Source organism: Nuphar pumila, chromosome 4 (genome assembly GCF_984573655.1).
Source record: "Nuphar pumila chromosome 4, dmNupPumi1.hap1.1, whole genome shotgun sequence".
NCBI lineage: Eukaryota > Viridiplantae > Streptophyta > Magnoliopsida > Nymphaeales > Nymphaeaceae > Nuphar > Nuphar pumila.
The window spans coordinates 1,508,491-1,652,669 of NC_143252.1; the positions used below are offsets into that span (position 1 = coordinate 1,508,491).

General features: G+C 37.0%; 4 protein-coding genes across 4 annotated transcripts; 2 read left to right on the forward strand and 2 right to left on the reverse strand.

Moving 5' to 3' along the window:
* Positions 1 to 12,560: 12,560 nt before the first annotated feature.
* On the forward strand, positions 12,561 to 60,375 carry LOC149839020 (argininosuccinate lyase, chloroplastic-like). Its single transcript, XM_090002231.1, has 7 exons — positions 12,561 to 13,053; positions 41,916 to 42,179; positions 42,360 to 42,476; positions 56,529 to 56,677; positions 58,087 to 58,378; positions 59,255 to 59,419; positions 59,805 to 60,375. Exons 1-7 carry the CDS (start codon positions 12,730 to 12,732, stop codon positions 60,063 to 60,065), a joined length of 1,572 nt encoding a protein of 523 aa, XP_089858357.1. The 5' UTR covers positions 12,561 to 12,729; the 3' UTR covers positions 60,066 to 60,375.
* Positions 19,573 to 21,267, forward strand: LOC149839021 (uncharacterized). The gene is made up of 2 exons (XM_090003970.1): positions 19,573 to 20,617; positions 20,896 to 21,267. The coding sequence occupies exons 1-2, from the start codon at positions 19,579 to 19,581 to the stop codon at positions 20,931 to 20,933; spliced, it is 1,077 nt and encodes a 358-aa protein (XP_089860096.1). The 5' UTR covers positions 19,573 to 19,578; the 3' UTR covers positions 20,934 to 21,267.
* An 8,641-nt stretch (positions 60,376 to 69,016) lies between the features above and the next one.
* Positions 69,017 to 106,560, reverse strand: ATG6 (AUTOPHAGY 6). Its single transcript, XM_090002230.1, has 10 exons — positions 106,282 to 106,560; positions 103,782 to 104,227; positions 102,809 to 102,979; positions 102,545 to 102,669; positions 75,211 to 75,259; positions 74,595 to 74,753; positions 72,306 to 72,391; positions 71,065 to 71,136; positions 70,198 to 70,347; positions 69,017 to 69,521 (listed from the first exon to the last, which is right to left on the reverse strand). Exons 1-10 carry the CDS (start codon positions 106,433 to 106,435, stop codon positions 69,281 to 69,283), a joined length of 1,653 nt encoding a protein of 550 aa, XP_089858356.1. The 5' UTR covers positions 106,436 to 106,560; the 3' UTR covers positions 69,017 to 69,280.
* Positions 106,561 to 116,951: 10,391 nt separating this feature from the next.
* On the reverse strand, positions 116,952 to 119,160 carry LOC149839023 (cytochrome b561 and DOMON domain-containing protein At3g07570-like). Its single transcript, XM_090003916.1, has 2 exons — positions 118,755 to 119,160; positions 116,952 to 117,133 (listed from the first exon to the last, which is right to left on the reverse strand). Exons 1-2 carry the CDS (start codon positions 119,158 to 119,160, stop codon positions 116,952 to 116,954), a joined length of 588 nt encoding a protein of 195 aa, XP_089860042.1.
* Positions 119,161 to 144,179: the final 25,019 nt, after the last annotated feature.

Consider the following 144,179-nt stretch of genomic DNA (forward strand, 5'->3'; position numbering starts at 1 on the left):
CGACACCAATCTCCAAAGCACCCTACAGGATGGCGCCAGCTGAGCTTGAGGAGCTGAAGAAGCAGTTGCAGGAGTTGTTGGATCAGGGATTCATTCGCCCCAGCGTTTCTCCTTGGGGAGCTCCTGTGCTCTTCGTGAAGAAGAAGGACGGGACCTTGCGGTTGTGTATCGACTATCGAATGCTCAACCGGGCCACAATAAAAAACAAGTACCCATTGCCGCGTATCGAAGATTTGTTCGATCAGTTGCAGAAGGCTAAGGTTTTCTCGAAAATCGATCTTAGGTCTGGATATCATCAGCTCAGGATTAGGAATGAGGATATTCCTAAGACGGCCTTTCGGACGAGATACGGACATTACGAGTTCACAGTCATGCCGTTCGGACTGACCAATGCCCCCGTAGCTTTCATGGACTTAATGAATAGGGTGTTCAAGCCATTTTTGGACACCTTCGTGATCGTGTTCATCGACGACATCTTGGTGTACTCAGAAAGTCGAGAGCAACATCGAGAGCACCTAACAGTTGTGTTGGAGACCTTGCGAAAGGAACAGTTGTATGCCAAGTTCTCTAAATGTGAATTCTGACTCGAGGAAGTCATGTTTCTGGGACACGTTATTTCTAAAGAAGGAGTGTCCGTGGACCCTGCAAAGGTGGAGGCTGTACTTGGTTGGCAGCAACCAAAGAACGCGCGTGATATCAGGAGTTTTCTTGGACTAGCGGGTTACTACCGAAGATTCATTCAGGATTTTTCTAAAATTGCGTTACCCTTGACGAAGTTGCTGAAGAAAGAGGCTAAATTCTTATGGGACGAGAAGTGTGAGGCGAGTTTTCAGTTGTTGAAGGAACGACTTACCAGTGCTCCTATTTTGACCTTACCTTCTGGTAAGGGCGGGTTCGTGATTTATACCGATGCCTCTGGGTCAGGCCTAGGGGCCGTGCTGATGCAGAATGAGAAGGTAATCGCTTACGCTTCTCGACAACTTAAAATTCACGAGAAGAACTACCCAACTCACGATTTAGAGTTAGCTGCGGTGGTGTTCGCACTGAAGATATGGCGACATTACTTGTATGGGGAGCAGTTTGAAGCATTCACCGATCATAAGAGCCTTAAATACCTATTTTCGCAGAAGGAATTGAATATGAGACAACGACGTTGGCTTGAATTCCTCAAGGATTACGACTTCACCCTCTCCTACCACCCAGGAAAGGCGAACGTTGTGGCTGACGCTCTCAGCCGCAAAGCACCGGAAGTTTCGATTAATGCTTTATTTGCTGGATGGAGGTTGGTCGAAGACCTAGCCTCATGGGAACCTTTCGCGGTCACTCAAGGTTTAATCGGCTTATCTCACCTTGTTGCTCAACCTGAGCTGCTTGCGAGGATCATCAATGGACAGAAAACGGATGCACGCTACGAAAAGTTGAAGGCTCAAGCGATATTGGCAGATACACCTTTTCGTCTGAAGGAGGATGGAAGTATATGGTTGAGGGAGCGCCTTTGGGTTCCTGATGACCCGGTTCTTCGAGATGAAGTTCTTGCGGAAGCCCACAAGTCTAGGTACACAATTCACCCGGGTAGCACGAAGATGTTCAAGGACCTGCAACGCAGTTATTGGTGGAACGGTATGAAGCGAGACGTGGCTGAGTATGTCTCGAAGTGTTTAACGTGTCAGCAAATCAAGATCAAGCACCAGAGACCCGGTGGGGTCATGCAGCAGATAGAGATCCCTCTATGGAAGTGGGAAGATGTTACCATGGACTTTATAGTCGGTCTTCCGAGGACGCGGAGGAAGCATGACGCGATTTGGGTGATCGTAGATAGACTCACCAAGACGGCTCACTTTCTACCTATCCGTCTCAATCAATCGTTAGATGGTCTCGCTGATCTCTATGTTAGAGAGATTGTGAGATTGCACGGTGTTTCAGTCTCGATTATCTCCGATCGTGATCCTAGATTCACTTCAAGGTTTTGGGGACAACTTCAGTTGGCGTTGGGCACAAAGTTAAAGTTTAGTACTGCATTTCACCCTCAGACGGACGGGCAGTCGGAGCGTACGATTCAAACCTTGGAAGACATGCTTCGAGCCTGTATGATGGACTGGAAGGGAGAGTGGGATTCCCACATCAGTTTGGCGGAGTTCGCGTATAACAACAGCTATCATGCGAGCATCGGGATGACCCCATACGAAGCTTTGTATGGGAGGCCATGTCGATCACCTGTATACTGGGACGAGGTTGGCGAGCGAAAATTGGAGGCACCTATAGTCTTGCAACACTATACTCAACAAGTGCAGATGATTCGAGAACGACTCCGTACCGCTCAGAGTCGGCAGAAAAGCTATGCAGATAGACGCCGACGAGAGCTTACCTTCGATATTGGTGAGATGGTTTTTGTTAAGGTATCTCCGACGAAGAGCGTATTTCGGTTCGGGAAGAAGGGAAAGCTGAGTCCTAGATACGTCGGACCGTTCGAAATCCTGGAGCGAATTGGAGAAGCAGTTTATCGCGTGGCGTTACCTCCGCAGTATGCTCAGATCCATAATGTTTTTCACGTATCCATGTTGAGGAAGTATGTTCACGATCCATCGCATATCATTCATTATGATGATGTGGACATTAGAGGGGACTTGACTTTCGAAGAAAGACCAGTGGAGATCATCGACCGTCGTGACCAAGTGCTTAGATCAAAGACCATTTCATTTGTAAAGGTTCGGTGGCAACATCATGGGATTGACGAATGTACTTGGGAACCCGAGAACGATATCAGGGAAAGATATCCTGACCTGTATTTTGATTCTTCAAGGTAATAGATATTTCGCGGACGAAATTCTTTTAAGAGGGGTAGGATGTAAAATCCCATTTAAAAAAAAAAAATGTTTGGACCCGGGCCGGGTCGGGTCCGGACCCGACCCGGGCCCCTTTTTATTGTTAGGGTTTTTCGTAACCCGACGCAGGGTCCCGAGCGCCGCACTCCCCCCCCCCCTTCTCTTGCGGGAGGATTTGGGAAACCCACCAGGGGTTTCCCCTTCCGGTGCCCCCCTTCGCCTTTAAGAGAGAGGTCGGAGGGCAAGGGGAGTCTCGCCTCCCTCTCGCAGCCCTCTCGAGCTTCCTCCCCCGCGCCGGTCTCCTTCCCTGCTGCGCCTGCCGCCGACGCCGGGAACCACCCCCCAGGTACGCCGTTCTTCTCTTCTCCTCTCTCTTTTCTTCCTCACCTCCCCTCCTTGTCACCTCGCTGGGAGGCCGGCAGGCTCACAGCCGCTGCCGCAGGCTTCCCACTGCCTCCCTGTACCATCGGGGCCCCGATAGGTGGCTTACGCAGCCCCTGTCGTCCCCTTCTCTCGCTGGGGATCGCCGGGGTGTCGGCAGGGGACCTGAGGCCCCTGCGACCCCCCTCCCTGTCACCTCGCAGGGAGGCCGGCAGGTGGCTCACAGCCACTGCCGCGGCCTCCCACCGCCTCTCTGTGTCGCCATGGCCCCGACAGGTGGCCTACGCGGCCCCTGTCGTCCCCGTCTCCCTCTGCGAATCGCCGGAGTGCCGGCAGGGGACCGGTGGCCCCTGCGGCACCCCTTTTTGCTGCCACTGCGTGCTGTCGGCAGGGGTTGGCCCCTGCCGACCTGTGCCTTCGGCAGGGGCTGGGCCCCCTGCCGTCTGGTGCTGTCGGCAGGGGTGGCCCTTGCTGACCTGTATTGTCGGCAGGGGCTCAGCCCCTGCCACTTCGTGCTGTCGGCAGGGGTTGGCCCCTGCCGACCTGTGCCTTCGGCAGGGGCTGGGCCCCCTGCCATCTGGTGCTGTCGGCAGGGGTGGCCCTTGCCGACCTGTATTGTCGGCAGGGGCTCAGCCCCTGCCACTTCGTGCTGTCGGCAGGGGTTGGCCCCTGCCGACCTGTGCCTTCGGCAGGGGCTGGGCCCCCTGCCGTCTGGTGCTGTCGGCAGGGCTGGCCCTTGCCGACCTGGGTTGTCGGCCGGGGGCTCAGCCCCTGCCACTTCGTGCTGACGGCAGGGGTTGGCCCCTGCCGACCTGTGCTTTCGGCAGGGGGCTGGCCCCCTACCATCCATGTGCTTCTGGCAGGGGTTGGCCCCCTGCCATCCTTATGCTTCCGGCAGGGGCTGGCCCCCTGCCATCCTTTGCTGTCGGCAGGGGCTCAGTCCCTGCCACTGTGTGCCGTTGGCAGGGGCTCAGCCCCTGCCACTTGGTGGCTGTCGGCAGGGGTTGGCCCCTGCCGCTACGCTATGTTTAGGCAGGGGCTTGTTCCCCCGCCGCTTGTCTGTTTTCGGCCAGCAGGGGCACACCTCTGCTGCCTCTCTTTTTCCTATAGACAGGATTGTCCTTCTTTTGCTCTGCATTATTATTAACATAGCACTGTTGCAGACCTCGCTCTGGCTCCGCGGCCCGAGCCTCGTATCATCTACACGCGTAGACGCACGCAGCTGCAAGACATCTCGAGGTAGGGGAAAGTCGCATGAATAGTATGTATGAGCAAGATAAAATAAGACTTCTGAGATAGAATAGTTGTTTTGCATACTTGTGTATCTGAAGAAATATTGATTGGTCAAAGTTTACTCTTTGTGATTCTTTTGAAATTGCATAATGTAAATTCTTTGGGTAGACTCATCAAGTAGTTTAATTGGCATGCCTGTTTACGTGTAGGATTACTTAACTGATAATTGTCTATTTTGCATGATTACTCCTTTGAGACTGCATACTTAAGGTAGAATTTGTGAATAGACTCAGAATGCACTGCAATTGCTATTGTAATCGAACCTTAAGGCAGGTACGATATGAATTTTATGTAAGATCATGGAGTGTATTGAAGTATGAAATTTACACTTTATTGGTTTTGATGTGATAATATCGGCCTTCACGGGCCAAATTGCTCAGAAAAGCAAAACATGTCATGTAGGAAACAAAAGAGTCATAAACCATTATGTTGCCTCTCATCGTAATTGTACCTCTAGGAAGGTACGATCGTACTTTTGGACAAGTACGTCCCATGTGGGTTACGATGGTGGGATGATGAGGTTGTGGCAACCTCGATGAATGCTATTAGCAAAATGCTGAGATCACATAACATGGTGACCTTTTCGCCTTCACAGGCAAGATGCTCGAGTGGGTCTAATGGACCAGAGCATATAGGATGGGACGACGGTTAAGAAACCTCCGTCGTACCCATCCGATCTTCACGGTTCATCAAGGGAGAGGATGGATGGTACAAAGACTCCGATGAACAGGTTGTTAACAACCACCCCACGAGCAAAAGACTCGGTTTTCCCCAGTCATCGGAGTTAGGGGAATTGGGATTACCATAAATTATCCTAGGTGGTAACTCCCAGGCACTTCTGCAGAAGTTGGATGCATCCATGGGCCACGAATGCCTTTGGGGATTTACTCTCTTGGTCACTGACCGTCCCCTTAGGAGCGGACTCAGTCAGTCATCCTGGTTAATGAAAACACCTGACATAATAAACCCCCGGATTGGTCTCGGTTGTTTCTACGTTTCGCGTCTGTGCGTACCCACAGGCCAGTTAATATCAGAACTTAAATAAGATATTCATGAATAGATATAGATGACTGAGACTTACACTGCTTCTCTTCGCACTTATTACATTTGCTAGAATAGACTACAACTGCTTTAACTGCTTAAATATCATAATTGCCTATCTTATGAATGTCCTGTTTTATTTTCATTCTACTTATCTGTTCGTGCACCTACTAGTTTGTTATGAAACTGACCCATTTCATGGGCAGGTGAGGAGTAGGACTTCACTGGCGGCCGATGGCGTGGTGCAACGTGGATCAAGATTCATTTTCTTTCTGCTGGCGGCTTGGCTCTGGGACTTTTTGGAGTTTTTCTTAGATTTATTGAACTTTGGAATAAAAGACCCATTTTGTAATAAACTGCAGATTTTAATCGATTGCCTTATTTCTTAAATTCCTTTAAGATGTTGTACATGTGAATAATGGTTTTTCAGCTAACGTACCCAGGATTGTTGACTTGTGTCCCTTTCTAAATGTCTTCCGCTGTTGTTTTTAAATATTAAACTTTAAATCTTTGAAAGGTTTTTCGATAAGGTTTTCGAAATTACAAGTCGAAATTTTGGGGCGTTACAGTTGATTTAAACAAAAATATATATACATAATATATCACATGTCAAAGGCTTAAGGTTTTACATGTTAAATTGCAGACTCCTATATGCTAAAACATTCAGATTATTACATGACATATGCTCAGAATTATGCAAGTAAAATGTTCTATTTTGTGTACATTGAATTTTTTGAATCATGTGCCTATCTATACCCATGGTATGTAAATTACGTACGACTGGTTCGACTGCCGACTGGGTCCCTATCAAAACAGGATAATATAAAACCAACAGGGGCTCTGCTGGTTTGGTGGGAACTGTTAGTGCCCGTCACCAGGTGTTAGGATGTTGCAAGTTCGAGACCCAATGGTGTGTTATGTGCTGGCAGTCATTTGACTGGCAGCCACTTGATTGGCAGTCACATGGCTAGTAATGCCCAACCGACTGTCGGCTGGGCAACATCAAACAGAAACAAAACAAAAGAAAATAATAGTAATATAAATAATAGTAAATAACACTGAGCTGAATTAAAAGAACAAGCTGAGCAGTTTTCATGCTCTGTTGAACCCAGTCAACCTGTGGTTTGGCTAGGCAGTGTCAAAGAAAATGTTGGGCAGAACTCATGTGCCATACCCTAGCCAGTTGCAGTCAACTGGGGTGGGCTCACGCTAATATATATATCTATATCTATATATATATATATATATATAGAGAGAGAGAGAGAGAGAGATGTTACATACCAAATGATAAAGCTATTTATGTTAGTACATAGACTTTTACAGGCTAATTCCTTAGGTCTATACATATTCAATTTTGTAGATTTTCACATGTTCAGATATCCAGATTTTTATACATGTTACCTATGCAAATTTCCATATAATAAGTACTCAGATTTATGCAAGTTAAATATACATATTTGCATATGTTGAATGATCATAGTAAGTTTAGATTTACATGCTCAAATGCTCGTATTCATGTCTAGAACATATATATATATATTAAAAGCACAAATTTTATACATGACAAATGTCTATATTTATACATGCATAGTATTCGGATTAATGTGCCTATTAATGTCCAGATTGAGTGTTCTTGTGTTTGGATTGTTTTGCATGTTGCATATGGGCATTAGAGTATCCTCATGAGACTACCAGTGTTGTCCCGTGTGTGGGAGCATGGCTTGGACTCGATGGGTATGTGTTGTACCGTGAGCTTGCTCGAAATAGCAAAAAAATTTGTTGATTTCTCATGCTTGTGAAATTTAATGTGTTGTTTACTTACATATGCATGTAGTGAACATGTGAAATCCTGAAATGTATATTGTTGTTGCACTCGCATGATCACATGCATGTTTGCATATTGTGCATGAGATGAATAATGAAAATAAAGATGTATTTTGCAATCATGTGATCATATGTGTCAAGGAAATTGTTATACATGTACATGATCATTGTGGTTGCGTGAATGTGCATTTGTGAGCATGATGAAAGGTTTTCATATGTGTATGCTTATTATAGTTTTGTGTATGGTGCATCAGTGGTCAAAAGTGAACCATTGTAGGTTGTGTGGGCCTCGAGCAGGTGTTGCTCCATGTTTAGTTTTTATGCATCACAGAAATCAATTCGATATTATTTGAATTAAATTGCACTATTTAATGTTGTAACGGGTTGAGGTCCCGTGATGAGTTTCACATGCTGATTTGTAAAACAAATGATGTTGTGTTTTGTATGTTGATTTACAAAACAAGTATTGTGAAATAAATTATTCTTTTGATAAAAAGAGAAAATAGTGTAATTGATGCTTTTTTTTATATGCCTTTTTTAGTGTGTGAATCCTAGACTGTGATTTTGGAGAACCATGATGATACTAAAACTTTGTGTGTTTGTGCGCTTGAACTCAACTAGATGGTTCACCTACTGACCACAGTTTTAGAGAGATTCCACCACTTTGCATGGAGGTGGTGTGCAGACACAACTGTTGTTATTAGTATACCAAGAAAGTGTTATTAGTGGATGCTGATTTTCCTAATATCCTGACATTAAATGTTGATTTTCCTAATGTCCTAACATTAGATGTTGATTTATAATGTTTTAATGGATGATGTTGATTCCTGATATCGGGTGAGGGACAAGTGGAGGACCCAGTAATAAAATACAAAATTGTGTGTCAAGCTACAACTGGGAACCTAACTTAAACTCGAGAATTTGTTGTGCCCGTTTTGAGTATCCACGAGTTTTAATGAAAGTGAAACTAAAAGTGTGTGCATTTAATAAGGATATGCATACAAAAGAAAACTCTGATAATAACTTAATAAGTTATTCATGAATGTGCATTGAATCCATGCATCCTTACTGTTATGCATTAGATCATGCATTTTTACTGTTTTCTTACTTGTGATATATTGTGTTGCATGATTATTGTTCTTAAAATGCATGGATGATTATTTGAAGTATGAGATAGTTGTTATATTTTCTCTATAAATATTGCTTGAATTTAATTTATGCTCTTTTTACTTATTTGAATTATTAAAAAAAATCATACACAGGATCTATGATTCTGACACCCTACATTTTATGTTTTTCATAGCCTCTAAGGTCGAGTGATTAGATCAGACGCTTCGAGGAGCTACGAGGACTGTGTGACCACGCTAATATATGTTTCCTTCGATAGAGTGATTCCATTTAGTTTTATTTGATACTCATTGCTACTGTTCTAAGACTTTCATTAATACTGAATAAAGTTGCTTTAGTTTGAAAAAATGGTGGTGTAAGCTCCCTTATGGTTGTAGATGTGGTTGTGACTGTAAAACCCCAGGTGCCTAGGTTGTTTTTACAATGGTTTAATTTTTTTTTTTTACTTTTTCATGGGTATGAGTTGGGATCGTTACATAAAGAGTGTCATGATACTTTATGGGCAGGTCATCCAGGTCTGAAGCGAACCTTATCATTCCTTGTGCGCAGTTATTATTGGCTGCAAATGAGAGATGATGTAGATGGGTATGTGCGAACATGTCTCATCTGCCAGCAAGATAAGGGGACCAACCAAAAGACTGTCGGCCTCCTTGAGCATCTACCTATCCTAGAATGTCCTTGGGAAAGCATTTCTATGGACTTCATTGTTAGCTTGCCAAATATATATGGCTTCAGTTCCAACCTGGTGGTGGTGAACTGTTTATCTAAATACGCTACCTTCATCCCAGCTTCCAAAGAGTACATTTAAGAAAAGACGACGGAGTTGTTCATCAAGCATGTGGTGAAACATTGGGGTGTACCAAGAAGCATTATGAGCGATCGCGATGCTCGCTTCACGAGCAACTTTTGGCGTGGAGTGTTTCGGCTACTCGACTCTGATATGACATTTTCAACAAGTTTCCACCCACAGATCGATAGACAGACAGAGCACATCAAGAAACTATTGGAGCAATACCTCAGGCACTTTGTTAGTGCTAATCAGAAGGATTGGGTAAAACTCCTGGACGTGGCCTAATTCTGCTATAATCTTCAGAAGAATGAGTCTTCAAGCCACAACCCGTTCGAGATAGCCACGGGACAACAACTGCTGACCCCACGCACTATAGCCGCGTAGGAGAAGGAACATACATTCTTTGCCTATCAGTTTGTTCGAGATTGACATGAGCAAACCAAGCTGACTAAGGCATTTTTGCACAAAGCGGTCAAGAGGATGAAGAAGTGGGCGGACAAGCACCGTCATTTTGTTGGGTTCCGTATTAAGGACCAGGTGTTGGTGAAACTCTACCTGGATCGCACATGCATCTTCCATGGACGGCACTGCGGACTGATCAAGAAGTACGATGGATCGTTCACCATCACTAAGAAAGTGAGCAACCTAGTGTACAAGCTGGACTTACCCCCAAACTTCATGGTACACCCGATGTTCCACGTGTGCAACTTGAAACCGTTCCACGCAAACAAGGGGGATCCATAACGTAGCGTGCTACAACGCGCTCCTATCCTACAGAGGGCCCCAATAACACAACAGGCTTAAAAGTGTCTCAACAAGATCCTTTGCCACAAAGTCAATTACTTGGGCAAAGTGAAGAAGTATTTGGTGAAGTGGGGTGAGACAACGAAGCCGACGTGAGAGACAACATTCTGAATGAATAGCCGCTATCTGGCTAAAGTCAAGGCTTACCATAAAGCAGATGGCGTCGAGGGCTACGCATGACTTGAAAGGGGGAACGTGTTCCCCTGCGACCTACTTTGTTTAATTGTGTCTAAAGTTTGCTTTGCTTTGGTTGTGTCTTGATGTAAAGTGTCGAGTCACTTGCAACTTTCTCCGGCCCACCAATGTACTTTGGTTTAGGTTGATAAATACCCTGAAGGGTCATCCCATAGATTTGAACTCTAACGAGCCTTCAGACAAAAATATGAATGAATGTAAATGTGAAAAGCTTTCTTTTGTTCACCCTCGTTGTGATTGCTTTCGAGTGATTGCGATTTCTCTCCCTCTCTATTCTCGCTTTCTTGCAATCAAAGTTTTTCACTGTTGCAATCAAGCGATCAGAAGGCTTGTGGCAGTAAGGAAGGACCGTCGTGCTGCACTGGCCTATTAAAGAAGTAAGCTCGTGACAAGGCCTTTCAAACTACAAATTACAAGTATGTCAAAAAAAACTATAAATTAAAACAAAAAAAAAAAAATCTAACTAGCAAAGAGAGAAGTGGTTGCATTGTTATTAAGGGTCTCAACGGGTCAGGTTTACTCGTATCCGACCCAAACCAAACCCTATTAGGGTCCGGGTATGGTGATAAATAATAAAATCCGATTAAGACTTGGGTCTGGACCCAAAGGTCTGACTAATACATAAACCCAAGTATATAAAATTTTATACCAGACACAAACCCGACCCAAGTTCTGATTAAGACCCACAAATTTTCAACGTAAAAATGATAAAAATTATGGTTTAGCCCTGTATGGTCCAGGTTGGTTCATATAGTTCTTATCGGGTTTGGGTATGGTTTTTCTTATAGTGGACCTGATTAAACCCAAGTTCAGACCCAATACCATACCTGAAAATCGGGTCCAAGTCTGGTTCTATCGGGTCCGAACCAAACCAGACCCGTTGACACCCCTAATTGTTATGTCGCACTCGTGTTTTAACAAAATCCAACTGCACGTCGGCTATATTGATCTATTCTTACACATTTCATATGCTTTAATTTTAATTTATTTCTGCCCTACTTTACTCGGCTTGTGTTTGACCAGAGGTTCCATTAATTTCCCAAAAGTTTTACGTATAAAATAATTATTTAAAAAAAAAGAGGTTTTACTTGTTTAACAGGGACTGGTTAATACACGCAGTCGTGGACCCCATCTGGTGCTGCCTAAACGAGGTCTAACGGTAGCCGGTCCCTGTGTCAGATCCTCAAAATCGAATCAGGTCATTCCAGCCCACCCTAAGTTTGACAGTCAACAGCCCTATTTTGGTAAAACAGTTTATCCTTAGGAGGCCAAATGGATCTGGTCTGAACCCGAACCATAATTACAAATATCCACCAAGTTTGAGACTATATATATACGGTGTTCCTGGAGTACACATACTAGAAATCATGATTATAAGTTGTATCTTTTCAATTAAATCTTATAGATTTACTCAACATAGCGTATTTGATAGAAATCATGCTTTGGATAATAAAAGTAGGATTTTTTAAGTCATGAAATTTTTATACATTGTGAGCTATTGATTTTTAAAGGTCTTAAAAAATATACATATATATGCTATAATCATATGATCCAAAACTTATTTTTTAACTTATAGATCATATTTATAGGGTCTGATCAACTAAAACGTTAAAAAAATTGACAAACTAAAGCTTCTATTAGGTGGGAGTTGGTACTCAGGGAGCACCGGATCATATATATATATATTAGCAAGGATAAGTGTTCCTTAAAAAACCAAATGTTTCTGCTTCGAACCCAAACTATAATCATAATCACAAATTAATACGGAGAATAGTTGCTAAAGTGTTGGCCCATGCGGTAACGGAAACTTGTAAAAGTCACCAAGCTGATAGGATGTTCCGATTCAAAACCCATAAGGGGCAAAGCCTTGCTCAAGATCAAAGCTAGGTGTGCTCCTATCCTTGGTTAGCAGGGGACCTCAAAGTTTTTACCACCCAGACGCCTGCTAATGTGAGGTGGGTGATGGAGGGTTTTCTCTTGGCCTAACCCGCTTTAGAAAAGGGTGATAGTTTAAAAGTTTTTGCATTTTTTGTTGTAATATTTCTTAAGGCTGGTGGCCTAATACCTAAAATATGAAATTTCCAAAATGTTGCTTATATTTAAGAGAGATGAACATTGACAAGGTTTTTTATGTTTTATTCTTTCTATTTATTTTGGGTTTTCTTATACCTTTTACAGTTTTACATGTTTAAATAACGTTCGGTATTGCTTTACTTTCCATGGAGATATTTTTTCCGTTATTTTAAAATTTTAAATTTATCTCGATATTTTTCCTCCCTTACGGGGTTCAGATTTGCGACGTTGGCCCTACAAAACCCCCATTGAGCTCAGCAGTCAGCACAGCACGCCTTCACGTCTCCTAAAAAATCCCCATCATTTTGGGCTCCTTTCCTTTCCTCCCCTGGTAATTGAGGGAACCAGCTGAAGTTTCCAACCTGAGAAAAAAGGAAAATGCTTTCCCTCACTGAATCAGCTGTACTAAAACCCAGCACTCCCCTTTGCCCCCAAACTCCCACCAGGGCCACCATCATCTCCGCAAGAACACTCCGCCTAAGTGGGTTCAGGGTCTCCTGCACCCTGCAGCAGACCATGTCTAGCGGGGACACCGAATCCGGAAGGAAGAAAACCAAGGAGAACAAGCTGTGGGGCGGGCGGTTCGAGGAGAGCGTCACCGACGCGGTCGAGAGGTTCAGCGAGTCGGTATCGTTTGACAAGAGCCTCTACAAGCAGGACATCAGAGGGAGCAAGGCCCACGCTACCATGTTGGCCCAACAGGTGAGAAGCGAAGAATTTGATTTTTTTTTTCATGAAATATAGCCCTTTTTTTTCAATTTTTTAAGATGGGTATGTCGATTTTTTGGTTATTACTTTGGAATTCTTGAGGAAAATGAGCACCCACATGCGTATTTTGAAGTATTGTTCGTGTTTGCTTTTATTAAGGGCCGTGCGTTTGGGTGTTCCAATCCGTTTTTGTTCTCTTCTACATCTCCTGACCTGTTTCTTGGCGTACACGCAACATTTCCCCTTAGTAATTTTAAGTTTATGCTTTGGTGTGAGAGTAGATGAGTTCTTCTTCTTATACTTTTTAACGGTGTCTCTGTTTTGCTGCACGTTTTTGTGACTTTCATCTTGAGTCTTGACATAAATTACTGGAGTTCTCTAACACTGCACTTTTGTTTCAGAATTTCTTATGTGGTTATCTATATATTTCTGTATTGTGGAGATTAGCAGTACATTGTGGTGACGCAACAATTTTCCTGATCATGTGTTATTAGAAGCCGCATGAATCTTCATTAGATTAGACCTTAGCGCAAGACTCATTATATAGGAGCTATGAGAATCCAAAACCTTCCAGATCAAGAGCTAACCATGTTGATTTAGAAATTATAAAGATTTAGGGTGTGTTTGATTGCTGGACATAAAAACTTCCATAATAAAAACTTTCTGAAGTTTTTGTTATTTATCTTGTGTTTGATGATGTTGGGGAAAAGCATGTGGAAGAATTTATCCTTTGCTTGATTACAAAAATGGAAAAATTTAGAATTCACTCCAAACCATCACATAGTGGATTTGGAAGATCTAAACCCCTTACATATCCATAACTTGACAAAAGAAATTCCATAGAATCTACAAGATTTGGGAAGAAAAGTTTAAACGGTGAATAAAAGCAAGAAATAAACTAGACGTACACTAACTATAAACAGAATCATATTATTTAAACAGAACATTGCAAAAAAAGAGAAAATATGCAATTCTGAAGAGAAACAAATGACCCAAAGGTCAAAAGAGACAACAAGAACAAAACAAAATCAGAACCTGTCAAATCCATAAACAAGAGAGAGGCTCGAAAGATGAACAAAAGCAATGAAAAAGGCCACTTATCAAAGAAACAACCGAATCACAAGGTTCAAAAGCCGGAAAACAAGCAAAACTGATGAAATATTGGATTTCCGATAGGAAAGATGCACCATTGGAGGATAGAAAGAATAAAAAACGGCAAGAGTGATCCATCACGGAGGTGATCGATGCGGGGCTCACACTTCATGATGGTTTCAACTTTCAATTTCAGCTCTGCTCTTGGTCGCAACTTGGGCACCTTCCGAAACACCATAGGCTCCCAATCTTGTGTCAATTGACCGACCTCGGCCGTCTCCCGAAAACCCTAGCTTGATGCCTTCGGCTGCAGCAAGAACCCTAATTCAATTGCCTGGAAGCAACAAACCCTAATCTTTCTCTCTCTCTCTCTCTCTCTATGAGCGAAGACGATGATGATCTTTGATCTTCTGCGAGCTTAATTTTTTTGGGGTAAAATTTTGGGAGGGAAAAAAGTCACGGGGTGGGAGCCTCGACTCTTTCCCCCCCTTTTTTTGGAGAAAGTTTTCCCCGAAATTCATGCAAAACTTAGCTCCTGTTTGATTGGTGCATGGGCCCTACCTTGAAAACTTGGGAAACTTCTCCACAAGAGAAGCCCTGCACCACCACCCCCTTTCCCGCTTGCGCTCTTATAAACTGTTTTACTCAAATGAGAATATGGAGAAAGGTTTTAGAAGAACTTGAAGCTATATTGCAGTTGCACTTCTCTATTCAACTTATGATCCATAACACCTTTAGTATTTGGAATAAACATTTCAACACTACTTGAACCTATGGCTGCATGACAAACCAAGCCTTTTTAGAAAAGCTTGAGTTAAGATCGAGCTTAGTTTGCTTAATAAACAAGCCAATCTTGAGCCCCGAGTGAGGGTCGTTTGGTTATACAAGCAAGTTTGAGCTTGAGCTCAGGCTTATCAAAACTTGATAAAGTTCATTTAGGCTCTTTTTCTTTTTCTCTTTTTTTTTTGTTAAATGTGTATGTCATAGGGACGTGAAGCATTCAAATCTCACTAATGTTATTCAATTCAATTAGTTAAAAATATATTAATAATAACAAAATGCTGAGGCTCAAGCAAAGCTGAGCCTACACGTGCTTCCTCAAGCTGAGCTTGAACATGGTGATTCAAGCATGGGTCAAGCTTAAGATAAGCTTGAACACTGATGACATGAGCAGATCAGAGCTTGAATAGCCCAGGATTGGCTCATGTGCATCCCTACTTGCACTTATCGGTTTATGTGTTTAGCTACCTTTTAAGTAATCAAAGTAAAATTGGACAAGCCAAGGGGTCTGAGTGTGCCTATTCTCCCTAGCATGTCAAAAAAACAGATTGGTGATTGAGTGGAAGAGGTGATTAAAAAGTATCCAAAAGCAGATTTGGATAACCATTTTGATAGGGGCCAACACTAGCCTTGTAAGACTCCAATTTTGTAAATATGCATATACTACTATATTGCTGATAATTTGTGACTGTGTTCTAGAAAATTGAAATGCAAAAATGTAACGCCCCAAAATCCTTAACCCGAAAATACGTGTAAATTTTTTTTGTAATAGAGTAAACAACAAAAAGCATTCTTTTTAGTTTTGGGTTAACAAATCTTTGGCGGGTTACAGGTAAACATACATCCAAAAGGACATATCAAAACAATTATTCAGGACATATCAAAACAATTGATCATTCTCAAACCATGTTCAAACCTTAATTGAAATATAAGTGTCAATGTATAGAGTTGACATTCTCAAAACCCTAAAAGAGCTTAAATATTCATCCTAACAACAAGTCCAGAGAAACAAAAAGATAGAGATGTGTTTCTTTGACTCCACCGCCCCATCCAACCATCGCCCACATCATCTACTCATCGCTTAAAAATGTTAAAATATAAGAAGTCAGACTCATCAAGTTTGGTAGGTTAACAATAACCCCGTATCATTGTACAAAACTAAAATATACACAACAAGCGTACATCCATTCAATCGTATAAAGCCATAATAATCTAAAACATAGCATCCATTTATGGGATAAATTCATAACCATAATATACAATTCACCATTTCATATTTCCAATCATTCAGGTTCAATCCACATGAACATGCTGCAATATCTCAAATCAATGTCAATCCATGATTTCATAAACCAACTCATAAAGATATCTAATAACATGTAGCATTTCCAAAATATGCAAATATCAAATCTTAAGCATTTGCATTATTAAGGCATGTTTTCAGTTTAGCAAAAAAGAAACTGATCAATGTATAAGATCTTTGTTTCTCTTTATTACTTATTCCATCGAGCACTCATGGAACTATTTGTATCGTATATTTTTAATAAATTTTTTAAAAAATCCAAAAAAATCAGAAAAATTTAGTAAAAATTATAAAAAACCATATCACATGAAATAATGATGAATTATATAAACTATATACATAAAATCGCATATAAAACATTTATTTATTTATTACATACTACTGGAGTCATACTTTCATATTACATAAACAAAAACATCTCACAAGAACATGTTTTTTAATAAAACATGATACGTCAATAATCTTAATCGCTTTCTTTATCTTCTTCTTCTCCTTCTTTGACATCTACATCGTCTCCAAGATACGTGTGGTGTTCATCATCTACCTGTTGTGTTCCTTCCATGTTAATCCACTGAATGTCCTCTTTATTCAAAATAATTTTTGCTGCTTCTTCAATCCATGCATTCAATTCATTAAAATATTATAAACTGATGGGATCAAATTGCTCTTTGTGCCTCTTTGTTGATAACTTTTCGATTTGCCTAAAAAGATGACATGAAAAAATTAAAATTAGTTGAGTCTTGAATGAAAATGACAAATAAACTTTACAATTTTATATATCTCTACCTCAGTCATAAGTTATAGTGAACATAGACGAGGTCATTGAGCCTTTTGTGTTCCAATCTGTCTCTTCTTTTGGTATGAATTTGCTAAAAAATGCTTCAATTTCTCTCGCATCCACTTGCACTACATGCTTGACTTAGAATGCGTATAACGACCCCAATTGGCCCTCGAAAAATAGTAAAATTTTATTTTATTTTTTAAAACATTTGCCAAAAACCTCCCAAGGACCCGGGGTACATCACATATTTAATATAACGAAGCCACAAACCATTCCATGCATTGGATCAACTTGAAGTAATAAAATGAACTTTATATAATCAGCTAGTCCAAGACATCACTAAACATTTGTGCCTGTAAAACAATTTTCAAAAAACGGGTAAGAACCGAAGTCCTCTTACGAATTCCTTTAAAAATTCAAACATTAAAGAAAATAATATAAATTAACTCATGCATAAATTTCAGAGGAAATCACAAACAATAAATTACCACAATTATCTTACCATTCAAAAATTCAACCAAATCAATTATGAGACAATAAAAAATATATAATCATATAAAATATTGTAACTAAATGACAATTTGAAATTAAAATTGAAATAGACAAAATAAATTAGCTGGAGGCATTGTGGCATAGTTTTGCACTACTGTAGGTCTTTCCATATCATATAATGTATTATCATAAGTTTCTATTTCCTTATGAATTTGATCTTAAATGTTATAATTAGGGTTTAACCCTTTGATGCAATCCAAAAGCCCCTTCTTGACTTCCCTATCCATTTTAAACTTAGGGGAGTATTTAGATAATATGTTGTAGCATGAAGAGGTTGATGAAGTTTCTTAGTCCACCTATGATAAATGATGTTCTATATAGGTATGTGGAATTTTTTCTTCCCTTTCAAATTATCTCTAATGACCTCTTTTGCCTTACCCAATGTTTCGTAGAGATAACCTATAGTTGGTTTGTCTTCACTGCCAACCAATCAAAGCACCTTAACCAAATGTATAGTTATTCTAAAAAACTTGATGCATGAATCCCAAAATTCACTTTTGAATATACTATTTACAATTTTTCTAAACTTTCCTTTTTGTGCTTGGGGATATGCATTTCACTCATTTGATGAAAACATTGTTTTTAGTGCAACTTTATTCTTTACTAAACTTAGCACTATTAAAAAATTCGTAGTGAATCTAGTAACGGTACTACAAATCAACTCAGCACCACCAATGTACTTTCTCATTAGATCAAAACCCATGCATGATTGTAAATAAATTTAGTAATTTCTTGACAACATTCAACTGTCTGATGTACCTTATCCCTGATACCAATGTCCTCAAGCATGAGGTCTGTGCAATAAGCAATACATGGAGTCCAAAAGAATGATCCCAAATTTTCTGCCAATTCTTTACCTGCTGTAGTTGCCCTATAATTTGCTGTGTTGAGAATAGGTGGTTTTTAGGTTAAGTTGTTCCTTATTAGAGGTTTTCTGAAATACTTTTTTCATAAGGTCTTAGTTGTAATTTCTTTGTTTTGCCTCTCTCTATTTAATATAGAGAGAAGCCCTAATGAGGATTAACTTTTCTGTTTTCTTTGCACAGCCGTCTCTCTCTCTCTCTCTCTCTCTCAGGTTCGGTTCATCTTCTACATGGTATCAGAGCCACAGCCGATCGTGGGAACGTGATCGACTGTGAAGTGGGAGCGTGATCGAGATATCGACTGTGACGTGGGTGTGATCGTGCTCTACCAGATCTCAGTCGATTCATGGAGGCTTTCATGATCATGATCAAACTTCGATCACGCTGAGTAATGATCTAATCAGGTCAGCACTTTAAATATTTTTTTTTGGCATTCTGCTGGTCGTGGATGCCTGCTGTGGGTGTCGTATCATCTGCTGGGTGTGGATGCCTGCTGTGGGGGTCGTATCTCCTCGTGCTTGTCGTGGATGCCTGCTGTGGGTGTCGTATCTCTTTGTTTTCTTTTGTTTTCTCTCCTCGTGAATACCTACGCTGTTGGGAGTTTGCTGCGACCTGGTGGTGCCGAGTCTTCCTGCTGCTATGACGAGTTGTGTGTTGGTTCATAAGGTGTCGAAGGATATTCCTGATGGGTGGAAATAACAGAATTTTTTTTCTGTTGTCGTGAGTGCTGAATTCTCGTCGAGGTGTGTTCCTGCTGTTTGGGAGCAACAGAATTTATTTTTTTTGTGGCCGTAAGTGTTGAGTTCTTGCAGAAGCTGATTTTGTGTGATATTTACTGGATGTCATGTCGTATATGTTGGAGAACAACAAGTTTTGGTTAACAGTGTGTCTTGCGACTGCATTTTATCATGTGTGGTGATGTGTTTGGGTGCAGCAAGGATCGGAATTTCTGTGGTAACTACAGCAACTGAATTTTTTTTAACTCCCTGTTGTGTCGAGTGTTGAAGTTACTCTTCTGTCATGGAAAATAGCAAATGTGATTTCATGCTGGATTGATCTTTATGTTGTGGAATAGCAGGAGTGGTTTCCTGCTGAGTTGAAGAATTTTTTTTTGAACACTTGTTGTTCAAGTGAGGTTTTTTTTTGGTATGGCTGAAACGTCGAAAGGTGATTCCAAAATGGAACATATTGGGGAGTATAAGGCGTTTGCCAACCCCTTCTCGTATGGCTCTTCTGTTAGGTTGAATGAAACCAACTATGCCAGGTGGTCCAGAACTTTTATGATGTCGGTATCTGGACATCGTCGAAAACATATTTTGTTGGAAGGCGAACCCATTGAGAAATTGGGAAAATATGTTACTTGGGATGAAGATAATGACATAGTTATGTCATGGATCATGAACAGTGTCGAACCCCATATTGCAGATGGATTGATCTACTATAATACAGCCAAACTAATGTGGGACAATCTTCGTGATACATACTCACAAGAAACGAATGTGAGTCGTGTCCTACAAGTCGAACAGGAAATATATAACTTGCAACAGGGAGATCAGACCTTGGCCCAGTACTATGCCTCTGTCAAAGCTGCGTTTGAAAGACTTAATGCTCACCGGCCTTTGTGTTGCTCGAAGCAAAAGGATCATCAAGAACAAACCATGGTTGCTCGTTTTCTTACAGGTCTCTCTTCAGATTTTTCGGTTGCAAAAGTTCAAATGTTGACTGGTTCAGATGTTCCCACTCTTGCTGCCGCTTACAATCGTCTGAGTAGACTTGCGATATCTCTGCCACAATCTCAGCCTGTGACTCAGACATCTGCTCTTGTTGCCCCATCTAGTTATGGCCGTGGAAATATTCAGAATATCAGAGGACGAGGACGTGGACGTGGTATGGGAGGCAGAGGAAAGCTTCAATGTACATTCTGTGGAAAATCTGGTCATTTAGAAGATCGTTGTTGGGATAAGCATGGTCGGCCACTCTCTTCTGCATCAAAGTCATATAATCCTAAAGCTCATGTTACTACTATTGAGGCAACTAATGCACAAGATAATATCACTGCAAATGAAAATAATATCACTCTTAGTCGTGCAGAATATGATGAGTTGATTGCTCTCCGACCTTTGAGTTCCAGTTCTCCTGTAGCTGGTATTGCCTATTCAACCGGGAATCATCTCCATCCGAATGATAGTAAGTGGGTTATTGACTCTGGTGCATCCAGACATTTGTGTGGAAATTCTCGTGTTTTTTCAGATCTAAAGGTCATTAAGGCTCAACTTGGAGTCTCATTAGCCGATGGGAGCTCCTCCCCGGTTGTTGGTCAGGGAAATATTTCTATATCCTCCTCATTACAGTTGAAAAATGCACTTCATGCTCCAAACTTTCCTCAAAGTTTACTTTCTGTTAGTTGCCTTATAAAAGAACAAAATTGTAGAGTAATATTTGATCCAATGGGTTGTCATTTTCAGGATTTGCTGACGGGGAAGAAGATTGGTGGAGGCTATGAAGAAAATGGAATTTACTACCTACATCATCCAATGGGTTCTGTTCATGCTGCATTGGACCATTCATTCAGCCCTGTTCAGTGGCATCGTCGTCTTGGTCATCCTTCATTGTCAAAGCTTCGGTCGGTCTTTCCTCAGATTCCTTCCACCACATCATTTCAGTGTGAAGCATGTCAGTTGGGCAAGCATCATCGAAGTTCGTTCCCTTTGAGTCAGAGTCAGTCGAGTAATAAAGTTTTTGAACTTCTTCATGCAGATGTATGGGGTCCTAGTAAGATTCCTACTAGGACTCAGTGTCGGTATTATCTTGTTATTGTTGATGATTTCTCTAAGTTATCATGGGTATTTTTAATAAAAGAACGATCTGATGTTCCAAGTCTTATCAAATCCCTAATTCTTGAAATAAAAGCTCAGTTTGAATCTAGTGTCAAGATTGTTCGCACTGATAATGCTCTTGAGTTTAAATCAAAAGATCTGTTACAATTTTACCAAGATCATGGCATCCAACCCCAAACTTCCTGTGCCTATACATCTCAACAAAATGGGGTGGCTGAGCGAAAACATCGACACCTCCTTGATGTTGCAAGGACCATTATGATTCAATCCAATGTTCCTGCGTCATACTGGGGTGATGCGATTACCACTGCTTGCTATCTGATCAACCGCATGCCTTCGTCTTCTGTGGGTGATCAAATTCCATTACATATCCTAAAACCTAATGCCCCACTTTTTTCTTTCTCACCAAAAGTATTTGGATGTGTCTGTTTTGTTCATAAACTTGGCCCTGACCGTGATAAATTAGCAGCTCAAGCTACAAAATGCATATTTATTGGTTATCCGAAAAATCAGAAGGGCTATCGATGTTATGATCCTATTTCTCGCCGAGAGTATGTCAGTGCAGACGTATCTTTCCTGGAATCCTCTCCATATTACTCTAGTTCCGGTTCTCCGCTGCAGGTTGATCCAGCTGAGTCTTTTCCATTACCTATACCTCCTTTTCCTTTGGAATCTGTGCCCTCCTTACCGAACCAAACTTCATCCTCTTCCAGATTTAATAATCCTCCATTGGTATATGTGCGTAGAGCTCCACTTCCGCAAGAGCCTTCATCTTCTTCTTCTCCTGAGGTAAGTTCTACTGACAATAGTGTTCTTCAGGATGATGATAACAGGCCTATTGCTCTACGAAAAGGGACAAGACAATGCACCTTATATCCCATAGCTCATTTTGTCTCCCATGCCAGAATTGGACATAAGATGAAGTCTTTTATTTCAGCCTTGTCTGCTGAAACCATTCCTCTGAACTATCAGCAGGCAGCACTTGATAATCGCTGGAAGATGGCTATGCAAGAAGAAATGAAGGCTTTGGTATCTCAGCATACCTGGGATCTAGTTGATTCCCCAGCAGATGCTGACATTGTTGGTTGTAAATGGGTATATACAATAAAGTACAAATCTGATGGTTCTATTGAAAGGTACAAGGCCAGATTAGTCGCGAAAGGATATACCCAGACATATGGAATTGACTTCTTTGAAACGTTTTCTCCTGTTGCACGGATGGGTACCATCCGTCTTGTTCTCTCAGTAGCTGTTCAGCATGGCTGGAACTTGTGTCAATTAGATGTGAAAAATGCATTTCTTTATGGGGATCTCTCCGAGACCGTTTACATGCAACAACCTCCAGGTTTTGAGGTTGAGGGGGAGTGTCATAAGGTGTGCAAATTGAGAAAGGCGATTTATGGCTTGAAACAAAGTCCTCGTGCATGGTTTCAAAAGTTGTTTGAAGTGATGTCAAGCTTTGGTTTTAACAGATCAGCAGCAGATCATACTCTTTTTATAAAGAAAACTAGCTCTGACATCGTTGTTATGGTAGTATATGTGGATGACATCATTCTTACAGGAGATGATGTGAAAGCTATTGAAGCCACAAAAGCTCATCTTCACAAACACTTTGTTACAAAAGACCTTGGTTCACTCAGGTATTTTCTGGGCATAGAAGTTGCTAGAAGCCGTGAAGGGATGGTTCTGTCTCAACGGAAGTATCTTCTTGACTTATTAAAGGAAACAGGCATGTTGGAAGCTAAACCAGCAAATATTCCCATGGACCATAAAGTTCAGTTGGTTGAAGAAGGGTCAAAACCTGTTGATAGCAAACGCTATCGCTCCCTAGTAGGGAAGTTACTATATGTAACTGTGACCAGACCAGATATTGCTTTAGCAGTAAGCAAAGTTAGCCAGTTCATGGACAAACCAACTGAGGTACACTGGAATGCAGCCATAATGATTCTCAGATATCTAAAATCCTCTCCTGGAAAGGGGTTATTGTTCAAGAAAGGTGGAACTCTGGAGATAGTAGCTTATTCTGATGCTGACTATGCTGGATCTGTAGTAGATAGAAAGTCTACCACAGGATTCTGTGTGTTTCTGGGAGACAACTTGATTTCATGGAGAAGTAAGAAACAAAATGTGGTTTCCAGGTCGAGTGCAGAATCAGAATATCGGGCTATGGCCCAAACAACTGCTGAATTGATATGGGTTCGCACTGTTCTTAATGATCTCCAGGTGAAGGTTTCCTCTCCAATGACCATGATGTGTGATAACAAAGCGGCAACATATATAGCAAACAATCCTGTCTTTCATGAGAGAACAAAGCACATTGAGGTTGATTGTCACTATGTAAGAGATATGATTCAAGCTGGTCATATCACTACAAAATACCTAAAGTCTGAAGACCAAGTTGCAGATATGTTTACAAAGCCTCTTGCTAGGCCTAATTTTTCCAGATGCTGTGACAAGCTGAGCATGATAGATATCTATGCTCCAGCTTGAGGGGGAGTGTTGAGAATAGGTGGTTTTTAGGTTAAGTTGTTCCTTATTAGAGGTTTTCTGAAATACTTTTTTCATAAGGTCTTAGTTGTAATTTCTTTGTTTTGCCTCTCTATTTAATATAGAGAGAAGCCTTAATGAGGATTAAGTTTTCTGTTTTCTTTGCACAGCCGTCTCTCTCTCTCTCTCTCTCTCTCAGGTTCGGTTCATCTTCTACATGCTGCATTATCAATAATGAATTATACAATGTTTTAAGGTTGAACCTCTTTCACAACCTATTAAAAAACCCTCAATAATACATCTGTTGTCTTAAGTGTATCAGACAAATCAATTAATTTAAAAAACATAGTTGCTTTGAGGCAAAAAACAAAAAAATTTATCAATGTCCTCAACTTTCTATCTGTTCACCCATCTGCCATGATGCTACACCCAATCTTTCTCTATTACTGCCTCATTTCATCATAATAAGTGTTCACTTCATTCACATTAGCATCTAAAATCTTTCCTCTTAAAGCATGATATGAAGGCATCTGGTATCCAAGCCCGATACTGGCTATGACATCTGCCATGACCTGAAAATGGAAGGAATTTGCCACATTGTAAGGAGTGCAGACATCATAGAACTGTCTCTCAACCGTGACATTTGTCTGCTCGATTAAATACTGAGTCATATCAGTATGAATGTCGGGTTGTACTCAAGGGCAATCCTAAGAGGAAAAAAGCTCCTAATAGAGCCTCTAGCTCTACCTCCTGGTCTTCCTCTCGAAGAACTCTCTCTTCTTTTTCTGCCTCCTCTTCTTTTTGTACTCGCGACCTTACTATTGACACCAACTACACCTTTTCCTTTCGCTGCAGAACTTTCTACTTCTAATCATATGCTATAGGCTGATCAGAACTTGGGAGCTCTTCTTCGTAATACACATTCTCCTAAGGCTTTGCATACCCGATTTTTGTCTCATTCATCTCTTTCTCGTCTTTGTCCTCTCAGATTATCAAGTAATTGCTTGCATTGCGTGCATGCGGCAACATTATAATGTGTCCCGACTAAATGATGCTTCAACCATGAGATACCACTCAAAAAACTATTTTAGCAAATAGTTGCATTTGATTCTTAATTGGTTTCCTCTTGTTACTTTAGTGCACCATTGTCGTGTCGGATCTTCCGATGCCATCTTCTCTAATACAACTTAAATCGCATGCCACACATAAACATAAGCATTAAGGCACCACACAAACTCCAATATGAGCATCAAATAGTACATGCATACATTTCATGTCTTATAGCACTATGAATTAACATGTAATATCATTTTTGCGGTATTTCAACATATCATAATAGCATTTAACATCATAGACATGATTCAATATCATAACCGCATATAATCATCATACTCAATATAATTCATTCCAAGCATGATATTAAAATCAGATTTTTCAACATACACATGCAATAATAATAATACCTTTACATGTTAATTTCAGTGCATATGAATATGGCACAACATCATTCATCAAATTTGATTTTTAAGTGTTGATACATAGCACAATCACTTACCACAAAATATAGCCTTGAAATAGAATTTGAAAAAATATAGCCTTGAAATAGAATTTTGGAAAAATATAACCTTGAGAATTTTAGAAAAATATAACCTTGCAATGGAATTTTGAAAAAATATAACCTTGAAATAGAATTTTATAAAAAATGTAGCCTTGAAATGGAATTTTGGAAAATTGTAGCTTTGAGATAGAATTTTGGAAAATTAAAGACTCAATATGGAATTTTGAGATGCTCATACACGTAGCACAATCACTTACCACAGATCTGATTTTTAAGTGCTCATACATGTAGCACAATCACTTGCCACAAATCTGATTTTAAGTGCTCATATACATAACACAATCACTTACCACAAATATGATTTTAAGTACTCATACGCATAGCACAATCACTTACCGCAAATTTGAATTTTAGTGTTCAAATACAGCATATATCACTTACCCCAAATATGATTTACTCATACACGTAATTAGATTCATAGACGTAATCAGATTCGTAGACATAATCTGAAAATTGAATTCATAGGAATAGTCAGATTCATATACATAATTTGAGATTCGAATTCATAAGCATAATTAGATTTATAACTAATTTGAAAATCAGATTTACAACTAATTCCAGAAGTTAGATTTATAATCAAAACAGAAAATCAGATTTACAACTAATCTGGAAGTCAAACTTACAACTAATTCCAGAAATGAAATTTGCAACTACTTATAGAAATCAGATCTATAATCCAAATAAAAAATCAAATTTACAACTGATTCCAGATTTCCAACATCAAACATGCATAGTTATACATATCTAGATTTCTAAATTCAACCATGCCTAGATATATGTCTCGATTTCAAAAATCAACATGCATACATATACATAAAATCAACCATACATGCATATACATATCCATATTTCTAAAATTAATCGTGCATGCATATACATATCAAGATTTCTAAAATCAACCATGTCTAGATATACATGTCCAGATTTCAAAAATCAACATGCATACATATATATATCTAGATTTTCTAAAATTAATCATGCATGCAATACATCCATATTTCTAAAATCAATCGTGCATGCATATATCCAAATTTATATAATCAATCATGCATTCATATATATATCCAGATTTTTAAAATCAATAATGCATGCATATATATATATATATATATATCCAGATTTCTAGAATCAATTATGCATCTCCACGCTTTTTAATAGATATCTTACCTACATTAAAAAGGCATACAAAATGTGTTAAAATATATATACGTGCATATATATATTCATATATATATTGTCTAGTTTGCCCAATAGGGGCATTTTTGTCTTTTTACATAGTTGTTTTATGAAAACAACTATTTTTCTAGTTTAGGGTTTTTTATTTATTCAAAATGTAATTTTTTACTTTTTTTATTTTTCCTTTTTTTTATTGCATTGGGCCCTCCATCATGGAGTCTTTGGGGCCCTAATGGTCATAAATATGACCGTTGGGAGCTCTCAACGACTCTACGAGGGAGCTCCCATTGGTCTCTCTCTCTCCTCATTTTGATGGGTATAAATAGGAGATGTTCCCCCTTGTTCTTAAGCTTTTAAAGCTCTCTTTAATAAAGTTTTATATTTTTTACTTATTGGCATTGCCTTTTTAAGGCTTTTTGTATTGTCCCATCGTAGACTTTTTTGCTTGTATGCTCCTTGTGCCTTTGCACTTGTCCATTATTGGACTTACTTGACACTTTTGCATCTTTGGGTTATAATTTTGCATACTTCATTACATGGTATCAGAGCAAGGTTGTGCTCTTGGTCTTGTTAAAGGTGATCATTGAATGATCATGATTCCGAAATCTCTTTCATATTCTTTCCCCTTCTTCTTTCTAAGTCACTATGGAGAAAGAGCATAAGATTGATCTCTCCTTCAAGTTGAATGGTACTAACTATATGATGTGGGCATCCGTCATGGAGAATAACCTCAAAGGCTAAAAGCTTTGGGGATATGTGATGGTGTCTATTCTGAAATCACAATTCAAGCTCACCAAAATGAAAGAGGGCAAGAAAAGGCTCTAGAAGGTAATGCTCGCACCGAAGCTATTGAAGATCACCAATCCAAGATAAAGGATTGGGAAAGTAAATATGCTAAGATCCTTGCATGGTTTATGAACAATGTTGAGCTCAAGATATGTGCCAACATAGCCAAATTTTGCAAGGCAAACAAGACATGTTTTTTTATGAAAGTTATGTATACACAAAAAGATCTTGCAAGACAATTTTTTCTCCAAGAAAAAATACATACTATTAAGCAAGGGGACACGAGTGTCCGTGATTATTTTAGCACTCCTAGTCCTTTATGGGATGAACTATCTCTTCTTGAACCCAAATGGGTTGCGAGTGAAGATGTTGAACTAAGAAAAGAACAAATGAAAAAAAACACTTTTTTCAATTTTTACATGGGCTTAGGCTCGAATATGAACAAGTTAGATCTTCCCTCCTTCATAGATCTAAGCATCTTCCTCTAGATGATGCAGTTGCCAAAACATGCCAAAAGAAAACTCGTCTTCGTATGATAAAAGGAGGAGATGAAGTGTTAGTAGTATCCAAACCCGACAATCACATGAAAACTTACAAGCCTCTGCACTTTGAGAGCTATGTCACATGGGTGCGGGTGTGGGGATGCAGCACTTCCAAAAAACTCGGGTGCGGGGTGCGGCAAAAAAAAAAAATATATATATATATATATATATATATATATATATATATAAAGTCCAAAAGTTGGACATAAATGACCCTGGGTGCAGTCAACGCACCCAGGGTCAGGTTGACCGCATCGGGTGCGACACCTAGTTGGAGAATCCCTATGACATATATCAAAAAAAATTCTTGGCAAAACATTTTTTTTTAAGTCCAAAAAATTGGACCAAAATGACCCTGGGTGCATTGACCACACCTAGGGTCGGGTTGACCGCACCCGGTGCCGCACCCACACCCGCGTCGCGTCGACGCGGGTGCGGCACCCTGCTAGCCGAATCCCTGTGACATAGTTTGAGAGGCAAAATAGCTATAATGGAGGCTATAATAAAGCCATTTGCCATCATTGCCATGAACCAGGTCATCTACGACCTAATTGTCCAAAGTTATATGATAACCCAAAGAACAAAGTTGCTTCCATTGAATAAACTACACCAAGGAAGAAAAAACCAATTAAAGGAAATGATTCTTTTTCCCTTGCTCAATTATCGGAGACACTTGAAATGCTGCTCAAATCTCCATCCACATCGGGTGTCGCAATAGCCTCATCTTCCCTTCTAGGTATGTCTTCTTGGATCTTTGATTCGAGGGCCTCTTCTCATATGACACCTCTTGAGAATGGTTTATCCGACTTATGCACTAATTAAAAAACCTCCTATATTTCAACTGCCGATGGAACATCTTTCCAAATTAAAAGTGTTGGAACTTTAAATTTTTCTAAAAACTTTTTTGTGTCAAAAGTAAGAGTTGTTCCACAACTAAATTTAAATCTTCTTTTCGTTTCATAAATTTCTGATCATAGATGTGAAATCTCCTTCTCATCTAAGGGTTGCTTCGTGCATGATCTCTAGTCCGGAAAGCTGATTGGGCAAGGCCACAGGAAGGGAGATCTCTACTACATGAACTATTTAAATCTTCCCCTCAACTCTATTTTGTAATTATGTCTAAGATAAAAATATTGAAACTTATCCTAAAAGACTTGGCATCCAAGTTTTTCTAAGATGTATCTTCTTCCCTTTGACGAAAAATTTAGTTTGCAAAGATTGTATCTTTGAAAAAATGAAATCAACTCCCTTTCCAAGTAGAACCTTTGTCTCTAAAATGCCTTTTGAATTAGTGCATTTGGATGTTTGAGGACCTTCTCCCGTCATATCGAAAGGAGGATATTCGTATTATGTTACCTTTATTGATGATTTCACTAGGTATGTATGGATATACTTTCTTAATTTCAAATATAATGTCTTATATTTTTAAAAAAAATACCATATGATTGTCAAAAATCAATTTTCAAGCAACATTTCTATTCTTAGATCCGATTCGGGTGATGAATACTTTATTAAATGAGTTTCAAAATTATATAAAATCAAATGAAATTTATCACAAAAAATCATGTCTTACAACTCTCCAACAAAATTGATTAGCTGAAAGAAAACATAAACATATTTTATAAACCACTAGGACACTACTTATTTTTAAAGACATTTCAAAAAGTTTTTGGGCCGAAGCCGTTCTCACATCAACCTATTTGATAAATAAAATGATCTTATCATCATTACAAAACATATCCATTTATGAAAAATTATATGAAAGAACACTGACTTCAATAGGTTGTTGATCTTTGGTTGTAAGTGTTTTGTGCTTTTTTATAAAAGAGATAAATTGTCTCCAAAAGCCATTTAATGTGTATTTATGGGTTATGGAAAAAACCAAAAAGGATATAGATGTTTTAATCTTAAAAATAACAAATTATATGTTTATAAATGTGCAACCTTTTTAGAAAATGAAAATGGTTTTGAAAAGACCAAGGAAAACAATGAAGTTGATTATAGCTTTTTATTTGATCTCTTGCCACAAGAAGAGTTCAATTCTTGTGATGATTCTTTGGATGACAAGGGGATAATCCCCTAAATATCAATGAAATTGGTGATGAAAATGTGGATTAAGACCCACATATAAATAATGATTATAAACCTATGCAAACATATACCAGGCGTGATCAAAGGAATCCTCTAAATGGTTTAGAAAAATATTCTCAAAGTCCAACTTTAGAGGAAACATCTCTTAGGAGATCCAATCGTATATTCAACCCAACAAATAGATTTGTATCCTATGACATATTAACACCAAAATATAGATCATGTCTAATTACATTACATTCCTATCCAGGGTTTTAAAACTCGCCGAGTCAACTCGGTGACTTGGCTCGGCTCGGCCCTCCAACGAGTCAACTCGGCAAGGTAAACTCGTTTTGCGAAAACTCGGCCTTGACTCGGGTGAGTTTTGGGCACTTTTTTCTTTTTTCATTTTTCAAAGGCTATGGGCAATTTTTTCATATGTAAGTGTTCATTTTTCAAAGAACAAATAGCATAATAACAATAGGCTTACCAACTTAATATAAAATCACAAAATTAGTAAAAGTCTATCAAATTGCACATGTCCATCATTCATTCCTTTTGGTAGCTCCAGGTAAGGAATCAAACCCAGTACCCCTCAATGAACATAGAGTGAATCCACTAATCCAGCTAACATAACTGATCCCTCATGCAACCATCTCTGCAACACTGACTTTGTTTGCATATTGATACTGAAAAGAAAACATTATTCACGTACTGATCCAAACCCAATTCAAGTGTATCTAATTTCAGATTTAAGCACATGTTCATTTATTATATTAATGGCATATTGTAAATTACATTGTTGTGTAATGGGTATTCTCGTACCCTAGTGATTGTAACACTATATACTTAATGGAATGTCAATACTGCAGCCTCCAGTGAAGGATTTTGCAGCTCTTACGTAGCCTCTCCTCTTCCTGTGCTTGGTCTTGTGCATGTGCTAAGAACCCACCATTTCTTACATGGTATCAAAGCCATTGATCCTCTCTCCAACGTCTTCATCTAAGGTATTTCTTCTCTTATTATTCTTGAAATCTATTGATTCTCTCCAGTCAACGTATTTCTGAAATCTGCATCCCTATTTCTCTCTCCTTCTCACCTAAAAATCTGCATCCCTATTATTTCTGAAATCTGCATCCCTATTTCTCTCTCCTTCTCATCTAAAAATCTGCATCCCTATTTCTGAAATCTACTGATCTTATTCTAAAAATCTGCATCTCCCAACTATTTGCATCTAATCTTTCTCCTTCTCACACTGTTTCACGTGATTTCATTTGGTCACGCACGTGATTTCTTTTGGTCACGCATGAGCAAACCTTTGTGTGATTTCATTAGTTGTTCCTAATCTGATATTTTATTCAGTTCTGAAGAAAATATCAGATTCTTTTTCTTTACATTTTAGAATAACGTTAACTCCAAAAATCATATTCAGCTCTTTGCTTTTCATTGACTGATCTTTACAGATCAGTTTACTGCATAACTCTGGTTCTGTCTTGGGTCTGCTACCCGTAAAAAAAAAAGGCCGAGTTTCGTGTTCTGATTTTTTTTTGTTCTGACTTCTTTGGTTCTACTCCAGTATTTTTCTGACTTCTTTTATTTCTGAGTCTTGCTCAACCTTCAATCACTTTCTTCTTCTCAATCTGGCCTCTCTTCCAACTTTCTTAGTCAACTTGTATCTGAAAACTAAATAACTCTAATTTTCTCACCTGGAAAAGACAAATCATCCCATTTATAAGAAGTCAGGATCTTTCTGGACATCTAGATGGCTCTGTTTCTGTTCCTCCAGAGTTCATATCACAAGATGGCAAGGCTGGGGAAGGTGACACTTCCATTACTTTTGTCAGAAATCCAGAATATATATCCTGAATGAAGCGAGATCAAGCTTTGGTTGCCTACATCACTTCCACCCTGTCACAGGAGGTGCTTGTGGCAATTCCAGATGACTGTTCTGCAATGCAATTATGGCATCGATTGGTTCAGACATATTCTCAAGTTTCTCAGGCCAGAGTATTGTTTTTGAAGAGTTTCAAATGCTGAGGAAGAACTCCATGACCATCATGGAATACTTGAACAAAATGAAGACCATTACAGTTCAGTTGGCCATCGTGGGATGCGCAGTTAGTGACAGAGATATGGTGCAGCTAACTTTGAGCGGGCTGGGATCAAATTATCATATGATGGTTACTTCTTTATTGTGTTTACCAGATTTACCTACATTTGAAGACCTTCGTGCCAAACTTTTACAATATGAGATGACCTTGAAGGGATTTTCTGAAGATACTCATGCTCAAGCTGGGGCACACGATGTCCTTGCCACAGGAGTTGCCTATGGACGAGGACGTGGTAGGTATGATTTTCGAGAAAGAGGGGAACAAGAAAGAAATGGACAAGGAAGTCGTGGAATATTACCTACACCCAATATTCCTCCTAATGGACAGAGGCAAAGATCTATACCCACCTGTTTTCTATGCAATAAAAGGGGACATATCAAAGCTAATTGCTGGTTTAATCCTCAAAATAGAAGCAAACAACCAGAGACAAGAAAGGGGTCAGATAAATTGAAGAACAATAGTGAAGTCAAGGAGTTGTTACTATCTGCTCTAGCTGAATTGAATTTAAAACAAAATGATCAGGGCACTTGGTATGTTGATTCTGGTGCAACCACTCATGTCACTGGTGATGCTGGTAAGCTCCTAACTCCTGTTCCTTATGCTGGTAGAAATAGTATAGTCACTGGAGATGGGCTTCTTCTCTTGCTCTTTCAAATGTCATTTATGCTCCGAATATCAAGAAAAATATTGTTTCTGTCTCTAAGCTTGTAGATGACATCAATGCTCTAGTTGAGTTTACTCCATTTTCTGTTTGTGTCAAGGACCTTCACACGAGGGAAACGTTCGCTGAAGGAAAACGCTAAAGGAATATGTACGTGTTCCAAGAGAATCCTTCTATCTTGAAGCTCACATCATCATCTTCTTCAGCCCTTCCTAAGAATGTTTTTAGTCTTTCTGAGTGTAATAAGCCGAATCTTTGGCATGGTCGTCTGGGTCATTGTAATAGTCGTTTCATTCAAAGGCTTGTTTCAAGCAATCTTCTTCCCAAGTCAAGTCTAAGTTTAAATGTCAATGATAAAAAATGTTCAAGTTGTCTGCAATGTAAGAGTCATGTTCTTCCATTTCATTTTATTAATAAAAGAGCTTCAGGACCATTTGAAATCATTTGTTCGGATGTTTGGGGTCCGGCTCCAGTTCCCTCTATGTCTGGCGTTAGATATTATCTTATTTTTGTTGATAGCTATTCTCAGTATACATGGATTTTCTTTATGAAATGTAAATCCGAAACATTCAAGTTATTTCAGAACTTTCATTTCTTTGTTCAAAATCAATTTTCTGATAATATTCTTTGTTTCCAATGTGATAGAGGGGGTGAATTCTCCTCAAATGACTTTATTAATTTTTTCCAGACAAATGGAATACGTAGACAGGTGTCTTGCCCTCATACACCTCAACAAAATGGGATTGTTGAACGCACGCATCACCATATTGTCGAGAGTGCAATGAGCATGATGCATGATAGTAACCTTCCAATTACCTTATGGGCAGAGGCTTTTCATTCAGCCGTTCATATCATAAACCGATTGCCCATGAATATCCTGGAAAACAAATCACCCTACTTTTCTCTACATGGTGTTCATCCAAATTATCATGATTTGCGAGCATTCGGGTGTGTATGTTATGTTCATGCTGACAGTTCAATGCGACACAAGTTTCAGGATAAGGCCTTGAAGTGCAGATTTATGGGGTATGCTGATGATTATAAAGGGTACAAATGCTATGATCCCGTGAGCAAACGTATCAAAATATCCAGGAATGTTGTATTTGATGAATTGAATTTTGACTACAATGTTAACACTCTTCCTGAAATTGAAGTTTATCATCCCTGGTTACACTCTGATCTCTTTTCTAGTGTTAATGATGTCTGTCCTTCAGAATGTAATCAAAGAAATGAGGGAAACATGTCTGATGCTCTCCAAAGGACTCAGGAAAGTGTCCTCTTAGATTTATCCTTGCCTCTCGGAAGGTATAAAGGTATTGTTTACTCTCGACGTGAGAAGGGGACCATCTCCAATTCTGATCAGGAGATGAATTCTTCTTCCTCTGTTCCCAGAAGATCCACTCGACCCCGACATCCTATTGACAGATGGGTAAGTTATGAGAACTTCACTATGGATTTCCAACTCTTCTTAACCTCTTTAGGCAAAGAAGATCAACCCACAACATTTTATCAAGCAGCAAATTCTAAGCGATGGATTGAAGCTATGAATGAAGAAATGGAGGCTCTTCATGAATGTGGCACTTGGGAGATTGTTCCCAGACCACATGATCGAAATGTGGTTGGGTCCAAGTGCGTGTATAAAATAAAATATAAGCCGGATGGTACTATTGAACGATATAAGGCTAGACTGGTTGCCAAGGGATTCACGCAGGAGCAAGGACAAGACTATGACGAGACCTTCAGTCCGGTTGTGAAAATGGGCACTATTCGAATTATATTATCATTGGCTATTGAGCACCAGTGGATTATCAATCAGCTGGACGTAAAAAATGCATTCCTACATGGAACTCTGAAGGAGGAAGTGTACATGGAGCAACCCACGGGGTATGCAGAAGGGAACTCCAAAGAATATGTGTGTAGATTAAAGAGAGCTATATATGGTTTAAAGCAAGCCTCCCGATCTTGGTTTGATAGTTTTTCTCTTGAAATAGAGAAATATGGTTTTAGTCGGTCTCTTCTTGATCATTTTTTTTTCATATTCAAATGTAAAGACACAGTTACCTTGTTATTGATATATTTTGATGACATAATCATTACAGATAACTTCAATGAACATATTGAGCAGGTCAAAGAACTCCTGAATCACAGGTTTAAGATGAAGGACCTTGGTCAACTGCGATATTTCCTTGGAGTAGAAGTTGACAGAACTGTTGAAGGCATGACACTTACTCAACATAAGTACACTATTGATGTTCTCAGCAAGGCAGGTATGAAAAATTGCAAGCCTCTAAGCACGCTCAGTGTACTTCATCAGAAACTCAGTTCCCAAGATGGAGATTTGTATGAGAATCCTACAGAATATCGCAGCATAGTAGGGATGCTTCAATATCTCACTTTTACTCGTCCTGATATTGTCTATTCAGTTAATCAGGTATCTCAGTTCATGCATGAACCGCGCATTGGGCATATGGAAGCTGTTAAACGCATTCTTCGATATTTGAAGGGAACTATTGGGGATGGTCTTATGTACAAGAAGAGTATGAAGGAACATCACATGCATGAACTTCTTGTATACACAGATGCAGACTGGGCAGGAGATCCAGGTGAGCGTAGGTCAGTCTCAGGATATTGTGTTTTCGTTGGCTTAAATCTTGTCTCTTGGAGCAGTAAGAAACAAAGGGCTATTGCGAGATTGAGTACCGAAGCAGAATATAGATCAATGGCAGCTGCTACAGCTGAAGTAACATGGATTAGACATCTGTTGACAGAAGTAGGAGAATCAATATCTAAATGCATTCTCTTATGTGACAATCAAAGCGCCATCAACATGTCATTCAATCCTATCTACCACAGTCGTGCCAAGCATATTGAAATTGATCAACATTTTGTAAGACAGAAAGTCGAAGAGAAGGAAATTGAACCAGGATTTGTTCGAACTACTGATCAAGTTGCTGACTTGTTTAGCAAAGGGCTTATCAAGGACAGATTCTGGATGTTGAAAGGCAAGTTGTTCATGGTTCAAAACCATGTACAACTTGAGGGAGGATGAAAAAAAGTCATTATTCACGTACTGGGTTTGGATCAGATCCAAACCCAATTCAAGTGTATCTAATTTCATATTTAAGCACATGTTCATTTATTATATTAATGGCATATTGTAAATTACATTGTTGTGTAATGGGTATTCTCGTACCCTAGTGATTGTAACACTATATACTTAATGGAATGTCAATACTGCAGCCTCCAGTGAAGGATTCTGCAGCTCTTACGTAGCCTCTCCTCTTCCTGTGCTTGGTCTTGTGCATGTGCTAAGGAACCCACCATTTCTTACAGATACTGCATACCAGGTGGTTGAAACTTGAAACACAAGATGAAAGTCATCGTTATTCTTCTATATCCTCCATCAGATCCCACTTGAAGTGGCTCTTGTCAAAACTCCAAATCCTCCTCCTAAAGGGTTTGAGTTTATTTCTTTCATTAAAAGTTCACCACGCCACTACTTACAAAGAACTATATAAGTACATAGGTTAATAGAGCAAATGTCCATAAGGAAACTTTGTTGCTGTGAGACCTACACAATAGTTGGCAGCCTGCCTGTTCAAAACCAACAACATAAAATGCCCACATTTATCATTATAATATATATACATCACAACATTCTCATTATCCAAAGCTTATATGCATTTATGTGCAGATATATAAGGCATGGTCCAATCAACTCTACATTTGACAGACGCTTACAAATATCAAGATAAAGTTCATTCTGAGGCCCTGCAACACAACAACTATGTCCATATATTCAGGATGTAAACCATGATCGAGCATGGCTATTAAAGTTCTTGAAGCTAGTAATTAAGTCATTCTTTATATATTGTCTTGAAACTTGAAAGACTTGTTCCTGCTTGTGTAGTTTCTTTAGTAAATGTGAGATTTGAATTAAGAGCAGTCTTACTTGATGTTATTTTACTTATTAATCAATTAAACTAGTAATTAAGTCATTCTACAAACCTTTATATGTTTAAATGACAATTTATATATTGTCTTTCTTTTAAAATCAAAAGTTAACAAAACCCGGTCCGAGTCACGAGTCAATAAAGAACGAGTCGAGTCCCGAGTCACAGGTTTTAAAACCTTGTTCCTATCATAAACCATCTCATTATATTGAAGCAAAAAATCTTCCACAATGGGTTGAAGCTATGAATTTAGAACTTAGTGCTCTTGAAAAAGCTAAAACATGGGAAATAACCAGAGTTACCAGTCGAGGAAGCGGAAGCAGGAAGCGATACGGGAAGCGAGGCACTTTAAAAAATTTAGGAAGCGTGGAAGCGTGGAAGCGTGGAAGCGTGGGACCACTTAGAAGAAAATTACGAACCGTCTCGGAAGCGACCTAGGAAGCGAACCAGAAGCGACCTAGGAAGCCAATCGGAAGCGAGGGGGAAGCGAAAAAAATGAAAAAAAATGGGAAAGCGTGGGGGGAAGCGCGCTTCCCATAAAAGGGAAGCACACTTCCCAAAAAAGGGGGACGCTTCCCCTCAAGCTGCGGAAGCGCGACATTTCGCGCTTCCCCTTTTACTTAGGCGCTTCCGGTAACTCTGGAAATAACTTCATTAACCATAGGGAAAAAATCTTTAGGATGCTTATGAGTTTTCAAAGTTAAAACCAAGAGTGATGGGTTTTTAGAACGTTACAAAGCTAGGCTAGTGGCCAAAGGATACTCTTAAAAGTATGATATTGACTACGAAAAAATATTTGCCCCGGTAGCTAGGATGACTGGTGTTAGGACCCTCATGGCCGTTGAATCTATTAAACAATGACCCATGTATCAATTAGACGTGAAACATGCTTTTTTGAATGGTGAATTAAATAAAGATGTTTACATGGATCCTCCACCAAGGGTTTACATTAGAAAAGGTAAATTTTGTAAACTTAACAAAGCTTTATATGGTCTAAAACAAGCTCCAAAAGCTTGTCATGATAAATTTAATAATGTGATGACTTATCTGGGTTTTCGTTCATGTTATATTTACACTGCTCTTTTTGTCAAAAATATAGGTTCTATGGTTGTTATTCTTCTACTTTATGTAGATGATATGATTATCATTGAAAGTGACAAACAAGGAATTATTGACATTAAGAATATTTTAAAAGAAAACTTTGACATGTCTGATTTAGGTTTCTTAAGATACTTTTTAGGTATTGAAGTTGCATACTCTCCTAGAGGGTATATCCTTTCTCAAATGGAACTTGCTACTGATATTTGTACTAAGTCTGATATTTCAGATGATAGGAAGATAGAAACCCTAGAAGTAATTAATGCTAAATTAAGGCTGAAAGATGCGACTCTACTCAATGATCCTACTCCTTACTGCCAACTTGTTGGTCTCTCACATATCCATCATTCGGCCAGACATTGCTCATACAGTTCATTCAGTCAGTCAGTTTCAACATGCTCCTACCACTGGGCACATGAGTGTTGTCTTAAGAATTATCAGATACATCACGAATACTATAACCAACGGGTTTTTTTATCCTCATCTTCTTCACTTGATTTATATGCTTATAATGATGGTGATTGAGGTGAAAATCCCATTGATAGAGTCTCAACTATAGGTTTTTGTATGTTTTTAGATGATTATGATTTCATGGAGATGCAAGAAGCAGCATAAAGTATCTCTATCCTCAAATGAAGCTGAATATCTTGCAATGGCCATTACAACCATGGAGCTTGTGTGGCTACGAAGTCTTCTTAGTGATATGGCCATAGCCATCTTCACACATTTGAAGATGTGCTGCGACAATAAGAGTGTAATTTACATCGCAAACAACCACACTTTCCATGAGCGTACTAAGCATATTGAGATGAACTGTCATTATGTACGTGATGAATATCTGAGAGAAACTATTACATTGTTGTATGTCACATTAGAATACCAGTTGGTGGACTTCTTCACAAAAACTCTTTCTGCTACTCGCTTTATTTTTCTCCTTAGCAAACTTTTGGTTATTTCCACGTAAGTTAGAGGGAGGGTGTTAATATATATATATATATATATATATATATATATATATATTGTCTAGTTTACCTTATAGGGGTATTTTTATCTTTTCACATAGTTGTTTCTAGAAATAACTATTTTTCTAGTTTAGGGTTTTTTATTTATTCAAAATGTAATTTTTCTTTTTTCTTTTTTTATTGCATTGGGGCCCCCATCATGGAGTCGTTGGGGCCCCAACTATCATAAATACGACCGTTGGGATCTCCCAACGACTTTATGAGGGAGCTCCCAATGGTGTCTCTCTCCTCATTTTGTTGTGTATAAATAAATAGGGGATGTTTCCCCTTGTTCTTCTTAAGCTTTTAAAGCTCTCTTCAATAAAGTTTTATATTCTTTACTTGGTGGCATTGCCTTTTTAAGGCTTTTTGTATTGTCCCGTCATGGACTTCTTGCTTGTATGCTCCTTGTGCCTTTACACTTGTTCATTATTGAACTTAGTTGACACTTTTGCATCTTTGTGTTATAATTCCACATGCTTCATTACAATATGTAACTCTATAATGTCTCTCTTTGAATATATTGAACGGATTATGATAAAGGCTCCACTGGAAATAGCTAGAACTACAACAAGAATTTGCAACAAACTAAATGGTGTTTTATAGAAACAACACATGAAGAAATGATCAAAGAAAAACCAGATCTGACAAGCATGGAGTGATTACCATGAGTAGATGAGGAAAACATGCATTGTTTAAGACAGACCAAAAGTAATGGTAGGAAAGCTCAAACTTTTGCTTGCAGGAGAAACCATCCATTGAAGCACTCCCAGGGGTAAACAGACATCGAAACCCATCAACCCGTCAGAAAAACAAATCAAGATGAAAAACGTAAAACATTACCGAACACCCTTATGGTCACCAAGTCATGATGACAATAATGCAGTGCGTGCTGATGCGCCTGAAACAATCTCAATCACCAAGAATAGCTAAAATTACAATAAGAGATCTACCAAACATATGCAAATTTCTAAAATCAATTATGCATGCATATACATATCAAATTTGGGAAAATCCCCAATTCTAATACATGTAGAGATTCTAATTTGAATAGAATAATAACTAACATGCATATATAAATCAAATTTGGGCTAATCTTCAATTTCTAATACATGAGATTCCAATTTGAATAAAATAATATCTTACATGCATATATAAATCAAATTTGGGCGTATCCCCAATTTATAATACATGTAAAGATTCCAATTTGAATAGAATAATATCTAATATGCATATATAAATCAAATTTGGGAAAATCCCCAATTTCTAATACGTGTAGAGATTCTAAACAACATCCAACATGGATTAAAATTCAAATCTACCTAATATCATGCTTATTCTAGCCTCTACAACAACATAGGATTATGGTGTCCCCTACCTCAATTGTAGAAATAGAAATCCGATAAGAAATCTCTCCAAGATCGTGTAGGAGTGAGAGCCTTCCTCCACAAATCCAAGCGATAGAGGAAGAACTCCAAATTGTGAGAGCCTCCTCCACCAATTCGAGCAAGAGAGGAAGAGGGCTCCAAAATCGAGAAAGAGAGAGGGGTAGCTCCTTCTTCAAAACCATGCACTTCTTCAAGCTCCCATGTAGTTTCTCTCAAAACTGAGAGAGAGGAGAGATTAGATTAGATGAAGGGCTACAAATAGCCAAGGCTTAGGGTTTCATCTCAACAATTTGGTATGATTGGGGATGTCAACTAGAGTGAAAGAGGTCGGCGGCTTGGAGAGAAGGAGAGGTGTGTAGAAGCTTCTTCACCCTCCTCCAAGGGTTGCCTCAATTGTCCTTCTTTGACTTTTCCAACCACTCCCCCACTAACATGTCTCCCACTAACTCCACTCCTCCTTGATTCCATTTCTAGAACCTTCTAGAGGGTTCTCCCTCAAGGTCGACCCCTACTTGGGTCCCCCATTGGGTCCAAGTCCATATGGATCCAATAGCTCCAAACGGCATTTAAAAACCCAATCCATATTGTAAAATGCTAAATTAATTCCAATTATATTTAAATTGCCAATTTAAATATAATGATCAATTACATGCCAATTAAATATACTGAACAACTAAATGCCAATTAAATAAAATTAATGAATAAATGCCAATTAAGTATAATTGACAATTAATGCCAATTTAAATATAATTGACAAGCAAATGGCACTCTAACAATAATTACCCAATAAATGCCAATTTAACTATAATTGGCAATTAAATGCCTTTCAAATATATTTAGCAAGAAAATGACAATTTTAAATATAATTCACACTTAAATGCCAGTTTAATATAAAATAACAATTTCCACATCATTCATTAAATTCCCTTTTTATTTATTTAAAAAATCCAAAAATTTTGCAAATATTACAAAAAATGAGGCTATGAGTTATAACGTCTTGAATAATGTGTTCTCTTGGACATGATTCTAGGTTATCTGTCTTGATCTTTATTTGTTCTTTAATTTTTAATATATATTATGGTTATTATATATAAAAATATGTTTACTAGTAACAAACATAAAGACTATCAAAAATATAAAATATATTAAAAATGTGTCACATGGTGTGTCCGCATGTTGTGGTGTGTCCCCTAGACGTGAGAATCCAAACAGTGTCTCCGAGTGACAGTCTGGTTTGATCTGAACCTTTTTGTTGAATCCCTTCAGCTTAGGGTCATGTATTGAAGATTGGTGCAGCTTAAGTGCATCAGAACATACTTGTATAAAGAAGAAAGGGTTCCAAGAGAATCATCATTTGTCTGTCTGGTGGTGTTTGGCCTTGTTGATATCTTGCTGGCTTTATTATCCCCTATCCTTTGCTCATTTCGACATTCTTTTCTATTAAGCTTATGTAGGCATTCTTTTTTCATTCATAGAAATTTTACCATCTTATATTTAGCTGCTCATGTTATCTACTAATTCAAAGCCTTAATGAGAGAGTGAAATCTTTAAAAAGGTTGTAACTTAATACAATTGCCTCAAGCAAGGTAAAGGTTATACAGGGATGGCACTGTTGAACTGATCTATGCTTAAATCATTTTCTTCCATGTAAAAAATGTTAATTCTGTTCTGTTTGGTTGGGCCATTAACTTTAGCTTCTGGTTGGCTTTTTAATTTTGGTTGGTAGATGGTAGTACTAATTTATTGTTTGAGTTTAGGGCTTGATGACTGCAAGTGACCGTGACAACATTATTCATGGCCTGGACGAAATAGAAAGGTGCATTCAAGCTGGAGAATTCATTTGGAGAGCAGACAGGGAAGATGTGCACATGAATATTGAAGCAGCACTCACAGATTTGATTGGAGAGCCTGCAAAAAAACTACATACGGCCAGAAGTCGGAATGATCAAGTCGTAACTGATCTCCGACTTTGGTGCCGTGATGCTGTGGATAATATTCTTGAACTCATCCATGGCCTTCAGGTGCTACTGTTTGTCCTAGTAGTTCTCAGTGTCTTAGACTGTAGTGTACTGTTTGCTTACTATGCCACAAGGATAGTTCAATTTTCTCCCATTCCTGATCCTATGTTAACAGGGTACTTTAATGCTGTTCTGAAGTTTACCTTCCAGGCCTTGACTGATCCTACATAGTTAAATTCACAGGTGGCACTAGTCAAATTAGCAATAAAGAATGAAGGATTGATAGTTCCTGGATATACTCACCTACAACGGGCTCAACCTGTCTTGCTTCAGCATCTTTTGTTGGCTTATGTTGAGCAGGTAGGTGACTGGCCCTTGACAAGTTAAATAAATATTTATTAGTTTGTTCTTTTAAGCTTGTTACCATGAATGCTGTGTGTATTTAGCTTAGGAAATGCATGTCAGCAAAAGCAAAAACCACCCTAATCTAATTGTTGGCTGTTGTTGTATTCACAAATAAAGCGATCATAACATAATATTTAATTATTTGCAGTCATTGTATAAACTATATGGTTGCAAAATTATAGTTCTGACTGCTTTGCTAGCTCATGCATACACACAGGAAGAAAAAATTGGTAAACATTTTGCGCTGGAAAAGGAGAAAAATATGGAGTTTAAAGAAATTGAGACAATAGGTTTGGGAAGCTTTTTAATAAATAACAAGAGGTTAAACCTATGAATAAGATATCTTTCCCATTTGATTGCTTTTCAAAAGATTTGCCTTCAGTTTATTAGCTATGATGATGAATTCATGGGTTATAACTGCTTTTATCATAAAACTAACCGTGTTGTGATTTCGAGAGATGTTATTTTTTATGAAAGCAGGGCAAGAAATTGAGCTCACAAAACTGTTTACATTCAGCCCAACATGGTATCTAGTTTTTGGTGGAGTGAACAACATGCCTCTGCGAGGAAACAAGCGGAATACAAAAGAACCACCAAAGGCATACAATGATCAAAAGGGAGTGCACAAGCACAAATACACAAAGGGACAATACACAAGTCAATCAATGGTAAATACATAAAGATCACTAGAGCCACCAATGGACATACATAAAAGAACACAAAAATATAAAAATAATAAACATTTATTGAGTTAGAATGCTTAAGAAAGCATTAAAGAAAATAGGGACAAGAGGTCCCTTTTTATATATATTTCAAAAGGGGCCAAGGGAACCCCATATAGCCGTGTGGATGCTCCCAATGACTATAAGGGCTTTGACTAAAAAACCCTCAATCCTGTTTTAAAAGACAAAAATAGGAATAACTAAAAAAGGCAAATCTGCTCCTAATGAGCAGTACCTATTACATATTTACAAAATTACAAAAATACCTTTAGAGGGTATTACCTATTACAAAGGGGAGAAAAACAAACATATATATATATATATATATATATATATATATATATATATATATATATATATATACAGCATATTTTAACACTACCCAGTAAACTTATGGTGAGTAGCCGGAAGTTTGTAAATACAAGAAAAACAATGGAGAGGATTCAAGTCTTCAAATGTCTTCATTGGTAATCTCCATCTTTATGATGCATCAGAAAAATTTCTTTACGAGCCTTTATCATCTTTAAGAACCTGTGGGGAGAACAAAACAAAGGTTCCAACCAATGGTATATCTCGATACGGGTGTGTATCTTATGATATATCTCTGTATCTTACGATACACTCCGATACAGGGCGTATCTTAAGATATGCTATAAATGTAGTTTAAATGCACCCATTTTAATTTTTTTTTTCAAAAACATAGAAGACCCCTTGGGCCTAGTTCATATTCATCCCTAAAGAGCTTAGGAGTAATTTAGGATGATTTTTTGCAAGAAAAGAGAATGATGATGATGATACTCATGATTGACATTGTCTATTTCATTTTTGTTTAAGTTTTCAATAAATTTGGCTATATAAAATTTAAGTTTGAAAAAAACAATTTATGATTTTTTTTGTTTATGTAAATACATTATTATGAATGTTGACTTATTAGCTTGGATTCATTATTTAATATGCATATTATTTCATAGTTTGCATTTTTCTTGTGAGATATGCATGCCATTTGTAGCATATTATCTTGATTATTGAATCTTTGATGTCTTATGCATGTCATTCATTGCACATAAATGCTTTGATATGTGATATTATAGTTTTATCTCAGGCTATTCATCATTGTTTTTTGTGTTGTGATTTTTTTTAGATTTTTTCTTTTTTTTTGGATTTTTTTAATTTTTATTTAAAACATACGTTTTGTTACGATACATATCTTAGTTTGGGCCTATCTAATATGGGTTACACTACGCTTTTTACAACCTTGGTCTTATGCAACTCATAGAGATATAAATGCTTCATATGTGGTTCTATGGTTGTAATTCATCATTGTTTCATGTGTAATGATTTTTTTAGATTTTTTACTGTTTTTTTCTGATCTTTTTTTATTTTTTTTGGATTTTTTGGATTTTTTATTAAAAATTTACAATTTTTATGATACGTATTTAACTTTGGGCCCAAACGATACGGGTAACGATACACTACTTACAACCTTGGTTCCAATTACACAAAGGAAAATATCCTATCTAAATAGTTTTAAGAGAAAAAAGTTTTAACACAACCAAAGTTAAAGAATAGTTATGTAGTCTCAAAACAAATATATTTTGAACAAGATCAACCCAAATTAAATTTGATAGATAACATATAGCCATTAATATATAAAATAAACTAAGCAATTTTAAAAGTGAGTATCAAGAAAATAACTTTTAATTGTTTTTAGAAAAATTAACAACAATTCAAGCAAGGTACAATATCCATTAAGATAGACACACAATTAATATATTTCAAAAACAATTTTTAAGAAATCTAGTTTAGACAATCATAATCATAAAATCAACATATTTTTCATAAATACCGAACGTAGTAGAATTTTGACCACTAAAGTCCACAAGACAAGCACATATTAGACATAAAATATCAAGAAGATGTAAACAATTACGCATAACTAAAGTCTGAAAGGCTTAGGCAAACATTTCAAATAAAGATACAATTAATTAAATTCATACAAAAATGCAAGATAATTAACATGGGACAAATCTAAATATCTTCAACGTATATATCAAACATGCAATTAAAGCATATTTAATGCACATAATATTGCATGATAACCCTATTATGCAAAAGAGGCAAAAGAGTCACCCACACAACCCAAATTTGGGTTTAAGCACAAAAGCCACTAAGGACCAAGAGGACACACATAAAAATAATAAATTTTTTAAGGAGAGAATGCACACAAAATGCATGAAAATTTTCCAATGGCTAAGCTTTTTCCATACAAAGGCAAACAAGCAGTGAAAAATATCAGAAAATACGTGGAGAGATTTACAACAAGTTATAATACGAGAAGTGATATTTGCAAATATCAACAATAGTTTGCTCACCACAATTAATACCTTTTTGACCTCCAACTCAATATCCTCAAAATTCGAGTGTATTAACATATAAGACAAGAGATCAAAGACAAATGTCAGCAATAACCAAAACAGCGACCATGCACCAGTAATACTAGCTATCTAGACTGACAATAAATACCAACTTCAACTACAAGAGGTGCACACACCTCACCTCATAAATGCTTGTAAAACTATGAACAATACAATTAGCTACGAGTGTACATAACTCACCACAAACATAGTTGTAAAATTGATAAACAAAATCTCTTATCCAAAAAAAAATCACTCAAGCAATGGAGACGAATAGAGAAAACAAGAGGTAAAAATATTGTAATGAAAACAAATTGATGGCAATAAGCAAGAAGATTTGAAAACAATATTCAAATCAAGGTAAAAACAATAATTTTTGCAATATTATGAGACTTAATCCATAAGGACCAATATGGTCACAAGCAAATAACAGTTGAGCCATCACTGATAAAAGATCAATTCGAGCATCCAATAACGAACAAGGGCCATATAAACAACTGAGTAATACAACTCACTCATAAATCAACAATCTAAACTGACAAAAGAAACGAGGTGCACATAACTCATTCCAACAAACATCGCTGGCTCCACAACACTGAGGTGAACACAACTCACCTCAAAAGGCTGAACAAAATAATGGATGCATCTAAAAAAAGATGAACTAAGCCAAAAAAAATAGGAAAACCTTGAAAATCACTATTCGAGGATAAAGGAAATAAGAACCAATTGACAATAAAAGTTTCAAATCAAATCAAATAACAAGAGTTTGAATCCTCAAATAAGTTTAGTAAATCCATGCAATAAATGCAATCATATGACAAGATAAAATGTTCACCAAAGGATCCAAAGTGGACAAGAACAAAGGGTCACTAAGGGCACACATCAAAGAAGACACATAATATAAAGTTAATATTTTATTGACCAACAAAGTATGCAAGAAGCATAATGCTTAAATCCCCATGTGAGGCAACACAATGTAAAACATGTAAGATAATGTTCACTAAAGGGCCATGAGTCTAAGAAATAACACAATCATAAGGTACAAATGCCACTAAGGTCTCCAAAGAAAGACTTCACAAAACCTTTAAAATTTAATGATTACGATACACTAATCATGCAGGGCACAAATCATTCATGTGCGATAAGTGTACTCACAAAACAAATTAGGTCATAAACACCTCTCAAGGGGCAAGAACACAAGCCACAAACGGGTACAATCACAAGGGCCAACAGGAGTGCACAAAATAAATATTTTGATATCTTTAAAAAATCACATTAAAATGCATTCATAAACCTCATAGAAGAGTTCAACATAAAATCTACGAGGATGAGTGCATAATAATTCCCATAAGAAACAAATCATGCATGAAGAAAACATGCTCAGAACCTTATGCACGAATAAACAAACTCATTCATTAATGTGTACGTAAAATATAAGACAATCTCAAGTGCACAAAGATCATATATCAATAGGGAAAAATCATGTATACAAACTCAAATTTATAAAATAACAAGATACTCATGCACTAAGAACCAACCACATGTAATCTTAATATTTTTCAAATACATGAAGTATCTAGGTTTCACATAAGATCATGTCAAAGAAAGTTCAAACACAAGTTAAACAAGATCTCAATAGATCACGTGTCAATAATATTCAAAACCATTTTAAAAAATAAAAATGGACATTTCAAATCATTTGAAGCTATTTAACAAGATTAGAAAACAACACCAATGTGAGTTCAACTATGTCCAAGATAAGGATAAAAACACAATAAATTTTGAAAAAACAAGAAAACATAAAGGCATTCAAAAGAACTCAATCATGTGCTCATGATCAACCACGAAAAAAGAAAATTTCAAAAAGATTTTGAAGGAATAACAATCAAACAATTTTTAATAATTTTCATTTTAAAAAACCACAAGTAAATGCTTCTTCATACAAAATGCACAAGATACGCATAAACAAAGATTTTAAATTACTTACCGGATTAATATTCCCTTATCTCCATGATAGAAAAATCCCAAATCCATCGTTAGAAGCTAGATACCAAGATGGTGATATCTTAGCTCTGATACCATGTAAGGAAACAAACGGAAATATAAAAGAGCCACCAAGGGCATACAATGATCAAAAGAGAGTGCGCAAGCACAAGTACACAAAGGGATAATACACAAGCCAATCAATGACAAATACATAAGATCACAAGAGCCACCAATGGACATACATAAAAGAACACAACAACATAAAAATAATAAACCTTTATTGAGTTAAAATGCTTAGGAAAACATTAAAGACAATATGGACAAGAAGTCCCTTTTTATATACATTTCAAAAGGGGCCAAGGGAGCCCCATATAGCTGTTGGGAGCTCTCAATGACTATAAGGGCTTTTGATTAAAAATCCCTCAATCTTATTTTAAAAGACAAAAATAGGAATAAATAAAAAAGACAAATCTGATCCTAATGGGCAGTACCTATTACATACAGAATTACAAAAATACCCCTAGAGGGTATTACCTATTACAAAGGGGAGAAAAACAAACATATATATATATATGTATGTATGGATATATATATATATATATACATACATACATATATATGTATATGTGTGTGTCCTTGTTGAATATATGCATGTATTGTAAGAAAAGATGAGACACCTTCAAGCATGAACAAAGTGTCCACCAACAAGTCCAAAGTGCACATACACAAATGCCACTAAGGGCACAATCACAAATGCCACCAAAGGGCACACATAAGGAATATAAAAATAATATTTTATTGGAACTCAAAATGCAAGAAACACCCCCTATTTATATACAAATGAGAGAGAGTAAAGGAAGGAGAGGAAAGAGCCTTCTAGACATTGGACTAGAGCCTAACGGCTAGCCCTAGTCAACACTTGAGTTGACTAAACAAATAAATTAATTAAAAAAGAATATATATTATATATATATATATATACACATATGTATACATATAAATATATGTATATACATATATTATAATATATAAATATACATATAAAAAAATTACATATTTTTAACACCCCCCTCAAACTTACGGTAAAATAACCGAAAGTTTGCCTAAAAGGAAGTGAAATCTAGTAGCTTTCGAGGGGTTTGATGAAAAAGTCTGCCAACTGGTACTCTGAGGTAACGTAGGACAAATCAATAATGCCATAGTGCCATGTAAGTACTCATCGTGTAAATAGTGACAATCTATTTTTATATGTTTGGTGTGCTTATGAAATGTATGGTTGCTGATAATGTAGATTGTACTCTTGTTGTCACAATACATTTTTGAAGTTTCTATTACTTAAATTTTCATGTCGGCCATCAGTCTTCGTAGCCAGACCACCTCCATCATCGTAGTAGCCATGGCTCGATATTTAGCTTCAGTAGACAGAAGTGAGACTTTTTGCTGCTTCTTGCACCACCACGATTGTGTCTGTTATTTGAATCACCACCCCAGTCAGCATCAACATAAGCAGTTAAATCTAATTGAGATAAAGCAGACAAAAAAAAAGGCCTCTAGAAATAGCGATTTTAATATATCTAATGATTCGTAAAACAACTCTCATGTGAACAGAGGTAAGAGCATGTTGAAATTAACTAGCTGTGTATACAACATGTAAACTATCTAGCTGAGTGATTGAAAGGCAAGAGAGTGCCCCGATAAGATGTCTATACGGCGTCCGATTTTCAAGTGGTTCTCCATCATCAATTCACATTTTCACATTGACAATCTTAGGAAAATAGACTCTCTTATCATCTTTAAGCCCAGACCAGAAAACAATGTCAAAAGCAAATTTAGACTGAGACAATAAGTATCCTCTATGGGAATAAGCAACTTCAATCCCTAGAAAATATTTTCAAAAACCTAAATCAGTCATTTCAAAATATTTTTTGAGTAATTTTTTAATATCATCAACTCTCTGTTTATCCCTGCCAGTGATGATGATGTCATCTACATACAAATGAAGGATGATGATATCTGCATTAAAATTCTTAACAAATAAAGTGGTGTCAGTTAAACATGATCTAAATCCAATATCAATCATAACTCTACTAAACCTGTCATACCAAACTTTTGAAGTTTGTTTTAAACCATATAAGGCTTTGTTCAAATGAAAAACTTTTCCTTTGGGAATGTTTACTCTAAGATGTGCCTCCATATAAACTTCTTCCACTAAATGTCCATTAAGAAAGACATTCCTGACATCCATTTGATATATAGGCCAATGCTTAATACTGGCAAAAACCGCTAAGGTTCTATCAATAGTCATCCAACAACGGGGTCAAAAGTTTTCTCATAATCAATTCCATATTTTTGGAAATATCCCTTGGCGACTAATCTAGCTTTGTATCATTTTAGGGTCTCATCACTTTTGGTTTTTACCTTATATACCCACCTACAACCTATAGATTTTTTGTTTTGTAGAATACCTTTAATAGTCTAAGTGTTGACCTTTTCTAAGGCTTCTAGTTCTATCCTCATGACATCTACTCATTCAAGATGACCCTTAGCTCAAGCATAGGTAGAAGGCTCTACATAAGAATGAATTAAGGCAATACAAGCCTTGTATTTGAATGAAAAAGACTCAAAGGTCACAACTTTTCAGATGGCTTGGAAGTTCTAGTTGGTTTACGTGATTACCCTTCATTTTGATCAATATATTTCTCAAGTGCACATGAAGGTTTGGAGACACTACGACGAGAGTACTGTAGACAAGGTTTTATCACTAAGAGGTTGTTCTTCACTATGGAATTGTTCTTTTCTAATCATATCATTATTAATATCATTCTCACAATCACAATCATCATCATGCTTTAAAGCAAATCAATTAAAAAAGAATACTCGATTACTTTCTCAGGTTTTTCAAAGTCAAAGAAAGTTTCCTTTTCTAAAAAGGAAACATGCCTTGAAACCTACAACTTTACATTCTTATAGTTAAAACAACTATATCCTTTTTGGTTTTTGGCATAGCCAAAAAAGGCACAAGGAATGAAACGGTGTGAGAGTTTGGCATTTTTGTTGATAAAAACAAAACATTTGCATAAAAAAACTCTTAACCTAGAATAATCAGTTACAAGTTTGAAAAGTTTTTCAACAGGAGATATGTTTTGTAAAGATGATGATGACATTCTATTTATGAGATGCATATCGATTAAAGCAACTTCGTCCCAAAAAACTTTAGGAATATGACTTGAAATAAGTAAAGTCCTAAAGGTTTATATGATATGCCTATGTTTTCTTTCTACAAAACAATTTTGTTGTGGTGTGTGTGGTCAAGATCTTTGATGTGTAATGCCTTGTAACTTAAGATATTCTTTGAATTCTTTTGATAAAAATTCTCCCTCTGAATCAGTACAAAAGATAGAAATATTTTCATTAAATCTGTTTTTGACTAACTTATGAAATTGTTGAAAATATAAGACGCCTTTGGATTTATTTTTGAGGAAGTATATCCAAGTATATCTAGAAAAATCATCCACCAAAATCACATAATATGCATATCTACCTTTATATAAAATTGGTGCTGGACCCAAACATCTGAATGAACCAACTCAAGTGGCCCGGAAGAGACAAAAGTTCTTAAAAAAGGTAATTTCTTCATTTTCCCAAGTATACAATCATTAGAACTAAATTCATCAATATTACAAAATCTTTCCAAATTTGGAAAATATGAAATTTTAGATACATTGTGATGTCCTAATCTTTTGTGCTACAAATTTAAACCCAAATTTTGAACATTACAACAAAAATAATTTTTGAGTATCTCCAAAAAATCCATGTAATAAAGACCTCCTTCTCTATGACGTTCCTCAATCAACTTTCCTGGCTGACAATCCTGCACTCAACAACCATTAGATGAGAATGAAATATTACATTCATGGTCTAAAATTTGAGGAATTGATAACAGATTTAGATTGAGTTTGAGAATGTATCTAATTTTTGGATTCAAGATTTTTTTTGAGTTTTTAAGAGATTTTTCCAAATTTCCTATTCCTTTAATTTCAAGGGATGTCCCATCCGCAGTAAAAACATTTGGCACACTTGAGTTGTTTTGACATTTAGATAGTATATCAATTTTGGGAGTCATTTGAAATGATACACTAGAGTTTAGAAACCAAGGAGTTTTACCAGGAGTGGAGTGAGATGAAACTGCAGCTTCAGTTGAAGGAGATGGTCCTCTAAGAAGTGGTTGAAGTGCTTCTACCAATTGAGATAAAAGACAATTCTTATGGATGAATCTTGTAAGTTGCTCACGTCCTCGTCTTCTTTAGGCAATCCAACCGAAGCCACTCTTTTGTTCTCCCTTCTTAATTTGAGACATTGAGGCTTATTGTGTCCCAGCTCATGACAAAAGTGACAAATGACTTTTCTTTTGTCATATTCATTGTTATATCTCCCTCCCAAAATGAGGTGGTTTGTACGTACGAATGTAGATTCCCAACCTAGATACGACCAATATGGCATCATCATCATTTTTTTGAAAATGTTTTTTCAACCTATTCTCCTCAATACTTAGCTCTTCTAAAGTGTTCACAATAGAGAAAACTTTTTCTCTATTTAAAAGAGCCCATTTGATAGTATCAAATTCAGGCCTTAACCCATTGACAAATTGGTAGAAGTGTTCCATATCAATTTGTTGTTGTCATAGCTCTATATCCTTGGGACAATACCACTTTGGTTCAAGAAGAGTTAACTCTTCTCAAAGTTCGAAAAAGGGCATTGTAGTATTCCCTAATACTCATATCACCTTGCATCATAATATGAGATTTGTCTTGAATATTGCACATATGTGCAATGTTTTTAAGAGAGTACATCTTCTTAAGATAATCTCAAGCATCATTAGCATGTTCAAATTTAGCGAGACTAGAACACTTTTTTATGTCAACGCTATTGATAAGACAAGACATAATATTGACTTTGTTTCTTTCATTCCTTCAATTTTTTCTCATAATCGGTATAACTTTGTTTTTTTCTTCATCATTAGGAGCCACTTACTTTCCATTCTCAACTTTAGTAAGTATTAGTTTTGGCTTCGGATCGGATCCATCAAGTAACCCCCTTAATCCTTTGCCCCAAATGTGGTGCTTCATAATAAAAGACAACATTACAAAATTAGTATCGCTAAGTTTGATGGGGGCATGACTTAGACACTTTCCTTATCATCCATAGTTACAAAGGAGAATAGAGGAGAGTGACATAGAGAAAGATAGGAAGAGGGAAAGAGATAGATAGAAGAGAAAGAGAGAAGCACATTCGTGTGAGCACCACCACGAGCACTTTTGGAGAAGGTTCACGAGCACCCAAACCAACGTATCAAGGAACTCTTTGAAGAGGTGTACACGAACACAAGCACATGAGCAAGTTGAAGTCAATCACCAACACTCAAGAGCACTATGACTCTGATACCAAGTAAGAAAAGATGAGACACTTTCAAGCAGGAACGAAGTGTCCACCAACAAGTCCAAAGTGCATAAGCACAAATGCCACTAAGGGCACAATCACATGCTACAAAGGGAACAATCACAAATGCCACCAAAGGTCAGACACAAGGAATATAAAAATAATATTTTATTAGAACTCAAAATGCAAGAAGCATTGAGGAACAAAGGGGGATCACCCCCTATTTATATACAAATGAGAGACAGGAGTGAGAGAGTAAAGGAGAGGAAAGCGCTTTCTAGCCGTTGGACTAGTTCCAACGTCTAGAATGACTAGCCATTGGACAAGAGCCTAACGGCTAGTCCTAGTCAACACTTGAGTTGAGTAAGCAAAATAAAAATAAATGAAGAAAGAATATATATTATATATACATATATGTATACATATAAATATACATATATACATAATATATTTTATTTTAACATATATATATATATATATATATATATATATATACACAACATGTTTTAACAGCCTCTACACTTGTGGCTCATGAAGATGTCACAACATATTCAGCCCAAGGCTTCTAAATTTGAATCTCAGTCAGTTTGTTCAATTATACAACTACATGCTGAAAGTTCAAGGGCAGAAGATCATGCTTACTTTTTCCCACGTTTACTAAAGTTTACTCTAGGCAAGAGAGGCTACCACCAAGTTCTTCCACTAGCCAAAAGAGTACTCAGACATATTAGAATGTAAGCTAGCTAAAACTCCTATGGCCCAAAATATCAAACTGCAGGAAGCACAGAAAGGCAATGTCTTGCTTGATGAACCAGGGAAATATTGAACCATGTTGGGAGCATTACAATACATCACATTTACCAATGAATCAAGTTTTACAGTTTATGCATGCTCCAAGAAAAGGTCACATGGAGGCAATTAAACGGATTAAAGGGACTCTTTTAGATGGATTGGTTTATGAGAGAGAGAAAATTACACTCTGACGTTTCCATCATAGTTATGGCGTATTCAGATGCTAATTTGGCAGGTGATCCAGCCACAAGGATTGTTATAGGTTTATGAGAGAGAGAAAATTACACTCTGACGTTTCCATCATAGTTATGGCGTATTCAGATGCTAATTTGGCAGGTGATCCAGCCACAAGGATTGTTATAGGATATGATGTGTTTTTGGATCTGCACCTAGTGTCATGGTCGAGCAAAAAAAAAAAGAGCAGTAGCAAGATAAGTATGGAAGCAGACTATGGCTGCAGTTACAACAGAAGTGTTGTGGATACTTCCTCAGAAGATAAAGCATGAGTGCCATAGCCATTTCCACTAATCTGTTCAGCATTGATGAAGCATGTCGAAATAGACCAACACTTGTTGGGGAAAAAGTAGAAGATAAACAGATTAAGCCCCTCTATGTTTCTAGCGAGCAACAGGTTGCAGATTTCTTCACAAAACCCTTATCTGTTTCACGTCATTGGAGCTTGAAAGGTTAACTGTCCATGGTTAATACTCATGTGTAGTTTGAGGGAGAGTGTTAAGGGTTGTGTATGTTACACATCTATTTCATTGTGCCTTTGTATAAGGGTATTTGTATCACTCAAGTTATGATGGGACTTAAGAGTCCATCATGTAATACTTACAGGGGCATTTTTGTCTGACAGAATATATATATTAAAACCTAGGAAGATGCCTCCCACATTGGGACGTCTCCTATTGCAGCCACCTCTTTTTTATTGCTTTCTTATCTTCTTCGCTTCTCCGATACTTCAGGGGGCTATTTTCCACAATTAATACATATGTGACTAAGTTTAGTATTGTCTTTTTTGTTCTCATTTATAGAGGAAAAAAAACATAAACATGTGTTGGTTTATCTGATTCATGATTCTGTAGTTTGCTAGATGTGGAGGATTCCCGTGACCAAGCATACATGTGGTGGATTGGAAATTGTGAACTAAAGTTGGGAAACATTTACCACTTTGCCTTTCATATGAAGCCTTGTGCATAATCTATGTTGATAGTGTAGTTTCACAATGAATTGCATAGGCGCACAATAGGCAACCGTATGTATGTTTTATATGTAAATAATGACTAAAGTAACACTTTTCCACAGTTTTTGAGAAATGATATACTGTCAAGATTCAGTGTGCTAATAGAGCTCTGGCAAATGGCAATTCATCATGCTACATTGTGATTTCTAGAAAAAAAAGGAACAACATTGCTTGATGAGATTCTATAAACCTACTTCTGATTGTTTTTGTGCAACTTTAGGACCTGACACCAGAATTGTGCCTATTCTTCCATCATGCTGGAAACCTGAAAGACAAAACCAGGCTTTTGATGGCTCTATGAGAAACTCTAGGTGTCAAGGTTAATCCATTGCAATAAGGTAGTTCTGGACATGGAACCCCAAACCGCAAATCGAGGCTTTTGATGGCTGTGACAAACACTGGGAGTCGGGGTTACTCCATTCTAACAAGTTGCCTTTGATGGCTATTGAAAAATCATGGAAGTCATGGTTTCTCCCTTCCAACTAGGTAGTGCTTGACCTATTTTGGGCCATGCTAAAGGATTGCTAGTATCTAGAATGCCAGCACCTAAGGACATGGTTCACTAGAACTAGAGCCTTGTTGTGGTGATTTATAAAATCTCATTTCATGGTCTTGAAGACGTGAAGCCTTCTGCCAGAGGTCCACTTACACTGAGGAGCTTTAGATGTTGCTATAATGGTTTCCATTTTTGGAACATTAGGACCTGCAAGAGAATGATAGGAAAGATAAATGTGTTCCAGTGATCATTTCCTAATTCACTGAAATAAACTGGTAAATTTTCCACCATCAAAACCAAACATGATGTCAACATTGATACCAGAGCATTGTATTTAACTGTTATTGACTTTGTTATTCTGGTGATTGCATATAATCATGTATGCTCATTTCTTGGAGTTTGGATTTTCATGTATGTGAACGGAAAGAGTATGTTTGTGGTTGTAATCTAGGGATGTAAATGAGTCAGACCTGGGTGAGATCTAGGCATTACCAAGTCCGACCTAATCAAATCTGACCTAATTGGATTTGGAGTCAGATGGGTTCAGATCAAACTGAATCAGGATCTAACTAGCTTAAAGTCCAATATTTACACATAATCGGATTCAGATGCAAAATTCAATACTGAGTCTGGTTCTGAATTTGGCTTTTGAATCCAACTAGTCGGATTTGTTTCGGGTTGGATATTGTATTACATCCAACCCATTGATATAGCCCATGCTTCTATTCTTGTTTTACCAGGATTAGTATTTTCACTCTATAGTCCCTATTGGTTTTTTCTGTGTTCTTGTTTTGTAAAGTTGTCTATAGATTCTGTTGTTGCCACTTTGGTATATTCCTCCATAGATGCAAGAATATCCTGCATGATGGGCTCCTTCCTGATTTCCATATTTATCCTTATTTAATGTGTTTGTAGCTAGAACGTGATTCTGGTCGCCTTCTAAACTGCAAAGAACGTTTGAACTTCTGCCCATTGGGGGCTTGTGCATTGGCTGGTACTGGCCTTCCAATCAACAGGTTTACTACTTCAGATGCTTTAGCATTTACTGCACCTCTAAGAAACAGGTATATTGATCAATTCCTACATATGAGGTTTTACCTAATTTTATTTAGGTGTTCTGGGATTCTTCTTTACAGGTTTAGATACACACACAAACATGTGTGTGCATGCAGCATGTGTCAGTCACTCTAGACATGCATGCATGCACCCACATACACACATCACACATGCATGTGCACGTGCGGTCATGCACACACACACTCACACTCACACTCACACACACATGTCATGCATGCACAGAAAAAAAAAGAAAAACCTGAACTTTTCATTTCTATGGTATGGCTCCCTTCTTTTCATCTTTCTAAATTTAATTTGCCATACTAATGTTTGAAGGCCCATTAATGTGACTCCCTCAATTATGGCTCTACTGACCATGGTATCTTCTGAATACCCTGTTGGGTTCTCTTTTCTAAGTTTTAACCTGAAGCTTATGGAAAGATGACTACTTTTGTATCAAGTTGTATCTTGTATGGAATATTTTTCCTTCTGGTTCTGAATATGTACATAAAAAATCTCAGGCATTTTGATGTTGTTGCAAGTCTACTGAAGAATTGCAGCTTATTTTCTATCATAATATGGCTACATCAAATTTTTCTCCCATCAAAGATAACACTATTCATAATCATAATTGGCACGGTGATCAAGTCCTTGTCATCTTCCCGTCATGGTAGCAACTTTGTTTCTATGTATTTTCCTAGGTTATGACAGAGAATAGAGAGCTGGCCATTCCTTGTTCTTGCGTGTAAACCCTGTGTTGTTAAAATTTTAATATGGTGCTAGTGAGACAGAAACTTTATAATCAACCTACTCATGATGAATTTATTCACAACATAATTTTCCAAAGTGGAATTTAGTAGCAGCTATCCAATTTTTACTTGTTATACTACTAAGTTTGATGAATGAATGGAGCAGTTTAATTTTACTTCCATTGTGAGCACCAAACACAAACACTTTTTCATCATTGTCATGATGTCTTAATGTCAACAAACACATTTTCAAACCTGTTGGATAAGAGGCCTTCTATTGATTCAGGTATCATTAAATGTGTGTAATCCATGCGTGTGAAAAAAAACAGGTCTTTGTATATGGTTTAGTTGCACAGAAAGTTATCAAACCATAAGTGTAATGGGATTGGAATGTGTCCAAATTAGGGTGAACTGATATATAAGATTGCTAGGTTTAGCCCAGACAATTTGACCTGATTAGGTTGCATAGCTTTTTGAAGTTAACATTATTTAAGACCAAAGACAGCAGCCCTTGTTAAATCAGAGTTTTCTGGTTCAAGTACTAGTTACATAAAATTCTTCACCCACACTGTTCCTCTGGAATGTTGTGGATATGATTGTTTATTTTAGTTTTAGTTCTCTGTTTTGGTTTTCAATTTAACGTGATTTATTGATCTATCTATCTGTAGTATTGATGCAGTCTCAGATCGAGATTTTGTAATAGAGCTTCTGTCAGCTAATGCCATCATCGCTGTCCATCTTTCTCGACTTGGTGAAGAATGGGTTCTGTGGGCATCGGAGGAGTTTGGGTTCCTGACTCCAAGTGACTCAGTGTCTACTGGCAGCAGCATAATGCCTCAAAAGAAGAACCCAGACCCAATGGAACTTGTTCGTGGGAAGTCTGCTAGGGTCATAGGTGATCTTACCACTTTGCTTGTACTGTGCAAGGGCCTCCCACAAGCTTATAATCGCGATTTACAGGTGCTCAAATTTCTTTTATGAATTGACTTGGTCTCATACTCGAGTGACTTTTGTTTTGAAAGTCTGGTCTCTGAAATTTATCCAATCATAGTGTTGCATGGAAGTTGTATCGGCTGTTAAGTTAGTGCTCAAAGACATTTTTGTTGAGTGGCTTCACCTTGACTTGGTTTATACATTACTGAGAAAATACGAGGATGACTGGCTGAGATTCATGCAGATTGAACCGGAGTTTTTCTGGATCTAAATGTTTGTCATGCCAGTCTCAAATCTGATTCTCAAGTCTCGTCATGCCATTCTTGTGTCAAAGCAGTCTGCATCCCATACTTGAATTGTTCTTCTGAGTCGCAACTTGAGCCACCCATGTGGTTTGACCATTCAATTCTGAGGCAGTTATCTTTGGGAGGTCAAAGTTCACAATAATTAGTTTTTCGTAGTGACTCTCCTAAACCCATCTCATCCTAGCTTCAAATTGATTAATTTGATTCGCAGTATGTTAACCAGACCAAGTGGTGGAGAGCCACCTGATGGTTGGTTAACTAGATTTTTAACTCAGGCATGGGATGTAAGTTGAGCGCCATGACTGCTGCTAATTCTGAAAGAAAAATTGCTTGCACTGTTTGGTAGTAAAGGTGGGACCTACATGATGCAACTTAAAGGCATGTAACTGGGGCTAGGACCAATTGGTTCAGGAGGATTACATTTTATCCAAGTCCAAAATGGACGACTGATGTCTATTTTCAGGAGTTCATGGGTTCATTCACATTCATCCATTCTTGCAGCTGTTAGAATGATTTTAGTGGTTTGAACTCTAAGTTACTTGAAAGTGGTGGGTTCAAAAGTCTGCACTGTTAAAACAGTTTTCTTGATATGAAACAGGAAGATAAGGAGCCTTTATTCGACAGTGTCAAGACAATTACTGGAATGCTTGAGGTTACAACGGAGTTTGCTCAAAATATTACGTTCAACCGCCAGAGGATAATTCGTGCATTGCCTGCTGGCCATCTTGATGCCACAACACTTGCTGATTATCTCGTGAAGAAGGTAATCCTGTGAGAAACTTGTTCTTTTTTTTTTTTTGGATGATAGAAGCTTGGTTCTTTACAAAATTCTTGTTCTTATCTTTGTCGTGGGTCATGGTCACAGATTAATGTGGGATTGATACAGTATGTACCTTTTACCTTTTCTCATGCTTTGCTTTCACTGGCCTGCAGTGGCCATCTAAAACTTTGCTTTGCCGCATAGAACAATAGTCGGTATCATGATATTGCCATATATAAGTTTTTCCAAACCTATGGCAACTCATACTATCTGAATCTTCTGTCCGTAGTGGTATCCAAGCAAGAAAGTCTGTCCATGTGTTTTACTTCACTCAATGCATGTAAACTATTGGGCTTCACTCATTTGACTTCTCTCTGATTTCTTACAGGGTGTACCCTTTCGGACATCCCATGACATAGTTGGAAGAACAGTTGGATTTGCGCACTCTAAAGGATGTGAGCTGTCAGAGCTATCCCTTGAGGAACTGAAAAGCATAGATCCTGTGTTTGAGAAGGATGTTTATGAGTTTCTCGGTGTTGAGAACTGTATTAAGAAGTTTTCTTCATATGGTTCAACTGGTATGAGCTGTGTGGCTGAGCAGATGAGCTTCTGGTGTGAAAAATTCAACATAAGCAAAAGTTCGCAGTAAAGGATGTCTACTAAAATGAAGATGAGTGTTTCTTTGTTAAGAACGTGCTAAGTTATTTCTGCAGCATCTCCACTTAGAGCTGAGTTTCTGTTATGGTATTGTTTCAACTACGTCTGTGAGGGATACTAGACAGAACAGAAAATGAAGTTTCTCAAAGAGTATCAGGATTTTATGATTTAGGGGAGGGATGTGAGAATAAGTTTACCACCGAAGGCGAGGAAGAAAATTGTGCATTGTTGAAATGTGTGAGTGGACTTGGCCATTTATGCTCTATGCATCAGCTACTAAGAAGATATTTTATTTGATGATCATTCCTTCCTACTCAATTGCATCAGTCTCTCTCTCTCTCTCTCTCTGGTTTAGACCAAGTTTTGACACAACTATTCACTGCGTGGGATACCAAGATTTGTACTTTTCTTTCTTCCGAAAGGCAAGCTGGGGAAGTTTTCTACTCTTTTATCCTGCCTTGTCTACTTAATATTTGAGAGCCTCCAGCACATCAAATTATTTCTTATAGTAGGTGAAGGAAAAAAAGTGTTTTCTCTTGTAAACGGTCCTACATCAAATGCCTAGGATCAGGTCAGAGGCACCTCTGAGGTGTAGTTCATCTTAAAGTGAACACCACCCATCAAACAATGAATAAGGCTCATTGTGAGCCGTTCATTTTAAACGATCTAGATGCTGTTCATCCGAAAGACATTGGGAAAAAATTGGGGCCCATTCAAGTGATAGGCTTCTCATCCATACAGGGTTAGATGTTCATCTTGAGATCAACGGTATCCAAAGGAGCTCTGATTGTATTTCAGGCTATTCACGGAATGTGAAAAGCAGATGGGTGTGGTTGATTGCTTGTCCAAGATTGGGCAGAATGGTAGAACAGTATTCTGTCTGTTCTGTAACAAATGTTCTTGGTTCAGCGTTTGTTTCAACTCAAATAGGTAATCATATTTTTTTCTATTTGAAAAATTTTCTGCACCCAGCCGAGTTATAGCCGGTGACAACAGGACATACGAGAGATGGGAACTTAGCGGCTGGCAAAGCTGCACCTAGAAAATTAAAGATGTAATACATAAGAAGGATGCACAAAAAATGCAGCACATGGGGGAAGAGTCTAGTGCTATTAACAATGAATCCGTTGCAGCCACGAGTAGTAAACAGTCCAGCGAGCAACCTAAAATTGTTGAGACTAGATGAAGTACACGGGCTAAATGAGATGAGATGTTGCAGCGGATTATTTCAGTTCAGCTAATCATATATGATGAATTGCAAGCATAAGTGATAATACGGTATCCAGTAGTTCATAGAGCAAAGAAGCATGGCAGCAGTTAACTTCCCTTTTCAGCAGGATTCAGTGAGCCTGCTCAATAAAGTACATTCTTACCAAGGAGCAGGTTGATCAGCAAAGCAATTCATTTAGAGTACCTACGACTAAAGAAATGTGGACTGTACACCAAGGCAATTGGCACGGCTGGAATGTTTGGAAACTGCCTTGGTTGATTGCACAGGAGGGCAAGGTGATGATGGAATTGGTGCAAACCCACATGGAGAAGTACCCGTTAGCATGCCCAAGCTTGGCTCAGCTTTGAGTCCCCAAAAGGAATTCAGCCTTGAGATTTACTTCTTTTTGTTTTGTTTTGGGTTTTTGAGGGCTTGATGCTTAGGTGTTTTTGTTGTTAGTGCCTAAGTGGTTCTTTCAATTGTATTTTTCATCGAAGAATTATGCTAATGAAGGTTGGGAATTAGCTAGACCAAAACTCATTCTCCTTGTCCCAACCACCTCTCCCCATTTTCCATCCTTCATCTCTCGGTTTTCGAGGTAGTGAGCACCCTTGTGGCAGACCTAATGATGCACGGTTCTTCGATTGCTACATGAGAGCCAATCACTCGTGTGCTAGCTTGGTCCAGCCCCATCATTAGCAAAGCCCTTGCTCCATTTCCAACCATTTCCAACAACAGAGTTTGTGTCCCAAGCTTTCTACCTCTCATTGAGCATGAGGGAAGCATCAGATTATGTGAGGAATTTCATGAGCAAGCCAATCTGGTACTCCATTGCTACAGATCTGCGCAACCCAGCTCTTTGTTGAAGCTCTACTAAAAAATCATCTCGTGGGTTTGTGCCATTCAATCACAAACTAAATTCCCTTTCCATCCACAAAAGGTGTGGGAGGGGAATTCTGAAGATTCTTTGTGTTTACTGGCAAGAGGTCTGGTTTCTACGCTACTGAGAGCTCCAGCCAGCCACTTACACAACAGCATTTCTCAAAATTTGCTAGTGCTTCGCTTGAAAATTGACCAGTAGTGAGCCCTCTCAGTGTGCTCCAGAACCGACTTGGGGTCATGTAACGCTCTCCCCATCGTGGGGGGGTTACGGAAGGAGAAGGGGGCGACGCCCCTTCCTCTTCCACGAATCAGATCGTGGGAGAGGAAGCGGGCTGCCCCCATTTAATACAGAAGGTGGGAGGGGGTAACCGAGCAACCCCCATGGCTATAAAAGCCATGGGGGGGGGGGGGGGGCTCCTCTCATTTCCCCATTCGATCACCAGAGGAGCAGAGAGGGAGCGTGTAGGGAGAATCGGGAGGAGGTGTTGCAGCCACCGCCGGTCGCCGTCAGGTAAGTCTCTCTCTCTTGTGGGTTGTTTGAATGCAGGGGGGTCGCCGGCAACCTCACAGTTGCCGGTGAGTTGCAACAAAATAGGGACAGGGAGAACCTTGTCCCTGCCTTGCGATAGAAGAGAACGACAGAGGGGTTTCCCCTCTATTGTTGCCTTTCGTTGGTGGTTTAAACATGGGGGTCGCCGGCAACCTCACGGTTGCCGGCGAGTTGTAGCAAAACAGGGATAGGGAGAACCTTGTCCCTGCATTTCAATAGAAGAAGAGTGATAGAGGGATTTTCCCTCTGCTGTTGTCACCCACTGATGACGAAAACGGGGAAAGGAGGACCAACTGCCGCAAGGAGGCAGGAGGTCTGGCCGCTACCCTCATCACCGTAGGCATCGGCCCATCTACAGAGGTTGCAACAGTTTGACAACAATGATGTTGTCGGAACTGTTGCAGAGAAAAAAAAATGATGAAGTGGATAGGTGCGTTGTGACAACAGACCGTATTAGTCTATACGGACCGAGTCGGGTTTGTAATGGTGGACCGTTTCGGCTCAGACCAAAGGTGGACCCAATATGGGTCAGACCGACTAAGTCTAGACCAAGACAAATCAGATGCGTGTGGGATTGATTTATAGAGTGCTGTGGAAAAATCAAAGTAGCAAAGACTCGATTTTTCCATTTCAAATTGGATTCGGGTTTGGATCTCAGTTTGGACCTAAAACTCAAATGGATTCGATTAGACGACCTAATTTAGATCCAGACAACTCCTTTTTAAGTAGGTTTGGATCAAGAATACCGAATCCATGATCCAAATCATAGTTGAGTTGATGACCTAAGTGGTCAAATTCTATTATGGATGTGGATCTTAAAATAACATGAAGTAAAGATGACATAGAAGTCATTGAAAGAGCAACAAGACCATTTTGCCCTTGATACGTCTACAAAGCATAACTGAGTGCCCCGAAGTCAGATCCATGTGATTCTTGAATCCATAGATTCTACTGCTTGGGTAGAATCTATTAGTAGGGGATGTGTGAACAAACTCTGAAAAATGAAGTCAGAGTTTGACAATTAAGTTTAAGGGTGTTTTGATAATTTTGATGATACGAGGTATTCGTTGTTTTCAGATCAAGGGTTGCAATTGGAATTTAAGCATTCCATGTAAGTGAACATTTGTAAATTCCTTCTTAGTTGATTAAAACACATGCTAATTAGTTTAGGCATCTTTATATATGATTCTATGTGCTTCAAGTATGCTAGTTTTGTTTATTGTAAAGAGACACTGTTTTGCATGCCTAGAAATCTATAAAGTTCAAGTGTGATGCTTAAACCTGATCATGCATAGTTTCTGAGTTATGAAATAAAAGTGGCATGACATGATTGCATGTATGAGATTGATGTGTTATGTGAAAATTGAGGGTAGAGTTCCAGAGTCTCAGGGTAGGTATTACCTTGGAAAATGTCATGCTTATGCCTTGGGAGGGGCATTATAAGTGTCGTGAATTAATCTGTGGTGGGTTGCCATCCTTAACAGTTCAGACATGTAAACATATGTTAAAAGTAATTAGTGGATATACATTGAGGATTGTATAACACACTAAATTCAAGATGTGAATGTTGAGTAAAAATTGTCTATAGGATGACCACCCGGTATGTGATGGGAACTCTACTAGGAGGCATGGTTTAGGGTAATGTTGAGGTGTGTACATCGTGAGTAACCTGGGAATATCTCAGACGTTTCTAGGTGACCTTTAGGGGTTAAAACATTGCCCACTAGACACATGTAGGACGTAGCATGAACCACAAAACCTTGGGGGCAGGTATAGCTCCTTGAGACACCTTGGGGGCAGGTATAGCCACCCTGGCTCTTCGGCTAGCTACCGTTTGAGTCCCTTCGCTCTCGACTTGCAACCGACGAGCTGCTGCAGCACCTGTGTCCGTAGTCTGGGTCGGTTTGGACTACGTTGTTTGTGAGTGGTTCATAAGGCTGGCCAACATTGTAGACTCTGAGTTGTCTACATAGGTTGCTACGCCCGAGGAGGCTATGTCCGGAATAGTCGATTAGAGTAGAAGAGTTGTTTGAAAATGATAATAGAGATGTAGTAAAGGGGGTAAAACTCATAACTAACACGTGTGCATAAGTAGCAAACTAAACTAAGACTAGGAGCTTAGAGCTCACTACAGTTGCAACGATCGTGTCTATTTGTAAATGGAATCTTACTGGGTTGTAGACTCACCCTCTTCTTTTGGTTGCAACTGTAGGTTCAGGGACTGCTGCCACCACTCACAGGGCTTAGTACGACTCTGCCACATCAGAAGTATGGTTTTCCTATACTTTTTATTTTGCTTTTTGTCTTTGGATGGTTATGATATTGTAAATGGATGTATGGACCTTCAAGTATTGAATAAAAAAAATTCTGGCACAATTTTGAGCTATTTTTGAGATTATTGAGTAATTTCCCTCTGGGAACTAACGTCCACGAACCCGGGCTTGAGAGGCCCCGGATCGGGTCGTTACAGGTCATGTGGGAGATTGTAGTGATTTCCATTGAATGGTTCGGAGCATATTTCTCGCAACACGTCTAAGCAGCTCCCCTGTGCGTGAGGTTCAACCAACGTGCCTCTTCCCAACCGCATTGCGCGTGATTCACTCGTGTCTTCCTCCTGCAAGTCGGCCAGTAGACAGCCCTTCCTATGAGCTTTCAATCGAACATAGGGTTGTGTGGGGGATTCGCCCATTTTTTAGGTCGTTTGCACACCATTTTTTAGGGTGCTCTATTCGCCCTGTGCACGAGCTGAACAAATACCTCCCCGATCGCGTATCTCAAAATGGCTAGTGCGTTCGAGTCCAATTTTTTTCAGAAGCTAGCCCTTAAGATCATCTTGGAATCCCACTCGGGTGTACTAGAGAGGTTCAGCCATTTTCCGGCAGTTTCAGCTAGCCGAAGCCCGCACTTGTTCTACTACACATCGGCTGCTGCAGTGTGTTGTGCGCATGTCACATGTTCGCTGCCACTACCGCGTTGTTGCTGGGTGGCTCTTCTGTGCAACTGTGATGTGAACAACCTCCCGATCCATAGCATAATCGTTGTGTGTCTACTAAGTGACACAACACTAGGTCTTTGAACCCGAAGGTGGTTTCTTCATTCCTCATGAAAAAAATATCTAGTTTCTTTTGGTTGGTGATTGCAATTTTTCAGAGTTGGAAGTGACCGTGGCAAGTTTTGCAAGTTTTCTCTTTTTATGTCAATTAGCAAGTTACAATCTAATTTCAATCCGTAGAACCAGTCCCCAGGACTATCTTGGAGCACAAAAATGGTGCAAGGGAAATGAGAGAGAGAAGAATTTTTGCTACTTTTGTTGATTCTTCATCGGCTGGCACTGGTTCCTCGTTGACAATACCCCTTCCCCGGCCGAGGCAATTCATCAGCTGGCATTGGTTCCTCATCGACAATACCCTTCCTCGGTCGGCACTATTTGAGGATTGTAAACGCTTGGAATAGGATCGGATGTAGTGAATACCATATCCAACTAATCGGATGTTAGTTAAACAAATTAGAATTTGAATTTAGGTTTGGATGGTAAAAAGCTCTTATCAAATGCACTTTCTAAAATGTGAACAGATTCATATACGAAAAATAATCCTACTGGACTGCAAAAATGATGCATTTCTCAAAAATCTTTAAAATTTCCACTATTCTTTTCATGTCTAAAATCATTAATATCCGATTTTGAAAAATCCTTTTTACCCTTCATACATGCGAACTTCCTAAATATATGCAAATTTTCTCTCAAACATGTAACTATTTTCTCTCATATATGTATTTTTCCGATTCTACATTGAAAACTTACATTTTTAGAGTTGTTGAAAAGTTGAGACATAAGCTTATAACTTTTCTGTTTTGAGTCAAAACCAAAAACCCCTCTAAAGTTTACGTTTATGAGTTCCTAAAACAAGATATGAATAAAAGTGACTGCATTTGTTCTACGTTACTTTTCGAACACTTGCATCAAAAATCTAAAAAAAGAACAAAAAGAACAGAGATAGATCAGGCTGTTAGCTTTTCAATGCCACTAAGATCACCTTGATCTGATAAGCAATTGAAGAAAAACGTTTTCTGAAAGATAAAATTTTCAGCACCATGTAACTGAAACAACCGAATAATGGATAGTTTAAAAGGACGTTTCTACCCAAAAAATCAAGGATTTAGAAAAAAACACAAAAAATAACAAAAAAACTAGACAAAAATACATTTTCAACGATACCTGATTTGCTAAAAAATGATGAAAAGATATTGAGATACAATCCCGACAACGTTCATAAAACTTGAGAAAGTCCGCATAAAATACATGCAGACTTAAAAAAGTTTGCATAAAAATATATGCAGACTTAAAGGATGTTTGCATATATTTATGCAAACTTCCTCACATATATTTTATGCAAACTTGAGGAAGTCCACACATATTTTATGCAGATTTGAAAAAACCTACACATATTTTATGAAGAGGAAATCCGCACATATTGTATGCAGACTTTACATATATTTTATGCATGAAAGTTCACACATATTTTATGTAGACTTCCTCACGTCAGAATATATTTTAAACAGACTTCCTCAAGTTAGCACATATTTTATAATTCGCATATATTTTATTTATGCAACATATTTTATGTGAACTTTCTCTAGTCATATATTTTTATGGGGACTTTTTCAAATCTGCATATATTTTATACAGACTTGAAGAAGTCTACACATTTTATGTAGATTCATATTTTGTGAAGACTTTTTCAAGTTCTATGAACATTGTCGGGTAGTATCTTAGCATCTCTTCATCATTTTTCAACAAATCAGGTATCACTGAAAAGCTATTTTTGTTTAGTTTCTTTATTATGTTTTTGTATTTTTTTAGAATCCTTCATTTTTTGGAACAAAACATCTTCTAAAACTACCAATTATTCAGTTGTTTTAGTCCATGAAGCATGTTTCTATTTTGATTTTGAAACTCAAAAATAAAATCTTTAGAGGGGTTTTCAGTTCGAACTCAAAACATGAAAGTTATAAGACTGTCTCAACTTTTGAACGAATGTAAAAACACAAGTTTTCGATGTTAAATCAGAGAGATACAAATATAAGAACAAAGAACAGTCACGTATTTGAAAAGTTCACATATAGAAAAAAGTTTGCATGTGCAAAGGGTAAAAATATCTTTTTAAATTTAAATATTTGCGATTTTAAACATGATAATATAAAAAATTATAAGTTTTATAAGAAAACACATTAAATTAGTCATACAATACGATCATTTTCCTATTCATATATCCTTCAAATTCAAATACTTATCGAATTCGGTAACAAAAAATCAAAACAACATTAGCATCCAATTATAATCAGATATAGTTTTGGATTACCAAATGCAACTAACAGAATCAAATTCAGTTGCATACTGGATAAAATCTGATTCATTGACATTCCTGGTGCCACTGCTAATCAAGGTTCATAGCCAAATAAGGCAAAACGAAGATATGCTTTGGGTAAAAAGTAAGAGATAAGGGTATAAGTGTCCTTTCACATTGCAGATGCCATGAGCTGAGCGGGCGTTTGATATTAACCTAGGCACTTAAGGTAATTTCGGAAATGTTAGGGACAAAATTGTACATACACGAAATGTTAGGAGCATTTTTGTAAATTCTTGTTTTTTTCGGAGTAGCAAACATGATCGTTTTCAATTCTCAATATATTTTCAAAATGTCATGATTGATTGTGATGCTAACATGTTTTGAAATTTCTATATTTTCAAAATATTTCTTTATTTCTTAAATGAATCTCATATAGGCTGATATTATCTGGAGATCATCGCAAAAGACAAAATTTCTATATTACGTGAGATTTTCACTTGCCAAGAAAACCCTGATCCGAGATTTGCAAAATCCGTTTCTAGAGCAGTGTGGATGGTTTACCTTTGCTTGTGAGGAGGCTGACAACTGCAGGATTCAACAGTTTGATTTTAGTAACAAAAGATGCATTCTCTGAAAATTCAAGATGGAAATTTTGCAACATGCCTTTGTCTTGCCAAGCAGCTCAACATGTTGCTTGAAAATACTTAACACGAGGCCAGTTTCTCTGCTTGGAGCTATTACGAATTAAAATGATGATATTCATTAAATTATATCTGAAAATTGAAGGTGGAGCATTAAGATATTTTACATCCCATCTCAACATAAATGATAAGAAACAAAAGCATCAGTTAAAACATTTACCTCCGGCAATATCTTTCCAGGCTGCTTGGAAGGTTTTGATAAATGTTCATGTTCATTAGCAAGATGAAAGATATGTATCAGAAGAAACCAGGTTGTCAAGTAGGGCTCACTGCCTGAGAAACATGTATTGACAACTATTCAGGTAAGATTTGTAAGTGTTGCACATATCATGCTTTACATCTACTTTATAGGTAGAGGTCTCAGACCTCTGTGTTGCTTAGAAAAACAAGCGAAATGAAAGAAAAGAGCAGCAAACTATATACAAAGTATTGCCGCAGGAGTCGAACAACCTGCAAGATGTTGATTGAGACTAAGGTTTCCTTGTCTCGTTAAAAAATGATAAGGAAAAGCAAGATTTAGATTGTAGATGTGGTTCTTGTCTGAGTATTGCCAGATCTTAACTGCTTGGGGTTCATGGTAGATATATCAGCCTGAGAAGGAACCATTGCAGAAAGAGGCTGAAAGCCTGTATTGCCAATGAACCAGTATAAAGCCCATTTGAGATCACAAAGCATATACTTGAGAGCTTTTGTCCAGTTCTCCTGCCTGTTGAAACTTTGTGTGATCGTGAGGTTCTCGACTTTGTCATTCTCAATCCTGAAAAAATCCCACCAACAGTAACATTTTGGTTAAAATTAAACTTGTTATCTCCTGATAGTTGTAAATCCAAGAGATATTTCATCTATTTCATTTCCACTGCAGATAATGGATGAAATTAATGTGCCGTGAACTTAATTCACCTGAATCAAGTTCTTGGGTGATTCAAGTTATTGGCATGCAAAAGAATTTGTATCTGCAGTGCCAGTGAAGGGCTCAGAAACGTGGACTTCACTTCTGAGGAGAAAATGTTTGAAGTACTAAATAGATAGAGAGCACTGTGAACCTACATTTTCAGCATCGGTTCTTGTGCGATAAAATCCAACAATGGCAACCAAGAGCTTGAAAATCTAGGGTCATGAAACCTAACAGTGGGAACTGAGCCTCAAGTGGGCAACACAGATACTTAGGACCTTGTCGAGCCAGTTTTAGATCACTGTTTGGAAACCTTGCATTGTGATGAAAACACTGTTTCCATGTCCCGAATGCAGTGCTTTGGCAATATCACTGCTCCCAAACAACAGAGAGCATTGGGGAAACCATAGTGCACTGCTCCCAAACAGCAGTTGTTGCAAAAACTGGAACACCTCTCGGATTCAAGGCTTCCCAATAGAGCCTAAATGTTGTCTAAGTTCATATATCAGCTGAATGAAACAGAAAAAAAAGTGGCGCTCACTTATAAGGAAGAGTGAAGCATTTATCTGGTGGAACATTATTTTCTTGATCCTTGGCATTGGCAAAATCAGCAAAGTCCTTCAGGCAGGACAGGAAGAGAGTCATTGCTTTGTCATAACGAGTGCTCCAAAACAAATTTACTGGACCAAACCTAAAAAAAGGGATAAAACATTACAAGTTAAAATTAAAAACAAAAGGAATTTTGAAATGTATACTGTGAAAAAGATTCTGAATTCACTACTGCTGTTCATGTAACCAAATAGAAGTGCCAGATCATCATCCTTAAAAACCTCCAAAATATTCAAGCATAAATAAATTTCAGAATTAAAGTGACCTCAGAAAGTTAGAAGTGTTCGATATGAAAATCACCATAAAAACAAACTGATTAAGACATATTTCAAGTTACAAAGATAAGCATGCATAAAGTGGGCTCAAAATGAGCTTCTAGGACACCACACAACTAATACGGTAATACAGTAAAACAAATGCTTTCTGTCAAAACTCATGCCTTTGTTTACAACTGCACAAAGTAGAAAATTCTAACATTACCTGTAAGTGATGCTGTTTCAAAGTATAGCTCTAGAGGAATGTAAACAGACACAAATGCATCCAACGATTGGAATAAAAGTCAGGAGTTGATGCATGATGCTCATTAATATTTGAAATTTAATTTCAACACCAAAACATTAAAAACAATTATTATGCAACTGCTACAAAGGACAATGTCAGCAACAGAAACATGGAGGCCTTGGCATAAACGTACATATTGAGAAAACATTTCTCAAAAATAATTAGACCATTTAAAAAAAAAAAAACTACAGTCGGCAAGAAGTGAAAGTAAAGCACACAAAAAAAACTTTCTACTCACAGTTCATATCTGTTGTTACTGCTGTCCATGATTCGTGGGTAACTACCCATTGGAAGAATCTTGATTTTATATCTGAAAACAAAGTAGTTAAGGCAGATAGCAACATCCAATTGAAGAAACCAAATAGCTATGGCTGGTGGTGAATGGCAAACAATTGGAGAGAGAGAGAGAGAGGAAAGAGGTGCTTTGATGAGGCCTCATTAACACACAGAAATATTAGCTTACATCAAACAGCATTCAAGTGACCAAAAACCTCGTTTAACCAAGATGACACGAGCCCATTTAAATAATGGTATTTGGGTCAAGCATGATATGTGCACATAACTAGTGATGGACATTTGGGTCAGAAAAGTCAGGCTCAGATAGGATTTCTGACAAAGCTGGGTTAGGTCTGGGACTTGTCAAAACCTGCCTGCTACCCGACCCAGGAGACCAGGTCTCAAGACTTTGGGTGTTCTAGGTCCCTCAAGTATATGAATACAGACTTGGTAATATGACAAGTTATGACAAAAGGCATGTACAATTTTTTATCCTAAAAAGAACAAGTTGCACCCCTGTTGTCTGTCAAGGATATGAATGCTTTGAACCTCACCGAGGACATGGCATTGGATAGAAATGATTGGAGGAGAAGGATTCATGTGGAAGACCCAGAATGATTTTCTTTTTTGGTTCATGTCGCCGACCCCAATTGTTTTGGGATGAAGGCGTAGTTGCTGTTGTTGTTGTTGAAAGTCAGTCATTACATGTCCAGGCTTAAAATGCCTTGAAAACAGAACCAAGAATAGTTAACACTCCATTTTTCAAGGAAACCAAGCATGTCAAAGAAACAGGTGTTTTGCAAGGAACCCAAGAATGTACAAGAAACAGGAGAACAGGAAAACAAACATCGAAAGGCAGAACTGAAAATAGTGAGAAATTTTGTCAGAAATAACTATGTTAAAGGAAGTTATGGAACGACTGAGGATGAGAACACAAAGAAAGAGATCCAGAGATGCATGGGAAAGGAAGGGATAAGGTTTACATTTTGCATATGTCAGTAAATGAAAGAAAAGTGAATTCAGACCCAGATACTTCATATAAAGGAGTTAGGGTATTACGAAGGCTGCGGATTGAAATTGTTTTTCCTGCAACAGATACTGACACCTATGGATCCAAGAGATCACGCACAATCCCCACTAAAGCATTCTTTACACACACACACAATACTTTAGATGCAATTGAATGGATCTAAATCAGGATACGGGAACTTTGGCCTAAAATATTGAGCCATTGTATGAAGTAGGAGGCATGCTTGTCCCCAAGCGGCATTTATCTCATCCCATTCCACCTGCAACCCAGTAAGCAAATATACCAAAGGTGTCAAGACTGCAGCCACAGTAAAGATATATGACAACCACACTCCAAAAGTGGTCTCCCACTAGAATGGATCTAAGTTTGGTGCCCACCCAAAACCAAACCATACTAGCCCAGATTAAGCATTATCAAAATTAATTTAGTTTGAGCCACATTAGATTTGGATAATCCAAATTTTGTCTACACTCCTTCAGCTCAGACATTTATACCCTGTTTGGAAACTGCCAGTTGGTGGCAGCTAAGGATGTAGTTATGGAATCTTGAAAATTTGTGGTTTTAGCAAATCCACATGGTTATAGTTAAGATATATGTATTGTTGAGTATGCATTTACATACCAAAATATACCTAAGTGTACTTGGTATATCCCTTTTATTTGTATAGTTTTTTAATTTCCTTTTGTATTCTAGGTATATCTTTGGTATACCTATCAAGTGTAGCCTAGGTATTGTATAGGTTGAGTATACTTGAGGTATGCCATTAGGGGTAGAATAGGAATTTTACTTTATTTATTTACTAGTCATTACTTGAATGACTATTTTTTGTTCTTTTCTTATTGTTTTTGGTCAAAATATGTTGACCTATCTAGCCATTGGACTAGTCCCAACAGGTCGTTGGAAGAGGTCCAACTAGCCGTTAGGCTAGTCCCTCATTTTTCTCCCTCTTCCTCCCTTATATATATGGGTAGGTGTGTGCCTTGAATAGTGAGAGAATGATGGGTAGTTTTGGTGTGTGTATGAGTGTGTTTGTAGTGAGGTTTTTCTTGTACATTTTTGTTTATTTCACATCAATAAAATATTTAATTTTTTATATCTTGTTTCTTCTCTTTAATTTGCATGGTTTATTGTATCTAGCCAAATGCATTTTGATTTCATCTATGTTGTTATTTTAGTTTCTTATGTCTCGGGTTCTGTGCCATTTCATGACAGTTATCTGGGATAAGTGGAACGGTTCAGCTGGGGATTTATCACTTGCATCTGTTTGGGATGCAGGTGAAAAGCTGAAATTAAAACTAGAAGAGCATTGGGAAGGTCACCGAAGCAGTCACCCGTGTGGGAACTGGTGTAGTATTTGGTAACTACCACCACATCTAGGTGGGAAGTAAAATGTGAAACTGGTGGTCCAACCTTATGCAGGTGAACCCAGTGGTAATAAATTAGGGATTGGAGAGATAAGACTTGGACATGAAACTTTATAGGAGCAATAAGCATGGGCAAAGACTATGTAGCAGATCTTTTATGAGAACATCAGTAATATATATATATATAGTAGGTGGTAGTTGCCTACCACTTTTCTCGCCTACGGGGCTTTTGAAGGGTTTTTTTTCATGTTTTCCTTAAATTTGACCATATAGATGTGTTCTACATGCATGATTTTATAGGAATTAACTCTTGGATCATCCAATGTTGACATGTAGGGTTTTTATAAGATTTAAAAATTGACGGTCTAAAATTTTCATAAATATTCATGGCCTAAAAAATCATGTTTTTTCATCAAAAAAACATGATCCAAGTGTCATTTCCTAGCAAATGGACCATGCCGAACACATCTACAGGGTCAGATTTGCAGAAAACAACCCATAAACACCCATTCGCTTGAGGTAGAGAGCTACTATATATATATATATATAGAGAGAGAGAGAGAGAGGCATAACATCGAACACCCTTCTCGTCGAACAGTGGTTGGACGTGCCTGGCACATCAGTTCATTTTTTTAATGTTGTTATGACCTTTAGCGGCGGTCGCAACCACTGCTAAATGTTCTTTTTAACAAAGAACGACATTCCCGCCGCAGATCTTGTGCGATCAGTGGTGAAAAAGAACCCAATTTTCATTGACCGCTTTGTGTTTGATGATACACCTCTCTCTCTCTCTCTCTCTCTCTCTCTCTATATATATATATATATATATATATATATAACATATTCAAACATAACTATGTTAGTTCTTGATTGGGCGAGAGCAGGATAAGTCTTGCTGCAATTCAAATCTAACCTATTGATAACCCTTTGAAAAGGTTTGTGACATTTTTATGCCTTAACAATTCCATGCAATAAAAAGAAAAGAGAAACTATACTATCGATATCATAGATCTGTCAAGACAAAAACAAGTGACAGATTCAAATGACCAATAGCATATTATTTTAACAAACTGAAGGTTCTTGCACCTTCTTCCTTACCGGTATCTTAGGAAGACGTCCCAACCGAAAATTGTTGATTGTTCCAAATTCCCCATCATGCCAGATATGAAAAGCATCATTCAGCACATTAGTACGCTTCAACAATTCTAGATGCGCCTGTGAAACTTCAATTTTTGCCAATATCGCATCCCTTTCTTCCTAAGAAGGTGAACTCCAATAATAAGTCTTACTAAACCACAATGAATATTCTCAATTAATAGATAAAGTGATTAAGCATATGCAGATGATTATTATATGCTTATAACGTTTTTAGGCAAGGGAAACACTTAGCCATTGCTGATCTTTTATATCACAGTAACTTATAAAAACTTTATAATGACAATATGTACACATGCATGCGTGCATGCACGCATGTATATGGACTGAGATCATCCCTCTTTGAAATTTCCTATAGATGGAGCGTGTGATGCATGTTTTTTTTATAAATCAACATGATGTGTCATCAAAGTGAATACACATGACTTCAGAGGTTTGTAATCAATTGGCAACCTACATGCATATGTATAATCCCAGACCACAATCATTAACACAAGCCCCCAAGTAACCAACAAGGCATGATAATAAAAAGTAATAAATGATACAAGCAAGGCAGAACCTGATGCGTAGTCAGCTGAAACTGGAAATCATTGAAGTCGTGCCAGTATCTGTGCAAGACACATAGAAATGAATGGACTGAAGATTAACAAAAAGAAATATAACATCACAAATAATAAAAACACAACCAGAAAACTGAGTGGAAAAGATGAAATCTAGAAACACCAAAAATTTATATAACATTACATGCAAGATAATGAACTAACAATACCACCTTGTGTTGAATAGTGCCACCATCCCTCCCTAAATCATGTCTTATTCATGCAAGGAAAGTGATATATATATATATAGAGAGAGAGAGAGAGGTGCAGCCAAGTTCATCTATCAGTGTCTAACTGAAAGCACCAATTTTCAATTGGTAAAAATAGAAAAGAAAGACAGAGAACTGATGATTTTACCACAAACATATTTTGATCTGACATTTATATGGATGACTTCACAAGCCTGACACAACCATTATATATCCTTATAATCATAGGTAACACTCTGACATAAGTCATGTTTATCAGAATAAATTTCCATATGAAAAACATCATGCCATGTCTCAAGCAAACCCTGACATAGTAAAAGAAGAAAAAGGGTCTGGTCAAATGAAATCTGTGTTTCTATTAAAATAGTTCACTAAAATAATAAGGGTCAAACTTCATTGTGGCTATTACTTATGCATAGTCAATTCTAAATTGTTGATTGTAACTCTTTGCAACTAATCTTACCTTGTACTGTTCAATACTATCATCTGCTTGCATTTTGATTTTGTAGATCCATGTGAAGCCATTCCAAATGGTAACTTGAATAATTTCCAAGCAGCCATCCTCTTAAGGGTGACTCACTCAGTTTTCCACCAATGTCAGATAGGTGTGGGTGTGGATGCAGGTGGGACACTTGGACATGGCTTTTGCAGTGTCAGGTGTGGTAAGCCACACTGGGGTCCATTTCTGTTCAAAACTGGACTCCGTTAACCCTGACAGAGTCCAGTTTTATCTATAGTATATACTTAAATACGTATTTGCTTACACACACACACACACACACACACACACACACTATATATATATATATATATATATATATACCTGCTGTAATGAAATATGCGGAATCACAAATACTAGCCACCAAAGGCTTACAAGATCACACTTACACGTGTACATGCACAAGTTCACTATGAAATTAAACAAAAGCCAATAACAAGAGTGTAAAAAATATAGGATATTATTCACCAAATGTTTAATACAAGCACTAAAGAACAAGGAGGTTTTAACCCCTAATTATACACAAAGAAACCCAAGTAGGAGGGGCTGTTGGGAGCTCCAAAGAGATGTTGGGAGCTCCCAACGGTCATATTTATGACCGTTGGGCACCCCCAACAACTCTTTGGGCCAATGCCCAAAGAGCCCCTAGTCTTTAGATAAAAGATAAAAAAGAAAAAAAAATACTAAAAACTATTATCCCTAGTGGATATTTTATTACAAGGGGAAAGACCAAAATACCCCTGAATCGAAACAAAAATTACATACATATGATTTAACATCCCCCTTCAAACTTACAATGTAAACACCGAAAGTTTGTTGACAAGGAACAAAAAACATGGAGTAGCAAGAGCTTTAGTAAAGAAGTCCACAAGCTGAAATTCAGAGGTGACGAAAGGCAACTCAATAGTTCCTCTCAAGAATTCATCAGGAACATAGTGACAGTCCATTTCAATGTGCTTGGTGCGCTCATGGAAGGTGTGGTTGCTGACAATATAAATTGCACTTTTGTTGTCACAACACATCTTTGAGGGTTTGGAGTTGTCAACACCTATATCTCTCAAAAGATTTCTTAGCCATACAAGTTTCATAGTTGTTGTTGTCATAGCTTTGTATTCAGCTTCAGTAAAGGATAATAAGACCTTCTGTGGTTTCTTGCATCTCCAGGCAATCAGTGAATCTCTTAGAAAAACACAGAAATCAGTAGTGGAGATTCTATCATTTAAATTTTTTCCCCAATCAACATTAGTATAGGAAAGCAAATCTAAAGATGAGAATAAAGATAGAAAGAGTCCGTTAGTTATAGTGTTCTTGATATATCTGACAATCTTTAGAACAACACCCATGTGCATAGTAGTTGGAGCATGTTGAAATTGACTAGCAGAGTGAACTACATGTGCTATATCTAGTCTGATGATAGGTAAATAAGTGAGAGACCCAATTAACTGTTGGTAAGGTGTGAGATCTTCGAAAAGAGTCTCATCTTCAAGTCTTAATTTAGCATTCACAACTTCAGGAGTTTATACTTTCTTATTATCTGAAATTCCAGATTTAAAACAGACATCTGCAACAAGTTTTATTTGAGAACGTATGTACTCTCTTGAAAAATAAACAACTTCAATTCCTAAAAACTATCTTAAAAATCCTAACTCAGATATATCAAAATTTTCTTTCAAAACATTTTTAACATCACTAACACCCTGTTTATCATTTTCTGTTATTATCATATCATCAACGTAAAATAGAAGGATAACAATGTTGGTACCTGTACTTTTGACAAAAAGAGCAGGGTCAATATATCAGGAATGAAAGCCCAAATTAATCATAACATTATTGAATCTATCATATCAGGCCTTAGGAGCCTGTTTAAGACCATACAAGACTTTTAAAAGTTTAAGTAAATTTTGTTTTTCAATAACAAATCCCGGCGGAGGATCCATGTATATTTCTTCATTTAGTTCTCCATTAAAAAAGACATTTTGAACATCTAATTGATATATAAGTCATTTTTTAGTTGAGGCAACAACTATTAGAGACCTAACACTAGTCATTCTAGCTACGGGTGCAAAAGTTACCTCATAGTCAATTCTGTATTCTTGGGAGTATCCTTCAGCTATTAACCTAACTTTATATCTTTCTAGAGTTTCATCACTCTTGGTTTTGACCTTAAAGACTCATCTACATCCAATGGTTTTCTTTATTCAAAGGTAACATAACTATTTTTCAAGTTTTTACTTTCTTAAGAGCATCTAGTTCTATGTTCATAACTTCAATCCAATGAAGAACATTTTTAGCTTCATTAAAATGTGAATGTGAGGGCTCATGGTATGAGTGTAAAGATATTAGGCAAGTCCTAAAATTAGAAGATGGTGACTCATAAGAGACAAACCTATTTGGTGGAATATGCACTCTACTAGACCTTCTAACTGAAGTTTCTTCTATAGGTTCATTATAACAAGATAATTTTTCTAATGATGTCATCACTACTTGGAGATATCCCAATATTGGGATCTTAAAAAACGTTACCATCCATATTTTCATGATGACTCCAAGAATCATCATTAACATATATATCTTCTTTTAGACAGAGATCATATAAAAACATATTCTATTTCCTCTTTCTTATTATTCTCTCCAAAACTATTTTCATCTTCCAAGAATGTCACTATCTTTAGAAATATAAAGTTTATTATTTTTTGAATCAAAGCATTTATATTAATTTTTATTTTCACCATACCCGCTGAAAAAACATTCAATAACTTTAGGGGATAACTTATCTCTTCTGTGTAAAAACACAAAACATTTGCAACCAAAAAATACGTAAACGATTGAAATCGGGAGTTATCTTGAGTAATTTCTCATAAGGAGAAATATTTTTTTAAATGGAAGGCATTCTATTTATCAAATAAGTGAAGGTTAAAACGGCTTCAGCCCAAAAAAAATTTAGAATATTTTTGAAATAAGTAGAGTTCTAAAGTTTTCTATTATGTGTCTGTTTCTTTTCCGCTAGTCCGTTTTGTTGAGGTGTTTTAAGACAAGATCTTTGATGGCAAATCCCATTTTGTTTTAAATAGTTTTGAAATTCATTGAATAACTATTCACCACGAGAATCAGATCTAAGAGTAGATATATTGCTTTGAAATTGATTTTTCACTTTGATGTGATTTTTTTTAAAGAAAGAGAAAACTTTTGATTTAAAGTTAAGAAAATAAATCCACACATATCTAGTAAAGTTATCAATAAAAGTAACACAATATCAGTAACCACCTTTAAATATGACCGGAGAAGAACCCCATACATCCGAGTGCACAAATTCAAAGAGTTTTGTGGAAACAAAGGTTGGAAACAAGATGAATTTCATTTTTTTAAGTATACAATCTTTGCAATTCATATATTTTTCATTACAAAATTTCCCTCCAAAAGGAAAAAGATACATTTTAGAATAACTTGGATGTCCAAGTCTTTTATGCTAAGTTTCAATTCCCTTATCTTGGACATAGTTACAAAAAGATTTTAGAGGAAGAAACAAAGCAAGGTTGTCACTCGAGGAAGCGGGAGCGGGAAGCGAGGCACTTTCAAAATTTTAAGAAGCGGCAAGCATGGGACGACTTAGGAGCGAATCAAGAATTGTCTCGGAAGCAAACCGAAAGTGACCTAGGAAGCTGTAATATCGTGTATTTTCACTTAGTTAAATTTGAGATTTTCGAAAATTTGGCTAAGTATAGAAGAAAAATCGATAGCCTCGCTATTAGGTTGATGTTCTTTGAGTCTGGGCTTGGCTCAGGTCTCATCGACAAGGTCTAGATGAAACAAATGAAAGGTGTTAAGGAGTTTTATTTTCAACCCTTAAATTGAAGCAAAATTTGGGCAAAATTTAGGTTAAATTCGGGCGCATTTCAGAGGCGAAATTCGAGTTATATATCGTTGGATGCGTCTCGAAATTCTGCGCATAATGATATTTTACTTTTTCGAATTCGGGCTACGGTTGGCCCGAAAATCGCAATTTTTCAAAAAAGGACCGCCTCGATGGGCCGGGTCCGGATTTGGATCGGACTGAATCCAATGCATTTGAACCAAATTAATATAGATCTGGACTTTGACCAAGACCCGTATTAATTAGGATTTAATGCAGCCCAGGATCCAATTGAAGTTTGGATATGGATTTGGATCTTGGATCTAGATCCAAAACTCATACCCAACAAAAATACAACTTTAAATTCAATTTTTATATTTAAATTGAAGTTAACTAGAGTTAAAATGACCCACAAAGGGATAAGGTAACCCCTGGAAGTTTCTAGATATTTAGTTATTAATAAATAAATAAATAAATAAATAATTTTAATTAATTCCGAAATTTATTTTGTTAAGTTGTTTATGACTCCTTAGAAGAGTCCTTATATGTGTATTAGGCTAAAGAAGATTTGAGAAAGTTTAATTGAATTAGGAAAAAAGATTTGAAAAGTCAACATGAAAGAGTTTTAAAAAATTTGAAAAGAAGAGTGAGAGAGAGTCCCAATTAGGGATTAGCCTTCAGCCCTCTCTAGAGGGCTGGATGGATAAGAGGGGGCGTCACCCCCCTTTTCACCTATTTATAGTGTTGAAGTTGGCGGCTAGGGTTTTCAAGTAAACAAGAGGGAGAGAGAGAGAGAGAGAAGAATAGAAATCGTTATTTCTCATTAGGGCTAATCTCACTTAAATAGAGAGATTAGCCAGCAACAAAGAATGTACAATAATACCCTTAAGAATAATAATTAAATACCAGGGACCCGACCCACTAGATAGTTACTGCTTCTCAACACTCCCCCTCAAGCTGGAGCATATATATCAATAATGTTCAGCTTGTCACAACATTTTGAAAAATTTGAACTAGCTAGGGGTTTAGTGAAGACATCTGCAATTTGGTTCTGTGAAGATATGTGCTTGGTACAAATGTACCCAGTTTGTACCAGGTCACGTACATAGTGACAATTCACCTCAATATACTTTGTCCTTTCATGAAACACTGGGTTATTAGCAATATAAGTAGCAGCTCTATTATCACATATCATCTTCATGGGTAATGAGACTTTCACTTGGAGATCAGTCAACACAGATTTAACCCACACCATCTCAGCAGCAGTCTGAGCCATAGCCCGATACTCTGACTCAGCACTCGACCTGGCAACAACAGTTTGTTTCTTACTTCTCCAAGTAACCAGATTTCCTCCAACAAACACAGAATCCAGTTGCTGACTTTCTATCAACAACCGACCCTGCATAATCTGCATCTGAATAGGCAGTAACATCAAGAGAAGGATTTTGTTTAAACCATAGTCCTTTACCAGGAGATAACTTTAGATATTTGAGAATCATCATCGCAGCCTCCCAGTGAGCCTTTGTAGGTTTGTCCATAAACTGACTTATCTTGCTCACGGCTAAAGATATGTCGGGTCTGGTAACAGTCCATATAATAGCTTGCCAACCAATGAGCGATAATGACTATTGTCCACATACTCTGATTTTTCATCAAATAGATGAGCCTTAGGATCCATAGGAATCCTTGCAGGTTTGGCACCTAACATTCTTGTCTCCTTCAGCAGATCCAAGACATATTTTCGTTGTGACAAAACCAATCCTTCTTTACCCCTTGCGACCTCTATGCCTAAGAAATATCTAAGTGGTCCCAGGTCCTTAGTCACAAAGTGTTTCTGAAGATGAGACTTTGTGTCAGCAATGTCTTTTTTCACTGCTTCCTGTCATCAACATATACAATCATGACCACAATCCCTGTGCAAGACTTTTTAATGAAAAGAGAGTGGTCAGAGGCAGATCGAACAAACCCAAATGCTGACATGACCTCAGCCAGCTTGGAGAACCACGCATGGGGACTCTGTTTGAGACCATAGATTGTCTTGTTCAACTTGCATACCTTCTGACACTCCCCCTGAACTTCAAACCCCAGAGGTTGTTGCATGTAAACTGTCTCCTCCAAGTCTCCATACAGAAAAGCATTTTTCACATCAAGCTGACATAGAGGCCAACCATGGTGCACCGCGACTAACAAAACAAGGCGAATAGTCGCAAGACGAGCAACAGGAGAGAATGTTTCAAAAAAGTACACCCCATAAGTTTGAGTATAGCCTTTCGCAACCAGGCGAGCTTTAAACCTTTCAATCGATCAATCTGAGTTATACTTCATAGTATAAACCCATTTACAACCAACAATATCAGTCTCAGGTGGAGGATCAACTAAGTCCCAGGTTTGCTAAGAGAGCAGTGCATCCATTTCATCCTGCACGGCCTTCGCTCATTCGGGGTCCAGAAGAGCTTGATGATGATTGAGAGGAACAGATGCAACAGATAATGCTAATACAAAATTCTTCATATTTGCACCAATTCTTGCCTCGGAAACAAACTGAGAAATATGATGAAGTGTACATTGCCTTTTTCCTTTCCGAAGAGCAATAGGTAAATCATCATCAACAAGAGAATTGTCAGTAGGTTCAAGAACACTCACCTCAGGAGAAGCTGATGGCACGGGCATACAGTTGGGTGGAGCTCGATGTGTGTACACCACAGGAGGATGTTTGTAACGGGACGGAGTCGGGCTGGGAACAAGAGGCTCAAGATGAACCGACTCTAATGGAAAAGGGGGAACAGGAAGAGGGAATGAATCACCTTGACTAGCCTGTATTGGAGAAGTACTAGAAAAATATGGGACAGACTCAAAAAATGACACATCTGCACTGACATACTCTCTCTGGGATATGGGATCATAACAACGATATCCTTTTTTATGCTTAGGATACCCAACAAAAAACGCATTTTATAGATTGGGAAGACAATTTATCTCGATTGGGACCAAGCTTATGAACAAAGCAGACACAACCAAACACCTTTGGTGAGACAGGGAAAAGAGGAGCTTCAGGTCTGAGAATTTGAATGGGAATATGATCCCCCACTGAGGTTGAGGGCATACAGTTTATTAGGTATCCCGCTATTAGAACTGCATCTCCCCAGTAAGATGCAGGCATATTAGACTGAATCATAAGGCAACGGGCAATATTGAGAATGTGTCTATGCTTGCGCTCCGCTACTCCATTCTGTTGCGAGGTATGAGGACAGGAGGTCTGAGGTTGGATCCCAAGGTTTTTGTAAAATTGTAATAGGTCAGAGGATTTGAATTCAAGAGCATTGTCAGTGCGAACAACTTTGACGCAATAATTAAACTGAGTTTTTATTTCAATAATCAAGGATTTTAAAATAATGAGGGCTTCAGCCCTATCTTTTAACAAGAATACCCAAGATAATCTAGAAAAATCATCTACAATGACTAAATAATAACGACACTTAGAACGACTAAGAATTCGACTTGGACCCCAAACATCAACATGAAGAAGATCAAACAAATTTTGACTCAAGGGACTTTGACTAGACGAAAATGAACTCCTATGATGCTTCTCAAGCTGACACGCTTCACACAGCAGAGTTGTGGACGGCGAGATGTGGGGAATAACTCTACGCAATTTAAGCAATGGAAGATGACCAAGACGATAATGCCAAAGCAGCGGACTAGAAGATGACTCAACTGTGGAATGAGCAGAGCCAACGGGTTGATGTAGATAGTAGACTCCACCTTCCTTATATCCTCCACCAATCGTCTTCCCTGTCAGCAAGTCCTGAAAAGTGCAACAAGCAGGATCAAATATTACTCGACAATTTAATTGTTTCGCAACACGACTAACAGATAACAGATTTTGAGGGAATGAAGGAGCATGGAGAACATTTGATAACTGAAGAGTAGGGGAAATGGAGATATTTCCCTGGCCAACAATGGGAGAGGAACTTCCATCGGCAAGAACCACCTTTTTATGGTTAGCAACACTATCCAAATTGAAAAAATCACAAGCATTTCCACACAAACGTTGAGATGCCCCTGAATCAATAATTCACCTACTACCTTGGCAAGATAAATTATCACTTGCAGAACATGCAACATCAGCCACAGGAGGACTAGACAGACGATGTGTCAACAAATCATCATACTCAGCACGAGTGAGTGTAACCGAATCATTAGGACGAACAACAGGAGACTCGGGTTTGGCAACTTGAGCTGTAGGAACAACTTTAGCTGAATGTGCAGGGGGTCGCCCATTCTTGTCAAAGCATCTATATATCTTCTAAATGTCCAAATCTTCCGCAGTAGGAACACTGAAGTTTGCCACGTTCTCCTATGCCTCAACCACATCCCCGTCCTCATGTATTAGGAATAAAACCTCGGCCTCGACCATAGGAGACAGACATAGCAGGTTTGTGAGTCCGACTGGGATTAGGGAAGAGACATGGCAAGCCTACTCAGTCGATTGTATGCCTCAGCAAGAATGGGAACATCGGATCCTGTCAACATCTGAACTTTGGCAACTGAGAATTCAGCTGACAGGCCAGTAAGAAACCGTGCGACCATGGTGTGCTCCTGGTGTAACCTCTGGTTATCACAGCATAATGGTCTATGTGCATTTAGTCTCTCAAACGCGGCTTTCACAGAGGCATAGTACTGGGCTAGAGATTGCTCTCCTTGTTGCAACTGATAGATCTCCTGTTCCACTTGAAAAATACGACTTACATTAGTTTTTTGTGAGTAAGTATCTCGCAAATTATCCCACATTTGTTTTGCAGTTGTGTAATAAATTAGCCCATCAGCGACCGAAGGTTGCACACTATTCATAATCCACGACATGACTATATCATTGTCCTCTTCCCATGTTGCATATTTTCCAGTTTTGTCTTTAGGCTCACTTTCTAACAAAATATGTTGTATGCGATGCCCTGATACAGACATCATGAACGTACGAGACCATCTAGCATAGTTGGTCTCATCGAGTTTTACAGATGATCCATAGGAGAATGGATTTGCAAAAGCCTTATACTCAGTGGCTGAGTCGTTCTTCAATTCAGTTTTCTGCGTTTCAGCCATGGAATAGGGTTGTAGATGTGTCTCACTTCACAGACACTCCCACACACACAATTTGCTGCAACAACTATATATCTGACCAACACCGAGATGCAATTATAACACCAATAAATCTGATCAAATTTAAGAGACGCTGATCAGTTCTGGTTTTCCACACCGATCAATCAGCTTTAAGAGGCGCTGATCAGATCTGATTTTCTACACGATCGGTAACTTCAACACTAATAGGTCTGATCAGATTTAAGAGACGCTGGTCAGATCTAACTTTCCACACGATCGACAACTTCCATTGTCTTATTTAAAACACCACCCACAAACACTTCCATCGACTTAACAGATCTGATTTAAATCACAAAGGGAAAGGCTGCAACACGTAGCATGAAACCCACAACCACGACAAGAAGTTTATAATCATCCAAAACTGAACGCAGACTTGTATCATAAAAAAACTGTCATTCACCCTCAGATCGATACCCAGATCTGAACACACACAATTAAAACTGTATCATACCTCACTAGATCGACTCCAAGCAGCAACTGCAATCTTGGTGTACATACCTGATAACCACGACGCAGAGATCACATGCTTGCATTCATCGACTGGCCTCCACTCCGATGTCGACAGCAAATCTATCCTCTACGACACACCAAGAACAAAGATGATGCACAGATCTGCAATCCCTCTGACGCGTAAACCTATTTGAGGAGGAACTTGATCAGATCACACGCCCAGATCTGCAACCTGCTCTGATACCATGTTGAAGTTGGCGGCTAGGGTTTTCAAGTAAACAAGAGGGAGAGAAGAAGAGAGAGAGAGAGAAGAATAGAAATCGTTATTTCTCATTAGGGCTAATCTCACTTAAATAGAGAGATTAGCCAGCAACAAAGAATGTACAATAATACCCTTAAGAATAATAATTAAATACCAGGGACCCGACCCACTAGATAGTTACTGCTTCTCAACATATAGCTCAAAAAGAGAAAGAGAGAGAGAAAGAGAAGGAAAAAGAGAGAAGAGAGAGAAAGAGTGAGAAAGAGAGGGAAGGAGGAGGAAGAAGAAGATGAGCATAGAGGAGACCCTCTTCACATCCAGCCATCCGGTGGTTCAACCATCTATTTCTAGTTTTCTCTCAATCTACGAATAAGGTAAGGGTTCCTTCTCTTGTTTCGAATGAGAAAAAGAACATGGATTGGATTTTCATACAAGATTTTAGTGAAAATCCATGAAAAAAGAGTAAATCTGAATATTTACTCTCATATGCCACGGATGGGATTAACAAACTTCCCATTTTGAGGCTTACTTTTCTTGAGAATATATATATATATATATAAAGTACCGCAGATCCCTAGAGCTAGACCGATCTGCCATGTTTTTAACACGTGCATATCTCGTCCAGATCTAGAGCACTGTAGTTTGGAAAGAAGCATGTATGCGATCTGAATATAGTTGTACCCTTTGTATGCATATTTTCTGCTTATGACTATTCTTATGATAAAAAAGAGTTTTTACCATGATAGGAACGGTTCATTTAGTTGCATGTTTCATAGCAAATGGTTGTGTATTGGGTTTATGTGGAAGCTGAAAAATCTGCATATGCATGACTGTGAATTGGTATTCATATGCATACATGAACATAAAATCTGAACTTGTATGAATTTTAGAACCTGATTAGTTCTTGCACATTTGAAGTTTGGCATATTTTTTTTGTGTAATGTTGCTAGGATGGCTGGCAGTCCAGCCGAGCTGGGCTCGGTTGGGCAGGTCCATCACCTGCCAGGCCCTAGAAGACCTACACAGGTCCGGCCTATGCCAGGTGTTTGCAGGGATTTTAAAACCCTAATCGACCGCCAGTCGGCAGCCCAGCCAAACCAGGTTCGGCTGGCCTGTCAGGCCTTGAGATCTTGTTTAGGCCCAACCATTTGTCGGCTGGGCATGGTATTAAAAAAAAAGGGGGAAGTTTTATGGGGTATATATTTCAGCCTGTATGTGCTCGATTCACGGACTGTCTGAATACAAAATCATGTGATTCTTTGACTGCTAAAATGGGACTGTTCAAGCTTCGAATTTTGTGGTTTATATCCAGATTTATGTGTAGTTGAGGTTCAGTTTCAAGCATGACAAATGTTCATATTTTTACACACGAAATGCATTGATTTGAGCATGCAAAAATTCAACTAAATGAACTAAATTTTCCAGGTTTGCTGAATGTATTAGATTTGACTTGAGGCATGCTAAGAACCAAGTTTTTCGCATGCTTAGACTTGATATATCATGCTTGATCAAGATATTAATGCAAATTTACTTTCATGTGCATGTGCAAACCTGAAATTTATGTGTTTTGGTGCGTGCATAATTGCATGAGTGTTCACATGTTTAGTTGAGACGATTCATTAATGAAAGCATGAAAATGACATGATTTTGTGAACACACACATATGAATATTGTTGTTCATGCACATCCCTAAATTAGCATATATTATTGTGCATTGAAAAGAATGCATAAGTGACATGTTTTTTATGATTTTTGCATATTGATGCATTGATGATCAAAAGTGTATCATCGTAGGCCGTATTAGCCTTAGCATGTGTTGCTCCTTGTTTAGTTGTTTATGCATGGCAAAAATCAAACTTGATATTATTATTCGAATTGCATTGCTCTATGTTGTCACGGGTTGTGGTCCCGTGATGGTTTTACGTGTTGATTTGCGAAATGTGTTATTGATTTTGCAAGTTATTTGCAAAATAAAAAAATTGAAATAAATAAAAAGATAAAAGAAGAGAACAATATAATTTATGCTTCATCGACGTCCCTTCTTTAGTATGGGAATCCTGGACTTACGGTTTTGGGGAACCGTGAGGATACTAAAACTCCGTGTGCGTTGTTGTGCCCCTGAACTCAACTAGATGGTTCACCTCTCGGCTACAGTTTTAGGAAGATTCCATCATTTTACTTAGGAGTGGTGTGTAGACACAACTGTTGTTTTTGGTATACCAAGAAAGTGACATTAGTGGATGCTGATTTTCATAATGTTCCGGCATTAGATGTTGATTTCTAGTGTTCCGATTGATGGTGTTGATTTCTGATATCGATCGATGATTGAATGTGGAACCCAGTAATAAAATATAAATTGTGCTAAGCTATAATTGGACACCTAAGTTGACCTCAAAAAAATTTACCCGTTTTGAGTATCCACAGGCAACAATAATAAAAAGAGGAACTAAAATTTGTATGCATTTAATAGCGACATGCATATAAAAGAACTTTGATAAAAGATAATAATTTAATCATTTATTCATGCATGTGTACTGAATTCATGCATATTCTTGTTATGCATTAGATCATGCATATTTACTTGTTCTCTTGTGCTAAATTAATAATTGCATAATATTTGTTCCCTACTGCATGATAAATATTCTTTATTGCTTAATTGATGTTTCCTATTGATAATAATTGTTCTCTCTTGCTTAACAATTGTTCTTTATTGCTTGATTTATTATTTGGATTATGAATTTGTCATAATTGCATCTTTCTAAAATGTTGCATGATTTTTATTTATGTTCTTTTTACTTATTTGATTCATTAGAGGGACCTAAACTCAGAATCTTTGATTCTGATACCTCTACTATTGTGTTTTTATAGTCTCTGAGGCCCAGTGAGGGGAACTGCTATTGCGAAGAGCTACGAAGGCTGCATGACTACTTGACAGATTCTTTTTGGGATAACGTAGCTTCATATTTTTGCTTTATTTATATTCTTTTGCACATGCTTTTAGACTATATGAATTCAATTAATAAAGTTGGTTTGGATGATGGCAGTAGTATAAAATCTCTTGTGGTTGTAGATGTGTTATAATTGTAAAGGCCTCGGGTCTCTGAAAATGTTTTCGCAAATGTTTAAAAAAAAATTATCACTTTTTAACGGGTATGAGTTGGGGTCGTTACATAAGCAACCTAGGAAACGGGGGGGAAGCGAAAAAAGAAAAAAATAATAATAAAAATACAAAAAGAAAACTAAAAAAAAGGGAAAAAGCAAACGAGAAGCACGCTTCCCATAAAAGGGAAGCACGTTTCCCATAAAAATTTGGCACTTTCCAGTGCGTTTCGGAAGCACGGCGTTTCGCACTTCTGAAACATGCTTCGGGGAAGCATGCTTCACCACTTAGCTAGGTGTTTCCGGTAACTCTGAGACAAAGAGTCTATAAAGTAAAGATTTCTCTTCCTATGGCCTTGCTTAATCCGCTTCTCAAACTGAAGATCCTGCACAACACAATCCTTAGATGAGAAAGATATTTCACAACCATAGTCGGCAATTTGAGAGACCGAAAAAGGTTTAAATTTAATTTGGGGACAACCCTAACTTTCAAAACAAGAAAATTTTGAAAGTTTTTAAAGTTCCTATACTTTTGATTTCCAAAAGAGATTCCATCGGCGGTAGAAACATAAGACAAGTTTGAATTGGTGCATATATCGGATAAATCACTTTCATGAGGGGTTATATGAAAAGATGCTCCCGAATCTAAAATCCATGAATATGTACCGAGTGAAGAGAAGGAGGCAATGGCGGCACCCGATTTAGATGATGTAGCTTTAAGAATTTGTTAAAGTGCCACAAAAATTTGACCAAGTGTGTCTTTAAGATCACCCTCACTTTTGCTTTCTTCATCCTTCTTGCGAGTACATTCTTCAACGAAAGCAAGTTTATACTTGAAGGTTCCATTCAACTTAGGACAAGCGGGTTTAAAACTTTAATGTGCCCTCGCTCATTACAATGATGACAAATAATCAATTTTCTTCCACTACTATAATTATTATTATTATTGTAGTTGTTTTGCCTCCCAAAGTGTGGAGGCTTATAAGTCTTAATATTTTTACTGGGTTCAAATACCGCTAACACTTTATCACAACTTTTACTCATTCCAAGACGAGTTTCTTCTTGAACAATTTCGGCAATAGCATCCTCATGAGGGAGAGGAGTAAATCTATATAGAAGAGAAGATCTAACTTGCTCAAATTCAGGAGGAAGCCCATACAAAAATTAAAAGAATCACTCTTGTTCCATTTGTTTTTGCCTAAGTTCCACATCTTCAATGGCAGCTCACTTAGGCTCCAAAAGTGCAAGTTCTTCCCATAGTCAATGCATTATAAAAATCTTAGATACTTAAGTCCCCTTGCTTGGTAGTCCTAACTTTTTCTTGCAAAATATATGCTCTTACAAGATCCTTTTGGGTATATATATCCTTCATGAAAAACCAAGCTAAGCTCCATTCGCTTTTCGAAATTTAGCAATATTAGCACATACCTTAAGATCAACATTGTTTATGAAACATGGTTGCTCTTTCAATCATCCATTTACTTATGATAATCCTCAGTGGCCTTGACATGAGCATTTCCCTCTAGAGCCTTTTCTTGTCCTCCTTCTAGTTTGAGCTTGAGTTGGGGTTCGGGGATTGTGCCCATGAGATAACCCCAAAGCTTCTTTCCCTTGAGATTATTCTCCACGGCAGAAGCCCACATCATGTAGTTTTTCCCATTGAGTTTGGAGAGGTCGATTTTAGTATCCATTAGTGAGGAGAGAGAAGAAATGAGAGCACAAACTTTTAGAAAACTTTGTCACGAATACAAACACTTGATAGCAACCTTCCACAAGTCCAAGATCACAATGGCTCTGATACCATGTATTGAAATACGCAGAAGCACAAATACTAGCAACCAAGGGCTTACAAGATCACACTTACACATGTGCACATGCAGAAGTTCACTACGAAACTAAACAAAAGCCAATAAGGCAATAACGAAAGTATAAAAAATATAGGATATTATTCACCAAATGTTTAACACAAGCATTAAAGAACAAGGAGGTTTTAACCCCTAATTATACACAAAGAAACCCAAGTAGGAGGGGTTGTTGGGAGCTCCAAAGAGTTGTTGGGAGCTCCCAACGGTCATATTTATGACAGTTGGGCACCCCCAACAACTCTTTGGGCCAATGACTAAAGAGCCCCTAGTCTTTAGATAAAAGACAAAAAATAAATAAATAAATAATAAATAAAAATACTAGAAACTATTATCCCTAATGGATATTTTATTACAAGGGGAAAGACCAAAATACCCCTGACTCGAAACAAAAATTAAATACATATAATTTAACACCCGCACCCAAGTTTTTTTAAACTTCCATGTCACACCCCTCTTTTTATATTTTTTTTCAAATCTACTCTTTCTTTTTTCTTCCTTTTACCCTTTTCTTTTTTTGCTTTTTCCTTCTTTTTCTTCCTTTCTTCTTTCTGTTTATTTCTATTCTTTACATGTATGCTTGTATTTTTATATATTTATATGTTCAATATTATGCAATTTTAGAAATTTTATGATGTTATATTGAATTACACACTTATACTTCATTTATAGCTATAATCAATTAATCATATGTTTTCAATTAAATTTAACTATTTATTGCAATATTTCTGCTTTTTTTTTATTCTTTTGGTTTAGCAGGTTCTAGCTAGTCCCTTTAGGGGTCTTCTGACTTTTGACAACTTTATATATATATATAGGGGTGCACAATGAGCCGAGCTAGCTCAAACTCGACTTGTTTAAGCTCGGCTCAAACTCTGTTACAACCTGAGATCCACGCTCCAAATCCTAGATGCCACCTATTGCCCATAGGGGGCAATTCCAACTTGTGTGTGGGGTCCATTATGATGATATGGCAGCTGATATGACTTTTTTAATGGGTGATAAGTCAGAGATCCAGAGTCCAAGGCAGGAGAAGGAGAAACAGGAGCGAGATCCATCTAGGGGTGAGTGGGAAAATCATAAGGGACGTCCACCAGTCTAGAAGGTGATTAGAGTTAATTAAGCAGTTAATTAATTATGAAAGAGTACTTAGTTGATTTGTTCTTTTGAGGAGTCCTGTCATAGGAAGGACTCTAGAGTCCTTACTCAGTCTTTATTTTTTAATAAGAGACTTTATGCTTTGTGATAGGGTGATTGGATATGGACTCTATCCCAAGCCTCCTATTTATAAATAGAGGTCTGGGATTCTCCTTATTATGGAATAAGATATTGAAGTTTCTCAATCTCTCTCTCCCTCTAACTATCTCTCGCTTTCTCCAACCTCATGTTTCTCCCTCTCTCCTCTCTGTGATACCTATGATACCAGGCTTCCCTAGGTTGGTCATTCATTCATTCCAAGGACCCAAGCCCTTCTTATACCCATATCTTCGTTGTTGAGTGATCCTGACGTAGGAACTCTATCGGACGTAGTTTTGTTGATCAATCATCCGCGTAGCTTTGTCCCTGATATTTATATATTCCCTAGACCTTTATCATACCCTAGTGTTAAAATGTAATATATATATAGAGAGATACATATACATTTATATCTTATATATATGTCTATGTATCTATATATATATTTAATTCTTGTAATACCCATAAGGGGTAAAATAGTCTTTTCCTTATTTCATGCATATTCTTTTTTAATATGCTCTTTTCTTTTTTTATTTCTTTATTTCTATTCTTTTTGTTTTTTATTTTTTACTTTTTTACTTTTTGTCTTTTAGCCATAGAGGGGCTCACACATCATATAGATGTTGGAGCCCCTTCAACGGTATGATTGTTGGAGGGGCTCCAACATCTATACGAGGGAGCCCCTCCAAGGGTCCTCATTTGTATATAAATAGGGGGGGGATTCCCCCGTTTGTAATTGTAAGCTTTTGTAAAAGCTCTCTCACTTATTCATTAAAAGTTCTCTTTATTTTATGCCTTTGTGCATTTGTATTTTTTTGTGAGTGTTCATCTTGTACCTTTGTGCACACATTTCATATTGAGAATTTAGTGCCTTTGTGCACAGTCTTTTTGAAGACATTTTCACATGGTATCAGAGCTTGGTCTTTAGAAGAATAGCTCATGTATTGCGTTATCATAGTGGTTGCCTCGAACATCGTGCTTATTCTTCATTTTTGTATTTTGGGGTGGAAAGCTCTTGCAATTTACTTCTAGTGAGACACACTACAACAAGTAAGCTTAAAGAAGACCCGTTGTGGTAAGTTTTCCAATTAAGAAGACTTTTTATCATAAAAGCCTCTCAATGGGGAAAAAGAATTCTCATTTTTCCCTTGGATTCAAACTCAATGGGTCAAACTATCATGTTTGAGCCAGTAATATGGAAACTAATATCAAAGGAAAAGGGCTTTAGGGCTAAGTCAAAGGTACGATTCCGGAACCCGAACAAAAAATTACTATTATTGAAAAAGAAGAAATTAAGGTTCTTGATTGAGAAGAAAGAGAGAAAGCTTTTGAAGAATATAACAAAAAACATGAAGAATGGAAAATGAAGAACTACAAAACCCTTTCACAGATTTTTTCTACCGTGGAGACTAGAATTAATGCCAGTATTTTGAAATTTAAAAAGGCATTTCAAGTTTGAGAATATCTTGAGAGGATGTATACCTCGAGAGATTTATCCCATAAATATTATCTTAAAAAAAACATTGACTCTTCAACAAGGAAAAATGTTTATTAGATAATACTTTGTCGAATTATCATCCATTTGGGATGAACTTGCCCTCCTTGAACCAAAATGGAGTGGAGAAGTCATTAAGCTACGACACAAGCAATTAGAAGAAGATCACTTCTTCCGTTTTTTGAATGGGCTTAGACCCGAATTCGAGCAAACTAGATCTTCTCTTCTATCTTCTTTTACCTCTTCACTATTGAGCTAAGTGGACAAGAAACTAGATTGGGAATGAACAAATCCAATCAAAATGTGTTGGTCGTGCCTTCAACCAAAGATGATAATGAATGAGCTTATGTCGTTTCTAGACCGGAGAATAATTTGAACCTATAAACCCCCTCACTTCAATAAATTTCAAAATCAAGAAGCAATAGAAGATGGTGATCAAAATGGTGGCCAAAATGAAAGATACCAAGGAAGAGATTATGGTAAAATCATTTATCATTTTTGCAAAGAATCGAAACACATTAAACCGGTTTCACCAAAATGGAAGAAGGTAGCCATGTCTACAACATTTCAACCACATAAGGAGGAGGGTCCATCTACTTCCAACAATGGAGCGTTATCACTAAATCAAATTATATAAGCTCTTCAACCTCTTCTCAAGGGATCCATTTCAGGAGCCGCCATGTCAATCTTCTCTCCTCCCAGTAAGACTTCTTGGTTTTTAGATTCGGGTGCTTCCTTTCATATGACTCCAAATATTTTTTCTCTTTCCGAATACATAAAAAATATATCTCCTTTTGTTTCAACCATAGATGGCGCTTCTCTTGAAATCAAAGGGATTGAAAATTTTGAAAATCAAGGATTTTTATTCCCAAAATTATATTTATACCAAAATTAAATTTAAATTTGCTTTCGGTCTCTCAACTCTCAGACTATGAGTGTGACGTCAAATTCTCGTCAAATAAATGTTGGATACAGGATCGCCGGTCCGAAAAGTTGATTGGGTAAGGCTCTAGGAAGGAAGATCTATACTACATGGAATTTCTTCAAATTTCAAAACACTCTTTTTGTAACATTGCCCAATATAAAGATATAAATTTTTGGCATAAACGTCTTGGGTATCCCAATATTACCAAACTCTCTTATTTACATTTTGTTAAAGATCTTTGTAAAAGAGATTTCACTTGTAATGATTGTATTCTTGGAAAAATGAGAAGCTTGCCGTTTGATTAAAGATTTATGTTTACAACCAAACCTTTTGAACTTGTGCATTCGGATATGTGGGGACTGACACATGTTATATCTAAAAAAGGATTCCCTTATTATGTCACTTTTATTGATGACTACTTTAGATATTGTTGGATATACTTTCTTAAGCATAAACATGAGGTGTTTGCATCATTCAAAAATACTACATGATGATTAAAAATCAATTTAATGGTAACCTAAAGATTCTTAGAACCGACTCTGCAGGTGAATATCTTTCAAATGAATTTAAAAATTATCTTGAAATTAATGAAATTGTTTATCAAAAATCGTATCCCAAAACACCTCAACAAAATGGTTTAGCCAAAAGAAAACATAGACACATATTTGAAACCACTAGAATCTTGCTTATTTCTCAAAAATTCTTAAAAGATTTTGGGCCGAAGCGGCACTTGCATCCGTTTATCTTATAAATCATCTTCCCTCAAAAAAATTTAAATAAAATATCACCTTTTAAAATTGTATATCAAAAAGAACTTAACTACAATAGATTAAGAGTTTTTTGATGCAAATATTTTGTTCTTACCGATAAAAATGAAAAACTTTCACCAAAAGTTATTCCTTGTGCATTTCTTGGATATTCCAAAACACAAAAAGGTTTTAGATGTTATGATGTCAAAAATGATAAATTATATGTTTCTAGAAATGTAACCTTTTTAGAAAGTGTTAGTGGTTTTGAAGAATATAAACCTCATAGAGATAATATAGATTATTCTTTTTTGTTTGAATTGTTATCAAAAAATGATGATGTATCTAGTGATGATGAAATGATATATGATGCTCCTAGTAATGATGAAAGTATACAAGAGAGCAATGATTCTCATTTTCGAACTCTTAAAAAACATACCGAAATGGGAACATCCAATGAACCTATTACCTATACCCATAGAGATAGAAACACTTTTAGAAGTGTAATTGAAAAGTATACTGAATCTAGTGAACCTATTTCCATAAATAATCTAAATCATCGTAGAACTGAAAGAGCTAGAAGAATTCTTTCTAGATTTAAATCCTACGAATCTTTCTCACCTAAACATAGAGCATGCCTTAGTGCTATTTATTCATATGTGAAACCTAAAAATTTTGAAGAAGCCAAGAAAATTGTAGAATGAAGAGATGCAGTGGAAAGTGAACTTAAAGCTCTTAGAAAAGCCAAAACTTGAGAATTTCACGATCTACGTAAAAGTAAGAAGACAATAGGATGTAGGTGGGTTTTTAAGGTCAAGACTAAGAGTGACGGGTCTCTTGAAAGATATAAAGCTTGTCTCGTTACCAAAGGATATAGTCAAGAATATGGAATAGATTACAATGAAACTTTTGCTCCTGTTGCACGTATGGTCACTGTTAGGTGTCTTATTACTATTACCTCCATTAAAAAATGGAACATATATCAAATAGACGTTAAAAATGCATTTTTAAATGGAGACCTAAATGAAGAAGTCTATATAGATGTTCCTTCAGGTATGGATGTTCCTAAAGGAAAAGTCTTCGTCTAAGAAAAGCTTTCTATGGTTTAAAACAAGCTCTCAAGGTTTGGTATGATCGATTTAATAATTTAATGATAGAAAATGGTTTTATTTCATGTTATACTAACATTGCCTTGTTTGTCAAGAAATTTAATATAAGAATTGTAATCTTGTTATTATATGTTGATGATATGCTAATCACAGGTGATGATACTAAAGGGATTAAGAGTATCAAGTCCACATTAACAGAAAGATTTGAAATGTCATACTAAGGTTTTCTAACATATTTTTTAGGCATTGAAGTTGCCTACTCTCACAGGAGTTATTTTTTGTCTCAAATTAAACTTGCTCGTGAGATTATTGATAGATCAGGAATTACAAATGATAAAATTTATAAAACTCCTGAAATAGTAGGAACAAAAATAAAAATTGATGATGGGGTTTCTCTAGAAGATCCCACCCCTTACAGGCAACTTGTTGGATCTTTGATGTATCTTAGCATCACTAGACCTGATATCTCTCATGTTGTACATGTTGCAAGTCAATTTCAGCACGCTCCTACATCAGTTCATATAACTGTCATCCTTCAAATTATCAGATATATGAAGGGGTCCATAAACAAGAGAGTATTTTTATTCTCATCTTCTGAATTAAATTTAGTTGCTTATACTGACTCTGATTTGGGAGGTGATCTAAATAACCGTCACTCAACCACTGGTTTTTATGTATTCTTAGGTGAATCATTAATTTCTTAGAAATGCAAGAAGCAATAAAAAGTGTCTATGTCATCTATTGAGGCCGAATACCGAGCCATGACAACTACGATCATGGAGATTGTTTGGATTCGGCGTCTGCTGGAAGATATTGAGGTTTATGTTCAAGGACCCATGAAGTTGTGTTGCGATAATAAGAGTACAATATATATTGCCAAGAAGCACACTTTTCATGAAAGTACGAAGCATATCGAGATATACTGCCACTATGTTAGAGAAGAATATCTAAAGAAAGTCATAGATACTACCTTATATAACATAAAAATATCAACTGGCAGAATTTTTTACTAAGACACTTTGTTCCCCTAGATTTAATTTTCTTCTTGGCAAACTTTCGGTCATTACACCGTAAGTTTGAGGGGGGATGTTAAAATGTAATATATATATATATAGAGAGAGAGAGAGACATATACATATATATCTTATGTATATGTATATGTATCTATATTTAATTCTTATAATACCCACTAGGGGTAAAACAATCTTTTTCTTATTTTACACATATTCCTTTTGAATGTGCTCTTTTCTTTATTTCTATTCTTTTTATTTTTTATTTTTTTACTTTTTGTCTTTTAGCCATAGAGGGGCCCATGGGCCCCTCCAACGGTCAATAATATGATTATTGGAGGGGCTCCAACGTCTATATGAGGGAGCCCCTCCAAGGGTCCTCATTTGTATATAAATAGGGGATTCCCCCCTTTGTAATTGTAAGCTTTTATAAAAGCTCTCTCACTTATTCAATAAAAGTTCTCTTTATTTTATGCATTTGTACTCTTTTGTGAGTGTTCATCTTGTGCCTTTGTGCATGCATTTCATATTGAGAATCTAGTGCTCTTGTACACCGTCTTTTTGAAGACATTTTCACACCTAGGACCAGTCCCTAAAGCTGCCTAAGCCATCTAGACTAAGACCGCATTCGAAGGAGCAGTGAAGTCCCGTTCTGTGGGCTGTTTTGCCTCCTCCGGTCTCCTACACATACCCTAACCATACTTGAACGTGTAGACACCTTTAAGACCTCCCTAGACCTGGTACACAACCCCTGGAACTGATCCCAGCCTTAGCCAAGACCCTACCCACGTTCGGCACCCAAAACACCAAAATCACACCTTGCTGATTCGGCAAAACGTGTAGTTTTTACCGTTTGAGCATCCCAACCACCAAACGACCTATTTTAGTGATCCCTAACCTCCAATAGCCTATCCTAACCCTGACACACGTCCTTAGGTGTCCAAGAAGCCCTTGGTTCAGTCTATATCATATATGAACCCAAACACTTTCTCGATAAGCCTCCTAAGTCATTTTTTGCTTACTCGATACTAACTTTGACTAAACCTAGACCTAATCGAGCTCACCTAAGCCCCAAACCTAACCTAGGCCCACCTAGAACACAACAAACTCATTCGGGTAGATAAACAAGCCAAGCTTGAGCACAAGTGGAAGCTCGGTACACATAAACGATACGAGCTTGATCTCGATTAAGCTTGATTAGCCCGATTAAGCTCGGTTTGTGTAGTTATATGATGCACCGAGTATAGTATATGTACCATTTATGTTAGCATAATTAACACATTAGACGAGTTTACTTATGTGGCTAGGGTGTTAACCCTCTCTGAGGAGGTGCGCAGTACGAAACCCATTGTCTACACTATACTTTAAGTATTTCTTTTAAATAAAAAAAATGCTCGGCTCGAGCCGAGCCGAGCCAAGATAGAGTTCGACTCGAGCCAAGTTTGGACAAAAGTTGTTCAAGCTCGGCTCGAGCTCGAGCGGAAATTGAACAAATTACTTTTTGGAATGAGCCGAGCCAACTTGAGCTCAGCTCGTGTGCACCCCTATATATACACCCAGGTTTCAACTCTAAACAAGAGTTGAATTAGACCTGGATTTGCTTTGACCCAAGTTTGTTTAAGTTTGTTTCAGACCTAGGTCAACACAGACCCAGGTCTGACAGTTTATCAGACTTGGGTCTTGGCCCAGATTTGAAGAATCGAACTAGACCTGGGTCAAGACCCAAATCGTAACTTGGTCGGGTCATGTCAACTTTATGTTTTATATAAAATATGCAAAGATATGTACATAATAATGTGTATATTTTATAGTATATTACTAATTGTATACAATATGCATTATATTGATATTTTTATAATATGTTTGTTGTATAATTTTATTAATATATGTATAATCAACCTTTTATGTATAATATACATAATATGCAATTATATTTCATATAATATATGTAATTATATACAAAATATATAATATATGTATCTATATACATATGTATATTGCATAGATGTATGACTTGGCCAAGTCAACCTATGACGTGGCCGAGTCATGCCAAAACTCGGCTGGGCCAATAAGGGAACAAGTTGGGCGAAGTTACTGAGTTGACTCGGCAGGTTTTTAAACACTGGTCCAACTAGACCTGGGTCAAGACCTAGGTCTGGAGAGTTGAACCAGATCGGGGTTGTGACCTAGGAGAGAGAGAGAGATGCAAGGAATGACATGTTTGTGAATTAGTCCTGTTCTAGAAGGGTATATTGGTCCACTTTGTTTTATGTTAATTAGTCATAATGTATTCTAGTTGAGGGTAGACTTGTCTTTTGTCTAACCCTATTGTAACACACAAAAACCAGTGGGTATGTGAGCCCACAGCAGATGGGAAGGGAACCCTCAAAAACCAGACAATAGGGTTAGACATTATTTTTGTATACATATATTTAATTTGTTATATATTAATCAAATGGGAAGGGAACCCACAGAAGCAAAATCGTGGGATTGATTGCACTCTCTCTCTCGTTATCTACCTTTTCCAGACACAGTCCTTCATGACATCCTTGATGAGACACATTTCCATGTATGGCATTGACAGTTGGTTTTGGGTGCTCAAAAAATTAATTTAGCTACAGCAGGCATGTTTTAGTCAACATAAAAAATGAGCAGCTTGCTTTTTCTCTCATTGACTGTTAGACTCAATATTTCTAAAAAGGCCCTAAGAATCATCCAGTTGTGACCCATCTGCACTAAGGATGCCATACCTAACACGAGCAAGTCATCCACATATTGTATCAAACAAAGGGGCTTCATTTCTGGTGGCTGAAGGCCAGTGATAAAACCATAATCAGTAGCATTCCTCATTGTTGCCACCAACCATTCACAGCCTAAGTTGAAGAGTAAGGGAGATAGGGGGCATCCTTGGCACAGCCACCTTTTCACACTAATTGCAGGATCTTTCTTTACTGAAATTGAAGTCATAGTGAGCAACTCCTTTATCCACATCATCCACCTTGTGCCGGATCCCATACAATCAAGGATGTGAAAAATTATTACATCAACACAGATGTGGGAACAAGACATGATGTGGATATGTTTGGCATGGCACAGCAGTTCTAAAAAACAAGGACACCGGATTCGACTCTGTGTGTGTGTGTACACAAAAGCAATAAAATATGAATACCATTTCAAGTGCAGATGCCTGAACAACAGCACTACAATTAGAAAATTAGATAAAGTTGACGAGACAATGTTCACTATGACATTGGTTTGACTGTCGATAAGTTTCCCATTGCAAACAATACCTAAATCCTAACACATACTGGATCATTGGTAAAAAATAAGGTCTGATTAAGAATTTGGGTCAAACCCATAGGATCCTATTAGTATACAGAGCTGGGCATGGTTTATGAAATTTCATACCAAACCCAGGTCTAACTTGAATTCCAATTAAGATCTGCAATTTTTCAATGTAAAAAACATAAAAATTATTATTTTACTTGGCATGGACCAGGTCTGGTTCATTATTCGATCCAAGCACAGTTTTCCCAATGGTAGATCTGGTTCGACCTGGTTCCAGCATCTCAAAGACTGATGCAGGTCCAGCCCCACCCAGTTCAGGTGAAGGTCTGACCCATTGATACCCCTAGGGTGGAGCAATTGGGTTCTCAAATATAGTGTTATAGGTTTCAATGTCACTCCAAAAGTGATGGTGGAGTCCTATTGTCTAGGTTGGTAACCCAACATTACAGCAACCTGGCATCCCTTCGGACAGGTTCTCCGTTATTACGAAATTCATAAATTAAAAATGATATTGATAATAGGGATAGTATTGAATACATATATAACAAATGCTAGGAAGTTAGATTTTACCACCCCATACCTGTTGAAGACCATTACATACAGACAATTAACTAAAGCATAACGATAAGTTGAAGTATAATCTTACTGCTCATAACTTGCAACAAAATATATCATAAAATGATAAAATAGGAGACTGGATATCCATTAGCATAGTATAACATAAACAATTAGGAAGACAATAAAAATCTGAGTATTCCATTCAAAGATCCTGAACTATTCTACTTTAGTTATTTTCTAAGAATTCTCTATCTCCTTGATTTTCTTGATTCCTGCATTATATGTTTGAGAATAGGATTGAGAACTTTCTCCAACTTCAATGGTGGTAGAGGATTTAAATCTTCGTCCTGTATGTTCCTCAACAATGTCTCTAGGTGCTTTCGCCTCCCTACTCCTTCCTTGCTATTCCACTGTCTTTTTTGCTTGTGTATGGAGTAAAACATAAATGCATGAACCTACAAATTCTTTCACACCACAAAACAATGTGCATCTCCTATAGAAAACCTTAAAATAAAACAAATGAAACTTACCTATTGTCTTACCTAAATCATAGACAAAGCTTCCTGAAGCATGATAAAAGCACCAACTACTTCAAATGTTGAAGATCCTAAAGAGAGACAGATTTCTTTTTCTATGTTCAAACATGAAAATTGGGGCAAAAATAACTCTATATCAACTTTGAATTCTAATCTAAATGTTACGGAATGGGAAGAAACAAATATGCGCTTGTACAACATTCAATTATCCATGTTCTATGACAAATTCCCCTTTTTTAAAATAGATTGGCTAGGCATATTGTATCAAAAAATTACATCATTGGATAATATTGCAAAATGCAATGAGCTTCTGAACACATCAAATGGTCCAGAAAAGCACTAAATTTTGCATGGGAATCAGTGGAATCTAAGCCTCAAAAACAGTTAACTGAAAGAGATTTTCTGAATGAGATATGTCAAATAAATTAATAGGTATATGGAGTAGGAAGGACCCAATGACAGGTTCCCAGAGTTGCAGGGCATTAATGCACCAGAGAAACTTAAATCAAGTTTTGATATGTTATGCATTTGCGTTGATTAAATACTGCATCAATATATCTCTAGTAAAGGCCCTAAAAGTAACATATCTGCTTCTAGAAACAAAAGCCAGGTTTTGACTGCTTTCCTTGTGCCTCTAACTGATCTGTTAAAGATCAACCAAAAGTTGACAACAGATTCAGAACTTACAATGATTGTGATTTAATAATTAATGTGTATTTTTTTATATAAGCAATAGTACCCCGCCTATAGAATTGCATGTATACTATTGGAGACAGCTGCACAATTTCCTGGATTGCTACTCTAGTCCAGCATAAAGAATTTTTTTTCACTTGAAAGTATATAATACTTCAGAAACCTTCGTAGATTTTAGAAACCACAATGCATTGATACAATCAGAATGGATGATCTACATATCAAGGATCTGATAATTCGAAACAATCATCAGTTAGTAGGCTCAGGAGTGTAATCTAAGAGTGGACAATAATGAAAAAGGAGAACTTACTTCTCCTCTAACTCCTTGAAGCATTTTGACTTTGCTTCCAACTCCACGAGTTCAAGATTTGCTTCAGCACATTGTTTCTCAATTTCCTTTATTGCTGCTTCAAGTCGTTTTTCTTCCTCTTCAACCTTCAAGAGCAATAAACTCATACTAAAAGGAGGTGATAATATCAACACAAAGGAATGTCATCGAAGACCTTTTTCATAATGTGTATATGCATGTGCATATGCGTGTATGTGTGTTTCTGTACAAGTTTTCAAATGGAACCTTCATTTTCTCTTTCCGAAAATCAGACTCGCTCAGAACATCAGGTGATTCTCCCTCAAGCCGTTGAAGACAGGCTTCATAGGCTTTGATGTCCCTGTTAACATCTTCAACCTCTTCATCCAGTTTATTAGACAACACTCGCATGCACTCCAAACATAAGGGCTGATCAACCTGAAAAAAGAAACAAAAAGTTACCTTTAATTAACAAGACAGGAAGATTACCCAGCAAATGACAGAAGCTCCTCCATAAAGGATAGGCACATACAAAGTCATCAAAGCTTGCACATAACATTCATTGATGACAATGGAGAGAAGAGGCCCTTTTTCCTTTTTCGGTTAGAAAGAGACCAAGATAATTTAAACACTAAAATGACTTCCTCATTTAGGCAGTGTATATTGACAACCATTTCCTTTTCTTTTTCCTGATAAGGAGTCGTGTGTTTTTTTTTATACGCAAGCTGGGGTTAGGCAGACCCCTACCAGCTATACAACTATACCATTGGGTTTTGAACCTGTAACGTCCCAACACAAGGTGACATGCAGTAGCTGCTCCTACCAGACAAGCGGAGACCCTGTTGGTGAGTCTTTTGTGTTTCTGATAGGCACAAATAACAGTTTTTCAGCCTAAAGCAAGGAATAATAAAATCAACCAGAACACTGTGAGAGCATGAATTATAGAACAGTGGCTATAAAAGTCAACCACAGCCATAAACCAGAAAAAAAAGACGAAAAACTGGACTAAGCTTTGTTACATCAATGAACTAAACACATCAGAAACTAAAACTGAACGGTTTATGCCCTAAGGCATCATTAAAGGAAGAAGTCCGTGTGGTAAAAACTGTAGCTAGTGGATAATCTTCCATCGGCATAATTAAAAGGAAAAAAGAGCACCTGGACAACACATACATGACTAACCTCACATAAGATAATAGCATGGACTTCCTCTTTTCACACCACACAACATTGCCAATACCTGTGTTTGTGTCGTTGCAATCTCAAATGCACGCTTCAGGACAGTTATGCTTGAGTGGAACCCAGCATTGCTAGTATACGATGGGCTAATAGGGCTTGCACTGGCTGATGGTGAATGTTGTCCACCACCTTCAGATGTAGATTCACCCTTGTATATGGATGCTGCAGCTGGTGGCAACACCACAAATGATTCCTCCATTGCCTTCCCACTTTGGCTTTCTGCTGTAGAGTTTGTGCTGAGTCCAGAGCCTCTTTCTGATGGAACAGACTGACTAGTGGGATTAGCAGCACCTGAAAGGGCATTACTAGAGAATGCAGTTCCACTGCGAGGACGAGGAGGAATTCCAGGTGCCTGATTCTTTTGCTTCGGTAAAATGACAAAAGAATGATCCATGCGAGTTGAAGCCAACATGCTCCCTGCTCCTTGAATTGAGGATGCTTGCAACCCTGAAGGTAAATATTCTCAAATCTAACACGATACTTCTCATGATGGTTATCAAATCCATTTCAGCAGGAAAATGCAATCAGATAAAATACACAACAGGCATAATTCATGTTGATTGAGTTGAATAAGATGAACAAAAAGCTGAAATAGTAAATAACTGGTGTGATACTCAAAATAGCAGAATAACATACCTTGCGGAAAAAAAAAATCTCTTTGCAACTCTATGAACATTACTCAACAGCTATCCAGATTGTTGCAGGGGAAGATTAAAAAGACACTAACAGTATAGAACTCATGATATACATAGTTAGCATCAATCTTATGAATGACATCTGCATTATTTCTCAACTTGATATCAGTCGAGAATACGCAGAGCATAGTTTGTAAAACCCCATGACTCATGACTTGGCTGGGTCATGACAACTTTATATTCTTATGTAAAATATATAAAACATATGCATTGACATCAGTAAAAAATGTCCACCAGCAAGACCCAGGAAGGCACCGTGCACGGAGATCTTTCCATAACTATTTTTTGCAATATGTTTATTTTATATTACATAACTAAGATATGTAAATATATCCTTTAATTTATAATAGATTATATCGTCTGGTAGGGATGTCAATAACTTTATTATAAATTCCAATGAAATAATCTTCACCTTCAACCTTTAACCAGTCCCTCCATCAACGTGCTTAAAATGTCACACAAAAAGTTACAACAAACCAAAAAAAAGGAACTGTCACTGTAAACTAATGTCTGCAACAAGTAACTCACGAAGTGCATGGGTTATCATATTTGTCGCATTCACAATGATAGAAAAGCTCCATATTCTGCTTCTGCATATGGATTTTTCCACCAGACTGCACCATGTAATCTTTTCCGCCAAATCATAGATTTTAAGAGTCATCATGTATGGCTAGTCAACATCAATGTATCCTAATATGGATCAATCATTTATGTGTTGCTCTGAATTCTTGATAAAAGTAATTCCATGTGAAAGCACCTCCTTTAGATACTTTCAAAGCCTTAAAAATAGACAGCAGAAGATGAGTGCATAAAAATAGTCCACCAAATTCCCTAGATATACATGAGTAGACGGCCCCTGCAATAGTCCTAAATCCAGATCCATTGGATAAGCCAGCGGAGAGCCTCTTATATAAAGACTCTGGGTTGGTGTATAATGTAGCATATTAGTATGATGGTCACAGAATTTTTTTTATACTGGGTTTTGGTAATTTTCTTTTCCACTAGTTATGCTCAATTCCAGAGCCCTCAGAACATCTCCACCACAGAAGTCTTTTGGAACAGATATGTTGATAAGAAAGATACTAGGCACACAACAACGAGCAGCATCTACAAGTAATAATTACACAAATTTTGTTACTAAAGAAGACCAAGATTATTAAATTTATGCCAAACAATCATCATTCCACAAGGGAAAAGACATATCAGAAACACAAAAGACTGAAAATACTAACACTCGTTAAATGCAAAACACCAAACTGAATTCCTGCACACCTAAAACACTCTAGAGCAGAAATTGAATCTATTTATGAAAAAAAAGTAAAGACGTGTGAACATCCATTTCTATCCGCCCTTGAGGAATATCATAACCACTCATCCGTTCCACATCCAAATGAAGACAATAAGAAGAAAAACATACCTAAATTGAATGAAGGAAAAGAATCAGAACTAACCAAATCCCAATCCAAAAAAAACAAAAAAAAAACTTCAGAAATCGTAGCAAGAATGACAGAAGGAACGATGGAATCAAACGACCAAAATCGAATTGAAAATGAAACGAGATGGGTGCTTCGAGAAACAAACTTTTACCCCTCAATTCACCTAAACCACTCAGAATTGAAGCATCAAAGCTGAACTAAACACAACACCATCATTTTTGTTTGCGAGAAATGCAATCTTCGGCTTAAATTTGCGTAATTGAAGCGTAGAAAAGGGGATCAATCAAACCAACACCAACGTCTTCATTCGCATCAGAGAGAGCGAGAAGAAGGGAAAAACGGGGGGATAAGACGAAATAACAAGCCTTACCAGAGCGGGAGGACTCCGCGAGCAACCTGTCGGCGTAGGACTCGACGCCGACGATGTAGAGAGGGTGGCGACAGCTCTGACAGGTCCATCTCGGCAGGGAAGGATCCACGGCGACACCCCTCCCTTTGTCCGACTGATCCTCCTTCGTCGCCATCGGATCCTCTCGCGCCCTTTATCTTGTTTTCGACAAGGCAAAGGAGCGAGCCTTTTAGCCTTTCCTTCTGGAGGAGGATTACTTCATTCCTCTGGTTCTATTTTTCGCAGATCCCGTTCTCGACAAACTTTCGGGGAAGTGAAAATGTCGTGATATCTTAGTTGTATCTGTAACGTAACGAGAAAATATCGTTAATATAAGAACATGGAAAATATATAAATTAAATATAAAGATTCAACCGAAAATATAGGAATATTACAGAATATATGAATGCGATAATCGGAAGACTTGAATGTTTGATATTATAGTGATCTTTCAAAATATCGCAATAAAATTGTGATGTTCTTAAAATATTAGCAATATTTGTGTCGTAGTTTCTGCATATATGTCAAAAAAAGAAAAAATCGTCCAAAATCAATTTGAATTGGCCAATTCAGATCAAATCGCCCCGATTCGGCCATTTTAAAAAATAGGCCGATTATTGGCATGAATAAGCATGAAGAGGATTGATTCTACCGTGAATCAATCCACCTATATGTTTTCTAAAAATATATATCTATAAAAACAAAATATATATAAACTAAGTACTTTTTGCAATGGTCTGATTCACTCGATAAAAACACTAGATTTTGGTATATGATTCCTGACATTAAATGATTCGGTCAAATTTTTGGTGTCTACAAATGACCTTCTTTATTGTCGAGCATGCAAAGCTTAGTCGATAAAAAATAAAGTAGACATACCGATTTTAGAAAGACCAAAGGATTGACTTTGACATTATGATTTTTAAAAAAAATTATTGCGAAAAGATAAAGATAGTGATGGCAGATAGCATATCTATAGCTTAAGGCATGTACATAACTCAATACGAGAGTCTCTCTATGATATTGTCTATATAGGCAAAGTAGCCTTGCCATGCAAGGTCAGACCAAAAACTAAGCTAGTACCTTGTTTAATATGAGGGCTTTCCCTTGAACTTAGTATGATTAGTGGGAAGTCTTTGCAGAGTGAGGTTAGACACATGTCTTCAAAAGACGAATACTTCTTTTAAAAGATAGGGACACACCTTTAGGCAAAAAACATCAAGTTGAGACAAAGACATCTGAAAAGACACATCTGGCCCAAACACGCTTTCGAGACAAAAATAATAAGATGGATTATGTGCTCGTCAAATGGGTTTTTGATTGCTTCATCAATTCATGGGACAACCTATGGATCTCATGTCCATCTATCTACAAAATGATCCAAAGATAAGATTGGTTAGGATTTTCTATTGGGTTTTAACTAGGATTCTACAAGGAAATAAGTTAGTTTAATTAAAAAAAAAATCATAACTAATGTTTGTATGTTCTTGTTTGTTTTGTATTTCTCGACTTTTTGGTGGATCCCATCATTGAGCTCGCTTTCTTTTTATAGGATCTACATACGAGGTACGTACATTCACAAGTTGACGCCCCAAAATAAAGATTTAGAGCTTCTAGTTTGGCTAATCCTTGCTCAATGAAAGAGGAAAGGCATGCAACCTATAAGAATGGACCCCACAAACTGATGTGGATCTGGAAAGGGGCCGATCCATGATCTAAATGGATCTTGATACACGGAAGCTAAACTGGATAACTTGAAAAACTGCCAATTTTTAATATTGGGGTATTTGGACCTTGTTTGCTCTAAATAGAAGGACAACACCGAAAGAGATACTGTAGATGACAGAATCCCCTTTCTAAAAATCACAAAAACATGAAAATCTGACCACTAATGGTTGAGATACGGTCTAAACCACAGATCAACTAATTAGTGTTCACAAGTGGGTCTACTGGGATTGTCCAGTATGGATAGGTCAGAACAAGACCATTCCCTAAGGATTCAGTCAATGACCCAAACACAAAAATAGAGAATTTAGTTTTAAAATCAAAAAAACTAAAATCACTCAAATCAAACATCGTATAACTCTGATACGACCTGAGCAAGATGGCGAATTGGTACAGTCATGTATAGTCACTCGTGAGACAGTTCCATCTCTTCTAAGACACTTTTGACCATACAGATGATTGATTCAACAAATTTATTTAACATGAAAGTTGTAGAGAATTTAATTATTGAATCATAGCAACAAAAATTACTTAAATCAGAGTTCAGATGACTCTACTACAAACCAAACGAAGGGTTGGACTATTATAGTCCTAACAGTTACTCGAATGATTGTTTTCTCAGCTCTAGACCAGTGTTGATAGCCAAAACGAATGAATCAGAAAATGTGATAAACATATAAGTTGTAGCCACATATGTTAGATTTCCAACAATCTATCATATCACAATTTTCATAAAGTAAATTAAGAGTTATGCTTTGATTAGTGCAACTATGTTTGATACACAAACAGTCATAGAACTGAATGGTGTTAGACGATTCAACAACAAATTTAATTTAATCCAAATTTTAGCATTAGGGGTTTTTTGTTCAACATGCACACAAAAACACTTCTAAATGTATATTCTTCAATGTCAAATCCCTTCCACCTTATCTCAACTACAGTTAGACTACGATAGGACTATAAACAAACCACAAGTATTAAACAAACTAGTAGGGAATTTCTATTCAATATCTGTTGCTTTGAAGAAAATCTCTTTGATCAGACAAGATGTATAACGAGAACAAACTGAGACAAGCTTAATAAAACCCAATTAGAAGTCACAAGGTAAAGTTTCAGCAAAGTATCAAGGTTCAACAAACATAAATAATAAGAAAAATAGGAAATCTACTCCCTTCCCATTTGGTAAGGGCACCACAGACAAGGAAGTAGCCACAACAATTGGTAAAAATTTTGAATAGCTAATAAGGACACACAAATCGGTTCACAAGCAACTCTGGTTCATGCCCAGTTGGAGCTATGGTCTGCACCACGGCCTGGCTACAACAAGCTTCAACAAAAATGTTTCAATGTAGGAGACGACTAGGGTAGATCCTCCATCAATTTTCTTCAACAAAATTTTTCTAGCAAAGAGAGAAGACCCCCCTCAACGTTTTCTGGGTTCTTTTAAAAGAGAAAGGAGATATCATGGCCTCTCATTGGCCATGTTGGAGGCCACTTCCATAGTGGCTAATGAGAAGGTCATATTTAAATGTTTTGCTTTGGTTGGTCAAAGAAGGATGTGTCTTCCTATTGGCCAACTTAGAAGTGACTTGGTCTTAGAGAGAATTTAAGTCCACCTCCATCTGCACCAATAAGGAGTCAAGCTACACTCCTCTTGACTTTGATCAAACACATTCAAATGGGATCCATATTGGTCCAGTTATGAGGACACCAATATGGATCCATTTAAGATGAATTGGATCTGGTATAAGATCTAATTTGTGCAAATAGATCTCAAACCATTTTAGAGAAAAATAAAATTACTAAAAAAATAAAATCTACCCTGATACCCCATACACCCTCTAGTGCCCTAAAATAATCCTATCAGACACCATAACTATCCATATCCATAAGATACAACACCTAAAAAAAGAAAAAAAATACAAAATTGATTCCAATATTCACAAACATAGAATCACCATATAAAGTAATTTTTGAGAAGCTAAAAACAAAATTCTCAGAAATTGAGATGTACCAAAATGAAGGAGTTACCCCAGAGATCCATTTAGACCCGAATGGGTCTGAAGAAAATTGGACCTTCTAGGGTATCGTATCCCAGATCGGGTCTGGAGAGTTGGATTCACATCAAAACATCTTCAATGCTTTGTTTATCTGGATGCTTTGCATCACAAACTTTCAAATTTGGATATAGATTTTAAACCATTTTTTTAAAACTTTTTTCACGAAAACCCTTGTTTTTGTTTTAAAAAACTTGGGGATTTGCAATATTGCCTCTGCAAGTGCAATTGCCCTCACTTAGGATAACCTTTGCCATAGAAATGCCTCTAAAATCCCAACATGTGTGGATCCTTGATTTTTAAAAGTTAAAAACAAAGGTTTCCACCCAAAAAAATGTTTTAGAAGGTGGATCCGAGATCCAAATCTGAATTTGCGAAGATTATGAGAATTATTCTTTAAGAACTCACGCCTTTCCTCTTATATTGGGCAAGGATTAGTCGAATAAGGAATCAAGGACTTTTGATCATCATTGTTGGGATGGTAAGTACCTTAGATTCGATCCTATGAAAAAGATTGGTTCGGTGGTGGTAGCCACTGAGACTTGGGAAAAACACAAAGACATGAGTAATATACGAACGTTAGAACAACAAAAATTTAGAAAAATACATAAGATAAATAATATACACATTTAACTAGATGAATCTCACATCGGACTTAGGAAGCCTTTTCTACATTCGACAAGCACTAGGGAGCACATATGTCACTTTGGCTAGGTTCAAGCTCTACATGTGGTGAGATAGGGTGATCTGGACCCTAGGCTAGGTTAGGAAGGCTATGTAACACCTGAATTTTTTTTTATAATTTTTTAGGAATTAAAGATAAATTTCATGTTTTAAATTTTGTTGAATTTCAAATTGGATTTGAATAATTGCAATTATAATATTTTGATTTCATTTTGGATAATTTTAATTTTTTGTGTTTGGATCTCAAAATAGATCTCAAATTTGGTAAATAGCATCCATAGGGTGGGGCGCCCCTTTGAGGTGGGCCCTCTTGGATCTTGGAGTCCAAGATATGGACTCAAGCTAAGTCAAATTAGGTGGGATGTCCCCACCTACTTTTTTTTTTCACCTACTTAGCTTAGTCAATTCACTTAAATAGTTTTCTTATTTCATTAAGAGACCTAGTAAGCTAATTACTTAATTGTTTTTTTAATTGAGTAGAACTACTAATTGGCTAAGAATTCCTAGATGATTCCTTAATTTGTTAGAATCATAATCAGGTAAGTTTTTTGTGAGGTTTTCATATTCAATAAGAAGTCCTCATGAGGAGGCTTTAAAAGAAAGAGCCTTCTTCCCTTCCTCCCACATGCCCCTCTCTCTTTCCTTATATCTCTCTCTCCTTTTCTTTCTTTCTCTCTCCCTCTTTCTTCTTCCTCCCTCACGCCCCTCTTTGAAAGAAAAGGATGATGGTGTAGGGTGGTTGCATCTCCATTGAAGGACATGCAATGGTGGGTGAGACTATTCGGTGGAGACGATTCAAAAAGAGACTTTTGTAAGATTTCATGATTTTGATATAGGTACACTATAATTTTATACATATGTATAGTACTAGGATACACGAGCATGCCGTGAGATGACCTCCGGATGCATATCAACATCTATATCAGCCTAGATGCCTAGATTTACATAGGAACTAATATTATATGGTGCATGAATGTTTTAAAAACCAAAAACCTTTTTTGAAAGCCGATTTTATAGATAAAAAATAATATCTTAAAATATGTTTGATTTTGAATGTTAGATTCATATATATTATATTTTTTATATTTATAACATGATTAAAATTTTGTATACATGAATCTGATATGTTTTTAATGGATGTAAAATTATTGAATAGTTTTTCTTAATGTTCTTGTTGAAAAACATGAAGTTCTTGGTTGATTATTGAAAAACTATATTTTGTTCTGTGTATTTTAATTTGAGTAGTGAGAATGATAAATTTGGTTCTCCCAAACTGTGAACTCATAAATTCTTTAAATTTGTGGGGATGTTGCATACATATGAAAGTAATCTCATTTCAAATCCTTGACTCAAATGAGTCATGAATTGGGAGATATCTTCTCTGCAAGTCGGCATAGAAATCTTGTCTTAATAGGAAGTTTGTGGAGATAGTGTATTTTTGTAAAAATCATATCTTCCAAAATTCTCAAGATGTGTGGATGAGATTTTAAGATATGTTAGTATGTATATGGTTGAACACACAGTTAAAATCTTAGAGGTTGATTCCTCATAGTTTGAAAATAAAAATTCAAATAAGTTGGTCCAAAATCTGTAATTTTTTAGAACATGTTCAATCAAATAACATAACCAACATATGTTAAAGGATTTTTAGCTCTATGCTTGAATCAAATTTAAATTTGGGTTTTTGTGGACTTGAAAAAAATATATCAAGCCATACACAATAAAAATCTCATCATCTAATTTGTATGATTTTTCATTTCCAAACTAATTGTCAATCATAAAGAATTGTACAAACCCTACTACGAGCTTGTGTTGGATTGGAAGGGCGATTAAGACATGCATGTGGTACTTGCAGAATTTACCTACAATAATAGTTATCACGTCAACATAAAGATGGCTCCTTATAAGGCTTTATACGAAAGGCTCTACTAATCACTTGTGTATTAAGATGAAGTTGGTGAGCGAACACTGGATACACCAATACTACAACATCATACTCAGCAGATATAGATCATACGAGATAGGCTACTTAAGGTTCAGAGTCGACAAAAGAGCTATGCAGACCAACAACGCAAAGAACTCACTTTTGATGTGGAAGATTTTTCCTTTATCAAGGTATCTCTTACCGACAGTGTGTTTCGATTTAGGAAAAGGAGAAATTGAGTCCCAAATTTATCGATCCTTTTGAAATCCTGAAATGAATTGGCGAAGCAACGTACTATGTGGCATTACCTCCTCAATACATATAGTTTCACAATGTCTTTCATGTTTTTATATTGAGAAAATACATCCATGATTCATCAAACAACATTCAATATGAGAATATAGATATTTGGGAAAACCTAACAATGGAGGAGAATCCAGTGAAAACAATTGATAGAAGGGAATGTACAGGTGTTAAGATAAAAAACTATTCCTCTCGACAAGGTGCATTGTCAGCATCAAGGTATTGATGAATGTACATGGGCGCCCAAGGCTAGAATGAAAGAGAAATACTCCAGTTTGTTTGAGTAGCCCTTGTATCGAATTTCCAAAACAATTTTTTTTAGAGGAGAAGGATGTAACACTTGAGAATTTTCAATAATTTTTTAAGAAATAAAGATGAAATTCATAAATTAAATTTTGTTGAATTTTAATTTAGATTTGGATAATTGCAATTATAATATTTGGATTTCATTTTAGATAATATCAATTTTTGGTATTTGAATCTCGAGATAGATCTCAAATTTGGTAAATTTGATCCATAGGATGGGATGCCCCTTTGAGGTGGGCCTTCTTGGATCTTGGAGTCCAATATATGGACTCAAGCTAAGCCAAACTAGGTGGGATGTTGCCACCTACTTTCCTTTTTCCACCTACTTAGCTTAGTCAATTTACTTAAATAGTTTTCTTATTTCATTAAAAGACTTAGTTAGCTACTTGCTTAATTATTTTTTTAATTAAGTAGGACTCCTAATTGGTTAGGAATTCCTAGATGGTTCCTTAATTTCTCAGAATCATAATTAGCTATGTTTTGTGTGAGGTTTTCTTATTCAATAGGAAGACCTCATGGGGAGGCTTTAAGAGAGAGTCTTCTTCCCTTTCTCCCACATGCCCCTCTCTCTTTCCTTATATATCTCTCTCTCATTTATTTATTTCTCTCATCCTCTTTCTTCTTCCTTCCTCGCGTCCCCCTTTGGAAGAGAAGAAAGATGGTGTAGGGTGGCTTTATCTCCATTGAAAAACATGCAACGGTGGGTATAGACAGTTCGGTGGAGACGAATCAGGAAGAGTCTTTTATAAGGTACACCATAACTTTGTACTATGTATAATGCTATGATATATAAGCATGTCATGGGATGATCATCGGATGCGTATAAGCACCTATATCGGCCTAGATTTACGTAAGAACTGATATTATATTATTCATAAATGTTTTAAAAACCAAAATCCTTTTCAAAAGTTGATTTTATAGAGAAAAATATTTTCTCTTGAAATACATTTGATTTTGGATATTAGATTCATGTATGTATTGTATTTTTGTATTTACAATATGATTAAATATTTATATGCATAAATCTGATGTATTCTTTATGAATGTAAAATTGTTAGATAATTTTTCTTGATGTTCTTGTTGAAAAACATGAAGTTCTTAGTTGATTCTTCAAAAACTATATTTTGTTTTGTTTATTTTGATCCGATCAGTAAGAATAATAAACTCGATTCTCCCAAACCGTGAATCCAAAATTTTTAAAAATTTGTGAAGATGTTTCATACATATGAAAGTAATCCCAATTCAAATCCTAGACTCAGATGAGCCATGGATTAAGAGATATGCCTTCTTTAAGTCGACACAAAAATCCTGTCTTGACAAAGAGTCTGTAGAGAGAGTATCTTTTGTAAAAAACATATCTCCTAGGATATTTAGGATCCGTGGATAAGATTTTAAGACTGAATATAGAAGAATACATGGTTAAAATCTTAGAGGTTGATTCCTCATGGTTTTGAAACAAAATTCAATGAAGTTGGTCCAGAATCTATATTGTCTAGAGCATATTCTATCAAATAATAAAAACAACATATGTTATAGAATTTTTTTAGCTTTATGCTAGAATCAAATTAAATTCTGAGTTTTTGTGAGTTTGAAACAGACATATCAAGTCACCCACAGTAAAAATCCTAGCATGTAATTCGTTCGAAATGATTTATGACTGGTTTTATCCTAGAGCGGTAGGCGGGGGTATAAATGCTCAATTGGTTACCTCAAAACAAATGTGTGTGTGTGTGTGTGTGTGTGTGTGTGAGAGAGAGAGAGAGAGAGAGAGAGAGAGAGAGAGAGAAGGGGGGGGGGGGGTGTTACGTACGAAAAACATACTAAATGAGTTATTAAAATAAATGTGCTAATGACTTATGTAGCTGCCATGAATGGGCATTATGATATTTTTGCCGAGAAAGACAATGTTTAAAAATTACCTCAAAGCAGATGTGTGGCTAATTGGTCAGAAATGGCTGAATGTTGTATGGCACATGTGATAAAATGCAATAACCCTTTGCCTTTAATAAAGATGACTCAATAACCCATTTAGTCTATCGCTTACTTTAAAGAGGGTAGGTGGTAGACACTCCGATGGACTACATTATTTTTTTTTAGCGAGAATGATCATTTGGTCCCTAGTCCTCAAAGCTTGAGGGCAGACTATTAGTGTATTCTACAAAGTTATGCCTGTGTCTTCTCTAGAAGTTTAGGATGCATCCTATTTTTATGCTATCAGTGGTAGGATTTCTCTCGTTCATGAACTGCCTACAATAGGACTGACTTAGTTGAGACACTTAGTTATTAAAATACATAGCATAATAAACCCTCAAGTGGGCTTTCTATTTTGACGCCTAGTCTTGTGAGTACCTGCAAGGAGATATACAAGAGAAACAAGGCCTTATACTTGAGCATATTTATTTTTGTGTTACACTTGTGTGAAAACATGTCCTTAATAATTTTATATGCTTAATCATGTATTTGTTTCAGTTATGAAATATGACTGCATGAATTGCTATAGTTGTCCATTGCAATACATTATGATTGTTACATTGCTTTGCATATATATCTAAAGGAATATATGATTAAATGTATATTGATTTTGTGCATACATGCATTGAACATAACAACAAATACCGAAGAAGGATTGAGCGACAATATACAAAACACCTGATTATGTGGTCCTTTCAAGTCAATGATATGGTCATGAGATTCATTCACCATATGAGGCCCTACCTTCTAGAAAAGTGACACCCGAATTGGGAAGGACCATACGTTGTTAAACAAGTTTTGATAACACACAATTGGGGTTCTCTCGAGGGGCAAAGCAAGTCACAAAAAAATTATATAAGTATTTATACGAGTATGAAATCATGTGACTATATACTTTTGGAGGTTTATAAGATATTTTATGTGAATGTTGGAAGGTCTTGTAAATATCATGTGAATCTTAGTCTGATTTTAACCATATTTGAAGGTTCACAATATTTTTGTATGAACGTAAGGAGGTTTGCACCAATATTTATGCAAATGTTAGGAAGTCCACAACATATTTGTGCGAACGTCAAGAGGTTCACACTATATTTGTGAAAACATCAACAGGTTCACAAAATATTTGTGCGAGCGTCAGGAGGTTCATAACATATTTGTGCAAACGTCAGGAGGTTTGCATGAAAACGTTATGAGGTTTTCATGCAAACGTCATGGGGTTCACAACTTATTTGTGCAAATGTCACAAGGTTGCCATGCGAACCTTAGGAGGTCTGCACAAATGTGTTGTGAAGGGTAAAATGATCCTGTGAGTTTTTGGACATGTGAAGATTTTTGGCACATTTATGGGTTTTTGCGAGAAATCACCATTTTTAGAGGACAGTACGATTATTTTCTGTTAAAGTTACAAGGTTTTTAAATAATTTCAAAGAAAAATGGAGGAGCGGGGTCAACATATCTGATCCATCGGTATTTTCGACGATAGGGTTAAATGGATTGGCTCCATCCTTTTTTCAAGATCTTTCCCATTTTTTACATGTAATGAAGTGTAATTAGCCGAAAGGCGACACAAAGCTGTGGAAGGATAAACCTCTAGATTGGCACCCGAAATGTAGGAAGTAACTTACTGTAATAATTGCTGCTAAAGATACATCAATAATGCTAGGGTATAAACCCCAGTTTTATTACAGAAGTGGTAGAATTATGGTCCATGCCAGTGTAATGAGCAGTCCATGAGCTCTTTTCAATGTCAAAGATGAACCTCCGCTGCTGGGGTTGCCAACAGACTCATGCGAGCCACTGCCTGAGTCATGGCCATCATCATCAGATTCTCCAGACCCTCTGGGGCTTGGTGCAGAAGCTTTCCCTACACAGCCATCAAAAGACTGTAGCATTAGCAGCAGTACATCTGCGTGTTTCATACTTGCATTAACCATTTGGGTAGCACCAGCCAGCCTCCTACAACACTAGGCCTGTGCTAGATGTAATGGCACTATCTATATGTGTGTTGTTTTGAAAATTCATGGTATGATTAAGGAAAAAATGGCCGTTCTACACTTAAAAGTTATGGATCATTGTTCATGCAACAGGTCTAAACTGGCCAAGTTTTACCTGGTTCTTTAATGCAATGCATCCTCAACCATGTTTACACCCAATTTGATCCCTCTAAGGGAAATTCCATATCACGGGTGAGAATTCTTAGCATTTAAAATTCTCATGGGGCCCACTTTTCTCTTCTTTGAGTGAAACACGTAAGGGTAAAATGGTGCATTAAATTATCAAAAGTTGAACATATTTAGGCTTTTCAATGGTATTTAGAGCTGGCAATTTGGTTTCTTGAAAATTATGGAGCCCAATATCATACTTGAGAAATCCCACGACACAGACTGCTAGAAATCATAATTATTGAGAGTTTCCTTTGGCCACGAATTTGGCAAACTCAATGGTGTTTCTTAACCACGTTTGCCATGAAAATTATGAAAATATTGATTGGGGAAAATAATAATAAGAGAAAAACAAAGATCAATCACTTTGTGTTCATTGTTTGGATCTAGGAAGTTGAGGATCATGACCCTTTTGATATGGTCCACATCCATACCTGATTAGCCGTGGCAACTGGGTATGATTGATATTTAACAAACCTAATAAACCGGTTGGATGATGGCCTTAGGTGGGACCTAACCTTGACAAAACTAAGTAAAATAGGAATTAAAACAAACAAATAATTTATTTATTAAGTGGTTAAATTTGTCAAAGCACTTAATATGTGAAGGTTGTTGGATAAACGGACTACACATCTTCAACATAGGAAGCAGATCAGGTCATGCTGAATATTGAGCTTTTTGCTCATGCTAACATCGTGGCCGTCTGTCTGCATTTAGGATGGGAAGCAGATCAGGTCATGCTGAAAATGAGCGTTTTTGCTCATGCTGACATCGTGGCCATCCTATTTAAAAGTCTGTGACCAAACCAACCTAGGGAATGAAACCATGTGAAGTCACAAGTAGGGGTGGACATCAGGTCGGGTACCCCATGGGAAGTTAGGACATAGGCCCCGTTTGGGCTGCCTTGTGCAGCTGGAAGCCAAACATAACAAAGGCCTAACTCAGATTCATTGGCTCAGGCAGGGCTAGAATAGCTCTTTAATGGAGTCCGGCAGACTTGGCCTGACGTATTTATCAGTCGGGCTTAAATGGTCCAACCTGACCTGACTTGGACCCACCCTGACAAGTAGTATCGACAGAGCCCAAGGATTATGGTGGGGTGATCAGGTGCAGCAGCACACTAAAAGAGTGCAATGACATTGCACCTGATCTCTAATTCCTAAACTTTGGGCTGTGGGGCTCGACATCAAATGGTGGGTGATCAGGTGCAGCAGGACATTTAAAAGTGTGCAATCACATTGCACCTGATCCTCCCTCTAAGTTTGGAGTCTTTACTGCAGAAATCACATGCATGCACACCAGCGTGTTTATGAGAGAGCATACCTGTTGAGAAATCTAGAATACTTGATGAAAAGGATCTGTGCTGGTTAAGAAGGCCATCTGCGGCTGGAATAGCATCTTTTGGGCCCACCCCGTATATGAGAGATGAGAGAGGTGTGGCCACCTTAAGCTGGAAAGCTAGGTACACCCTTGAAGACTTGGACACAAATGCTGGGTTCACCATGGCTAGGTTACCTTTGTCTGGTTGGACTGATGTTCTACTATATCCATTCAAGTAGTACTGTTTGATCACTCCGGCACCATTTCCAGTCAGCCACCCAATAACGGCACTCGTCCCGTACATTCTTCCATTTGTTGAGAATCCGATGGCCACCCACGAATTCGAGTCTGGTGCCGATAGAACGATGCTCCATAGGCCTGGTGTGGTCTCCTTGTACTGCACATACATGGTTGTGTTAGTTTCTTACAAAAGCGCAAGGAATGTGAAGATGGTGTCATGCAAAACAAAAGCATTGGGATGGGTGTTGCTTACTCTTAAGATGAAATCTTCAGAGCTCCAAACGGGCTGGCAATTCAGTGATGTTGTGTTGAATGGTACCAATTGGCCTAGGACAAGATTGGAGCTGCAACTATCAGTTTGGGACTTGACAGAAACGAAGCACAACAGTAATGGCAATACAAACAGAAGCCTTCCCATCTCTCTCTCTCTCTCGCCGGTCTGTCTTTCAGTCTCCCTCTCCCTCTCCCTTATAAAGGATTTAACTCTCTTATGGCAATAAACGTTTGGTACTTTGAGAATCTCTGGATGAGGGAAGCGGTTGCTAGCCTCTCTCTCTCTCTCTCTCTCTCTCTCTCTCTCTCTCTCTCTCTCTCTCTCTCTCTCCAAATATTAAAAGAGTAATTTGGAAATGCGATTTCTTTGTCTAAACTGGCTCCCTGTTGTTCAAAACCCCTCGCCGGCCAACTTATATATTATATTTGATTGAAGCTTGGCAATGCTAACATAAAACTAATCAAAGAATGGAATCATTATGTTCAGGTCAACTGCTCTCCAAGGAAGTAATTGGTCCTAGCCTCCTAGCTAGGTTGGGCCATCAGCAAGATCCCTGGCCACTGTACGATTACTTGCTTCTCTGAGTGGCCCCCACAAGAGACTTGTTGTGCCTTTGATAGATTTGCATTCCCAGCACATGGGCCCACTTATGTCATAAACCCAAGTTCTGATGATATGCATCACCAAAGTGAAGATCTCTTTGTCAATGATTTTGGTTTGGGTGGATATCCAACCAAATATTTAATCCGTCTGGTTGGGTTGGGTAGCGATGTGAATTGGTTGGATTCAGTTAAGATGTGGGGATTACTGAATCAGGCATAATTGGATATGGCCTAATCAGGTTTACAGCTGGATAAGGATGGGATAAAAAGAGCTACTACCGAATAAGGATCCAATTTGCTAAATGCATATGCCTTTTACATGGATTCAGATTCAGAATTGGATGTAAAAGTCTTTCTGTAGATTGCAATTCTGATCTGGACCCTTATGTCATATCCATGATCCTTGTGCATCCTAGTAGGCCAGTTTCAGTTCTTCATAATAGTAATAGGTCTTTACATCTCACCAATGCTTCCTGATGAGCTTCCTATGTCTGGGGCGGTGCAGGGTCAGATATAGGTGGGTCATATACGGGTTCTGTTACCATGCCTTGACTAAATTACAGGTCCAGCTCTATGTAGAGGTCCTAGGTCCACCAGTTGAAGAAAAGGGTCCAAACAATGTTGTCAGTATCGTTGTGGATCATCCTGAATCGGCTGATTTGTATCTATCGGCAAGAAATCGATACGAAACTAAGCTCATTTGGTTTATTCTTAAATATTATTGAAAATCGTTTCAAATAATTTTTTAATATTTTCGCAACACATGTAATTTGCATGCAGGTTAAAAATTGACCGATTCAGTTCAGAATCAGAATCGGCCCGTTCCCTGAAGGCCTGTACTGACTCCGACAACATTGGATCCAAATTCTCAGCTGCCGTGTGTTTTGATCCAGATTCTGGCATTGGGTTGGATATAACTTAACTGGGTCGGCTCTCCATCTCTGTCAAACACAACTAGGCCTAAATGTCAGGATCTCCACGGAGCCACCAAGATCAGGTGCCATCTCATGGCATACTTTGAGTATGCTTCTGCACCTGGCTGCCATCCATCTGTTTTTGGGCCCCACAATTGACATGATGTAAACCTGATCCTAAAGGCAAACTGGGGCGGACCTCTACCAGAACAATAGCCGCCCTATGTGGCAGAGGGATTCGATCCTGGGCCATCAGCTTGACACAGGACCCCGCTTACCACATGAGATACCACCTCGGTGATAAGTTTGGGTAAGTATTTAAGCACACGGAAGTTACTTAGCCAATCACTTCTTATGATATTGTGAAAAATGCACATCTTTCAGACTAACGAAACAAAAACCTACCGTATGACACCATCATCTTGGGCGCTAATACCAAAAGACATTTAAGAACTGTGCGTGTGGCGTGCACACTATCGCAATCAAAAGGAACCTAACGGCTCTTGGGTAGCACACAGACTATATATATATATATATATATAATTGAAAAATTATAGATACAAATTGTATCCACTCGAGTAGATGTGTTCAGCATGGTTTGTTTGCTACAGACCGAATCATCTTTTATTTTATGTGAAAATATGACCTTTTAAGTCATAAAACTTTGTCACATTGTGAGAGGTTGAATTTTTAAGTCCTTAAAAAACCAACTTATATATTGCAAAAATGTTACCCGAAACCTATTTTCTACTACAAAAACTATATAGATCACATCCATAAGATTAGATGTCCAAAAAACTGCAAAAATGAAATAAAAAACTAAATTTTTTATTAGTTGGCAAATACAAACGGCTGTAATATATATATAGGACACAGTGCATCGTCAGATGCCACGGAAAATCGGATAAGACGTGTGTTGTTCATCTAATTTTTTTTTTAAAAAGACTCTTTAGCAGCTGTTCCTGACCACGGCCAAAAAGTGAAAAAATGCAATTTTTTGTGTGCCGTTGATCACCTGTATTCAGTGGCACAAAAAGTGTCTGATTTGCATCAGACACTTTAGCTGATTGATGATACTTCTCTCTCTCTCTCTTTCACCATTCAGAATGTTGAATGGTGAATGTTCTCTCTCTCTCTCTCTCTCTCTCTCTATATATATATATATATATATATAAGATCTACCAAAGGAAGGCCCAAAATCTATAATCAATGATGATAGAATGACACCCTTTTCTCTAAGGTTTGAGCATTTCATCGATTATGTCTTACATATTTATTTTTTATAATTTATCTAGTAAAAAATTTCTTTATACGAAGACTTCACGACATATAGACATGTTTTTCAATTTTTTAAAAAATGGATGACTCACGATGAATTTAAAACCTTACAATACAAAGTACTATGGGCCATTGAATTTTAGCGCTTTCAAAAACATATCTAAATATTGGAAATTTATAATCTAAAATATGTTACTTATAAATAAATGATAAATATCCAAGATATAGTTAGATAGATGAAAATATCCAATATATATATATATATATAGAGAGAGAGAGAGAGAGAGAGCTTTTGTTCTGCCAAAACTCAAAGGTGTGTGTATATCCACGGTTTTTGTGTTTTGAATTAGTTTACTGTTGTGGGCTTGAAAGGCTTTGCCGTTTCATTCAAAATTTTTTATGGGGTTCCAATGTCATACACTGCAGATATTTATTATAAGTACTACCCCGTTAGAGTACATGTCAAGTAATGCCCAATACGCTCACTGCTGACGTTTGTTCTGCTAGACACTTGAGAAAACGGTTTTTATTTTCTCATAATAAATAGTTAAAAATCAGTTAAATAAGATTTAAGGAAATAAAAGCTTGCTAGAACATGCACGAATCATCCTCCTTATAAGAAGTAACTTGTGGAATAAGAGAGCGGCCCGCCAACAAAAATAAAAAAATATCATTCATATATCTGAAGTTTAAATAATCAAAAGTCAATCCATCAGCCTCTCGTCTTCGTCAAGAATGGTGATCAAGTAGATATTCGCACTACCAATTGTCTATAAAAAAAGTAAGAGCAAATCAGTTGGATTTCAGACCCAGGTCCAAACTGGGTCCAACCCATATTGCTAGATCTTGGTAGTATCTATCCAAGACTGGGTTTAATTTGCTCAAGATCAAATATGATTCGAAGTAAACAAATGTGGCTGAATTTGATTAAGAATAAAGTCTAGTCTAAACAGTTTAAGCTTTTGCAAATAATACATTTTACCCACATTCAGCGGATGCCACGTAGACTCATAACTTGAGCAAGGACTTTACCATGCGACCTGGGTTGGTTCAGATCTAGAATTGGATCCACTCTTCTAAAGTCAGATGTAGTTTGTGAAAGAAAATTAGAGGGCTCACTCTCACACATAGAAAGCTCAAAAGAAATATACACTCAAAAACATCAATTTATTAGATAATACTCTTTACTCATAGTCAAAATACATGTCCCATAAGTATATATAGAGTTAGAGGATCTTTCTACACTTATGCATAAATGATAACTTTTGGCCTCCCTTTCATGAGCCGCAACTCAACTATGAAATTTCATCTTAATGACTCATTTGTGGTTACTAATATTCACAAGTAGCACTACTTGCATGCCTTATCACAACTCATAACTCATATAGCCTCCCTCTAGACTCTTCTCATGTATCTCAATGGTTGTACACTTGACACACGTCCCACTTCATAAGCTACTACATCCATTATATGGCATGAGAGTTACTTACTTAGTGTATGGGTAGCCTACATAATAACCTCACATTAATACTTTTTTCATGCTCATGTTGCCCATATTATATTATAAAAATGCCAACTTTGCTCATGAAATCTCTACACACTACATATTGACAAAACTATATGTAACTCTCAATTACATGACAAATTTAAAACTTCTTTGACTCACAATCCAAATTGGGATTACACTTCCAATAACCCCTCTCAAACGTGTTTTGGGGAGCTCTTTAAAAAGACTTCACAAGTGTCAAAAGGTCTCTCTCTGCAATGGCTATGTGAAGATATCCGCTACTTTCTCTTCTTACTTGCATTGCACCAACTCAATTTCTTTGTTCTTCACATGCTCATGAATAGAATGCAATTGAATATCAATATGTTTGCTCTTCCCAAATGATAATGGGTTCTTCGCTAATGTCATTGTCGACTTGTTGTCTACTATGATTGTAGTAGGGCATTCTTAGAAAATTTGTAAATTATTCATGAAGATGCTACCACATATTCTGTTTCATAATTAGACAATGTCACAATAGGTTGCTTCTTTGAACACCATGTGAATGCCATAGAACCAACATGAAATACATAATTGCTATTACTTTTTTTATCTTTAACATCTCTACCTCTATCACTATTACAATATCCAATGAGTTTAAATTTATTAGATGATAAACAAAATAGTCCATAATCAAATGTTTCCTTTAAGTATTGGAAAAATCTTTTTGCGGCCTTCAAATAAGTTTGTTTTGGATTCTCCATGAATCTACTTAAAAAGCCAACACCATACAAAATGTTTGGTCTTGTGCAAGCGAGATTGCACAAATTTGCTTCTATAATTTTAAAGTAAGATCAATATGGGAATCACCTTATTTATTACTCATCTTACACTCAACTGGCATACTAACTGATTTGAAATTCTCTATTTAATTTTTTTTGAGAATTTTATAGGCATATATACTTTGAGAAATAAAAACTATATCATCAAGTTGCTTCACTTTAATGTCAAGAAAATAGTTCATAAGCCTAACATCTGTCATTTCAAACTCATTAGTCTTGGACTTTTAAAATTCATCTATCATGGTAAGATTACTGTCACTAAATATCAAGTAATCAACATAGAGACATGCTATCAAAATATTACCATCATTATTCATTTTCAAGTATAATACATGATCATATGAAAAATTTGAAAACTCGTTGTCATGAAAATATTTATCAATTCTAGCATTCTTAGTTCTAAGGGTCAACTTTTAGCCATAGAGCACTTTATGTAATTTATAAATTTTATCTTCATGCCCCTTAATAATATAACCCGATAGTTGTCTAACATATGCTTTTCTTTAAGATATCCATTTAAGATGCTGATTTTGCATCAATTTAGAATATCTTTCATTTTCTTTGAGAAGCCATAACAATAATTTGTTGAATGGTATTCAATCTAACAACGGAAGCAAATACCTTATGGTAGTCGATTCTAACCCTTTGTTTGTAACTTTTTGCGACCATTCTTACTTTAAATCTCTTCACTTCACCTCTTTCATTCTTCTTTGCTTTGTATACCAATTTATTTGTTCTTCTTAATAGTTTTGATTTCTTCATTCATTGCCTTCATCTTTCATCACGGATGTCATATTCATAACCTAAAGGTTCACAATCAACAAACAAGTAAAAGAAAGTATGCTCTTTGCTAATACTTCCAGTATAAGAATAAATTTCATTCAATCTCCTTATTTTTAGTGATCTTTTACAATCATGAATAAAATTTAGAGATACTCTTAGAACTTGTTGAGATGAAGATGGTGGAACATTAACTTCTTGCACTTGCCTTTTGCCTTTTTCTTCAAGTTTAACTACAACACATATTTATTGTCACTATTTTTAGAATTTTGTGAAGCATTTTCAACAAACTTAACATCTCTACTGATTATCAACTTTTTATTTTTCAGGTCTGTGGACACAAATTTTGAATGAGTCATTTCATATTAAAGTCACATATCAAAATCCAGTGTTTTCGGTATATTTTAAAGTTCTACTGAACTCAACATCATTTTTGGCCTCCAAAACAGTATCCTCAAGGTTTTTATCCAAAAAAAAAAAAAACTATAGGATCTCAGTTTTTCAACGAGCTAAAAATCAAGTCAATCTGACATCGAAGTATAAAGTTATAGCCAAAATAAGATGACATGTTTAGTAAAAAAACTTGCTTTTTAGGTAGGGCCCACTTTGAATATATTTTTTACCACTAAAATGATTGAATTTGGTTTTCACCTTAATGGTAAATTAAAGTTGAGGATGTTATCTTTTCAACACATTAAAAATCATCCCAAATTGACATCCGAATAGGAAGTTATAGTCGAAACAAGTTAACATGTCAAGCCTATTTTTACCTGATTTCACTGATGACAATTCAGTCGTCGTTACCAGTTTGCCCAAAAATGCTAATGACAACTAACTTGTCATTAGAGCTTTAAATGTGTCGTCAACAAATTTTTTTACCAAGAATTATCATTAGATGTTAAGAATTATTGTCAGGGAAGTTGTCGTTAGGGGTTTTCTTTAACGACAAGTTAAGTTATTGTAACAACTTGTCATCAGTCACATTTTTCTGTGCATCCTTGGGATGGTATTTGTCTTCTCAGCTTTCCAAACTAAAAAATTAAAAGCCACCCATTCTCAAAACCACTTTCTTTTGAAAAACCTTTGATCTGAGGAAATAAACCTTGGATGAATCCAGGTCTTTCATTCAAAGGCAACCCTCTAGCAGCCATCCATCTAGATGGATCTTGGATATGCAGAGAATGTATCTGAATCCATCTAAAAAACTATAAATACGTAGGCACCTCTCTATTTCAACATTTGGCATCTATTTCCCCTAACAATGTCATTCTGTTGAAATCTCTACAAGGCCTAGTTAAGTTGACCTAGCCTAGCTTAGGACCCAGATCTTTTGTCTCACCTCTTTTTTAGAGCTCGTGCCTAGTCGCTCGTGCTTTCCCACACTCATCAACGAAGAAATGACTACCTAAGCTCGAGGTGAGATTTAATTTGTTTAAATTTTTATTTTTTTTATTCGATGCACTTTTTCCTAAGTTTTGGTAGTTATAAAGTTTATATATTGTTTGTTTTTTATTTTTTTTCGAGTGTTGGTAGCTCTTGCATTCAAACTCATCTTTTTTCTAGGTCTTGCATATGAGGTACGAATTTCCACAACGTCACCGCTCCAAAAAAAATGATCGAGAGTTTTGGGTTTAGATGATCCCTGCTCGTCAGAGGAGGAAACGCACTTCACTTTGAGAACCGTTTCCATACCCTTTCAAAGTTTAGAACTAGTTTTGGGTCAATTTCAAAGAAAAAAATATCTTTTAGTGGAAAACCTCTTGTTTTTACTCTTCATGATTCGGGAGGGATCCAAAGAATAACGATCATGGTGGGACCGTTCGCTTAACTCCAAGATTTGAGTTTCTGAAAAATCAACATTACAAGGTTAGTAGTTTCACTATTTTTTGTAATTTTCAGATCTGGACCCTTCTTAAATTCAAATCATGTTGTTTTTTGTTTTTGGTTATGTCAAACATTTTCAAACTGACAGAGTCATATCCCTCTGTTCATAAGCTGTTAGAAATCAGATGGGTGTGGCTATGTTTCACATGTTTGGCTTATCTTTTGATTTTACCTCTATGGTCTCTGAAAACAAACATGAAAAATAAAAAAGTCACTTTGGTGACTATTTCTCGCTGAAAATATCTGTTCTTTTATCTGTATCTCAGTGACCCACTATCACAAACTCATATTTTTTGTCTCGTTAAAAAGCTGAGTTTCAGATATAAGTTTGTATAATTTAGATCCAGAGCTAAAAACACCTCTAGGGATTTCATTTTTGTGATTCAAAATCGTGTTATAGTATTTTTTATGTGCAGTAAAATAGTCGATTAGTCTGCATTCTCGAAAGCTTATCTCCTCAACCGCTCATCAAATCACTTTGATTCTAATGGCATTGAAAGAACAATAGATTCTTATTTATCTATTTCTTTTGCTATTTTTTGGATTTTTGGCACAGGTGGCCAAAAAATAGGTAGTATCAGTTAGAACAGGAGTATCAACACTTATTTTAGGAACGTTCCAGAGGCCATATCTTGAAACCTGTCTATTAGTTTTCAATGTTCCATATGTCGTTGGAAAGATCTTTTTATTTTATTTTATTTTTTTTGTTGGGAGTTTTTTTTAATTTTACCATTTTTAGAGTAAAAATTCAGTAGCAAAGTTGCTACTGTTTCTTGATTTTAAAAAATTAAGAAAACACCCCTTATACATATGGGATTTGTTTTTTTTTATGAGGTTTTGGAGGTTAAGTTTCTGAGACTCGTGTATGCATCTTGATCTTGTGTGTTGTTTGTGGCATTTGAACCTAGATAGATCTTTTAGATAAGATTCATATCCATATCCAAATATGATCCATTTTCATTTTCCTGCATAAAAATGTTTTTGGATACAAAACCATAGTGTTTTCTTGTGTATTTATTTTAAGTTTTCATAAGTAAAAACACTAGGTAGATTGTGTGTGTTTTCTGATTTTAGTTTAAAAAATAACTTAGAAAAACTTGTTGAAACCCTCAACCTATCCTATCATTTTGGATATTCAGATCACCCCACTAGTACCATAATTCATCAGCTTAGGTATATGAGTGTTGGACCAAAGAGACCGGTAACCCTCTCACAATACCAAGAACCTTAGTTCAGGTATATAACGAAAGGTCTGGTATGGAGAAAAGTTGGCCCTATTAGAACCTACCTGGAGTAGGCCTCGTAGATCTATAGAGCTTTCAATGAAAACTAGGAAACATGTTCTCAAAGTCTGGATTTGTGTGTTGTTTGATTTGTTTAAACTCTTGGTTAAATTAGATCTTAGATCATGGTTCCACCAACGGATCCCATAGATCCTCTAAGGAACCTGATTTTAGATTTGGGTCAGATTTCCCAAAACCCTTACCATGTTCTGTAAATTTTCAAAAAGAGAGAAAAACAAGTCCAAAGAGCATCCTATCTCTAAGACACTCCACGGTTGTCCCTGGCTCGCTGAGAGCACGGGCACCTCAAGGGCCTCCACTCACCATCCTCTAACCTTGCGAGTTATGGTACCTCAGATCGACAAGGATACCTTTTGGCGGTTCATGCCGCTCTGAGCTGGTACAGGTGGTCTCCCTTGGGATGAGCCAACCCCTATTGTTGAGACTCACCGACTAAAAAGATCCAACTTCTCTTGAACGAGCTACAATGACATCTTCATATAGATGTATAGCCCCTCCATAAGTGTCATCACTCAGAGCATGGACCACAACTTCTGTAACATCTGCGACTTTGCTTCAGTTTAACTTTTAAATTCTTGTTAAAATCGACTTTTTATTCAGGCAAAATTCGAGAGTCTAAGTTAACTAAGTAGTGTTTTAGACTCAAACTAGGGTCCATGAGAGGCTCAGAGGGGTCACGCCCAGCCCAGTGGGGTGCTAGGTACGGTTAGGGTGGCTCACAGGGGTTCAGGGGTAGCACATGGCTATTTTGGATCTTGGATGAGTTAGGTATGTATCCAAACCTGACTTTGGATCCAATATGGATTTTGATCTTATGTTTAGATATGGACTTTTTAATGGATTTGAGATTTGTATCGCTTGTTTAGTTCTTAGATCCAACAAAAATGGGGATTGGATCTGGATCAGACTTTATATCTGGATCAGCATTTTGGATCTATAACATTTTAGATCCGAACCCAAGTGGGATCCACTCTAGACTCTAGAGACCCCATTAGGAGGGTCTTTTAAACCCTAGAAGAATCTAGAGAAGGTGGGACGCCCCCCCTAGTGGACCCCCCTCTACTAATTAAATTAACTAGTTATTAATTAAGATAAATTAGTGGTTAATTAATTAATTAATTAATTAATTAAGAGATTAGTTAGTAAAATTCTGGAAAAAGACTCTTAGGGATGAGATTAGGTTAGTTTGATAGGTTTTGGACTCTAAGGAGGGGATGCCCCCCACCCCACCCCCCCTTTTGTGTACTTTCTAATATAAAAAGAAAAGTGAGAGAGAGAATAACTCTCTAGTGTCTTCTTTCCTATCCTCTTCTTCTTCTTGGAGTTTTTTCAGCAGCCATTGAAGCTGCTTCAAGGTGATAGGACAGAACATGAAGGTATTGGTAGTTCTGAAAACATATTTCAAGTAGGATTCAACCTACGCACACCATAAATCAAATGCAAATGCCTAAACTATGTCTTGCTGATTCTACGGGCTGATCCATAGTGGATCAAATTTGGAATAAGTTTGAAAAATATTTTGAAAGTGTTTTTAATTCATTATTATGCTTTAAAACAGATTTACAAAATCATTTTTTGGTAAATCTTTGCCCGAACGGCTACATCGAGAAATCGGGTAACCCGAAAGGCATAGTCTTGTGTTCTTACATAATTTTAGATGGTTAAATCTTTGTTTTCATCATGAATGGATGTATATTTTCTTTCTTGCATATTTTTACATTATGAATCATGTCTCTGCAAATTTATTTTATGTATTTCATGGTGTTTTTGCATGCTAGCATTTTAAACTAATTATTTTATATAAAAATCATGATTTATTTTGATACTTTTGATTCTAAAGCATGTTTAATGATCATATGACATTTTTTTATGATTGTAGATGATGTTTAGATACTCTTCATGGGTTGATGCATGATTAAAATTTATTATTTCATGTTGATGCTTGAGTTTTCTTATTTTTCTCATGATTTATATTATATTTCTCATACTTTCTTGATTTTCTTGATTGATCCATCGTAATAAAAGAATTATATCTCTTAAATTGGATCCCCAATGGCCAAAACCTTTCATGGAGACCTTCCATACATTCGTGAGGTGTTGCAAAAAATTATTAAGCCTTATTGGTGTATAAAAATGAGGGTTATGGCTACTGCAACCCAAGACAAAATTTTTGTTCTACATACAAAGCGATTCTTAATAGTCAGTTTTGCAGAAAATCTAATAAATCATTAATTTTGAGTTAATGGCTAATTTTTTAATATGTCATTCACATTATATAAATAAATTTGAAAAAAAATAAATAAAAGAAAAATATGTTTCATTTTCTATAAATCTTGAAGGCTCACACAAATCATGAAAGATTCAAGATTTTACAGAAAACCTGGATCTGGAACTGTATCAATCAGAGTCCGGTCCAGAAAACCTAGAAAATTCATATTATGGAGTTTTTTGAAAACTTAAATGATTCTAAAAGCTAACAAGCATACCTTTCATCAGAAAATTTGAGAGGACGAAATGCCTCTGGGATTGGGCCTGTGACTACTTCTTTGAGAAGCAAGATTCTGGCAAAGTTATCAAGAATAGAAAAACAGTTTCGGGTCCGTGAATTTTCATGGGTAAAGGAAATCAATTTTTTAATACCTGCCAATTGAAAGTGAAATTAATATCCTCTAACATAACGATTATTTTTTATAGAGTTATATCTATTCATTTTTTATGGTCCGTCAGACGTGTGAACAATATGCAAATTCTGATATTATACTGTTCTTGATTTTAGATATAAATCTTGACTTATAAAATTATGTGCTTGATTATGATATAAAATGTTAATCATGCATATGTTAATGTGAAATTTGTCATGAATATGTTGTATGTAGGCATGTGAATTATTTGGGCATGATGATATATGAGACTGTATATTAAACATGAGAATTAAGTATAATAATTAGACCAAATGGTATGTATGATCATGCATGTGTTATTCTATGAAATTTATGGTTCATGCTAAATTGAAATGAGTCTCATGCTTCATGGAGTGTGATATGTTGTAAGTCATATGAAGCATGCATACATGGGGCATGAATGTGAGTCAGGTTCGGTAGAACCCGTGGGGTGCTTGTGAGTAAACATGTTCATATACACACACTCTAACTGGACTTTTGGGTACTTCTTAACATGAGTACGTACTTTGAGATACTCTCCGGTACTCTTTAGTGTGAGTATGTACCTTGAGATACTCTTCGATGCTCTTTAAGTTGAGTACGTACCTTGAGTTGGGTTCAAATGAGTTATGTTTGGACACCTCAGTGATTGTAGGAGGTGTGATTTTATGCCTTGTGAGGTTGTGGTTTGTTGAGCTGCCTATAGTAGAGCTTAGGATTGTTGGTCCTGGTACTGAATGCACCTAGTGTTGTAGTTTGACCCAATATAAATAACACCTAATAACTCATTTGTTTTAGTAGCTTACCTTGGAGAGGGTAGGAGGTACACTCGCCAACTGACACGTTTTGAGGATATTGATACCTCTTTGGCTCCCAGTTGTCGGTCTAAGGGGTGGGGCTGCCAATTTATATTAGGTAGACAGTTAGGCTCTGTAGAGTAGGAATCGATTTCGTGGACCACTATAAGTTTCTCTCTCGGTTAAAGAGCACTTCAGTGGATGTTTGGCCTAGCGCTTCGAATCGATGGGTTAATTAAAATTTATAGCATAATAAACCTTCATCTGATTGTTGAGTCATGATTAGGTTCTAAGTATGTACCATTCAGAAAATAAAATAAAAGAAAAACAATGCATTCAACTAGGTTCATCAGTGGTTAAATTATTCATTAAATATTGACATAAATTTCTATGCATATCATGTATAATTTTTAGTTCATGCATAAGCTAACATATATGAATCCTTTTGATTATCGGTTTGATTGCTAATGATATGGTGCATGTATCTTACTAGATGATAAGATTAAATTATTGTAAAATCTTGCATGATTAAATTATTAGTGTTGTGATCTTTAATTGTGCTGAATTTATATGAGATGATATGCTATGATTTGACAGTTTTGGGAAAGATGTATGTTTTATGAAATTATATTCTTTCCATGCCTATGTGTAGGGTGTTTTTCTACTAGAGTCGTGATTAACGCTCCTACATTTTAAATATTTCAGGTAACAAATAAGTTAAAGAGCAATGACAAGAGGCTCGAGGTGGCGCCAATTGCATTGTATAAGTCAGATTCTTTAAAGGCTTCAAAAATTCAACGGCTCATAATATGTAAAAATTAATATAATGATTGAGAAAATAACCAGGGATGGAAGACATGAAACGGGAATGGAGTCTGGGTTGGAGGGCAGGATTTTGAGACGGGGCGGGGGTGGAGACCTTGTCCCCCACCCCTGTCGACTGCCATCCGTATATATGTAGATGAATGTAAGGTTAAATTTAAAAGTGGTTTTTTCTGCTAATGGTGGTTTGGAAGTCTGTGTGCTAACAAGCAATAATAGTTTTTTGTTTTATGGCCATAGTGTGAACGCCACACTCAACTGTTTTAAAATATCTTAGGTGGTAATGCACAGCACTATGGTGACACACGATGGGTTAGCTTTTCTTAACTACTTTGAAGAGATTTGCTTTTCCCACATTATATAATAAGAAACGATGGAGACCAACTTCCTTCCGTGTGCTTTCTGCTGGAAGCAGATCAGGTCATGTTGAAAATGAGCTTTTTTGCTCATGCTGACATCGTGGCCATCCGATTTGCATTTTAAAAAGTTCAAAAGTCAACAAAGCCATGTGGCATTCATCCAAAATGCAAGCAGACGGCCACGATGTCCCAATGAGCAAAAACGCTCATTTTCAGCATGACCTGATCTGCTTCCCTTTCTGCTTGCATGCGGTTGTTGTCTTGTTGATGAACCAACTTCCGTCACCCTGACCACTTACTATATATCAACAACTCCATATGTTATTTAGGCCTAGCTAGTTGGTACACTGGTCCAGCTATGCTATATCCAATTCAATACCGGAATCTGGATCTAATAGAAGACCGCAAACAAAAATTTGGAACCTGTTTTTTTTCTATCTGGTGGACCTAGCTAGGACCTCTAGAACCTGACCCAGGCTGCTCAACCCCAGCTCTATTTAGCTAATCAGGGAGAATATATATATATATATATAAAGAAAATGAATTGGACTACTAATTAAGGCGTACATGGATCGTGGATATGACATAAGAGGTCAAGACCAGACTTACAACTCTATAAAAGGCTTTTATATCCGAATCTGGATCTGAATCTGAATAAGGATAAAAGGCATATCTGACTAGCTAATTGGATCCGAATTTGGTATTAGATCTTCTCATCCGATCTGGATAAAATTCTGCACCCTATTACACCCATACCTAATTATGCCAGATCCAGTAACGCCCACATCTTAACTGATTAATCCAACTCGTTTTTAAGATGCATATCACCGGCGAACTTGGGTGTAGACATAGGATCTGGATCAGGGCCAAGGGCGGATCCAAGGGGGGAGAGGAGGGGCAAGGAGCCCCTCTTAAAGTTTTGAAAATTTTCATTAATAAATTTATATTGCCTCTTTTATATTTTATTTTATTATAATTTTTTTTTGCCCCCTTTAAGCAAAATCCTGGATATATTTTAGTTTAATATTTTATTTTATTATAAAGTTTTTTGCACCCCCCCCCCTTAAGAAAGTTTTGAAAATTTTCATTATTTTATTATAAAAAATTATATTGCCCCCCTTTATATTTTGGTTTTATATATTTTTATTATAATTTTTTTAATAAAAAAACTTAAGCAAAATCCTGGATATATGTTAGTTTTATATTATATTTTATTATAAAAAAAAATTCCCCCATTTAAGCAAAATCCTGGATCCGCCACTGTTGAGGGCCAATTAAAGTCACGTTGGACTGGTTACTGTCCAAGGTGGGGCTTGATGCTGTGCATGCAGATCCATTAAAGTCCGTACTAGTCTCCAAGGGACCCACTCAAAAAACAAAGTAATAGTACCACGGCAGGGAGATGGCCCCCATCGGCCCAACGAATTACTTTCCTTAGAGGTTTGGACCCGTATCCAGTCAAGTACACAATAAATTTTTTATTAGGTTTGTGTTAGCGTTGACAATTCATATAGTTTTTAAGTTGGTTGGCAAGGGGTTGAAGCCAGGTCGTATGTGGACCCCTTAATCCGGAAGAACTGTTGAAATCTACTTCTTGTTCGTGTTAAAACTCTTTGACTGTAGAGATTGGAATATAGTTTAGTGGATCGAACTATACATTCGAGGTCCTTATTGGATCTGGATCTAAATATCCAATATTCACAATAGATTCGGATAATATGAATAGGAACCAAGGTCTAACTACCTTCTTATGAGCTTTAACTCTTGAATGGTCCCACTAGAACCATGCCATTTTTTGGACTTAGCATGGTCAAATGGTTCAGTTCCCGAACCAACAGCAATTAACAGAGCTGCATTTGCAACTGGGAGCGGTTGTTTCGAATCCATATATTTCAGCTTTGGATCTCAAAGTGAAACCCGGATTCATGTTTTTCCTGGACAGGTTTATATGAGCTCATCTACATTCATATATACTCAAATTCGGATCACCTTTCTCTGTCATGTCTTGGCTCGGTCACATTGAAATCTGATTCATTTGCACTTTTTGCATGTAAAGTGCACATTTTCAAGGTGTTTTTACTGGACCCACTAGTACCTTTTAATTTCAGATCAGGACCAAATATCTTCATCAGATCAATTTCACATTCATATTTGATTTGACCAACAATGAGCTAGAACGTGCACAATCCGTCTGCAATTCAGAAGCCCAGATTTGTATATGAATTCGGCAGGGAATGACACATGGATACTCTGTCCTGGATCTAGGCTCAATCACACACACACACACACACATATATATATATATATATATATATATATATATATATATATATATATATATATATATATATATATATATATATATATATATCCAAAACACATTCCAACCCATACTAGAAATTACCAACCCCAGGTGCTTATCACTGATGGGTCCAAGTTCAAGACCAGTACACTAACCTAATCCACATTCCTCCTAAGAGATTGATTAGGTACAGGAATCACTCAACTTCCACGTTGCACTTTTTAGTATTTTGAACACACACAGAGGAGCCTAAACTGTCCCCCCCGGGTCCGAATGAGTGCCACTTATATAAGCACGTAGGGCTCGTATCTCTATGTGTGTCAGCATCACTTAGCGTCAGAGTCCGGTGCGATTGTAAAGACTTAAGTACACTTTCCTGCCATTCTCGTCATGAAACAATGATTCAAGAAAAGAACAAAAATATCCTTTATCCAAAAAAGGAAGGATGATCTTAACTCTTCAAAGTCTAAATGTTCCATTTTTTCCCTAAGCAGTAAACTCCTATATTGTTGTCGGATCACCCTTTGATGATGCACCATCTGCTGTAACAAGAGCTCCCTTTGATGATGCACCCTTTGTTGTCATCTGCTGTCATCGGAGCACCCTTTGTCGTTGTCTGTTGCCGCCTGAGCAACCTTTGTCGTCGTCTGTTGCCGTCGAAGCACCCTTTGTCATCGTCTGTGCAGTGTGAGCACCGTTGCCACCATCAGCTGCATCTACCTTATGAGTTTTCTCCTCCACTGTCGAATTACCAAAACTCCTAGCATTTCAGTGAGTTTCATGTAAGGTTTCGTTATTTAAATAAATCGATTTATAAATTTGAATGCTAAATCTTACAACTGGTTGTACTATTCATGCTAAATAACACCTATTTTTATACTGAAACAAATCGATTTGTACCTATCCACCTTCTGGGCATCGAAAAACAATTATCATGATTTGTTGTTATGAAGGTCAAACATTACAACGACATGTGCTTATGAAGGCTAAATTTTTACAATGATTTGTATGTTTGAATGCAGCAATGATTTATACATTTAATGCAGTAGTGATTTGTACGTTCGATGCAACAATGATTTATACGTTTGAAGCAGTAGTGATGTGTATTTATGATTTATGAAGTTACCACAATTTGTACTTAAGTTTGCTAAATCGTACAACAATGTTTACTTATGAAGCTCAAACATTACAACGATATGTACTTATGAAGGGTATGATTTCTACAATGATTTATACGTTTGAAGCATGAATGATTTATACATTTAAATCAATAGTGATTTGTACGTTTGAAGCAACAATGATTTATACATTTGATGCAGTAGCGATGTGTATTTATGAAGTTACCTCAATTTGTACTTAAGTTTGCTAAATCTTACAACGATGTTTACTTATGAAGCCAAATATTACGACGATTTATAATGTTGGTGATTGTATAACGAATGTGATAATTTGTCATAATATATACTTGGGAAAGTAGTTGTAACATATAATGATGCAGTTAAATTTATGTGTTGTGCAGGTTAGCAATGACTAAAATTCGTAAGACAAGAAAGCTTCCATCGTTCGAGGGGATGACTACTGAAGAAGTGATCCGCCAGTCCGATATATATGAGCGTTATGAAACGTACTAAAATATAATAAAGATTGAGAATGATAAAAAGAGGGACAAAGCATTGAAATTTTATAATGCAGAGCCTGATCCATCAGATAGTAAAGATGAAATGCAAAGAAATAAGGATGACAAAGAGAAGGAAAAATAAAGAAAGAAAAGGCAAATGAAGAAGGAAGGAGGAGGAGGAGAGGGAAAGGCAAAGGAAGAATAAGGAGGAGGAGAAAGAGAATGAAAGACAATTGAAGAAGAAGAAGAAAAAGAAGAAAAGGCAAAGAAAGAAGAATCAGGATAAAGAAGAGAAGGAAAGGCATAGGAAGGAGAAGGAGGATGAGAAAGATAAGAAAAGGCAAAGAAAGGAGAAGGAGGACGAGGAAGAGAAGAAAAAACAAAGGAAGCAAAGGAAGGAGAAGAATGACGAGGAAGAAAAGGAAAGGCAAAGAAAGAAGAAGGAGGACGAGGAAGAGAATGAAAGATAAAGGAAGGAGAAAGAGGACGAGGAAAAGAAGGAAATGCAAAGAAAAGAGAAGGAGGACAAGGAAGATAAGGGAAGAGAAAGGAAGAAGCAAGGAGAGGAAGAGAAGGAAAGGGAAAGAAAAAAACAAGAGGAATAAGAGAAGGAAAGGGAAAGGAAGGAATAAGTAGAAAAGCAGAGGAGGGAGGCAAATGAGCGAAGGAAGGAAGAAGTAGAAAAGAAAAGGAGGAAGGCAGCGGAGCGAAAGACCAACAATAAAGGCAGAGAAGGAGAGAATGAAAGGGGAACAAGAAAGGCAGAAGAGGAAGAAAATGGATAAAGAGGAAAAAAGTGTGACAAGGTACGTAAATCGCTCATGTCTGTCACGATTTACTGTGATAGGTATTATTATGTATAGTGATTACTGTGATAGCGATTACTATATATAGTGATTACTATGTATAACGAATATTGTAATAACAATTACTGTGTATAGCGATTATTGTGACCTATGTATAGCAATTACCGTAATAGCGATTAGTATGTATAGCGATTACGTAACGATTTACTATGATATGTATTATTATATATAGCGATTACTGTGATAGTGATTACTGTGATAGCGATTATTGTGACCTATGTATAGAGATTACCGTAATAGTGATTAGTACGTATAGCGATTACTTTGATATCGATTATTGTGTATACGATTACATTGATAACGAGTGTATAATGATTATTATATATAGCGATTACTGTGTACAACGACGTGTAAAAGTACAAACGAGACTAATTATGATTTGATACGAATAATATGATATTTTGTGTTACAGGGAGGTCAGAAGAGAAGTAGAACACCATGTGAAAAGCTCAAAGGCTGGTGTCTAGTTCTGTTGTGGTATGGACAACTGAGTGAATATCAAAAAGACCAATTATGAAATATGCACTTCGACGACCTTCTGGACCAGCATTATTTTGAAACGTGCTAAAACACCATGACCAGCCTAGTCAATAAGTGAAATCATAAGACGAACACATTTCAATTTGATGGTTTTGAGATCACCATGACCTTAGAAGATGTGACACATATTACGGGTCTTAAGTGTCATGAAAGTGCTATCCTAGCACGGGATTCAAACCATAACGCAAGGGACAAGTGCATGGTTCTTCTAGCAATGTCGATGGAGGACTAAGGTCAATATATTTCTTGTGGAAGCAATTCCACATCGATGAAAGTTTCTTCTTTTCATAATAAATGGGAAGGCTGATCCACTACATGTGCACATGAAACAACTGACCAAGAGTTACCCGACTTCCTTTTTTATTTTTTTGGACTTACTTTATTTTTGGATTTGTCTGATTCAAGGTTAAATTACATGTTGTTGCAGTTCTTGGAAGACTTAAATGAAGTCGACAACTATGCATGGGATGTTGTTATGCTCACACACTTGTACAATCAACTTTACCGTGCGAGTAAGGGTACACAAATCGTCGGAGGGTTTTGGCCATTTGTCTAAGTAATTTTTTATTACATGTTTAGTAGTTGTAGACTAAGAACATTGAAGGTTATAGTCTTACTCATATATTATTTTGTAGGCCTAGACGTGAGAGCATATTGTCGCCTTGCGTCTTCAGTGTGACTCTGTGATTTATGATTTTTTCAAGATCGATCAGTGGATTACAATAAATGTCAAGGAGGATAATGCTAAGTTTATTTTAGACGATCTGCAATTAAATGAGGTAAATGGTTTAAAATCATTTATAATCATTTTAGCATTTATCATTCATTAGTATAAATTGTTGAAATGTTTAGCATTCTTAAGTAATCATCGATGTAGGATTTTATCTTTGTTAGTACAAATCGTTATCGCATTAGCATTTAACATTCATTAGTATAAATCGTTCTAATGTTTAACATTCTTAAGTAATGATCATTATAAGATTTTATATTCCTTAGAATAAATCGTCATCACTTTAGCATTTAACTTTTATTAGTGTAAATCGTTGTAATGTTTAACATTCTTAAGTAATGATCGTTGCAAGATTTTGTCTTCGTTAGTACAAAGCGTTATCGCTTTAGCATTTAGCATTCATTGTTGTAAATCATTGTAATATTTAGCATTCATTAGTATAAATCATTTTAATACAAACACACATTAGTAACATTCGTTGTAATATATTTAACACTCGTTATTATAAATCATTTTAATATTTAGCAATCATTAGCATGAATAATCATGTTTATACCTAAACCACAATCTCTAATGTACAGTTTATGTGGAGACTGTATGAAGATGGGGAGGACGAGGACCAAGAGGTTGTTGATAAGGCGGCGAGACTGTCTGACTACGATATTTGATTGTTTAGCAAATCTGAAGCCGAGTTGCAGCATGGTAGTCGAGTTCTTCTACAAGCTGGCTTGGGACAGACGACCCCAAAGCAGCTTATGGTAGTGAGAAGGAAGATAAATAGTGGTGGGGTCAAGAACGCGAGTTGACACGAATGCTTCAGAAAACAATTGGATAACTGGAACAAAGAAGGTGTATGTGACTTAGCATATGATTATAAAGAATGACAATATGACCCCAACTATTTCAAAAAATATTAGGAACCCATGCGTCAAGATCTGGAGATTGAGAAAAAGCAATGTGGAAGTGAGGTCCCTCCTGTTCCCCAGCATGTCATCTCCCAGCATAGAAATAATGTTCATTGTGTCCCTCCTGCTACAACTACGATTCCCTCAGTTGCAGTACACGATGAGGAGCCAACACAACTCATAAAGAAGAATGTAGTCTCTACCACAAGGTTAGAGATGTTGGAGAGGGAGAATAATGAGTTATGAAAGCAGGTGCAAAATTTAGGGAGACAAATGCGGTCACAATATGCTACACTGGTAGAGATGATTGTCAGTGGTTTTAATAAGATCGAAGGAACCAAGAGGTCACCAAGGAAAAGAAAGAGACGATTTGTATGTCATAGTCCATCTGAGTCATCAAGTGCCACTAAATAAACATTATGTGATTTTTGTATCCCGATAATTTTTTTTTGTAATTCTATAATTCTTTGTTGTAACGTGTCATTCTATAATTGTATAGTTTTTTTTAATAAGTGTAACACACAAGTGTCACTGAACCAATCGTTGTAATGTTCGTCCTTCATAAATAAAAATTGAAGAAGCGTTTAGCGTTGTGTACTGCAGAAATTATGATTTGCTTTTATGAGTTTTGTCTTCCTATCGTGATTTATACAATGATTGATAAAAGGCTAAAACGATTTGTACGTATGAATGCTACGTGCTATCACAATTTGCTTGATACTGATTGGCTTGCAACCAATTATAATTCTTTGTTGTAACGTAACATTCTATAATTATATAATTCTTTCTATAACAGATCGCGATTTATTTTTTATAAATGAAGTGTTCTATCATGATTTATATAGCCACGAACATAAAGCAAAAATGATTTATCCTATCGTGAATTGCTTTTACGAGTTTTGTCTATGTAAACGATATGTCCTATTGCGATTTACACAATGACTGATTCATAAAAGACAAAAAAGAAAAATAATAAATAAATTGACACGCTGTTTAGACTTAGTAAAGTACAAATCGAGGTAACTTCAATGATGCAAATCGAGGTAACTTCATAAATACAAATCAATTTACAACTTGATACCGATTTAAGTTTTATACTAAAATAATATTTTAGTAACAATTGCAAATCGATATGAGTAAATTGCGATATTACATATCGATATCATTCACAAAGACAAACAAAGAAATATCATTGTCACAGTAACTTCATAAATACAAATCGACTTACAACCACATCGATTTAAGTTTTATACTATAACAATATTTTAGTAACAAAGGCAAATCGTTGTGGCGGACATAGATGTCATTGCGTAAATCACGATATTTGTTGCAACATCTATATCTCACAACGAGCTTGGATCAATACATGCTACTTGGATCTAAAAGTACAAGTTAGCATGTTACTTGATGACTTTAAAGTATAAGTCGAAAATGAGTTGTCTTATCGTGATTTACACAATGACTGATAAAAGGCGAAAAAGAGAAAGAAAAAACAAATCAACACGATGTTTATTGGTAAAGTACAAATCGCTGTAACTTGATAAATACAAATCGACTTACAACCACATCGATTTAAGTTTTATACTATAACAATATTTTAGTAACAAAGGCAAATCGTTGTGGCAGACATAGACGTCATTGAGTAAATCATGATATTTGTTGCAACATCTATATTTCACAACTAACTTGGATCAATACATACTACCTAGATCTGAAAGCACAAGTTGGCATGTTACTCTATGACTTTATAGCAGATCTCCAGGCAAAATTGGATCATTTTTTCAAGATCTATATCTTACAACTAGCTTGGATCAATACATGCTCTTGGATTTGAAAGCACAAGTTGGCATGTTACTCGATGACTTTTTTTAATAAGTGTAACACACAAGTACCACTAAACAAATCATTGTAATGTTCGACCTTCATAAATAAAAATCAAAGAAGCATTTAGCGTTATGTACTGTAGAAATTATGATTTGCTTTTACGAGCTTTGTCTTCCTATCGTGATTTGCACAATGATTGATAAAAGGCTAAAACAATTTGTACGTATGAAAGCTATGTGCTATCGTGATTTGCTTGATACCGATTGACTTGCAACCAGTTATAATTCTTTGTTGTAACGTAGCATTTTATAATTATATAATTCTTTCTATAATAGATTGTGATTTATTTTTTATAGAGAAAGTATTCTATCACGATTTGTACAACCACAGACATAAAGTGGAAATGATTTGTTTTATCACAATTTACTTTTACGAGCTTTGTCTATGTGAACGATATGTCATATCATGATTTATACAATGACTGATTCATAAAAGGCAGAAATAAATAAATAAATAAATCGACATGATGTTTAGACTTAGTAAAGTACAAATCACGGTAACTTCAACGATACAAATTGAGGTAACTTCATAAATACAAATCGATTTACAACTTAATACTGATTTAAGTCAAGTGTACTATCATGTACATTCTTAATGCATGCACCTTTATCAAGTGTACTGTCATAATCGTCTACCTCTTTATCGAATTGCATTTTTTCTACTGGAACATTCGAGCAAAGAGTGAATCCAATGCCTGCACTCTTTTTGTCATGTGCATCATTAGTGCACATATTCACTTCTTCAGGTGTGTCAGTAGTACATATGCTCACTTCTCCATAACTTTCTAATCTTTTTGGAGGTATAGAGATTTGTCCTTTATAGAGCATGATTCCACGGAAAAAAAAATTATGTTTTAAATTAGATTTTTTGCTGAGATTTTTCCAAAAAATGCATGATTTAAAAAAAAAAACATTTTTTGTTGGCTGCCGATATTTTTCCGTTTTTAACTTCTATCACTATGGAACCGGGTATAGTTTTTTGTGTGGATCCAATCGGACCCGGGTCCGAATCGATATCAAAACCTAAATGTCATATCCGAGTTCGGACTCGCCTGGATCCGAACCAAATCCGACTCGTTGACACCCCTTAAATCCTCTCTGGCTCTCCCGCCCTCCCGATCGTCTCTCTCTCTCTCTCTCTTCGGTCAGACATCTGCGATCTGTGAGAAAGCATCTTCTCAGGTAAGTGAATACCCTAAAAGACGATATAGAAACGGAAATCTCTGTCTCATACTTGTGAATCTCTGTTTCATAGTTGTACATCTCTGTTTCGTCTTCTGTTTTTCTTTACTTCTTCGATTTTGTTTGAATCCTAAGATTTAGAATGTGAAATGCATCATGTTCCCCTTCATCTACTTTTTCTTTGAACCCTAAAATTAATATACGAATGGAATCATTTGGTGCCATTGGAAAACCTAAAATCAAATGCTCTGCATCTCTATTTTGTTGTTGATTTTTTTAATTAGTTATATTCATTGTCATGATCATGCATATAACATCAATATGGTTACTTTTCTCACATGGATTCAATGATATACAATGAGAATTCTCACGCGGATTCTATGATAAAATCAAACACTAACATGAGCAAACAAGAGAATTCTTAAGCTTGAGAATTCTCTTTCTTAACATTTCTATGGAATGAGAATTCTCCCCAAATGTATCCAAACGCACTCTAATTCTGAACGGGAAGAATCCGCTTATTACTAATACAAACCTGCCATTAGGAAATTCTTGTTCTCTAGTAGAACATGACCTGCCCAACTCTCTCACTCTCTCCAAGAAAAGTGTTTGTAATTATATTTATGATTTATCATGTTTTATTCTTATCTTGAGCTCTATCCTACAACCCAACGAATACCATGTGAAAATTAGGGCTGGTAAACGGACTGGACTCATTAGGGATCAGTTTGGTTTGGCTTCATTGAAGTTTGTTATGCTTCTCATGTGAGCTTAGTGAGTTGAGCTACAAGCGGCTTCTGTGGCATAAGCAAGCCAAGCAAGAACAATGAGTATTCAGTCAGCTTGACTCATCGAGTAAAATACTGACTGATCCGTTAAAGAAGGCGAATTGATATACTGTCATATTTAGGGCTGGTAAATGAGTCAAATAAACCAAGATTGAAGTGTTCAAGCTTCTCTCATTCTTGTGGTGAGTCGAGCTGAGTTAAAGTCCATAATGCGCCCAAATAAAAAAAATCCAAATGGAAACCCAAACTGAAAGCTAGATCTGAACGGATCCCTTGAACTTGGATTCCACTCTGATTTGCTCCTGCATCAAGAATACTGTTAAATTTGCAGATGCACACAAGGAGAATGCTGCCCAAACTTCTTTGCTGAAT

What these genes read in the sequence shown, in the direction of transcription:
- LOC149839020 (XM_090002231.1), top strand. Translation starts at nt 12,730, where the DNA reads ATGCTTTCCCTCACTGAATCAGCTGTACTAAAACCCAGCACTCCCCTT. An exon ending in TGTTGGCTTATGTTGAGCAG is followed by an intron (nt 42,477 to 56,528) that starts GTAGGTGACTGG and finishes ATGTGTTTGTAG; the next exon opens with CTAGAACGTGATTCTGGTCG. An exon ending in CTTATAATCGCGATTTACAG is followed by an intron (nt 58,379 to 59,254) that starts GTGCTCAAATTT and finishes GATATGAAACAG; the next exon opens with GAAGATAAGGAGCCTTTATT.
- LOC149839021 (XM_090003970.1), top strand. Translation starts at nt 19,579, where the DNA reads ATGGCTGAAACGTCGAAAGGTGATTCCAAAATGGAACATATTGGGGAG. An exon ending in TCATCTCCATCCGAATGATA is followed by an intron (nt 20,618 to 20,895) that starts GTAAGTGGGTTA and finishes TGTCATTTTCAG; the next exon opens with GATTTGCTGACGGGGAAGAA.
- ATG6 (XM_090002230.1), bottom strand. Translation starts at nt 106,435, where the DNA reads ATGGCGACGAAGGAGGATCAGTCGGACAAAGGGAGGGGTGTCGCCGTG. An exon ending in TTCAGCTGACTACGCATCAG is followed by an intron (nt 74,754 to 75,210) that starts GTTCTGCCTTGC and finishes TCACCTTCTTAG; the next exon opens with GAAGAAAGGGATGCGATATT. An exon ending in TGCTTCACTCTTCCTTATAA is followed by an intron (nt 69,522 to 70,197) that starts GTGAGCGCCACT and finishes GGATTTTTTCAG; the next exon opens with GATTGAGAATGACAAAGTCG.
- LOC149839023 (XM_090003916.1), bottom strand. Translation starts at nt 119,160, where the DNA reads ATGTATGTGCAGTACAAGGAGACCACACCAGGCCTATGGAGCATCGTT. An exon ending in TATTCTAGATTTCTCAACAG is followed by an intron (nt 117,134 to 118,754) that starts GTATGCTCTCTC and finishes ATGGCTGTGTAG; the next exon opens with GGAAAGCTTCTGCACCAAGC.